Below are 141,010 nucleotides of genomic sequence, written 5' to 3'. Positions count from 1 at the left end.
TGCATGGGAAGTAGCCCCTCAAAAGTAAGACACTCTAATTGGAGTTTAACAACCATGGTCTCTGTCTGGCCTCAGGGAAGAGAGACGTACTTGGGAACTTGGACATTGAGGCAGGCAGGGCTAAGCCTCTTTTCTCCCCCTCTGTACGTCTGTCAGCTCGGCCTGGCGTTCCCAGGCTCGAGGAAGCCTCTATCTGGGATCAGCGCTGGAGGGAACAGATGCAGGCGGGCAGGAAACAGGAGCCTGCTCCACATCTTGGCTACTATCGCAGCGGGAGGACATTCCTCATCGCAGAGGATGTAAAGGAGGAGAAGGAGGGAGAAAAGAGAGAGGGAGGTGGGAATATCTCTAAGTGGCTTCCTGTGTGATAGCCCCCAAGCCACAAGGGGGGAGTGATGGAAAGAGGCGAGGCTGGTGGATTGAAACCACTTGGGGCTTGTGGCCATCTGCAGTGCTCGCAGCGTCCATGCAAGCCTCTGGATTCATTTAGCGGTTTGAGTGGGGAGTTAAGAGTGGGAGAAGGGGGTGACGGGTGTTGGAGCAGAGTGAAAGGTCAACCTGGGAGGGGACTTTTAAGTGTCCTGACGGTAATTTGATCACAGGAAGAGTTTGTATGAGTGCGTTGGAGGTCATGACCTTGTCCTTCAGCATTCACAAGTATCAAAGCATCACAGCTCTAGATGAGTGACAAGACTTAAAAAGGGATTGAGATTGCCGTGTAAGGATCAACTCACTGAGGGCCGCCGGGGGAAAAAGTGCCCTAACTCAACCCCGTTTCTCCCATTTTCTGTGCATGTTGAATGTAATACATAGTCATTTGTTTGTCTTTACGTGAAGTACATATATTTAACAAAGCCTTTCAACTATATTTGAACTCAGGAGTTTGCCTTTTATATGCTTCCTTTTGGGCAAATAAAATTATAGTATTTTGGGGTACTTTTGTTCATTTGTTATATTAAAAGAGACTTGTAGAGTTGAGAAGAAACAACAGCCCAAAGACGACGGCTTGACTTTATTTCCAAGTTATGTTTTGATGTCTGTTAAGTCCATAATAATAAAGCAAGACATTTGTAAAAGCTTGATAATAATACACACTTGAATAGAAAGGTATGACAAGGTCAGACTGCTCTCAAGTGTAAATGTGATGAGAAGAGACATTAAAAGAAAACACAAGTCTTTTGAAAGCCGGTGTCAAAAACATTACTTTATTATCTAGGATGAAATGTCCTATCAAGTACAAAAGAGAATCTCTCGGAGTTGCCACAATCAGTTAAAAACATAGAGTACTTTTATCTGCAGTTACATTTTCTCAACATTACTAAAAAAAAACTGAGAACTTTTCATTGATATGAATAAATAATACAAGAAATGCAATGTCCATATAGAAGTTATGTTGAACTGGTTGGTTTTTTTACAAAAAGAAGAAAAACTCTTTACAAGAGTTAACTGTGTCACTTTACCCCGTTCAAAACCTTTATGCTCACAATATGCAGCAATTTTGGGGAATCTCACCGAAAATGTAGAATTCACTTCAATTACAGAGAAAAAATTGACAGGTAAAATATACAGGCGGGCTTAGTTGCTGGTTCAAAGAGTGAAAAATAAAAGTTTCTACTGCTCTAAAAATCTGTCTTCTCTACATATTTGAACAGCCATAATATACAATAGAGATTACAAACTGTGGATGAAACACATCTTCATAAGATTACAAAGAGACGGACATTTGTGTAAAAAGACATAAACAGAAAAGAAGACAGAAGCAACATTATCTCTCAACTCAAACCGATTGAAACAGAAATGTACTTAATTTTGTACGGTTTTCAACAACTTAAATACAAGTGTGTCTTGTGACTGCTCCCCTCCTACAAAACTGATAATCACAGATTACAAAAATGTTCCCAAATATGATAAAAATGCAGCTATAAAATGTTCATACAAACCCCACGGTACAAAGACTCCCCAGTCCCCACTCAAAGTTTACTCCCAGACATGCTGCCGCAGACCGCAACATAACTGAGTTGATGCTGAGTGGAAAAGTCCATTATCCAATTACTTAACCATGCTTTGAGGGCGAGTTGAGAGACATATGTGAGCCAACCTGTCAACTTCAATGAAATATGTTGGAAGAAGTGGCCGATAGATAAGGGGAGAGAGACTAACAGACTCAGCCATTGACAAACATAGCATTTGGATGAGATGGTGTGTGTATGGCGGCAGGGACAGCACACATGGGTTAGTTAAGTCTTGTACATGTTTGACCTTCCCTGAAGGCCCAGCATACTCCTCATCATTTCATTGACTTCCTTCATGAGGGTCAAGTTTAATGAAGCACAGAGCTAGTTAACATTCTTCACTTACATTAAAGAAGAACACAAAATGGTAAAAGGTCAGAAGAGGGGCAGGATGTGGTGGGACGAGATGGCCTGTTCTTTTACCCTCTGAATATTAACATGGCAGCCCTCAGACGAAGCGAATACACCTTCATTAACTCCATGAAGTGCTGTCTATTGCCACCTATATGTGGTGATGCTTATCCAAAAGTAAATGTCACCTTAACAACTTTTTCATATATCTAACTCCAGTTGCAAACGGGGTTCCATGCAGAGCTTCACAACGGAGGGTAGTCAATATAACTGGTTGTAGGCAGGAAACGAGGAAGGAAACAGTGCACCTGAGATTTGCTGCACAACGACCATTGGAAAACTGACTGCATTAGAGGGCCATCGTAGTCAAATGAAAAATGTATTACGGAACTCGGGGAGGAGATTAAAGTCTCAAATTAATGAAACAACACTCACTTATTTTACCAAGTTACTACATTGCTTCACTGTGGAAGGTTGGACCTTATTACACCTCAGAGCCCTCAGTAAAGCGGAAATGCCAAATACGCATATTGGTGAGGAGGTGCAGCAGTAATTGAACGTCTGTCCATTTTTCCAAACACCAAAACACCATCATAGAAAACCCTTGTAAAAACTGATTTGGTTATTGTTTCTCCAGTGGGGTACCAAGTGTAACAACCAATAAAATGGGCTGAGAGGCATTAATCATGAGAAGAATGAACTCCGAGGTACTGTACATGGGTGTGAAGCATTAACTGGGATATCATTTTGACCTTATGGACATTTCCACTTGAGGCAGGGACTATGCTTTAATGGGATTTCACACAATGAAACACAATGCTTGCGTCATTGAAATTGTGACGGGAAAAATAAAAGTTGTATCTCTAGGAGGAAAGACCCACACTGACACTTTGCTATATAGGATACATACAATTAGTGATCAGCTACAGAAGTAGAGTCTGCTGCTGCTGATATGCCCCTGAACATCCGACCAGCCCACACATTTTCTGTGTTCCCCATCTGGAGTTTGGGATGCACTGGTAGGAATGGCTGGTTGGGATGAAGCGGACGGCCAGACACCGTCCCCCTCTTCTGAAGGTAGGTCTTCTCTGCCATTATGTCCCAATGGATGAAAAGGGGCTTCTCTCTCCTCTTAGCACTGCAGTGGAGGTGTCGAAGGTTTGGGCGCCATGACATCAGTGCGAGCTGATTTTCAGCGGGGAGCGTGCTCTCCTTCAGAGAGGGCTCAGGTTCAGATGCAGCCCGACTTGGACCAACGGGCTTAATCATTCAGAGGAAACCACAAGGCTTGTCTTTTTTGACACTTGGATTGTAGTAGAGAGCTAAGAGGCAGCTGATTGTAGTTTGTTGTTATGAGACCTACAGAGACAGGCAAAGAGAGGAGGAAGAACACTGTTGGAAAACTTCTTGGTGTTTCCTTTTTTTTTTATTAAAAGCTTTACAATATGACAAAAATATGCACTAGGGGAAATACAAAAAAACTAAAACAAACAAAACATGAATTGGATGCCAGTGGGTCAGACACTTTGACATGGACCAAGCAGCCATGTTGGTGAAATGTTATCGAAGTGTTGTGATGTCGGCCCAACAGAGTATGAACAAGGACTGTTTGTTTTAACCGGAGACTGTAAAGCTCGCCATATTTTGGGAAACAACAGGGAAGCTAAACCTAATTTTCCCTCAATCTATCTTTACAGATCCTACCATTATTTCCTTTAGAACATAAGAATAGTCCTTCACAAAAAGATATAATATGCACATAAAATAACATTATAAACGGGTACAGCCAATAAATGAAACTAATAATGGTTGCATGTTTTTTTTAATTCTTGGCTAAGAAATGAGGTAAAAGTGTTCTGCTGCAGCGTATTATGACCAATACTATAAACAGTCCTGTCAAATTAAAAGATAAGTTATCTGTGTGTGGAACTGATTTCACAATCAAAATCAATAGCTTTGTGTTTTTTCAAAACTGAATCTCAAGAAAGAGACAAACTTCATATTTTGTCTTATATCCTACTCAAACATAGACAAAATACCGCTCATCTGTTGCAAGAAGTGTAAGAAAATACATTTTCCCTTGAATACTTTATGTTACCAACATGGCTGCCATTATTAGACAGTAGACACTTTTTTTTCTCCTTTTCTTCTAAAAATTAAAAAAAGGATCACATCGAAGTGTGGTTCGATAAATCCGTTTCTTACAAAGATTTGAACGCTGTTTTAAACAAATAAAAACAGCAATGTCCAGGATAACAAATTATTGTTTTGTTTGTTTTAAGAGTGACCCCAGCACCCAGGAGTTTGACATCACAATCTGCAAGAGAAAAGAGAGAGGGAGAGAGAGAGAGAGGGAATGGATGGTGTAAATACAGGCGGGTGAAGCACAGCACATCACCAGTTTAGGCACACAGATGGATGCAAACCACGATCGACCTTTTCTGAGTGTTAACCATTTTACAGAACAGCAAGACATATTAATGACACGTTTTGTTTATAAATGTAAATACATCTGAAGCTAAAAACTTGTAGTGTGCATCCACCTACAGCAATCACATCACACGGCGAGGGCAGTGGAGAAACTTCACATTGTACGATGAAAGCTGAAGCAGATATGTTTTTATGGGTGGAAAATCAGCTGACTGCAGGCTGAATGAAAACAACGCTAACATGAAACTGTGAAGGATCAAGGGTGTGAGTGAAAGCTCATACAGTACGATAATAAAGTAGGGAGGGACAGGCATGCATCACGTGCAGAGCTCTAAGCAAGTCAGGCAGGCATTTTGAATAATACAGAAGTGTAGTATATATCTCCTTATTGAAATGTTACTGTTTTTCTGGATATTTAAACGTGGCACCATTTAATGACAATTTCTTGCTATAAGAGAAGTATGTAAGCATTCAGTCATGAATGAACCAAAACGGGGGAAAAAAACATGATTTTGATGTTAGGAGGAAGCACAACATGGTGTCCGAGGAAATCAAAGGAGTCAATAAACTAGCAGCTGACACTTTTTATCGCTCTCATTCGAGAAAGTGTGTATATCCACCCAACCTCCATGGAGGTCAGAGGTCGGAGTTAGCGGTGCATCAAGCACAGCTGGAGCTGTTAATGAGTCTCCACTTTATTCTCTGACCCCGGGGGCTTACACTGCCTCCCCTTTTTCATTAAAGTCAAATTCCGGCATTTTTGTGTTTCTTTATCAGTGCTGATGATCATCATAATTATCCCCATCTTACCTGCTGGCTTTGAACCCTTTGAGTTTCTGGACAAAGAAGGTCTCCAGAACCTCCGCACACTGGTAGAAGGGCGAGTCGCTGGGGTTGTAGTAGCGGCAGTTGTCGAAGATTTTGGTCATGTCCGCTACAAACTCCGTCAGCTTCACGTATTTGCGCTTCTGTATCTTCTCCTCCATGGTTGAAAGGTCTAAGAAAATGGAATTTAAAAATGTTTTTGGTTGAAGATTGTACGTGTGGAATGTGATAGAAATCAATAAAAAAAACCCTACTCATTTTAATTGTAAACTCTTGCCAGAAACACCACAAAACGCGGAAGCAACAGATTAATATCTGGCTTTTGTAATTGACTTTTTTCCACAAATCAGCATGCCTGCTTCAAAGTAATTGCAGCTTATGTGGCATGTGTTTGACAAACGTTCAAAAATGTTTCGTAGGAGCAGTTTATAATTTTATATGTGACAGCAAAAATCCCAAACATCTTCACCATTTCAACCTCTATCTTTTCAGCCGTCCAGATCAGTTACCGAGACCCGACTGAATCATCATTACTGAGGAGCTTGTCATAATCGGAGTGTCAAATAAAAGCATCCAAGTCGGGGTCTTGCATAAAATAGGAGACCTTAGTGTCACTAACCAGGTTAAATCAAACTGTAAACAAACAAATAAGATAGAGAGGATGCAAACAGCCCGGGCCTCATATAATCCGCTGTTCCTGCCCGTGGTTTGCTCTGCACGGCGTCCTTGGGGCTGCTTTTTTAAACAAACATATCACACTCTTAACCTCCTTAACCCCCACCCAGCTGGCCAGAGGCTTACAACCCTCATGGTCAATATCAAAGACCCCCTTCTTCTCTGTCATCGGATTTGATCTCAAACTCTCCAAAAACTACCAACGGTTGCAGCTACACCAGCCAACTGCTGCTTGTTTTTTTTTTAAACCAACAAGGTCTTTTTCTTGCGGTGGAAGGGAGAGGGGGGACTAAAGTTTCCAGGCCCGGGCCAACAGGAGCTAAGTGTGGGGCTGCTCCCTTTCCACGGGGAGCCCGGCAGATCTGGAATAGCTCATTAACGGTTTGTTTGTGTGGAAGTTCAAAAAGGCCCTGCTGACGCAAGTCCACATTTACATGGCCAGTTTGATCTGAGTTGGAGGGCTTCCTCCCTGCCGGACTCCTGGCGGCTGTATTTCAGCGTTTGAGATACAGGGACTGGATGTTGGATCCAGTGACCTACAGCAATTATGAAATGAAAAATACTGAGGCAATTTAATCTTCCAAATAGGGATTTCCCCGAGTCATTATCTCAATATGTTCCTACATTACAGAGCCACAAAGTGCAACATTACAAAATGTCAACCTTCCAACTGTTGGAACAAATCTACAAAAGAAGCTTAACTTTGTAGAGCTCAGCATTCAGAACATATTAGGCAACTTCTTCCCTTTGATACTTCTATTAAACTGTGTCTGAAATAGATGCCAACGGTTAAAGCAGCACTGCTTCCTAACCCTACCTTCGGGAGTTATTTTATTTTTGTAGTGCCACTTAACAGTTTGATGGCTTACAACTGTGTTTTTAAGAGTTTCCCCATAAACACCAAAACGACAAACAACCTAGTTTTTAGCAAAAGCAAGAACTTCCAACTTAATTTGAATGAACTCTTATCAGCCTCAAAATAACAATGACATGCCTTGGGAATATATAGGTTAAAATCTGCAACAGTTGTATGGCACTTCAGTAGTTTTGCATTTCATTTTTAGTTTTCCCTCAGTGGGTCAGTGATAATACAGGAGAATGCAGTGTGAGGAATGTGGTCATTATGTAAACAAATACATGCGTTCAACGCCATAAAGACTACAGTAAAGGCTCCAGAGTATCTGGTCTTCACAGGAAACGTCAAGTAATTCAGCAGCCTGGAAACATTCATTACAACCGTGTTGTCTCTATTCCCTTTGGTGTTTGTGTGCTTTTACACATTCCCTCCACTCACCCATTGGTTCCTTGATAACCCTGTAGTAGTCCGGGGCGTCGTTTGTGTCCACTGGCTCCAGGAACGGCCATGCCATTTTGTGTGCCTGCGGAGAAGGGAAGGGTCGTGAGACAGAGATAAACAGAAAGACAAGACACTTGAGAAAGCTGAAACCAATGAAGAAATAACAAACAGCACCATGAAAATGACACTGGAAGCAGGTGGGTCAACACAGATGTTCCCTCTTACTGTTTGACTATCTTTCTCCCTCTCTAACACATACACACATTGCCACAGAGAGTAGAAGAGGGATGAGAAGGAAGAGAAAAGAAATGAAAGCTAGAAAAAAATGCTGAGGCCAGGCAGCTGTCCAAGTAGTGCTCCGGAGAGCCGAACCCATCAGATAAGACGCACACAGAGGACTTTTGTTTGCTGCTCTTACACTGTAGTAGGGCGATGAGGAGCTGTGTTAGTATTCTCTCTATTTCTTGTAATAAAACTACCATGCTACATCTTTAGCTACCTGTACAGTGATATAGTAGAGAGTAAACCTCCTCTGAATTCAGTTTAACCTCGTTTCTGTTTGAAGAATAGAGGTACCGTATCTCTGAGGCTAATTTTTACCAGTGCTTAATACAGTAAATAAAAATACCAGAAACCTCATTTGTATTCTTAATCAAGAGTATTAAACCTGCCTGAGAAGGTAATGTATCCAGCTTGGGTGTAGTACCTACGTTTTTACCCCCGCTACATCCCTGAGTACAGTACATTGTAAGCATGTGTGTTTGTGCAGTTACAATATATCCGTTTACCTGTAATGAACGCAGAATTCTCCGCAGGCCCTCAAAGTCCTTGTCAGTGAGCGGCGTGAAGACCGTCATGGCGTCCTCTGTGGACTGACACTGCGGACACACGTACTGGTCGATGTGGTTGGCCTCGCTCTGCAGGATGCCCACGCAGCGACCGTGGTACCAGTTCTGACACCGGTCACACCCAATATAGAATCTGGGAAGAAAAGAAGTACTTTTACTTTTGATGTTTGCAATGTACTTCTAGTGTGATTTATAGAATAAACATTAGCACAGTGAAGATGATGGGCAGACACCTGAAATGTAATTTTCACAAGCAACAAAAATAATGGTTTTGATCAACCACTAATTTGCTCTTTTATGTAATTTACATTAAAAAAGCTTTCAGTTTCTGTCAAAAGAGAAGCTTTTCTTGTGCTCTGGAAAAATATACATTACATTGTTATGCCTCAACCCAATTTGGCATTTAAAGCAAACATTACAACCTGTCCCACCAGAAGCAGGGTGTGCTACCTCTGCACAAACACAAAGCCCTGCATGTCCTTACTGGGACTCGTCGTACGGCGTCTGACAGATGCAGTACAGTTCCTCCGTGCTGGTCTGCTGACCCCGTTTACACTCCACACAGATGTAGTCGTCCATCTTCTTGGCCTCCTTCTCCGTGATGCCCACACACTCTCCATGATACCAGTTAGTACACAGGTCGCAACCAATGTAGAACCTTTAGAGAGGAAAACAAGGGTACAGAGATTTTGTCAGAAATGTCTCTCAGTACTCAGATAATTGTCAATATAATATATGTCAATAAATAGACCAAAGAAAGGTGTTTAAAATTAGGTTGGTAAGTCATAATCCTCAATGTTATAGATAACATGTATTTTTCAATGGTAAAGTTACAACCACATCTAAAAGGTGTAAATTAGGCAAATCCGAAGCATAAAAAAGGGAACCAGTTGTCAACTGAAAAAATGTAAATGCTCACAGCAAAAATGCAGGATGCAAGAGTTTGCTGTATTTTGTTTTTATGGCAATGGGGGTTGTTTTCCTGCTTTGGTATTGTTAGGAAATCGGCTGCCTTAGTGTCGTTCAATCATCAACACTGAATGAAATTCCATCACTCGTCCCAATGTTGATTCTACAACCAGTGCTTGCTTACAGGCTGAATGAGTGCTCCACACTTGTTGCTGCAGTCTGCAGGCTTGCGTTTCCCCAGTCAGAAGAGTTCAATCAATCTACCCTTATAGTTTCTGGACCATTAGAGAGTGACACCACAGGGGCTGTGACTTTTTGTGGGACAGGAATCCCAACTGGCACTTTATTTTCTGCAGTTGAATATTTTAATTCCAACAAAAGTTGGGGGATAGGTTCAACTGCTCAAATGGGCCATGACATTTTTCTTTTTTGAGGAATTTAAAATGTTGTTTTACTGTGCCTACTACCCTATGGCTATCTGTGGGTAATATAGTATTTAAACTCCACAGAGCATTTCCATACTTAGACTCGTCGTAGGGCGTTTTGCAGACGCAGTAGAGCTTGATCTCCTTTTTGTTGTCCTTGGTGCTCGTTGTCGAGATCATCTTCTTCTTCTTGGACTTTGCTGACGTCACATTCTCTCTCTCATCCTCCCGTTTCCTTTTGTGTGTGGAGGATGGGCTCGTGGTGAGGTGGTGTTGAGAGGTGATGCCATGCGTGTGTGCCAGAGTGTGTTGCTGCTTGTTGCGTGCAGCGGCGGCGGCTTGGGCTGCCTGTTGAGCAGCAGCTTGAGCCCTCTCCTTCTCCCTCCGGATCCGCAACAAATCCCTCTTAAGCTCCTCCTGAAAAGTGTGTAGACAGATAGGGTTAAAAATGGGTTGAGAATATATTCATAGGCTCTAATGTATGGCTAAACAGGCTTTAAAAAAACAAGAAAACAACCGAATAAGACCAGTCTACAAAACCAGACACTAATAGAAATTAGAATAGAAATCATTGACAGGAGCAAATAATGCCCTGAGCAGCTTGGGGATCAAAGGGTGCTTTGAGGAATAAACTTGTTTCTATTGGCATTTGTCACACGTATACATGATTGTGAATGTAAACCTTTATGCATTATTAAAACCGATTTGCTAGTTTTTGAAAATGTATGCAATGGCTGATATTTGAATGGACACAAATTTCTTCCCGCCTTATTTGTCCCTCTATACCTGTGTCTCCAGCTGCAGCTCCTTGTCCAGAAGAGCCCGCTTTTTCAGGATCTCCATCTTGAGGCTCTCTTTGTGGCGGTAAAGGAGCGAGGAGAGCTTGCTAGCGTTGGCCAACCTCCTTTTGGCCTCCACCACCTCCTCCTTCTTCTTCCTCTTGGCCTCCTGCCTCTCATCCTTGTCTATCCGGTCCAGGATGAACTTCATCACCTGATTGCACACGATCATTCTGGACAGACATAAACAGGAGAACTGTCAGACTTTTCCTCCTGACCTTTAAAAAGTTAGACGTTAATAAAGTCATAATAGTGGAGTATGTATATTGAGAATAAACAGCCCATTAAACACAGTCACGCCTAAAAACACAGCTCAAAAAAAGACTTACTGAATCTAATTAAGACCCATGTGAAATAGGGACAGTGACCTAACTTGGTTATTTGTATGCAAAAAAAAATACACACGATACTCTTGGGAGGGAGAGGATTATCACAAATCTGAAGGGTCAAAGGTCAGGGAGGAAGAAAGTTATCACTCCAACACACGAGTGGAGCATTTACCCAAACAGTGCTTCAATGTTTCCCAGTACAACCTGCAAGAGTATTGGCTACTTCAGAAATGTACACATCTAACTTTCCGCATGCAAGCAATGGCAGAGCGTGTCAATGAACAATGAAAGCTCTCAATGCGAGACCTTGAGGCCTTCTGATGACTCAGTTGTGCAAACTATGCAACACAAAAGTTCAGGGTTTGATTAAAGGCACTTTCAATGATGCAGGCTATCCTTAAAATGTTCAGGAATAGTTTCTCCTTGAAGTCATCTGTGAATGGGAGCAGGCATCAGGGATCAGGGAAATCTCTATCGCCAAATTTCCACCTCAAGGCAAAGTAACATTTCATGTAAAAGAAAGCACTGTCAGAGCAGGTATAAACAGGGAAGGGCTTTTCCTGTCTTACAAAAGGTACTTTACAGCGAGCAAACTAATCACCCAATTAGACACTGCTGAGGACATTATTGAATTAAATTAGAATGAAATGCAAATTTCAGATTTACGGGAGGGAAAATCACTAATTGTCTCGCAACCTTGTTGATCATTATTCATGATAAAAGACCACGGGCACTGGACAAAAACAGCCGCTCAATGCTGGTGAAAAAATTAAGATAACTCCTCCATAGCATACAACCCGTAGTTTATTTGGTTTGCATCTAAGTGTTGCATTCCCGCCATCTCCTGGATTTTTACCCCATCTGCTCGGGCATTGCCATGCCACGGGTAAAAAGCTGCAAGAAGAAAATGATTGTGAATGTAGTGCACTTGGAAAAGGTTTGAATCCTTTGCGATGTATTGAATGCTAACCCAGTAATTTACTACAGTATGTGTGAAACAAGCTTAAGGTTTTGGGACTTCTCTTTATTTCCTTCCTTATCTGGCTCCATATCTTCCTTTCTCCGCTGTTATCAAGAGTATCACACTAAACTTTAGTTTTTTCCCCAGAAACTTCCACTGTAAGAGAGCCTTGTAAAATCCTGAAGCTAAGTACCTCCTAAAAGCGATGCGGTTGTTTGGTCATCCCTCTGAGAACTAAGCAGTCAGAGAAGCTGTGTTACTGGGCCACGTGTCTCACAGGTGTTAGAGGGGTATTTGGTCATCCAGTGTTTATTTGTTTGAGAATCTGTGTTTGAGAAGCATGGGAGGGAAGCTGAAAGTTGGAAGAGAGATGTACGAAGAGATGACGACTGGGAAGTCACACACACATGGAGGAAGAGATGGTTATAAATAAAAATGTGTACGATCCTATACCGTGTTATGATAAAACTTCCCCCAATTCCTAAAAGGAAGTGCAAATATTAAGCAACGAATAAGAAAAAAAAGGACATATTATATAAATATGTATATGCGTCAGCATATTACAGTAAATCAAGATATTTCATGGCTTCGTGTCCCCGGTTTGTTCACTTGTGTTCGCTAAAATTCACAACGTAGATCGAAAATTGTTGGTACACGTGTAGTGCAGGTTTGTGTGAGTAACGCACAAACTCATCCATGGATGCTGAGGTCAAAGATGGGCCAGTACACGCTGCAAATGTGGCATGAAAGTGGAGGGGACTAATGAAACAGAACACACAAACTCGCATGAACTGATTTCAGAGTTTAACGTTATGACTAACGGAGCCGTGTTTTGAAGGAAAAGAGAGAGAAAAGGATGACATGAAGAAATGGAAAAAGGTTGAAAAATACGCAGAGAGACAGACAACAGACAGAGCTGCTGCAGTGATGTCACAGTAGTCTGGGTTTGGCTTTCAGGTTAGTGTGAATGGGTACAGTGTTGACACACCGTCTGTGGACATCAACACATGGTTGTCAGGGTCAACTGCAGGTCAGAAATATATTATCTACAGCATTGAAAAACAGGAGAGGAGAAGAGAAGGCTGTAGAGAATCGATTGTAATTGTTTTAGATACTCCTAACTCTGCTTACAGAATATTGTGAGGAATGCATGCGATGTCTTTCAAGTCGGACCGTATTTTTCACATTTGTTGTTCTATTGATATTTGTATGTATTTACAATTATTTAGCTTTTATTGTTATTATCATGAATTATTGTATTTTAAATGTTGTATTTGGGGAAAACGTTTCAATGTGTGTGTAACATGTTGTGATTTCTCTGAATGCTTCAAAATAAACCTTCTTCAATATTCTCAGTGACATGTGGACACACACCTCTGATTCTCTTCTCTCTCTCCAGGCGTCATGGTCTTCTTCTGCTTCAGGTGCTCAATCACAGCGTTTTGTTTCATCACCACCTGGAAAAGAAGTCCGAACAAACCATATGTTAAACCATAGAAAATACATATTCATAGTATGAGAGAAAATTAAGCAAAACATTACATCTTGAATAATATACTGAAAACCATGAGGGGTGAAAAGATGTATAAAATCATCTGGATCTAGTTACTTTATTGAGGTTTAATTTATACGGCAAATATATAAAGAAATCTATTATTACTCAATGTGGCAAGACAGTATAGTTTGACAAATACACACACAGATACACAGACACACAGACACACACATACACACACAGTAGTAGTGGCAAGTCCAACAAACAGAGAGGGGCCTGAGCTGTGAAAACAAACCCAGCCTTAGTGGAGGGTTGGAGGATGGGGACTATTTATGTACTAATGGCCAGGAGAGAGCAAGACTTGGACTTCGATGGATGAGCTGGCTATGATGGGTTTCTGAGCACGCTCACACACACGCTCACACACCTGTTTCTGAATGATGTCACTCTGGCTGGCTGTGTTGAGGGCTTGCTCTCTCTTGGCCTCCGCAGCTTGTCTCTTCTTCTGCTGCTGCTGCTCTCTGAGCTGCTGGATCCTCTGCAGCTGCTCCTGGACAGAAGCTGCCTGGATGGTCACCACGTTCCCAATCTGTGCAGAGAGCATACTGTTAGAAGGTGTTCATGATTTTTAATACCCTGTCTAAATGTGTGAGGCAGAATAAGTTTTTTCTGAAGGTTTCCCTCTACTGTAGCTGTACCCACAACACACTAAGTAGGTTCCTATGAGGCTAAAATAATTTAGCGCCTGGTTTACTGTCTTGCTGCATTACCTGTCCTCCCTGAGCTGAGGTGGTCCCGGCCTGTTGTATCTGGATGGGAAGCTGCAGTTTGATGTGCTGTGGCAGAGAGCCTCCACCTTGCTGGGCCTGCAGCTGCGCTAACACCTATAGTCGCAACAAATAAGATACACAGGTTTAAAAAACTGAAAATAAAAGAAGCATTATGTTTATACTAGGGCTGTCAAAATTAACGCGTTAGCGCAAGATGATTAATTTCTGGAATTAACGGCGATACAAAATGTCAACGCATTCCGGCCCTGATTTACCCACAATTCAACCCCCGCCGCGTTGAATTACCATCGCCGCGTAAACGGCATGGCAGACACGAGCAAGATGGAGGACTCCGAGGAACCCATTGGCCCTCTGGATGGACAGTTCAAGTATAAAAAAAACAAATATGGAACAGTCAACACACATGTTGTGGTTTGCTCACACTGCAGGAAGGGTTTTCGTTTCACTGTCTATATTAGCAATATAATTAGCATACTAGCTAGTCAGTCACAAAGATCCTTCAGCGCAGCGCCCACCCACTGCACGTTGGAATCAACCAAATATGAGCTAGATCAGTTATATATATATATCGCACGAGCAGTTTTGTTTTAGCCATTCCATTTCTTTTAATAGCCATTCCATTGCTAAAACGTTGATTGTATTTCTATGTTAAATGTTCTATTAGAGAAAAACAATATGAAAGAATGCTCAATGTCTCCTGATGTAGGCAGTTGAGATTGAGAGTGCGTCAGAGGCAGGGTCAGCATGCAGGTGCAGGGGAGACAGCTCTGTTGCTGAGGTGAGTGCTGAAAGGTAGTAAAGGAAAATTTCATATTGCTTATTGGGAGTTTAATATTTTCAAAATCTTCTAATGCTATTGTGTCTCGTCAAATTTGTTAGTTATGTTTATTTATTATGTCTATCATTTCATGTCAAGTCAGGTTTTCATGTTATTCACGTCATGTCTAGTCTAGTCTAGTCACCTGTGTTTCATGTCATGTCTCGTTTACCATTTCCTGTTTTATCAAGCAGCAATAAAAGCAACCCTGGACCAACAACACCACAAACTGGTTATGCTGACGCCACCAGAATGGGACAAACTACAGAGACTGGGCACTCTTCTAGAGCCCTGCAGGCAAGGAATGCACATAATGTGAACATTGAAAAATGTAATTGAAACTTCCGGTGGTGACGCTGAAGCGAATGGCAGCCTAAACACCCCGCTCTTAACCGGTCGGATATTTATCATTGCAAGAGTGGGTGAGGCCGAACAGCGTATATCCGACATTGAAGACTGGGACACGGCAGCGAAGGAGGCTCTCACCCAGGCGCTGGAGAACCAGGAGGCCCTGCAGGCTAAGCTGACCAAGCTAGCACACTCGCGCCGGAACAATCTCCGTATATACGGAGTACCGGAGGAATCCAATCTATCGGAGTTTGTAACGAAGCTCATAAAATCAAAAGTCGGCCCGCCGGTCGTGGATATTGACCTCGGCATACAGCGCTGCCACCGGGCTTTTGCCCCAAAGCCGCCCCAAAGCCTCCCCAAGACACACCGCCGAGATCACTGGTGATTTGCTTCCTCGAGTTCAGAGTGAAAGATCAGGTACTGCGTAGAGAAAGAAAGATGTTCCGAAATACTGAAGAATTATCCATAGCCTTCGGTTATGGAGAAACTGACTTAAAAGAATGTCACCAGGTGCACAGTATCTCTTCTGATACTGACGAGAGGCCCTTGATGGAAGCGAGGATCTCCTCTCAATTTGAGGTTTCATTTGAACTTCAGACTTGGAAGTCCTTGTTTTTTGTTTCGCTGTTTTTTTGTTCACTGTTCTTGTTCGGGATATCATGGGTAATGTTACACAGGTGTACACAGGTTGAAAGAGTATATGCATCATCAGGAATATAAGATAGTCACACTAAACTAAATGGTGGCGAAGTCCATAGGGGGTTGGCCTGGGAACTGGAAGGTCACCAGTTCAAGTCCCCGAAGAGACCTAGTGCCACCGTGGTGTCCCTGAGCAAGACACTGGTTACCTACACTGCTCCCCGGGCGCCGTACATAATGGCAGCCCACTGCTCCTAACACTAGGATGGGTCAAATGCAGAGACCGCATTTCGTTGTCCTAGTACTTGTACTCTGTGCAATGACAATAAAGTTGAATCTTCATTCTTCTTCATCTTCATCTTCTAAATGTCAATGGGCTGCATAATCCGATCAAAAGGAGTAAAATTATAGCTAAAATGAAACGAGAAAAGCTGCAGGTAGTTTTTTGGCAAGAGACCCATCTGTCCTCTTTAGAACATGACATTTTTTAAAACTTGGATTTCAAAATACCTATTACTCATCTCATAAATCAGGTCGTAGGAGGGGAGTGGCTGATTCCTAATGCAGTAAATTTTGAATTTATTTCAGAAGTTAAAGACAAGGAAGGGAGGTTTGTTTTAGTAAAAGGTAAATTAGAGAATGAAGAAGTAACTTTACTTAATGTGTATGCCCCCCCAGGGAGCAAACTAGAAACTATTCGAATTGATAGTTTGGAAACACAAGGAATTCTAATTTGGGGTGGTGATCTTAATGTCCAACTCCATCCAAAATTAGATACATCTAATCAACGCCAAAAGAAAAGTCCAAATGCCATTTTGGTCCAGCGGACGCTTGCAGAGCTGGGTCTGATTGACGTGTGGAGAGAGTCTCATCCAGGAGAAAAACAATTCACCTATTATTCCCTCTGTATATACACAAATTGATTATTTATTTATGTATAAATCATGCTGGCACAGAGTCAGGGACTGTACAATAGGGATTAGGGATGTATCTGATCATTCAGGGGTGTACTTAACCCTGCACCTAACTAAGCAACGGAAAAATACACTTTGGAGACTTAATACGAGCATTTTAAATGACAAAACAGTTTAGAAACAGATTCAACAGGAATTCTAAACATATTTTAAAAATCATGATAACCGAGAGGTGTCTCCAAATACTTTATGGGATGCAGCAAAGGCAGTTGTTCGAGGCAAAATGATTGCCCTCAAAGCCTTTCGTAAAAAGGAAAAACAGAACACTTGTTGAACTACAAGAGGAAATGAAGTCATTAGAAACTAGACACATGGAACAAAGAGATCCTCAAATATTAACTAAAATAAACTAAATTAAACAGGATATAAATGGTATATATGATGAAGAGACGGGGCATAGGGCAATGAAACTACTTTCTTGGAGGATTCGAAAACGTGAAAAAAATATGATTTATAAGATTAGAAACCCCAAGACACAAAAGGTTTGCAGTGAATCAGAGGACATTCAACATGCCTTTGAACTATATTATAAGGAACTATATACCCAACCGGCCATGGCAGATACTAGATTTACCATCTATAGGAGAACAACAAAATAAGGAAATTATGGCTGAGATAAATAACAGCAGAAGAACTGAGCAAAGCCATTTCCAGATTGAAGGCTAATAAGGCCCCAGGTTCAGACGGTTATCCGTCCGAGTGGTATAAAACATTTAAACTACAGATAATACCGGTCCTGCTTAATTGTTTCAACCATACACTGAGAACAGGGGAAACCCCCCAATCATGGAAGGAAGCAGTTATCTCTATCATCCCGAAAGAAGGAAAAGATTAAAAGGAATGCAGCTCATACAGACCAATATCAGTCTTGAATGTAGACTATAAATTATTTGCTTCAATCCTATCTAAGAGACTGGAATCCATTGTCCCAGAGCTGGTGGATTTAGACCAAACAGGCTTTGTATTAAACAGACAGACACAGGATAATTTAAGGAGAACACTACAGGTGGTGAGTCATATTACCTCAGAAAACATCAGTGCAATGTTAATCAGCCTAGATGCCGAAAAGGCATTTGATTCGGTGGGTTGGGAATAGGGCTGAACGATTAATTGCATTTGCGATAATATCGCGATATGACAAAACGATACTTTCCAACCGCAAAGGCTGTGATTTGACTGGTCACGTGATCTGGTCACGTGACTTGCGAGCGAGCCGGGCGGAGCTGAGCAGGCAGGGAAAGAAGTCAACGCAGGAGGATGTTTTGTTTTCATCTAGGCTTAGAGTGTGTCGAAAATGTTGGTAAAAACCCAATTACGGTAATGTTTGGAATAATACTGAATATGTTGTGCATGTTAACGTAGCATTAGTCTTGCTGATCGTACCTGAACCTGCTGCTGCAGTCCGGACATGCTGATGAGCTGAGGCGTCTGCTGCAGCTGCAGCTGGGCGGTTCCTCCCTGCGTTTTCACCTGCAGCGAGGTGGGAGACTGGATCGGCATGTGAGCCTGCGTCTGAGGGGGTAACTGGCCCTGTGGGGTGGCCGACGAAGGGGTGCTGGTAGTGGCCAAGGGTGTTGCGCCTGCCTGGACAGGGGCAGCAGCCTGCTGGGCGGGCTGGGCTGGGGTTTTAGTCGAGGTGGAGTTGGGCTGACCGGGAACTGTGGTGGCTGGAGAGAACGAAAGAGGGTCAAAGACTAGGAGAAGCGTATCTTAATTACAAGTCACCCAGTAGAACAACATACCATTTCCATTTTATGGAATTTATGGAGTCACTTTAAAGCAAACTATCCGAAAAAGCATATCTGTCGAGTGTCTGCTGTGATCATACCTGTGCTTGATGTGGGTGTGGAAGCTGAGGCTATGGGAGTGAAGAGGAAGCGCTGCACCTGACCGTTGGGCAGCGCTGCCTGCATGAGCTGCTGACCAGGTCCTGGGATGACAGTGACCCCGTGAGGTATGACCTGCAGCTGACCAGTGGTCTGGCCCTGACCCTGAACCATCACTGTCAGAGCCTGTTGGGTACCACCGACACCAGCCTGCCGATCCACACCTGAACCCGTCTGCTGCTTCTACGGCAGGCAGAGAAGAGAGGGAGAGGTGAATCACAGTGTGCAAGCTAATCCAAAATGAAAACATGTGGATGCACTCTATGACCTTTAAAATGGTAAACCTTTATGTGCTATAGTGGCTTCTTCAAAAACACTTGAATTCTACACTTAACTATAGCAGGCTTGTACAGTTTCAAATTAAGATAGTCAGCATTTTACATTTCTGTGGAAACAATTTGCACAATTTATCCTTTAATAAAAGAGCTGAAAACATCTTTAAATTCATACATAATCAATTAATGAATCTGAATATTTACGCATTTCTTTAACATTTAGAGGACAACATGAAAACCCTGCACCAAGGACACCCAGTGTTTCGATGCCCCCCTCACTGACTGACCTGTGTGAGCTGGGTGAGCTGAGCCAGGGTGAGCTTTACCTGGCCCTGCCCCTGCGCCCGCGGGGTGCCAGCTGCTGTTTGCCCTGCTGTCGTGGGGCTTCCTGCCCCCTGACCAGTAACCGTGGCGACTGGGCTGGCCCCAGATATCGCCGTGGAGACTGCCTGGCCACGAATGATCTGCGTCACGACCTGCTGTCCACCCTGACCTGGAAAGAGAAAAGTGAATAAAGAGGGTAAATATAACTAGACTTTGAAACATGAAGAGGATATTTTTGAATGTTTTAATGTGAGGTTGTATAAAGTACTTAATCATAGTCAGTGTGTCTTTCTCCACACTGATCCTCTGCTGTTGGTAATACACCACTATGGATAATTAATCAAAGCCCCACGCCTGAGCTATCCATTACGGGTCATCAGACTGCTCAGTCTGTTGTTTTAGTTGAACATTTTTACCAAGAGGCTAGAAATCTTACACAGGACGACTTATTAAGTTGCATTCACATCACAAGCGGAACAACGGTTCCAGCTGACGTTGCTGTTTTTTTTCTATGGAGAGAACAGTGCTGACCGTCTTGGAGTTAGCACTACAGTTACATGGTCATAGATGAAATATATGAAAATGGTTGCTATTTGTTCTAGATAAAGGATTGTCATGAAGAGTACATTACCTTGCTGGACCACGAGGGGAGTTCGGAGTATCGTCTTTCCCATTGGTCCGGTCTGCTGGATCGGTGTTCGGATCACCGTCATTCCTGGACGGATCTGAGCACCAGCTGCCAGAACCTGTGAGGAAATTTAAAAAAAAGATTTGACTAATAAAGTTGTTTGAAAGACAGCATCTTCTTCCTAAAATGACAGAATCTTACAAAAAAGGGGTCAACACCAAGAGGTTAAGAGGAGCTGATTAAGAAAGAACGGCATTATACATGTATATAAAAGTTAAAAAAGAGGCAACAAAATCAGTCATGTGAAAACTGTTGCATTCATAGAATAAAATACAACATGAACAAATCAAAGAAAAAGGCACAGTTGTTCAGTTCTGATCACATAAGCAATGAGCAAACTTATAGAAGTTAAACCACTATATGGATAGTTCACAGCACATGTACCTGCTGCTGGGAGCCTGGGGTATTGGGCCTGATGTTGAGCGTGGTGGTGCGCGGCTGGAATGTGGTGAAGGTCTGAGCACCGCCTGCTGTGCTGGACGGGATGATACCCAACACTTTCTGCTGAACAACACCTGCAGAGAGAAGAGAAGCATAAAGATACAAGAGTTTACAAATAAGCACGTAGATATGAGGCCAAGAAAAGGTCAGCATGTCAATATTTAGAGTCAAGATAGAAATATTGATTAAAGAACAAGTAAATACTTTATTTGATGACACATAAATGGCATGAAAGTGGTTTTAAGAATGAAAGAGAAATGCTGCAAGGAAGGGACAGCTTATGCAAGTTGTAGTTTATAGAAATGGACAGGGTTCATTTGTATCCTCACAGTACTCCGTGCAATCTTGTATCTTTAGAGCTCAATGATATTTAGTATGTGAATGCCTGTCTTACATCAAACACATCCACCAACACACATTTTAATGCTCAAACATTCCTAATACAATTACTGATGTGAAGCTGTGGCTACATGTTAGCGTGCCACAAGTGAGCAGCTGTAAGAAGTCCTGCATTGATACAACTAAATATATTATTTGTGGGCTTCACTTCCTACTTGATGGCCTGCGTTTGATCACAGCAATGGTAAATATTAGTTGAGCAGGTAAACAAAATCTTCAAAGGCTCACTGAAAGCTTAGTTGGGTTTCCCCCAACATACCTAAACCCCCTCATAAATTATGCATGAATCTGGATCCTGCTTTTCACCTTTAATCTGACAAAGGGAGCGTTTCATATTTGTTCGCCAGGCTGTGTGCCTTAATGAGCTCACGTGAAGCTGATGGCCGAAATGGAAAACCAAGAGTGTCGCTCTTTTCCTCTGCTGGCTTTTTTTCTGCGGTTCCTCAACCGCAACCGAGCAGGTAAACCTATACATCAAGGGTTTCCCTCTTCAAACAGGGATGTTAAACCCGGTCATAAGACCAGGGGAGTAGAAGCTCTGGTCACACACATCAAACACACTTCTCTATGGACTGGCTGTTTGGAGAGGTCTCGGAGTTAGGACTCCAGTGAGTTGAGAGGTGCACTTTTATTCAACAAGAAAAAAAGAAGAAAAATTGAATCCCGTTATAGAGGGCTACCTGTCTGGTAAGCAGACCTCAGGGTAAACTTGTTTTCCTGCCTAACTTCCTTAAGCCGGTCCAAAACAAACAGGGCGCCCAACAGTCATGCTGGATAAATACACATGTCCATTAAATGGTTACACTCCATCTGAACTTAGTTTCTCCTTCATGGTGACTTCAAAGGTAAGAAAAATCACTTTCTTTGTATCCTTGGTGAATATCTTTTCTTTATCTGGTGAATGCAATGTTTTTATAAAGCAATTACGTATTAAATGATATATATATACACTTCACATGGATATGCTATTTTTATTGGCATTATTATTGCATCACAGTTGAAAATAAAGATCTCTTCCGATTTTTCATTTCAACATTTTGCTTTTACCTTGCTTAACAGAAGGATGTTACAACAGTAGAAAGCTGTTAAAATGTAATCTATAATACAAAATCTAGATACCCCTCTGAATGTTCTTGAATTTCCAGAATAACATTTGCTAGTTGATCTTTGTTTTTTACTGAAGAATATTTGAAGCTTGAGCTTCAAAAAGTACACTGCAATTAATACATTTGGTCATATAATTATTTTAAAATTCTGAATCTGACCTTTATAACCCAAACGAGAGCTGTCAACAGCTTTAATGGAACATGTCAACATAACAGACCACCTGGACTGAGTGTTAAGCCATATCAATCACCAATAATTTGACAGGACCGCAGACATGCCAGCTGGTGCTCAGTACAAACCATCTCCTCATCCGCAGTGTCAATATTAACATATTATACAGTTCTGAAGCACCTAACTAAAGATAGGACAATCCTGAATCTGCAGTCTGGATTTCAAACCTCAGACTACACAAGTCCACCTTCCTAAAAAACATCCAACCAAAATAACAGCTTTCTATTAGATCACCATGCCGACAGGACACAGCCAGACATGAACTGCGACACCAAACTGGGCAGGTGACTCATGAGGTTGGCACATTAAGGACACCACAATTGGGTTTCAGCCTTTTATTCTGTGTCCACTGACACAAATATCGGTCTCTTTACCTGCTATGTTCTTCACTATGTTTACCAGCTAGTGTCTAATTGTGTCTGTCTGCTGTCTGGAGCTGGGCATGTAGTTTATGGTGGGTTTATCAGAGCACAAGGTCTCAGTACAAACCTTGTAGAAAAACACCCCGTACAATACCACAACCTTCTAGTTAGCTGTCACACTCTAAAACAAATCATCAAAGCCACATTACTACATGACAAACTTCAGTAGCTAAACAAAATGAGGACAAAGCTTAATTTCAAGCATTTAAAGAAAAGCATGACTGCAATACCCATTACGGTAAAACTAACTGTGACACCAGTGAGACTGATTCAAAGAGACAAGCCTGTTTAAAAAAGCTGAACACTTATAGGTCTAATAGGTCTAAGATGTGGGTTTTTAAAGACATGTACTTGGCTCACTGACAAAGGCAATCAAGGACAGAGGAGTTTGTTATTTGTGTCTAATTTGTAGATATTTGGACATGCAGTAGCTGGCAACAACAACTTTAAAAATGAGTGAAGACAGACTCAGTCCTTCTGGAGCGCCGTGTGCGTGGTTGGCACGCTCAATGGCTTACAACGGCATCCAATTAATGAGCCAGATCTAATTTGGCTCCTTTGACACATTTGAAATGTCTCAGCTGTGGGTCTGAGGTGAGGCAATGAAAACACAAACAAACACGCATCCAGAAGTGGATGGAAAGAACAAATGTGTCCACTGAATAAATGCAACTTGTGCTTTCCTTCTGCCTCCAAGGTGTGACGTACTAAAACTGGCCGTACCTCCTTGTGAAGTTGGCACGTTGACAGTGACGATCTTGCTGTTGGAGGGGAGGGGCAGCTTGGTGGTCACTACCTTTCCACCCATTGAGGTTCCCGTAATCTGGAAGGTGTGTCCACCAGATGTGGCTACGGTGGTCTCCACTCCTAATAATGCAAACAAACAAACACAAATGTAACGCTGTCTTAATTACCTCAGGGGTTTCCAAACTGTTTTCACATAGGGCCACATACAGAAAAATATACAAAAGGCTGGGCCACTCACTAAAGGTGAGGTATATTGCCTCATACGTTAAGTTAACAACTTAGCAAAATCAATCAAATGTAGGTCAATTATGCTTGATACTTGAATATGCTTTAAGTAAAACAACAACCTACATCCCAGCTTTCCATTGGGTATCATTTATTTTGTTGGCAGCTCGTTCCTTAAAACTTGCTATGTAAATAAGTTATTGGGCTTTTTTCATATCAACTTAGATTTGTTAGAAAAAGCTTTTAACTTTAATTGACTTAATTTATTTCAAAAGTGGGTTTATAAACACATGAATACTACTGTGTAATATATGTTTCTTCATCTATATTTAAGAAGTACAATACAAGACAAGAGTAAGTTTCATTGGTGGACCATATTCCATTATACTTTTAAATTTGCTGAGGGCCGATTCAAAATGGCCCTTGGGCCGCATTTGGCCCCCGGGCCGTAGTTAGGACACCCCTGAATTACATATTTACAATTTCAAATCCAATAACATTATTCATATTTTTACTATGATTTGTGGTCTATGCCCTTTTATTAATTATCTGCTGCTCCCCAATACTATTGTATAGCAAAATAGCTATTAGTGCACTCGTCTGTACATTACCTGTGTTTTGACCCTGCTTGACCCAGGTGGCGAACGACTGCTGGAAGTTTTTGTTCTGCTGGAATGTGACGGGGGTGCCGATCTTGGTGGACAGTACCACCTTGGTGGTGGGGGTGCCCTGGCCCGACAGTGAGCCGATGATGACTTTAGGCGTGGCCAGAGGTGTTGCAGCAGTCCCTGTTGGGGTCCCTGTGATGGAGCCTGGTTTCTGCTCCAGACGTTTCTGTGATGGTACATCAGTCAGCACATTAACATAGGAACCCATGATAAAAGCATTCAAAAGAAACTGCCAATACATTAAATAATTTTTAGCTTGAATAACTTATTGTATCCTTATAGATTGGGATAGACAGGGATGTTCAAGGGTTAGCTTCCTGGCGAAATGATGCCATAGATGAACTGTCTGTTTTCATTCGTGGCTCGATAAGAGTAAGTGTTTGTGTATAGTCTACTGCCAGATTGAATTTTTTTTCCTCATTGACAGAGGATGTAGCATCAGTTGAGACACATTTAAAAAATAAAGGCTTACTTATATATTATTAGTAGGATATTATTTGTGAAAGTGCTTATAAAGCGTAAACACTACATAACTGAACCAGGCTCACCTTGGCCTGCTCGGCTGCCTGAGCTTTCTCCTTCTCCACCCTGTAAAAGAAAAAAAAAAGAAGCTTACCGCAAAGTAAAACATTTGTGAAAATAAAAAGGCAGGTTATGCTCCAATCATTTCAATCTAAAACATTTTGAAAGGCAGATGTAATTATTTTTTGTAATGGGTTAATATCTTGAATTCAAAACATTTGAAACATCTGAAACAGGCAAATGTACAAAGTTGTTGACAGTTTGGATATGTTTAACTAAGGTTTTGTTTACTATTTATGTATTTTTGTCATAGTTTCCAGTTAAATCCCTGAATCTTAACAAATAAATATTGTCACAGAAAAATGTGTTGGTATAACATGCTTGACCCTCTGACCTTTCTGAGAAGGCTCTGATCTCCCAGAGGTCCAGTTCCTCCTCAGCCACCCAGGTCTCGATCACCACGGGACCGGTCTGCTTGGCCGGCTCAGCCTTTTTGGGGCGCAAGGCACTGGAGCGCAGCCCCTTCCTCTGAGGGGTGTGGGTTTCTGTGTGTGTGGATAACAGTTCAGTGTTATTGTGTAATGTTTAAACCACTCTTTATTAAGTGTAAAAAAAGCGAACTGTTCGTTAACCTTTCGGAGTCTCAGGCGCTCCCAGGGGGCAGATGATTTTGCGGATGCAGTACTCGGAGCGAATGCCGTAGGGTCCCACATCTCGACGCTTGATGATCTCTGTTGTGGTGATTTCAGTGTCTGATGTCTCTGTAGCAATGAGTGGGGATAGGGCTGGGTTTGTATGGTGATGAGGAGAGCCCGAGAAGATGGAGGAAAAGCACTCCAACATAACAGAGACACCCATATGACCCTGAGGGCTGTGTCATTTAAATACTTTGTGTATGTTTCTCTGGGCCAACACCACATGGGGATTGGGACGATAGCCCAAGTATATACAGGTAGATACTTTGACTGTTACTGAATGCCAGATTTGACCGTTTTTGGGCAACAGGTTGATTTTTTGGAAATTGATAGTTTTTTCTTCAAACACCAGCTTGACATATCATCGACAATATAGATAAGAATATGGATATAAAAAAAAGAAGAACATTCATAAAAGAATCATGCAGGAAAACACAAAATGTGTATTTAAGCAGCTCTTCCCCATCCTCCGGGGGTGAAGGGTCTCATATTTGGAGGTCGGATGGAGTAAAGGGGGCTCTACCTGTACGTGTGGTGCCGATGGCTGCAGATGGTTTGACGGCCATGTCGTCCCATCTCAACGAGGCCCAGAGGAGCCTCAGCATCAGGCTAACACCAGCCAAAGACTTCACGGTCTGCAGACGGTACCTATTACACAGTTTAGGTATTAGTTATGAATAGAGTTGCAAGTAAACATCCAACCAAGTACTGCTTTAAAACATAGCATGACAAAAAGCTACACTGAAAGAAAGTCCAGGAAAATGGAAATGTCTGTTGTGTTAAAATAATGTTTACGGGGATGAGCTAAAGATGTTCTTCACTGCTCGTGTCATGCAGTTTATTATTGCGGTACAACTGCTGGTCAGTGACTCGCTCAGTGTTACCGAAAATACATTGAAGCATGATGATGAAATCGGAAAGGCAGAGTAAAAACAGACTGAGGCTTTCGGTGATGAACTTGAAAATGTTTGTGAAAGAACTGACTGGCTGTTATTTTTAATACAACATATTAAACGCAAATTCTCTTGATAGCATTTGTGGGAGTGAGAGACTACTCTGAGTGTTTAATTGATTCACTTCTTCCATTTATCAATATGCTGATCTGACATCGAACTTGGCACTCATTAAAAATGATGGTGAACATCCACTATAACATCCTCACAGGACTGTGTGTGTCTGCGGTTCAGTAAATATCACTTCCTTAAGATTAAACGACAATGAAAGATAATGGTTAGTTTTAGCCCTAATTATGTGAAAAATAAGCAAAGAAGGAACCCCTCGGGGAAAGAAGGACATGTTTCATGCTTAGGGAAAGTGTTTGAGAGAAAGGTAAATTAAAGCATGTGAGGAAAATAAACAGAGGGCCAGCTTACCTCCAGGTGATGCCAAACGTGGGCCTGGGTGAGGGATACGGCCAGATATCCAGCGCTGGCTTGGCATTGTAGCTAAAGATGGACACCTCGCGAAACCCGCCTCGCCTCGCCAGCACCTTCAGGTTGTCATGTGGCAGTACAAAAATACTCTTGCGGTTGCTCTTGGTGACAAACTTGCGGTAAGAAGGAAGGGCAGTGTCCGAGCGTGTCTTCTTGGTGCGGGAGAACTTGAGGAGACGGACCCGGCCCTTTGTGGACAACGAGTCCTCCAGACTCACAGCGACAGACGATACTGAGGTCTTACCTCGGCTGTCAGTTGTGGACTTACTGACCGACAGCGCTGTCTTCTGTTCCTGTGTCACTGTCTCACTCTGGCTGTCCTCTGACTGACTGTCCAGCCCGGGGGAACAGATTTTGGTCACAGTTGTTTTGGTCATGGTAGTGAGGGTGGACACTGCGCTGTTTTCCGTTGTAGACACCACAGGCTTTTTTACAACCGCCGATGCAGTCGATGGCAACTTCGCTATCTTCATCTCCGTGGAAACTACAGTTGTGGTGGTTGTGGAGGTTGTCGTTACCTGGGTGATGATGGTTTTGAGGGGTTCTGTCGTCCCGCTGTTACTGTTCTCCTCTGCGAAGTCGTCGCTCAGACTCGACTCCTCCGCTGAGGGTATAGGAGACGGCGCCATCCTGATGATTTTGATCGCAGGACTGGTTTTGTCCTCCACAGTCTGAAATGGGGATGTGCTCTGAGTACTACCTCCAAGTGCTTCGATGTTGTTCTCCAGCCTCGCGATCTTCAGCAGAGGTTTGTAATCCTGGTCTGAGGTCATTGTCTTGCTCTCTCCCTTAGAAGCTAGGCTTTGCCCAACCTCTGTACAATCATTCACAGGGGCCAAATCTCCGTTCACTAAAGGCTTTGGCTGCGTGCCGTCCTTCAACGACACAACCAGCCCATGTTCTTCAACTTTACCAATGGTGTTCTCCTTCGGCAGCGGACTGCTGATAAGTGGACCATTATTTGAGCTCATTACAGAGTTAATTAACACACTTTCACTCCCCAAGCCATCATTACCATTTACCTGAGGGAGAGGAGAAACTGGCTTGGGAATGCTTTCGGTTTTACCTTGTCCAATGCGTTCTATATTTCCTAGGTTCTCCTGTGACCCCATGCCATTTTCCTCGGTGCTTGAATGTGATGAGCCCAAGGTTTCTGGGTTTGGATGAATACCTTTAGAAGGAGATGTGTTTTGACTGCCTATCTGGCCAAGAACACTTGTAGATGTCCGAAGGGATTCGATTTTTAAGTTGGGAACCTCAGACCCTGTTTTTTCAATATGCGCAGCCTTGGTAGCATCTGATGGTACGCTGGCTGTTTGTCGCTCTAAAGAGCTTTGAATTCCCCCTGCTGGTGTTTCTTGTAAATGAGGCAGTTTGCCGCCCTCTTGCCATGAACCGTCTGTATTTATTTCTTTTGGCCCCATAGTCCTTTCTACTAAGTCTGCCTCCAATACCTTGGGTTTTGAAGGGGTTTGGTTTTGTGTACCTGTACTGCAACTGTCTTTGGGTGTGGAGTCAGGAACAGGAGAAGGAGTAGGAAGAGGGACAGTCCGATTTGTAGTTTTAGAGGGTTCATTCTGACCCTCCTTTCCATCCCCTCGTCCTTCAACTGTTTCCGGCCCTGGAAGTGGTGTTGTGGATTTCTCCTCCTCTTTTAAAGCTCTGCCCAACTGTGTCTGAGCGAGAGCATGGGGCTTGAGTGGAGACCGTGGTCGGACCGGAGTGCTCGGAGGGGGAGTCGATGTGAATGCGACAGGTGTAGGAGTCTGAGGGTTGGAGGCAGACATTTGCTGCCTTTGCCTCTCTTCAATAACGTGCTGCTTTACTCGTCGCTCCAGCAGGCTGTCGAGTTTGGAGGTCTTGACCTTCTTGTAGGGAATCCGTGTGACGAAGCCCTTGCTGACATCCACTACATCGTGGTTAAAGGGCCATGTGGAGCTATCTGCAGGCTCCTCCTTCACAGTGGTCTTTTCCTCCTGAATACTGGAACCTGAAGAGAAAATGTATTCAGACTTTAATTTGCATTGATATACAACTGGGACATTTTATCACATTCTCTGTCAATCCAGTTGAAAACATACACAATATTAAAATGAGAGTAATTCAAGTTTAAAACCAAGCATAACTTCTATTCCACATGCACTTAGATACAATGCTATTAGACACAAAACTGCACTCTGTCATACTTTTCTCTTCTTCTGATCGTGAGTCTGTAGGGTCGACCTCCATCTTTGTTGGCGTTTCATCTGTTGATAATTCCTCAGACTTTTCTTTTTCATCTGCCCCTTGATTCTTTTCCTCTTCCATCCTCTCATTAGACTCCAGCTCATTAGACAGTGGATGATCTGTGGCAGGCTTGGAGAGGCTGGAGGAGTCTTGATCTTTCGCCTCAGTGCTCGACACAGCATCTCCCTGAGCCTCTGGTGCGGCGACACTGGGACGTCGACTCAAGTCCAGCAGGGTACATTTCTTGCCAAGTTTAGCATCTTTTGAAAACAAAAGTTACAGTTAGTTAATTTGTTTTAATTATAATAAAGAAACACATCAAGAGCTATTGAACTACTCATTGAACTTTGCCATTAACTTGCAATGTATTCTATTTAACAGATAAATCACGCAGTTTCCATCTTACGCAACTTAAAGCAATATTTTTGACACTTCGGTTGATCTCCAGCTTTGCTAAACATTTGAAATAATAAGTAAAAGTAAAAGGATTTTAAATAAACAAATATAAACCCATAGTATGATAATTCAAATATTTGCGAAATTTTTGATTTGCTTAACTTAATGACACCCAATCAAAAGAGGGCTTAGTTCATTGATTGCAACCCACACAATATCATTGTTGAGATTGCTACACAAGAGTCTAAATCTCTGAGTCAATAAGACTTTACATTTGAGAAAAACACATTGTAGGCCCCTAAAGACTCCCATTGCAGACCTTCCAGTTCTTTGCGGTAGTTGGGGTTTGTGTTGCCGGGAAGCTTGGGGTCAAACCGCTGCACATAAGTCCTACTGATCCAGCTCCAGCCCCCATAGCCGGTTACACGATACTCCTCTCCTTTCTGCTTCCACACCTTCAAGTAATACAATAAGAAGAAAAATGAGTCATGGAGGGATTCAAAAACCTACGAAAGATGAACGTTTCAAATGATTCAGGAAAAAATGAAAAAAGGAGTTGTAAGAGGAGGGCAAAGATCCAAAGAGCGCTTAAAGTTAAAGGTTACTCTCATGCTGATCACTAATTGTTGAGGGAAATGACTCATTGCAGAGCTCTACTGGCTGCAAAGAGCACTTGATAGTCACTCACGCACAACATACAGTACACAGCATTGTTTCCCAAAGTAATGCCTCAATTTTTCTATTTTTTCTAAATCTACAACTGGACTAAACCGAAAAACATTTCCCTCATCCCATGGTTTGTATAGTTTTATGTTGCGTTGGCACAGACCACTAAACTAAATAGCTGGCTAACTTTTCCTCAGATAAGGTAGCACTAAACTCATTTTAAAATGAAGAGCATTTTTGGAGATAACCCTGCTAAGATTGAAAGGGTGAAATGAGGAAATATGATCCTGAATACAATACATTTGGATTCATAATAGCAGGGAGTGATGGGTGAAGGTAAGCAGAACACGTATTTAGGTTATCACAGCTGACAGAGGCAGCACATTAATTCATATTCTTCTTTTGCTCATTTATTTGAAGGATGTGCTGAAAAGTAAAAAAAGTCCATGCATGCAGTCAGCTGACAGCACAGACCTCTTTGTGACTATGCTTAGTATGGAGTACAAGAAGGCGCAGGTGTGCAGGAGTCCATTGGGTTTCTGAATTGCAATTCAATATTGAAAACCAAGGATTTGTGAGTATGTAAGACACCTACCTGGTGTTTAATGGGAAAGGTGTACTTGACCCAGGTGGCCTGTTGCATCGTCTCTTCATCCTCCAGCTTCTTCTCCCTCTTCTTCACTTTTTCCTTCTCCTCACGTTCAATGGATGTCATGCGATTTAACCTAAAAGTATAATTATAATTGCCATACGATGCAGCCTGTTACTCTTACATTGTAAATTCAGTTTATTCTACCTCTAGAAAGACTAGAAACATGACTGTTGAATGTTTTTTTCCAATTGTATGGATTTATAAGACATATCCAAATAAACGTAATCATTTTCCCATTTAAAAACAACATTTAGAAAACGTGTAATGCAAAAGAAATGTGTCTTGCCTTAGGTGTAAATAAACAACTGGGAAGCTTCTTGAGTAATATAAGCGCATAATTAAACCCCTTACTAAAGAAGAAAAGATGAAAGGTGCTCAAGGAAAAGGAAAGAACATGACACTCACAAATGTTCTCCAAGTTACTGAAAAGCTCACAGTTCAGTCTCACACATACGCACACTCTGATCCCAACCATATAAATATTGGACAATGGCTTCTTTAAAAGGGGCGTTGAGCAGTAGTAGAGGCAGAGGTGGGTGGCAGTGGTACTGGACTCGCAGTCTAAATATTATGCCTCACAGCCAGGGTGGGCCCTTTGATCTGATCTGCTTATGATCACCTCTGCCTGCTTAACTGAACACACACACCCAGTGTACGTGGTGATGCTTGTTTGAGTTTTTACCATTTCTTAAGTATTTGAATGTCTTGCATTTAGACTGAAAACATATGGAGTGACAGCAACCTTATAGGAGTCACTTTGTTCATTTGCGTTTATATCACATTGTAAAAGCACATAATGTGTAAGTAAAGTACGTTTACAATATTTAGAGTCCACAAACACACTGTAAATACACTATGAGTGTACCTGGTATGGCCCAGTGAGTCCTTCCAGACAGGCAGCATAGCCACAGGTTTGATGGCACACTCCAGGATGGCCAGGGCCAGCGCAAACTCTCTGGCCTTACTGCACATCTGAACAGCTTTGATCCAGTTGGTCCTACAAAACAAGAAAAACACTGAATATTTAGAAATGTCTCTCGTTACTCAGCACTTTTTTTAGCCTAACTAACTTTGAAGTTTTCTGACTAGTAGGAAGAAGTGGCCTAATTCTGTCCTTTTTCATAACTAACATAGTACAATGTAATTACTGAAAGGCACCAATGCTAATATGACTGACACCTAGGGAGGCATTCAGTGTTACCTACTGCCAGTGTTGACTGCCATTGGAATTTCAGCAAATAAGAGGACGTTCAGCATGGCATTGGAGAATGTTTAACTCAGGTGTTCATGCAACCAATTTGCACTGGCTAAACGTGATCTGCTGTCAGACAAGGAAGACATGCATACCCATTTGCCTTAGTAGCAAAAAGCCAAAGGCTGGACACGACTCTTGCATGGTGTGAGAGGGTACCGGTGTACCGCACTCATCCCTACAGACAACCTAGAGTATCAAAGTAGTAATATACTATTTCCATATGAGAGTGTCTGACTCTGTACCTGTGTGAGGCCCAGTTAGGGTGCATGAAGGGTGATGGAACGTTGTTCTCCAGCTGGATGATGTTGATTCTCAGTGTGGAGATGGTGAGAACCTTAGAGCCATGAATAGACCCGTTCCACTTAAACTCTCCTGCTGGTGTCATGCAGAACTTGTGGGAGAGATGCCGCCTCTTGTCATGGTCCTGATGAAAACACAAAAAAGTCAAGTTTTGGTCAAAGAGTTTCAGTACCTACCAGCAACTTTATATCAACTTTGTTCGCACACCAATTAATACAAATAAAATAACCAATCCAAGTGACTTGAATGTAGAAACCCCTTGCAAACATGCAGCAAAACCAAGTGGTGTGGAATCTACTGAGCCCCCCTGCAGCTCTTATCTAATGTATCTCTGTGCACTCAAATGTCATGCTGCTTACCTCTCTGTGCTGGTGCTTGTTGAGTGCCACAGTATTGGTACTGTATTGATTATGATAGACGCGGTATTTTCCCTCCTGGCCCAGCTTAAAGAATTGACTGAGTGTCCCCTTCATCACAACCTCCTTCCCTCGCGTGCTGACACGGGTGACGTCACCTTGTGCGTTTACTACTAATACCTGTAGAGGAAGGGGGGGGAAAATGAGTCATTCAGATTTTTCACAGACTGCTTTATGACAGTGAAGTTTATATTCCAATGTTCAATGTTGCAAAATAACATCCCTCCCCTGCTTATCTAAGTCCAGTTAAACTAAATCATCTTTCATTAGGCCAAAACTTAGTAAGCGACAATAATAAATAGCCTGAATATAGTTGGGTTAATCTCCAATTCTCTTCCAATAGGCCATTACCTCATTCTCATACATACATTGGCATGCTTTTGCACCTGTGTGTTAGACACTATGGTTATTCTCACCTCCTTGCCCTCCTTGAAGCCCTTGTTGGCTTCGTGAACGGCAGCAGCCACCTGTTGGCTCTTCATCTGGCTGAGTTTGCTCTCCGGGTTCCTCAGCCGGGTCACCATGCGAGTTGCTGCAGACCTCCTACCGCCGGGACATGGCTCACCATTAGCGTCCTTACCATCCGCTGGAAACCAAATGCAAGGTTCAGTTCAAGACAGAAAGGGCCTTTAACAGTGTTACACAGTTGTACAATCTATTTGAAAAGCTGTATGACGTGCAATGATCATTGAAGGCGACAATGAATTATTAATAGTCATTTTACAGATTTTTCTCATAAGGAGATTACATGTCCTGCTGGTCTGTTTAAAGGCCTCTTAACCAATATGTATAATATGTAGATGGCTAGTATGACACAAACATGTTCCTTTTCCTGGCATCATTTTGACCTCAGTTTTTCTAAAAATCTATTTGATCAAGAAGCCAATTTAGATCAAATTCCTCTTGGCTGGAGAGTCCCTAGTACAGCCAAGTACAGTGTTTAACAGTACAATAGAAATTAGACAATGTCAAAGAGTTATAGTTATTTTGACAAACCTATGTCATCAAGGCTGGCCAGGGATGACTGGGAGGACTTGTCAGCCAGGTCTGGAGGTTCAGGACATGTTGTAACAGCACCCATGCTGCCGTTACTGTTCTCCTCGCCGCTCTGGGAGGGCTGGCTCAGGCTGGGGATGCCATCTCCGCTGACAGGGACAGAATCTGATGCTGGATTTTCTGTTAAAAGACAAAGAGGATTGACAGTTACCAGTTTTTCTAGATTGATTTCTTGCTGTTAGTCAGAAATCTTTCAGGGTTTGTATAAATGTCTCAGCAAGGTACAGGTGTAAACCTGGAAAAATATTATTGAATTAGAAAAATTCTGCACAAGTGGTAGCTCAGTCTTAATTTTTACAGAATCATTCATGTGAAAGTTCGTAAATAATAAAGACTGTGGCTCCCTCTACTGATAAGTCATACGTAATGCAAGAACTGACAGAGGGATGTGCCAATTTAAAGCAATGGGCAACCGATATAGAAGACTTATGCAGAAATGGCAACATCAATGCATGGTGAAAACTGTAATACCGGAGGATGTAGACGTATAGATTATAACTTCAAAAGGCACTACCAGAACAGCAATCTGGATATAAGAGGTTCTAATCTAAAAAAGGTAGAGTGAGACTCAGGCATAGTCACGCTGAGTTCTGAGACAATGCCTCTGATTTAAAATCAATGGATGCAATCAGCTTCTCAGCTCTTTGGATGAAAGAGAGCATACGGAGTTCAAGTGCAAAACTGCTGTTTTTTTGTGTTGTGCAGAGGATGATTGAAGTGTAGGGCCATATGTCAAATTACTGCCACTACTGACTCCTTTAAGAACTACATATGAACAGCAGCAATGTTGTACAATTTGTGGATTTCTTTGATCTTGTAGTGAATTAATTTCAAGGAGACAATGTGAATTAATATCAAGGAGACAATGGAAAGAAGAGGAGTGGAATGTAACATCATCCATCTTCTTATACAATCTTTTCTATGTGAATGCTCTCGAGGCCAATTAGCTTACCAAAGACGTTGAGTGTTTTGCTGCCTGTGCAATACATTTATTTTATTCTGTATAAAGTGCCTCTTTAATGCCCTCAATTTGTATTCAGCAAAACATAGATATCAATTTAAATAAGTCAATTCTGAGTGTTATACTTGTCGCAGCAATATAATTAATCTTGGCGTGAAACACCTACAGAATTTATTCTTAAATCAATAAGTAATTACACCACTGTTGTGATGTACTTTGTTTCTCCACAGCTCTACACAACGTGCCGGTTCATCGATTCTCGATGGATTTTTACGAAAATTCTGTGAAATTCAAAAAGCATAAATACCTCCACCATCCTTTTTCTCTTCCCTGGCCTCTTCTTTTGTCCCCTCTTCTGTCAACTCTTTGACCTGGCCCTCCTGTTGCTCCTCGTCCCTCAACTTGGCTTCTTCACCTTCATTCTCCACATCCACCTCCATCTTCTCCTTTTCCAGCCGCTCTTTCTGGGCCTCCTCTGCAGCTCGTCTCTTCACCTCTCCAGCTCCTCCTCCTTCTTAGCCCGCAACCGCTCCAAAATCTCCTCTGGATAAAAGAAGAAGAAACGTCAAGTAGAGGTCAAACATTTTAAGACACAAGAAACAAAAGGCTGAGACATTTGATAGCCTGTGATTTGCAGTTTTACACAGATGAACAACAACAGCACAAGTTGGTAGTTGCACAGTGTGTCTAAAAATCCATATTTTCAGAATACACATACTTTAAAACAGTAGGCAAAAGCACGATTGAAAAAAAGCTAGTGATGCTGAAATATGTTGTTTTTGAACAGTAAATAAATCTCAAATCACATTAAAAGCCAAAATATTGTTAAGCAGATTTTAGTTAGGGATGGAAAGAACAACGACAGCATCAGTGTAAAATTTAGAGCAATATTTTAAATCTAGTTAACAAAGATGCCTTGTGAACCAAACCAAAATTAAAACTAGCAGACAATGAGGGCATGTGTTTGGGGGCCACATTATGCCATGCTTGAACTTTATTTAAAGTTTAGTTTAACCCCAAAACTACAACAAGGCACCAAGTTTGTCTTCGTGGAGACCTCCTTGTTTCGACTTCACAATCAGTAGGAGCAACAGACCGTTTATAGGAATTATTTACACGATTTGCCTTTAAAATGTTTGGTAGATGTACATGTTTGTAGATTTTGAGCATTTGACATCATAACAATAAAGTTAGATTGTAGGGTGGGAGACCACAACGGCATTACGCTGTGTGGGCACTAATGTGTTTATGTTTGAAACAGCATTAATAGTGACACACAGAGATAAGCATGTTGGGTTAATGATATACATCGGAAGACTGTAAAGTCCTTTATCAGTATGACTCATCTGTAGCATCACCATTACAGATTGCATATAAAACGGTGAGCAAAAGAACGCCTACACTTGCACTGTAAAATACAGCATGAACAAAACCACATGATACATCAAAAAATACTGCTCTTGAACTTAAAATGCACAGCCAAAGAGGAAACACAAAAAAATGCCAATGAACTCCAATCTGTAATTTTCATCTCTAACGCTGACAATATGGGTACAACAGCTTTAAGTGAAGACTCAGCAGAGTTTAATACACATCTTGTATGTATCATCATTATCTGTCATGGTTAGGTTGGCCTCATCCTAACAGGAAATCTCACACTTGGTAACAATTGCTTGTTTATGATATTCTCTCCTTGTTTCCTCATTGCTGGTATAAAAAAGGAAAGACAGACAGGGCTAACGCATAAAGATATATCTCGTAACCAGGATTAGCACTTGCAGGGAGAAGAATGATAACAATAGACAGAATATATCTTGTCTACACTTCATGAAATCACTCATATCGCTACAAATCTTAAAGCTACTAAAAACTGAGCCTGCAGGGCAAACTGATTTTAAAATACTGTCTGCTTACAACCCTTATTATTACACATACGCTCAGATTTTTCATGTTTCAGTCTTATAGATCAATTGTCAAAACAGCTGCCACTAAGCTGGTCTCATGCACAAGGGGAAGCACTTCTGGGACATTACGTTTTCCAAGCACTTTTCTGTTTGGCACTCCTAACCAATTAATCACTTGTGTTTCTTCAAAAAGACATCTTGCAATCCAGGTCATTCTTACCCTTATGAAATAAGCTAAGCTATTACTATGCAAGAGCAAGAATCAAACACACATGTGCAAACTGGAAATCTGGAGAATATGTTGCTGCTTCCAATTTAAAAACGTTAGACAAAAGCTGCATTCATTGGTGGCATTCAGTGTTTGTATGACTGTATAATCTACTTCCTGTTGGTGTAAAAGTTAAAGTTGGCTGTAAGTGAGAATCTTTTATTTATCTGTGCACAAAAGATGCCCGACAGAAGTCTGTTACCAGGTAAACTGTTGCCTCATAAGTTACCACCACAGAGCAGCACTGCAGCTGAATTTTTCTGAAGGTCTACTGCACCACAGACTGAATGCTGTAAACATGTTGTGCTCATGGACAGAAAAGAAGGGATAAGGGGCTGAAGGGAAGCTCAAGGGCTGGACACTGGCCAGAATGGGACCAGAGTAAGGTTACATAATAGCTGGGTTGATTCCTATGGTCCAACCATCTATGACTGGGTGACATTCATTAGTATAAGAGGGGAAACAGGCAGAGGTTTGAAAAGACAGAGACATAAAGGAAGAAATGCTGGGCTTAAGGAGATCCCTCTTACACAGATTCCATAATTAAATTACTACACAGAAAACCTTAGAGTCACTGAACTTTCTTTTTTTTTTACAGAAAGAGGAACTCTTTACCATTGGCGGCAGTGAGGAAACACTTGTTGCTGCCACGGGCCTTGTTGGTAAGGTCCTCTGTGATGTCCATATGAGCGTGCACCTCGTCCCTTATCTCCTCGAGTGAAGCATTCAGGTCGGCCTCCCAGTACTCCTTATCCAAATTATCTATGAGCTCGGCTAGCTGGACCTGGGAAGAACACAGTTAGGGAAAGGTTCAGTGACTATAATACAGATATATAAAAACATGTATATATGTATAACAAATGTGTACTGTGACAGATAATTACAGTAAGTAAGCCATTAAGAAGAGTAGCAAGAGTTTTTAAAAACTTAATATTTCTATTTTAATGTCTAAAGAAGATCATGAACCCCTAGTAAGAGAAACATGGAGTTGCATTTACCTTGGTGCTGTAGTACCAGATGGCCTTGTCCTCCTGCTCGCCATCCTCCTCCCTGTAAGGACACATAAGAGAGGAAACGTGAGGAGAAAATAATTAGGAGACACAACAGTGAGGGGTAGCTGCCACCCAAAATGAATTATAGCTTTACAGACTGTGGTCTGGACAAGGAGCATAATTCTACTTTAAAATAAGTCCCTACGTGTTTACAATCGGGTAGGCAAGCTCATTTAAAGATGCAATAATCAAGATCAGAGGAGGGGCAGTAGACTTTGCCGGAGTCCACCAAAGTTGGGCTTTTAGGGACACAGCTCTGCCTCTTGGCTGGCTTCTCCATATATTGTAAGCTTTCGTCGGCTTTATGTGTCTAAGTATTTAAAGGTTTCTGACCATATTGTGATTTTCGATTTCCCCCAAACACTCAGCTAGACTGCAGTCAAACCGATTCATTTAAAAGTATTCGCACTGTCCATGACACGATATGTTATACATCAGAGACACCTGTACATTTGTAATGGCAACGATAGTTCTAATTAAAGCGTTCCAGGTAATGGACAATCATTTTGTTTGTCAGATCCATCCATTATAAACGCTGCTGCTTGATAAATGATCACTAACAAAGTGGAGCTTACACAGTGCACATGTTCAATCCTATTTTGATCTCTCTGTGGTGATCCAGTGCTGTCTTTATAGAAAATGAAGCATAACCAAAATAAATGTGATCACGTGTGTAGAACTGAGCAAAACATGCAAAGTTTCAATGACAAACACAGTCCAAGTCCAGCAAAGAAATCAGACTGATTTCTTCAGTTGTTTTTCCTCATCTCACTTTGCCAGACTAGTCAGTAGGTAAAATGACAAGGAGGCACATTTTATGTAATGATCAAAAGGATGCAACTATTAGATATATAGTACAGTATATAATATCTTGCAAGTGTATAACAGTTGTTTAAGAGATACAATATATGTGCATAAGTCTTGGTAACAATTTCAACAATTTAAAAAGGAACAGTGTTTCCCAAAACAGCCTTTAAGAGTCAGTGCACGTTTGGTTGTTTGTTTGGATTATCCCAGAAATGTTGGCTCTCCAAGGTGCTGTAAAAAAGTTAGAGTTGATTTTAAAGTACCTTGGGGGATTTAACTATCTCAGCAAAGTTTTGAATATTATAAGTAGGCTACCAAAGCACAAAGCTGCATGTCCCTTATTTATACTATTCAAAATAATTGAAGCACTGAGTATTTATAAAATCTGTGAAAAAAATCTGCTCTCTCTCCCTTTTTATGAAAGTATGTGTGGCTGTAGGGTGAAGAGGGTAAACAGTACAAATTAATAGTTAGACTAAGCATCTACCCCACACAATAAGTAATATTGAAGAGGGCATTGTTAGAGTTTCAGAGCAGCAGCTATAGAGTGTAATATTTGAGAGCTTTCGGCTCAGCGTGGCCTGAGTCGAGGCACTGAGAGGAACCGGAGGATGTGTAACAGTTGTGTCTATTCAGCACTTCACTACAGGCACATGTGCATGCATGCTCAGACACACATGCACACACACGCACCTTGGTTCTCTGCACATCATTCCTTGCACGTTTATCCAGTCACACAAACATTCCTCTGTGCACACTACTTATATGCACAAACACACACAGCCTCTGAAGGGAAGTGGAGATCAGTAACGCAGCACCTGCTGGGGGCCAATTAAGAGAGCGAAGAAAGTACAAGAAGAAGAGAACGTGTCCAATTCAGCAATTACAAAGCTGGGGCCTCCTACCCTTTTAAATCTTACATTGTTCTGGTGATCCATACTCTTTTAAGGTTTATGTAGCGGGCCTTCTGCTGCTGCTGACCCAGCACACACACACACACACCATCTGTGACTGCTCCATACCAAGATAATGTGCTAACGTATAGGAACCAATACTGCTGATGGTCAGGTTATGGTAAATCCTATGGACGCATGCAGTTATTTTAGGTTTATGAAACAGTCGCCATGCAGATCTTTATGAGGGGTGTAAGCTTGTGGTATGCGTAAAAACTGCACCTGAGCGCACAATCATTTTCATCACTGTGAGTAAAAGTAATATTATCATGTGCTTATTAGTGCGGGTCATTCATGACCCCTCAGCAGACCTGGGTTGAGCTCAGCTTGGACACAGGCTGCCTTTGAACAGCAGGCAATGGTATTTAGAGTTATGAACAGTTCTGAGTGTAAGCAATAATCTGTATGAACTACAGGTGCAAAGTGACAACATTCATCTTTGTGATGTTCAGGGATTAGCCTGTGACAACATTCTCTCATGAACAGAGGGAGGGCAAACAGTGGTTGAACACATGCACAGTAAACCATGGGTCTTCTACATTACCAATCTTTAGATAAGTAAGTAAACTGACACAAATACTGTGGTACATCAGCTGCACTGACAGCTGCTGCAGTTAATTACAGAACTGGATTGTGCAAAAGAGAAATTGCAGGATTACTGACTTTATCTCGGTTCTTTACATAGTGTTGTTTCCAATTGTACATGCAGATGGTTTGTGATTTTCACAAACACTTTCACACAACACAAGAGTATACGACAACTTTGGAGACTCTGCCTGTGAGCAGATTAAACTGCTTTAGCATGCTTACTCTTGCAGTTAAATACTGTTTATAATCCACAAATTAAAAAATCATGTGAGTTTGGAATTTTAGATGTGCACGTTTGTTTTCCGTGTACTGTAAATAACCTTTTATTTCTGGAGAGGCGCTTAAAAAGGAAAAAGTACTCCAAGAGACCATAATGGTTGAATTAATAACCAATACACAAGTTTCACACAGACAGCTCTGACGAGTTTTAAGTAATTTTAGCATTTTTTATAAATATGCATGACTGTAACAAGATAAAGTCCCTCCCCCTGACATGTACTTTTGAAGTAAATTGTGTATATTAAAATGTTGGCAAATAACTTAAACATGGTAGACTTACACAACAATGCGGCGATTGAGGAACCAGTATTTGCGGTTGTGTCGATCATAGCCGACTGGGAGTTGTCGGATAAACGGTTTGCTCTTCTGCACTTCTGGCAGGCAGTCCGCCACACCGGGTACCTTGTGTGCCACACACACCTCACATTGCCACTCATCCTCAGGAACTTCCAGCAAAGGCGGCTTCACACACTCCAGATGGTAAACGGCTGAACATGTCTCACAGCACAGCAGGTCACCAAGGCGGTGGCATACTCTGCAGTGGTCGTCGTAGGCAACCACACCTTCCGACATTAGCTCTTCTCGGGCAATGTTGGTCGCCAAAAACTGGTCCACCAAAAACTGGAGAACTTTGATTTTGCTCTCTAATGGTTCATACGGGTAATCCTCAGTCTCCTGGAAAGGCAAAATGTGCCGGTACTCCGGGTCGCTTTCACAGTACGCCCGCACCACCTCTGGCCAGGTCATACCATCCACAAAATACAAAGTTGAGTTGACGGAGTCCTTCACGTCAGTGGGACCAAAGGTGGTGTTGGAAGTGTCCTCCTCTCTGAGAATAGCTTTGAGCAGGGAGATGTGCATCTCTGCCAGCAGTGTGCACTGCTCCTGGCTGGCCACCGCTGCACAGAAATCCTCAAATCGGAAAGGGGAGAGGCGCAGCACTGAGCCAAAGTTGCGGAGGACTTCATAGACGGCAGACACATTGAGGAGCTGTGAGGTAGGAACCTGGAGGTCCTCAGAGGACTTAGGAAGCTCCAGGGGAGGAATGTCCTTTGCCTCAAAGATGGGAGACTGCGGTCGCAATGCCCGACTCCTTCTCCGGCCTACAAGAAGTAAAAGGAAAACAGTTAGCAGTGAGAAAAATAAAATTAAGAGATATGTTGCTTTGCATCAACACAAATTAATCAAACATGGTGAATCTGTTAACTATAAGCCAATGCAACTTAATGCCTTAACTTATTAGCATCCATGATGCCCTGTTATACTGCACTCAGACTGATTTGTACAGGAGGATACCAATCACCAGCCCCAGGCTTTACAGCGGGACACAAAAGTAAAATTTAAAAAGAGGTAGACAAGCACATTCTTGTCCTAAGACGATACGCTAAATACTCTCCCTTGGTCTTTTAAGGTGCAAATGGCGCAGCTTGTGTGTCATCATACCTGCTCATTCCCTCTGGTGCAAGAGTGGTATGTATACATGCAGGTTTGCATAATAGCAAAATAGCATAGAAATGAGTGCCTGCATGTGCATGGCAGTAAAGGCGCTACATTTCCTAAAGACCAGTGGGCTTACAAAAAACCCCTTACACTCGGCTGCACAATGCTACCATGTTGACGTACTTAAAAAAAAAGCAGTTTCAATGGCCAGTGGAAGTTGAGAGGCATGTGATTAATCCCTGAACTACTTAAATGTCATCCAAGCCTGCAGTGCAGTGAAGTGTTAAGGGTTGAACAAATCAAGATATACAATCTGCACTCGAATGTTTTCTTCCAAAAACTATTTAAAGACAAATGTATCCCCACAATAAATGACGAAGTCTGACACTTCAGAGCGAGTAAAATGGTAAGCTTTACTGTAGAATAGATATTTAAATATTCAAAAGTCCCAAGTCTGCATGACCCTAATAATCATATAGGTCAATTTTTTTCCATGTGATTGCACACTGCTTTCCAAGCAATACTTTACATAACATACTTGCTGTCAATTGATTTTAGCATATATCACTTTATTAGCAGTATTGTGTATAATTGGTGCCATGGCGGCTCTAATTTGTTCACCTGATAACAGCGGTTACCATGGTAACGGTGTACCACTAATAATGTAACAGTGAGTGTTTGCAACAAGTGAAAAAAAGGCGCCTCTCTTCAAAACAAAGCCCTGTCAAACTCATCAGGCAGCATAATGCAAACAGACGTTACCAAAAACAGAATTATAAAAGAGGTACGAGTGTGTAGAGATAGTGCATGAATAAAATGAAATGAATAACTTCCTTTATAAAACGAGCACCACTTGCATTTAGTTCTAATCTTCAGAAAAAAAAGGCAGCTATGAACTGTCAATCCGAGGCCAGAAGGAAATAAGGTAAAAGAAAAATACGTGTGATGATGAAAACGAAATAGTAGAAACTGTATTTACTGTACTGTGCCTACACAGGTAGAAATGGTAAATGAGAAAGACCAAATAAAGTCCATACATCACGTTCCCCAATGTGTTCTAAAACACAAAAAATACAGCGCGCATGAAAAAGTCCCGTAAAAAAATAACACGAATAAATTATTCATAATGAAATGACAACAAAAATGTGCTGATCCTACAAAAAGTCAAAACACGAGAGCCGGTTGAAGCGTGGAGCAGAACTGCAAACCAGTGGCAAGCAGAGCACACGGTAAACAAAGGCCTGTTTCTGAGTGCAAGCTCCATTTTGAACAATGCGGCTTGCTTTCTGTACTGAGCGATAATATAATATAATGCACACTCTAAGTTATGCAAATCTGCTGTGCTAAAGTACGTGCACTTGCAAAGCCACGTACCTGGGGTGCTACCGAGCGTGCTGTGGCTCTTAAAACTACTCTCCGTACAGTAGCTGGCATCATCATCATCTGGTAGTTCCTCCAGATAGTCAGAGTCGTTTCCCAAGGCCTCCTCTTCTTCAAGATCCGACGAAGGGTTGTCGTTAAGGAGTTCATCGTCTTCTGACCTGTAGCTTATATTATCATCTTCTTCGTCGCTGTTGTCGTCGTAGACCACCTTGGTTTGAGGCCGCCTCACTCCGCCTCTACTGCCGCGGCCGCCTCTCGACCCCCTGCCTCTCCCTCTGCCTCCTCTGCCCCGGGATGCCGCGGACACCGCCGCTGTGGAGCCTCCAACTTTCCTGCGGCCCCGGGACGAATGAAAGTTCTCTCGGCCGGAGATGTCTGTATCTACCTCCGCAGAGCCAGTCCCACAAACGCCGCCAATTCCTCCCCGTCCCCGGCCGCGTCCTCTGCCTCTTCCCCGTCCACGCATCCCTCTACTCCTGCTACCCCGAGAGCCGCGGACTGGCCCGGGTGAACCCTCCCGCATCACGGCTGCTTGTTTGGGCGGCCTTCCTCGTCTCCCCCTCATTGTGGGAGAGAGTCTGTTCTGTTCCGCTTCAATCTCGCTGCTCGAGTGAGCCACTCACACCGGAGAAAAGCGGGGGAGAAAGAAACCAGCAGATCTGGTGACGGTTCCCGATAGGTCTTCCCCAAGCCCCGGTCTCAATTTAAGAGCAGAAAGCTCAAACTGAATGGCCGGTGTCCCGCTCAGGGTAGCCTGCAGACGCCATTTTTCTCCTCAGCTCTCCCTCTGTTGAAAACACAGCAGGCCTCAGAGCTGCGTTAAGCTAACCGTGGATACCAGTGGTTGTACCGGAGGTTGAGTGCACGGTGCTTCAAAGTAAAAGCAAATAGAAAATGAAAAAATACATATTATGGTGACATAATCATACCAAGCAAGATTACATTAAGTATTTTTGGTCCAATGCAGTTGGTTATATATACAAATTACCAATTCCAACTGCATTTATGTTAACTACATCACTGTCACAAACCGGAAACTGCGTGTGTTTTCTTCTAACTTTACACTAACAGGCCTAAGTGAATGTAAGATCACGTGACTCACTATTCTACAATCGATGTAAATGCCGTGCTAGTTCATAAAATCAGTTATCCATGCAAACGGTTTATGCCAATAGAACTTAATTAGCATTGAATGGTTCTGGTGGTTGGTTTAGAAACATGTGGGTGCAGTGCATACAGTGAAAGACAAGCTTTAATTTTCCGCCATGTCGCCATCGACGTCACAGCAAAACAAGGCGAGAAGATATAAGGATCCGTCATTGAGCTCCGTTACATGTACCCAAATAACTCGTTAAAAGTTAACAGCACACATAGTTTTTGGTCAAAAGTAATGCAAATGTGTGAAACAGCGTCGCATATCTTCTTTAAAACCATGCATGTTACATAACAACAACAAAAAACAATTTTCATTTAGTTCAACCAGATCGTTTAACTGTAATTTAGGAACGATGCTGAGCTCCAGTTGATCACACCTGCACGATGATTATGTAAAAATGTAACGTTTTTCGCAATAACGCCTGAGTAAACAAAGATGTCAAAAGAGGTAAAATCGTGCTTTTAACTTGATGAAGTCAACAAGTTTACTGAAAATTCTTCTTTGATTTCGTTGGCAATTTGACTTAAACTGTACACGTTCCTAGACCCTTTTTTGCAAAACATTTGCAGCCTAATAGCATGATAATTACATTGACTAATATAAGGGTGATTCTGGCAAACTATATTAATGTTTATTGTTCATATTTTTCCAGGTCTATAAGAGGACTGACATGCTTTATGTGTTATTCAGTTTTGTGGTGGAATGGTTAGGGCGGTGGATCGATATCCAATGGGGTTTCACAGCCCAGGTTCAAATCACGATTACATGTTTGAGCTTTGTTCTCTATGATCAATAGCTAAATGTTGCAAAAGTTGTTATTAGGCCATTAGAGACAAAAGGTTAATATATCCAATATTACGTGGATCAACACAATAAGGTAATTGCCTATATTGATACATAGTAGAATTAATACAACATTTTGAATAGGCATAATAACACCGGAAAGATCAGATCTGTGTAGGACTGATTATACGTCTAAAAACATTAGGTACCTGCATTTGTTTTTGCCAAAAATGTTCATTCACGAGATATGTTTTAATATATAATTATGCAGAGTACTTCGTTGAAGCTGGAATCGATTGAGCTTTTAAATCTCGCCTCTAATTCTCGTCACAGCTACGTTGACATATCGCGATAAACAGACTAAGAGCATCATCACCTCTCAGGTGAAGTTAATTGAGTAGGCTGCTCCACCACCTGATGAGAGCGACAGACTTTCCCAAGAAGCAGCACTTTGCAGAGTGAGTGTTATATATTCTCAAGTCTTTGAAAATGTTAACATTTCGAAAATTAACGGATGTTTCTTCTTTTATTAAAGTGTACAAAACATGCCAAAGAACAACAACCAGGTGAGTTCCATCTAGGTAGATTCATTCCTTACCTGAATGCTAGTAACATAGCAACAAAACCTGATAAATAATCTAGATCATTCTAATGTTTAGAGCAATTGAGTTTCCGAATGTCTTCTGTTTAAATTTGGTGATAAGTGTCTCAGATGACCCAAATGATTGATCATTTATTTCACGACTTTGGGCAGATTAGTTTTTTTAGAAATTACCCAAATGACGAAAGACTAATTTGTCATTTATATAATTCTTTCTGTAAACCCCCAAGACTTGTATGTGGCTTTTTTGTTGATGCCTTTTTTTGTTGTTGCAGAAGGTACTGAGTGCAGCTGCCAGGTTGGCTAAGCTGCCCATGGTTCACTCAGCTTTTACCAAGCTGTCCGTCTTTTACATTGACACTAAAGGCAAGCACCCCAACCTGAAGTCTGTGTGTGAGATGCTGGAGAGCAGTGTGACAGCTGTGGTTTCACCTGTCCTTGTTAAACTGGAGCCTCAGAGTGAGTACCTTCAGTGCTTAGTCAGTAATTTTACAAAATATGGGGCCTTAGCAGGATAAATAAGGAGGACCGAATGTTTTATAATCTTTGATATATAACTTATTGTCTGAATGAAATCATTAGTAAACTTGATAGTGTTAAAGTTCAACTGGCCTATAATTACTTACACATAATTTAGTCCTTGCAAGTTCATACAGTTAAATATGTTTCAGACATGAATCCATATAAATAAACAAACAATTTATATTTACTTAAAATCAAATGCTCATAGGTCATATCTTTTAAGGTTGAGATTTGGAAAAAATATGATGTTTCAGTTATAGGGTCAACTCTCCTGTATGAAGTCTATTAAAGAAGATTTTCAGTAATGGCTTCATTGTCTGGAATATTTCCACAGTTTCCGTTGCTAATGATGTTGCCTGTAGAAGTCTTGACTGGCTGGAGACAGCTTTCCCAGTGCTGCATACACCCACAGAGCAGGTTACCTCTTCCTTTTAGTCTGAGAAAATCTTAATGAGCACCACACATTTTAATACAAAACAGACACCAGAAGTCACAACAGTTTCTCTTGTTTTTTTTCTGTCTCGCACAGGTTGTCGCCACTGCCATGAACAAGATGCATGAGATCCAGGATGTGGTGAGCATTGCAGCTAATGGGACTCTGGACTGTGTGGAGCACACAGTGGCCTGGCTGAAGGGCGGGATACAGCAGGCTGATGGCCAGGCGGACCAGTCCCCTGCGAAAAAAGTCATCAGAGTGGCCAGTGTGGGACTGGAATCCGCTCTGATCATGTCCGAGGCTCTGGTGGACCGAGTGCTTCCTCCCACTGATAAAGATAAAGGTGCGTTATGTAGAGCTACTGATGGAAAAACTTCCTGCCACCAAGACATCCTGTGAGCTACTGGCCTCCTCAACAAGGGACCCCACCTACTTAGACTCTTAACGTAGTCTCAACATTAATGCACATCTTGTGACATGGTTCCTTCCTTGCACTCTGTACTGTGAACATTGGCACATTTTGGCACAATCCCATGACTTCTAAAATTGCCCTGCTCTTTCACATTCTTTTCAATATTTCTATGTGCTTTTATAAACCTACTTGGCATAAACATGATTCTGAAACTGCCTGACCAAAACTTATGTTGAACTTATGTTCTTGCTGACTTTGCAGAGGAGGAAGCAGCTCTCTTGGTGGAGGTTTTTGAGGCGACCACACTTAGGAAAAGTTTCCCCCTGCGACTGGTGTCACTCTCTGCCAAGATGTTAAGGAGGACCTATATAATGGTGGGGGCAGAGATGCAATATTTTCAGGTGTGCTGTGAGCAAAGTTTATAGGGATAGTTCAACATGTTGGGAAATGTGCTTTTTCGCTTTCTTACCTACCTTCTTTCATAACTCTCCAATACCTGCCCATTTAATATAAGACTTGATATTATAATATAGCGGGCTCTGCAATACATCTGCCTATTTTGAGCGAGGTAATTACAAAATGCAGCAAAAATATTACAATAAGGTACATTTTGAAAAGAACAAATAAAGAACTTACTCTTTAGTGAACCTTTAGTGAATACCTAACTCCTAATAGATGTTTATAGCTATAGGATTAATGACGAGTAAGTTTATTGTTTTTTTTTAACTAACTTCTACAACATATGTATAAAAATATTGTTGACAATTAGTTACTAGTGAATAAACTATAAAAATCATCTTAAATATTTACATCAAAAAGATATGTAATAGCCATTGTGAGTTTCATCATTATCACTTTTACTGAGACCTTTTGCACCCAAAACAAACTTGACATGGTACTTTTTTCTCATCTTCAACAGGTCATGGAGAATTTGTCTTCAGGGCTGGTTCAGGACCTTCAGACGAAATGTCTGACGCTGGCATGGAGCATTCAGACGCTGGCATGGAGCATTCAGGCGCTGCCTCAGCATCTGCAGCATCAGCTTTTGTCTGTGTTCGTCTTTATATCCCAGATGTACAACTTAAACTGCCCACCAGCCAAACAGTCTTACCAGGATAGAAGTTATTTCAATGCCACAGAGACCTCAACGCACATGGGAACTGTTCGAGTTTCCCCACCAGTGAAAGCTACACGGCGAATGAGGTCCCTCAATTTGCCTGACTTAAACAATCGGTGTAATGCTGAAGGATGTCTACGTTGATTTAGACTGTCGGATTTGTCTAATTAAAATAAACTGAAGATTGAATTCATCAAGCTATTTGTTAATTTTGTCAACTGTTCAAGCAAGGCAACAGTCATGTCTGCATATTGTCAAGTGAAACCTGAGTACAGAGCTTATAGCAGTGATAGTTCATGATGTTACAATAAAGCATGAAACATTTGTTTGAACTACAGGAATACATTTGAGAGCTTGTTACAACTTTCTGGCATTAAGCTTTAAGCGTTTCCCCCTTCATAGAACGTTATGAATTAAAGCCTCAGTTCTGTTTGGATAGTCCATAATGCAAGTTACTTTGTACAACAGCATCAGTTAATCAAAATGAAATATCCAAATTACTAAAATAAATGCACTTCATTAACAGATCAGCAAAAAGTGTTTTGTCTCTTGGGAACTTTTGGAAAGCCAACAGACACATCTTAACCACCATAGTGACTGATGTCTTTAATTGCCTGGCAACCCTGCAGTCACATTACCCTCTATTGTATCAAGGCATTGAAAAGAAAACCTAGAAGGCAACAAATTCAGCAAAACATGACTTTATTTGAGTTTGTGATTTCACTTTTGGCTGGACTCTGACTTGGATGTGGATGCTCTCAGAGAAGAAAGGCGGCGCCTCTTGGCGATCTGTTCCTGGCGCTTCTCCTTGGCCTCCTGTTTACAGGAACAAATGTCAATAAAATAGTTCAACACATTTAAAGAAAACTAATTTAATAACACATTTATTAATATACAATAAATCTGAAACCACTGAATCAGAAAAAACAAACGCTTACCTTCATCCTCTTGGCCAGCAGCTTGGCGTACTCAGAGGCCTCCTCCTTGTTCTTCAGGGTGCGCTGTCTCTTGAGGGAGATGCGGCGGCGCTTGTGCTGCAGCACGCGGGGTGTCACCAGCCTCTGGATCCTGGGAGCCTTAGTTCTGGGCTTCTTGCCTATCAAAGCGAAGGGATGCCGTTAATGTAAAATGATAACATTATCGTGTCATAATGTTTGTGCAATGGCCATCTCCACTCCTACAACGGAAGTGGTTTGATACATAAAAATACAAACTGCAAAGGATAGCTGTTCAGGCTTTACAATACCAACTGTATAGCATTCAGGATGAAGCTTCCTGGAGACTGTCACACTTTAATAAATCTTGCCACCTTTCTGGGGAACTAACTACCCAATTCAGTTTACATGAAGATCTTAAAACCAACAATAAAGAGCCACACCTTAAGATAAATATGTTCACCTTATGGTTGGGTTTGTGAAACTAAGCATCACCAGATGGACATGTAGGGCGCCTGAGCTCATCTACATTGATTATAAGGCTTTTAAAAATAAAGCGTGCGAGAATCTATCCAATTGTGTCAAATACTTTGTCAACTTTTACTCGGCTTTCCCAATAAGCTAGCACTGCCTGGTATTTAAACAAACTGCTCAAGTACATTTCAATATTTCAGCCTACAAATCAAGATCACAAATTTTACTTTTCAGCAGGTAGCTATGCATTTCAAGTTAATAATGAAGCCACACAAGCTTCATTTTTATCTCATCGTGAAGTCAATTTCAGGTGGCACAGACTTCACGAGGCTCATGATCAACACAAGTCCAATCCATAACTCTGGAAATCATACATTTTTTTCAACACTTGCAGGCTTGTGTGAAAACGGGCAGAAGCAGCTAAAGTATTACCTTCTTTAGTCAGGGGTCTCCTCACAACATACTGCCTCACATCATCCTCCTTGGCCAGGTTGAAGAGCTTGCGGATCTTGCTGGCCCTCTTGGGACCCAGACGGCGAGGGACAGTGCTGTCGGTCAGGCCGGGAATGTCCTTCTCACCTGAGGATAACCAGATCACGAGGGGATGAGTCAAACTTATTAAAGCTAAGCGATTCCTAAATTGCAGTTCCTACATTTTTAAGAGTATGCATGTTTCACAACAAAACAACAAGTCAATATACAACAAAAAAGTAAAAGGGTTATAAGCAACACTTAAAATCTAGTCATAGCTTCTTGGGTGTGACGCTCAGTCCATGAATAGATTACCTCCCCAAAGTCAAATAATTACACAGCAGCTTTAGTGATATTCTGATATTAGTGTACACGTGACATAGTGAGAGAGCAATGCAGTTCAACCATCCACTGATTCAGGACCTGGTTGCATCTGGTAAAGCAGCTTCACAGTTACTCTGGCAGCACGTGTCCCCCCTTAATGACTATAGGTCAGTCAGAAAGGGTTTACTAGTGTGCCATAAACATAATGATAGTGCATTTCAGAATCCAATAAACCCCCCATCAAAACATTACCTTTCTTCACGATGACCAAGTTGAGAACGCTGAGATTGGCATCAACGATGCAACCACGGACAGACTTGCGTTTACGCTCGCCAGTCCTGCGGGGACGGTAGCAGGAGTGGCCCTTGCTGAGCAGCAGGCGCACACGTCCGTGGGTCAGCACGCCCTGCTTCATGGGGAAGCCCTGCTTGTCGTTGCCTCCGCTGATGCGCACCACATACCCCTGTTAAGGTACAGGAAACAGGTGGTTATGTCTCTGATGTTTTTCATTAACGTTACACGATGCAATGTCTTATAAATAAGGGTTGTTTACAGAACATAGGAATATCAGTTAGAATCTGCTTAATGTAATTTGATTGTTTAACAGAATTATCTGCCAAGTTTCTTTGATTTTAAGAATGATGACTGTAGTCGGATATTCAACTGTCTTTTAACAATCCAGTGTTCAAAATAAGTAATATGGCTTAAATGGGAGAACAGCTTGTCTATTAAGAGTAGGCTTAGTTGTTTAATTCCCAAACCATATTTTTACCTGTCCAAGTTACCCATAGCAAGAAAATGAACACTCCAAATAACATGGCTAGCACCTGTGTATGGATAATTGAAGTCCAATATCCTTCAGGATTGTGACCTTAATAAAACTTGCCCACATTAAGACTCATTTAAAAAGTAGAACTTTCCCTTGAAAATGCAAAGTTGAGTAATGTGGTTACAATCGAGCATGGTTAGGAGTTAAGAGACGTTACACATGTACATAACACAAATTGAGAGAGCAATGCAGTTCAACCATCCACTGATTCAGGACCTGGTTGCATCTGGTAAAGCAGCTTCACAGTTACTCTGGCAACACATGTCCCCCCTTAATGACTATAGGTCAGTCAGAAAGGGTTTACTAGTGTGCTACAACATGAATAATGACTTGTATAAACTCTGAGTCTGCAACTAGATGTGCTGACAAAGAAACATGCATACAAAGAGGTCAAACATTACTTTACCTTCCACTCATCTCCCAGGGGGTCAGCAGGCACCTCAGTGGCCATACGCTTCTCATAGAAAGTCCTCAGTTTACGCTCATCATCAACTTCGATGAGCTTCTGGCAGCCAGTAGCGGGGAACGAGATGTTCAGCTTTAAAATAGTTGAAATGTTGAAGTTAGTACATGTTACGTGGCTCCACATGGGTCATGACAGATACGTACTCATACAGGCAGGTGAAACGTTAGCAACGCAAGGAATGTTAAAGGCAAAACAAGATGACTAAATGAGAGACTTGGCTAAGGTTAAGAATCCCCTTTCAGACAAAAAAAAATCTGGTTATATTTGGAGCACCTTTGCTAATAGTTCAGAGTAGAGGCCTACTAGCGTCCCTGTCGGCTAGCTAACGTTAGCACCCTGGGCGCTAATAGCATTAAAATACCCGGTTGAACCGCTAACGTTACGAAAGGACAAATCGGAATACACAGCAAGCTTGCACAACGTAATCTACAAACAATTGCGAACACTTTATTGCTCTAAAATGGGACTTAAAGTCTGTGCACATTTTGCTCAGAGTGACGCCATGTTTCTAAAGCTCACTTGCCGACAGAATAGTCAGCGCTGACTCGCATCCCAATCAAAACTCATCCTTAGTACCAGAGCCAACTCTTCTAAATCGAAAAAGTCCGATTTAAAGTATATCAGTATGGCATCAACCACATATCAATATTTAAAGAAAATAGCCTCTCTACGGAGATTTAGAGAAAGGGAAACATTGTACCTTCATTTTGCTAAACCAGCCCTTAGACGGTCCGCCACGGGAAAGAGACCGGAAATTCTCTCCGTGGTCTCACATAGCCCTCATAAGTTCTCGCGATAACTGATTCGACGTAATTTTAATCAACAGGCTACAGCTGAAAGCTATTAGACAATTATAACATAACATTTGACTTGTTTGACTTTATTACTCAAAAATAATTAAAAGAAATACAAGTTATGTTAAAGGTTATTTCTGTAGTAATGGGTAAGTTGTAGAACACAACACATTTATAATGACCAAGGTGGAAAGATGTGATAATTAATAGTGTAAGCTTTCCCTCATAAGTTATTATAAATTGATGGGGTTTTTTTTCTCTTTTATTTTCCTTATTTGTATATTGTTATGTAGTTACTTTATGTATCTAAGTGTTTATTTGTTATGTATGACTTATTTCTTAAAATACAAATATTTCTGTAAATTTGAACCACTTTTAAAGTTTGTTTTTTATGATGTCTGTCTATGATGACCTCAACAACCATAGACAATAGACAATATGAAGGTATTTAACGCTAAAGGTACACATGAAATATGAATGCATCATACTTATAATTCAATATTATAATATATTCAGCATCACTACTTTTACACTTGATAGGCCTACTTTAATCATATTTTAATTGCTTATACTTATTATTATTTTGTTTTGATATACACTCTGATACAGTAGGTGGCGCTATTTACCTTAAAAGTTGGTTTGCGATCCGCTAATTGCCCCAACGAAGAAGGCCGCTGCTGTGATCACATGGCGACCGAAGCCGGAAGCACTCAGCAGTGACTCTTCTCCTCTCGCAGCGCTTGACTACTCTTCGGCTACAGAGCAGCTGTCAGTGCACACAGCGCGGAGCGTCACGACAAGCAGGAGCTTTGTGAAAGGACAGAGGCTTTAAAATGCAGCTCAGTTTATGTTGTTTATCACGTTGTAGTGTCAGCTCTCAAAACGTTCAAATCTAGCGTATAAGCAACGAGTCGATAGTAAGCTTTAGTGTATTTTTGTAATCTCTGACGGACGAGTGTTGTCTTTACCCTCCATTGGACAGAACTAGTCCAGACATGAGTACCGTTAATCTGATTTTTTGGGACCAGTTGCAGGCTGGCAGCTCGGACGTGGATTGGTGTGAAGGCAATTACTTAATTTACCCCAGCATCGCTGAGTTCTACAACACGGTCGGTTTGAACCTTACCTAACGTTGTTTTCTTTCTTTTTGTTTGCATCATACAGTTGTATGTACACATCTAACTAGACCGCAGTTTTTCTGCCTTTGTTTTCTTTGTATTGCTCTGCCCACTTATAGCTTGTAATATTTTTCTCAGTTTAGCTATAGCTAGCTGTTTTGACATTCAACAGATTGGACTGATTTGGACTGCTTGTCAGCTTCAGCATCATGATGCTTATTGTAAACAGCATCCGGTTACTAATGTTTTTTACATTTTTATTTCCACTTGCTGTCAAGTTGGTTATAGGCCAGTGACGCCCATGCACTGATCAACTTCTGAAAAGCATGTTGTCATTGAGCCACACGATCAGTTCAACTCTAATGTTTTGCTCATAGCTTTTTCCTTTTGTTTATCATTTCAGATCAGCAACATTTTGTTTTTTGTTTTGCCGCCCATATTAATGTGCTTGTTCCGCCAGTATGCAACACATTTCAACAGTGGGATTTACCTCATATGGATTCTACTAGTTGTGGTTGGTAAGTTGGCTGGCTGACACTTTGTGAAGAATGTCTGTGTGATGACCTAACCTATAACCGTTGCTGATTCTGTTCAGCTTTATGGGAAACCTCTATCATCTTAATTTCACTGCAACTTCCTCCAGCTGACAAACCATATGACTAATACATATTTCCCTTTTGTTAATTATCAGGGTAGTATTTCATGCATTTTCATTTAATGTAACAAAAATCTAGTTTACATTCATGCTTTATTTCTGATGCAAGTACTGATGAATTGTTCTAATATAATGATAGTGTGGTCTTTAATAATCCTTTTAATAGAAATAACAATACATTTGAAAATGTTATTTCGAACTAGATTGGGAAATTGTGACCAGCATTTACACAATTTTTGGGGGGGATTTTAGACCAAATTATTAATAAAAAAAATACATCAGGAGATAAACCAATATTGAATACAGTCTGAATATTTCTGAAAGGTTAATAAACTAAATATATTGCGGTTTGGGACTGTTAGTTACACAAAACAAATTACTTAAAGCCTGGACTTTGATAAAGTAGTCTTTGACAATATGCAAAAAAAATATTGAGAACATTATGTGCAGATTTGTCTATAATGAAATATATCTTTAACTGTAGCCCTCCCAAATAACCAACCTTGGAGAACATATAAAAAGTACACATTTATACATTTTATAACAGGTATGAGTTTTATGTAGGGGCCCTCTTTCTTAAACAACAGGAACACTGTTAGGTCACTATAGGTTTCCTCTTTGACTGTACTCAGTTAAGGCTTTAGGTTGTCCTGAATAATTTTACCCCGTTAGAAAAACACTTTATCATGACTGGGCTTATTCATGGGTAGGATGAATAAAGCTATTACGCTAGATTTAATTCGATTTGACCCATTATATTGGCTGTAAATGGTACCACTGTATCCAAATAACAGTGCAGTCCTGAAAAGATTACAGTGTTTTGTTTCTTTAGCTGTTAGAAAAACTCTCTGGAAGCACTGTCAGCAAAGATAGCCTGACTGACCCCCGCCCATGTTTCTGAGAGGTCACCTTACTTGGTGATAGCTGAACAGGATTTGCACAACTGAACCTAAACTAACGGTCATCTGATTCTCTCTGGACTCCATAGCTTTAATATATATGTATATTTTATAATAAAAGCAGACTGCTTTTTCAGTTAATATCTCGTTCCAACTCACAAATGCTTGTATATGTGGCCTAGTAGCTCTGACTGCAACCATTGTTAGGAATCTGGAAGCTGTTAAACCTGACACAGCTGTCAGGCGGGTTTCATGAGTTCATCTCTTCACCGCTATGTCTGCAGTTGGGATGACCTTTTACTCAAGCAGAAAAACAACCCTTTAGGTTCAAGTGTGAAAACAACATTCAGCTGCTTTCATATAGTTTTGGATTCAGATGTGTTTGGAACATTTATGAAGACAGAATTGCCCTGCTACCTATTGCTCTGCTGATTATTTATCTGGATAAATTGTGTAATGAAATTCTTAGAGCAACCGGAAACACAAAGAGGACAATTGAGAGCTTTGAATTGATGTCAGACGCTGAAGATTTTTTAGAAGTTAACGACATTTGCTGAGACACAGTAGTGACACAGCCTCTGCCCAAACCAACTAGTGAACCAATCAAACCGGGCATCAGAAAGACAAAACTAGTTGCATTTCTTGCAGAGAAGCAGGCTCCAGAGGGCCTCGTTCAGTTAAGGTAGGTAGGTAAGATTTACTCTCTGACACAAAGCATCTTTAGTCCTTTAATTACCTCAAGGAGAGCCACTTGCTTTATGCATATTCAGAAGGAGGTCATCTCCTAACCCAGCGGATGAAGAGAGCTGAGAAAACAGCAGCCAGCTAATCTTTATACAAAAGGACGCCTGAGCCCTAAGGCCAAATGACTGCTGTCTGTCCAGACAGAAAAACTAAAGCGAGGACACAAGTGGAAAATTATAAGATTATAAGGATGAGACTAGTTAAGTAATCCTCTATAAAATTGTATAATCAGAAAAATGACAGAAGTAATGAAAACAGTTTCCCTAATTCAGTCAAACGGGATGTCTTTGAATGTTTTGTGCAGTCCAAAACCCCACATTAACTAGTTATCCTGGAAGACGAAGAGCAAAAGCAAATATTTACATTCCAAAAGGTTGAACCGATTAATGTTTGGAAGAACAGAACACTCAAACCGTTGCACATCAACTTTGTAACATTCACCAATTCATTTTCCTGTAGATCAACTAATCTGATAATTACATTTAATTGAGAATATTAAGGCGATCCCTGTTTACGTTTATTTTGACTTTAAAAATACACTGGCAGCTTGTCATGATAAGCAACGTCTGACTCAGAATTGTCTTTGGATAGGAATTTTGTTGAACTGTAGGAATCTCCTGTTTTGATAACAGATTTTTGAGATAATAGAAGGTCTGCAGGGCCGTCATAACAGGGAGGCACTGACTGATCCTCCACAGACTTTCAAAACTCCCTGGTTTCCAAGCAGAGGTGTTGTGATAAAGCTGACAATAACTGTGATATTTAAAACATTCAATATCAATATACACATTAGATAACATTGTGTCGTCAGAACCTTAAATATCAATTATGTTTCTTTCCTTTCTTGCTTTAATTGCCAAAAAAGAGACAAAACCCACAATAACGACAAAGTGAAAGAGGTTTTTGACTGGAAGCGTTATTAATATTCTATCCATATTTATACAGATAATGTTAATGCTATCACCTATTTTTTTGGCCATGATAAACTTTGAAAAATTCATATAAATAATATAAAAATCCTGTTTATTAACAGACTTTTGTATGAAAGGATGTTATTTAGAGGCAAAATGTGCGACTTTATTCAAGGTTTACTTCACAAAGGTTACTTTTCTCATTCGATATATGAAAATGGGAATGTGTCAGCTGTAAAACGGACAATATTCAAATTTCCTAACAAACTGCCTAGTCCAAACTGATATTTCTATTGGACCTTCCTTTGAATCAAACAGACAGAAAACACTGATCAAATCAATAGTTTGTTTTGAAGAAACACACACCTATTATTTCAGCTTCCAATCACACTGACAAAATTGACATGACATCTATTTTCTATTCTGACAAAAAATGGTTCGTTTGTGTCACTTTCTTTCAGGTATTGGCTCAACATATTTCCATGCCACACTCAGCTTCCTCGGCCAGATGCTGGACGAGTTGGCCATCTTATGGGTACTAATGTGTGCCATCGCCATGTGGTTTCCTAAAAGATACCTACCAAAGATGTTCAGGAGGGACCGGTATGTAGACTTTTGTAATTTTGCACACACGGACACACACAGCTGGAGATGTCTGATGCAGTAGTTGTTTTGCTGCATACACGTTTTAGGAAGCAAATTTGTTTCCACTTAGATTTTTGTCCAGATTTTCAATCTCACAACAAGGAAAATGTCACTTTTTCTTTTATATTTCAGGTAGAGGTACAGGGTTAGTGGAGCTCCCTTTTGGCCACTACTGTATTTTGTCTGCTAAGACTCCCTGTTTAATAATAGACCTGTCCCAGATAGCTGACTCCAGTAAAAACGGCATCACATGTCTATACTTCTCTTTCCATTGTCACAGAGGCATCATGGTTGCTCTTTTACCTCAGGCTGTCACTTAATAGTGCCCCCCGTGTAGCTGATCGCATCTTGTTTATTGTCTGATTGCTTTTGTAATTTCTGGAAAGAGCTTCCACACATTCTTTCTGAGTTTCACAATGCTGTACAGAGGGTTCATCTTTGCTGCAGTTGTTGTATTTCTGACTTGTTTTGCTTTTCAATTTAGGTCAAGGTTCAAAGTGGTCATCGGCATCTTGTCAGGGATCACCACTGGGCTGGCCTTTGTTAAACCTGTCGTCAACTCATTGTCTCTAATGACTCTGGGCATCCCTTGCACTGTGCTGCTCATTACTGAGCTAAAAAGGTCAGTGGAAGTTATTTCTCTCAATGCAAAGTTAAGTTTGCAGGTGAACATGCAGCCTTGATCAAGGATTATCATAACTCCAATTTTCTTAAGGGCATATAAATGGGAAATATGTGCCAGAGCTGTTGTGAAGTTACAAAAAAAGGAGTGTGTCCAACTAAGAACGGCCTCTTTCATTAAAGTCAACTGTGTTAAATCAAGAATGTCACAGGATTTATTTTTTCTTTTATTACTCTTGCATTTTGCAGCAGGGAAAATAATCAAACTCTATTTCAGTTTAGTATTTTCTGTAATGAATGACAGAGTGTGATCGTATTACTTTCTTCTGTAGTGATTCTTAGTGCTACAGTGATAGATCAGGATTGGGATTTGTTTGACCGTCGTGTCTGTATGTTGAGCAGCACAGATTACTTAATGAATGTGGGTTTCACCACTATCCAAAAAGCACGTGGGCTAAGCAGCGTTTTTTCCTGGCAATTAGTAAGTGTAAATATTTCTTTGTATGAATTCTACGTACGACTTCAACCTGTTTTAATTCCATGATGCATAAATCTACACTTGGGCTATAACTAGGTTAAGAGTTACAGCATTTCCCAATGCCCATGTCAGTGGCTCAAAGTTGTCTAGTCAGATAAATCAGCTGCAGTTATATTAAGTAGATAACTTGACGAGATGGTAACAGTGACAACGAGATGTCATTTCTGCAGTCTACAGCGCTTTAACATGTCACCTTTGTCCATTTGCACTTTGGATGACATGTTGTCTGGTCCAAGATAATTAAAGGACATTTAGTGTGTGTGTGTGTGTGTGTGTGTGTGTGTGTGTGTGTGTGTGTGTGTGTGTGTGTGTGTGTGTGTGTGTGTGTGTGTGTGTGTGTGTGTGTGTGTGTGTGTGTGTGTGTGTGTGTGTGTGTGTGTGTGTGTGTGTGTGTGTGTGTGTGTGTGTGTGTGTGTGTGTGTGTGTGTGTGTGTGTGTGTGTGTGTGTGTGTGTGTGTGTGTGTGTGTGTGTGTGTGTGTGTGTGTGTGTGTGTGTGTGTGTGTGTGTGTGTGTGTGTGTGTGTGTGTGTGTGTGTGTGTCCAGCCATGTTGAGCTGCTCTGTTGTTTCCGTTTTCCACATCCCTTACTCACCACCGTCAATCTTGTAACTTTAAGTCATCCATTGTTCAACCTGTTAGGTATTCCTGAAATTCCTGCAGCTGCCAGTGATCTGTCCAAGCTGCTTGTTTGTTCTGCTAAAGTGGGAGAGAATTCCTGTGGCTCCGGCTAATGGACTTTTGGTCTCAGAATATTTGTTGTTGTTTGCTTTTGTACAGTGCGACAGTTGACCCCTATTCCAGTCACTTCCAGTTGCACATGAACAATATGTCCGGTGTATGGGGCATCCAACAAAACAGTACATGAGTGTTGAAGCGATAATACCAGACAAGGTTATTTATAAAGGACAGGATATGAAACAAACAATAGTTAACATGTCATACAAATAGTTGTTCATGTGAGCGCTTAGTTTAATCTTTGCATTGTAAAAGCAGGGTTGGATACTATACAGACTGTACTATACCAGTTATTTATTTTCAATATTTCATGTCATGGGGCTTAAGTCAAGGACAGATAAAGTCCTTGACTTAAGCCCCACGTGTTATGTAACTCTGCTGTCTTGCGTTGCTTTTTACCCTGGTTAAAAATAGCCACAGAGTTAAAAAAATAAATAAAATACTGTATAAAAAATGATATTACAGTGTAAAAAGTGCACATCGATATCCACGCATTAATACCTATCATTGCTACAAATTCCTATATTTATGTATCACATCAGAAAATATAAATACTGTATCTTCTATTAAAAAAACTCTCAATTGGATACAGTTAGGTTTTAAACAATAGATTTATCTCAGACTTCATTGTGCCTAAAGGATGATTACTGTTTATAAGAACTGGTGTCTCATTTTCCTAGTTGTGGCCATCGTTTCCTTTCTGTGAAAACATTGTAACCCATCAAGCATATTGCTGAGAACTTCACTACAAAGATCAGGCAATTGTTTTGAATGTATTTGGGAATTTAAGTTATTTTGTAAAGGAAACATAGTTTGACTTTGTTACATGTTACTAGTCTCTCTGTCTAACCCTCTCTCCTCCCTTATTTGATAAACAAATACAAAATAATCTAAACCTGCTCTTTTGAACATGCGTCATAGTTTACAGATAGCTTTCCTGGTTCAGCTTAATCTACCACACAGATGTGGGCAAACCCATTTTTAATAACACTTACATATTACTAACAATGTGGCTATGCTAACTTTCAATTTTACCTCCGGATAAAGTGGTTAGGTAATCTGTCCTGTCAATAGAGCCATTTTAATGTGCAAACTAAGCCTTTAAACCGATGCATGTTTTGCTGATCCCATGGAGCCTCTTCCTTTCTTTTCCCTCGGGTGAGAGAAGGCTCTCAGCAGTGCTCCACCCCAGATAGACAGACTGGCCTTTCCTTCACTTATCTCTGCCTCCAACACTCAAACTCTCTCCATCACACTCACAGACGCTCATGTCTCTAAGGAGAAGCCCTTTTTTTTCAAACCATGTTTTTTTATCTTGCATGCTTCTGTTTGAGCTGATATCCAGCTGTGCAGAGATGGGTTTGTCAGTGTATGTTTTTCAACAGGAAGCAGTGTTTTCCTATTTTAGGTAGTTGTACTTTTGCCATGTAGAGGCAGTTTCTGAGTCTATAGCTGGCTTTGTACTTTCTCTGGTTAAAAGTCTGGATTTTCTTCCCACTTGAACATAATCAATCAAAAACACTTAACAGAACAATAGAATATTGATATTTTCTAATTTGAATACACCCTTTCCCCATCTGGGAAGTTGTATCATTGGCCATCTATTTTGGTACTTCCTGAATAAGCGGCTATGACACTATTTTCTTGAGCTCCTTCTCTGGGCCAATTATGTAACATAGTTTTTCCTGGTTGGTTCATTAGTTGACTTACTTCACATAAAGCGAGACTATGTATAAATTATACTCTGAGGGTTTTCTGCTTCAGCTTCACTCTGTCTGTAAGGACCAGCAGCTCATGATGGTTGATTTTGGTTACACAGAAGATATATATCTAACATTAACTGAGACATTTAACTGACTTTGTTAGTGTTCTCTTCTTGCACTTATGTTGCACTGCATTTGAGCATTAAACTGCATTAATCAATATTTTATTTCATAGTAATAATCGCTAAGTTGACATTTTGGGTCATTTTATAATGAGGAACTGAAAGAGAGTTACCGACCCTGACTCTGCAGTAAGTAACATACTACTACCTAATGAACGTAGCTGAGCGCACACACGCACGTATTCCCCTCATTAATCAGTGTGAACCTGACCTTAAGGAGGGTGGGTGTGAGATTCTTCCATGTGAGCAGAAATACATGCTAAGAAACTGGTTGCTAATTAATTATAAACAACAACAATAACCTTATTGGGTAATAAAAAAAGGAAAGTTCCATAAGCTAGTTTAAGGAGGAAAAAATGGTCTTTAATTCTCTCTCCATTGTCACAGAGACCTAATGATTCCTACTTCACTTTAGACAATTCTGTTGTTGTGCTTTCAACATTCCTTTTACATTGGGACAACAACGACTCAAATGTAAGACTTTTTAAAACTACTTCATCAGCTGCACTTCTTAAGGTAAGGTGACAAACTGGGTCACAGTGACTAACAGTTGGAACAGGAAAACAAAGTCTAGTCAGTCTTTCTTGTTCCTGTCTCAGTGTGCAGTAAGGTTGAATCTGATGTGTCTAAGGAGGACATGCCTAGGAATAGGTTTTTATCAGCGGCAGTCTGGATTAGCACGTCTCCCTAGGTCATTGAAATGACCAACTACATATTTGTACAGAGGCCAGAGTACTTTGTACTTGGATCCCAGTTCTGTCAGCTACCAAAGAGAAAGAAACTCCCTTATCTAAAAATAAACGTGCTGACATCTTGGTATGGACGTCTCAGTGGTAAATATGAAACACTCTAGTTAGGGTGGACAACACAGCCAGTAAAAGCATGTTGTGTTTGTGTGAATTTGTGTTTGTTTTTACAGCTGTACATGTGTCTCAGTGCTCTGTTTTGTCACTGAAGGTGTGAGAACCCACGGGTGTTCAAGCTGGGCCTGGTCTCAGGGATCTGGTGGGCGCTGGCTCTGCTCTGCTGGATCAGTGACAGGATATTCTGTGAGATGTGGTCATCTGTCAACTTTCCCTACCTACACTGTGCCTGGTAAGCTCAACAACAACAACAACACTATAAAGTCAGTGTAGTTTGCAATATTGTTAAGGTTATCATTTATGGACAATTGATGTAGAGCATGTGTTCGCATAAGAGAAATGGAGTCCAGTTTCTGTAGATTTCAGTTAACTTATACACAAAACAATTTACAGAATGAAAGATATAGACATACAGGACTACAAAGCTGAACAAAGATAGGTCAAAAAACTAAACACTGTTTACTATATACCATATTGTGTACATACAAGAAGTAAAAAAATAACTGTATGCACCAGCTTGTTTCAAGAGTCTTCTAAAAATGTGGATTTTGAAACATGGAATGAGAAATGTGATTTCAGCCTTGTTAAGACTCATGGCTCTTACAGGCACATCCTCATCTGCCTGGCGTCCTACTTGGGGTGCGTTTGCTTCGCCTACTTTGACGTTGCGACTGAGGCCCCAGAGCGAGGACCCGTCATCATGTTCTGGCCAAATGAGAAATGGGCTTTCATCGGCGTGCCCTACATTTACTTTCTCTGTGTCCATAAGAAGTCTGCTATCAAGGTGACTTAATGTGACCCAAGTTTGCTGCTATGCTGGTCGTGCTTCAACACACACTCACTAGGAAGGAACTGTGAGGATTCATCTTTCTTTTTCAGTCCCTGTCTGGTTTCATTACACAGCGGCGTTTATGCAACTCAAAAGAACAAAAGGTGTCACACATTAGTGGCTAACTTGGTGATGAAAGGATGACTTTTTAACACGGTAACAAAGCCAAGAAAGATTTAAAATGTTCCAAACATGTTCTCAGGCTTCACATATACGATCATGTAAGTATTGGTATTATGCATTTCAATCTTCTTTATAGGAAGATTTTGTACATTTTATAGTAACTAAGAAAACCTCATTATAAAGCGTTGGATTGCCTTTATAAACACACGTATTGCATCTCATAGGTGCAGTCTGGCCATTATGAAAGCATATTTAGAAACAATACAGCACTGGATTCATTAACTGTGATTAATGCATTAGTACTTCCTATTGTACTGCTTTGCCAATCTAACTATGCTCAATTAATCAACAAGCTGGTTCATAAGATGTAGAAGTGTTTTAAGTATTTAACACAAGGCCTTATGTGTTTAACACGTAGTGGACTCAGGCTGTCATACCTGCCCTCTCTGTGGACCAGCATTTTGTCGCGTAGACTTCTTTATGTACTTGGTGTGTTTTGTTTTACTTCCAGCATGCCATTGTGATTGATCAAATAGTATGAGATTTGTGTTTAATATACTCCTGTATATATTATGTTAATTAACAATGTAGTATGCAGATTTTTTCCTATGAAAAACATAATCCAAACATTACTGAATGAAAAGGTACCCTTTGCTCTTTGCCAAATCCCAAAGTTAAAAAAGAAAATGCGAATGTAAAATCAAATTGTATGAACTGAATTAGGTTTGAGAAAATATTTACATATTTTGCACAAAATCAAGAATGGTTCTCAAAGCCAATGGCTAATTGCACACTTACAATTTTGTAACTTTGCTTATGTACAGATTCTAATGCTGAGATTTTCAAGATTTTTATTTTTCAAACAGGCCTCAGCTTTTCAGGGTTATTTATTCCAGGCTCAGTATTTTAGACTTTGTGCTAAATATTATTGCAACAATGAAAACTGCGCAAAAAGCCTTAACCGGACAGGATAATGAACTAGAAAAAAGCGAATGAAGGTACACGGTGTCCTTGTGAGATGTATCTGACAGTGTTAAGGGAAAAAGGGGGAACTACAGTGTCATATTAAATATAAAAATGGTAAAGTTGTGGCATGTATTAGGTTTGAATAATGCTTACTAAGAACTTGTTAGTGTCAATTGACATAAACAATTAGAAAATATGTGAGTAAACTATAAAAGGGAAGTATGCTGGGTGTTGCAAAGCTAAACACGAGCCCTAATTGTCAGGGATCACCAAATCCTTTTCACCACAAACCATTGTTTTAAATGTTCTTGAAAACTGCCTCAAGCTATGTTAACTAATATTGTTTTAGTCTCGCCCTCTTGCAGAGGCTTCTGGGAGCTCAAACTGCTAAAATAACTTGTGCATACCTGCAGGATCAAAAGAAGGATCATGATTTAGAAAGAGAAGCTAGTATTTTTGTGAGATTCTGAAGTATTTTGTTAAAACAATTTATATTTTTCTATGTAAAGTGCAGCCAAATTTGAAGGGTGAATGTTTTTTTGTGCATGATTACTATATTACCTTTGTATTGCCAAACTGTTCTTTTTTTAATTATTATTTTATCTTTAGTGGAAACTTATGGGACAATGTTAACAATGTCAACAAAGATGATGTGCACCAGAATGCTTTTAGTGTGCTGCAAATTATATTGAATCATACATCTTATCCACGATGTTGGATCATTTGTATGAATCACTCTCTGATAAAGTTTGTGTGAACAGGACCGGGTGCTAAACGCTGCCCTCTGCATCGTGATACAGTATTTGTCTTGGCATGAGGTATGGTCATGATCTCATAACAGTGAGTTAAGTCTATTTTATGGACTTACATTTGTATATAAATCTCATTTTCTCCGCCTGCATTGACAATACAGACAAACTGCACATAAATATTTATTTTCATAATTTATCCTGTTTTGTAAACACATGTGTGTTATAGATTAGTAGAACATTAGTACTTTGTCTTATTTTATGCAATAAACCAAGCCAATACTTAAAATGATTGCTGGTGTTTTTTTTTTTTACAATACTTTTATCGTTTTAATTGCATATTGGAATACTCCTAGCATTAATAATATTTTTCACCATTAAATAATATTAATTATTCCTGTATGTAAACTGAGGTGTCCTTGCATTGAGAATCCCAATGACTCAGATGACCCACCAGGGGGCAAAGCTTTTCCACTTTATTTTGTTTTCCTCAGCTGTCTCAGAAATGTTAACCTTCATCTGCTTTCAGTTTTTATGATGTGAAAATGACTTGTCAATGCTTGAAGTGATTGAATTAATAAACGAGCCATTACAGTTCTTCAAAGCATACAGTTAATAAATGAGACCCTATACATTAACATAGTCACATTTGCTTTAACATACTTCTTGTCGTAGACGTAACGGTTAAACAAACAATTATATATATTACTGTCAGCTCACTTAAGTTCAGTTAAACCAATGAGTTAAACTCAATGTGCTAGATATTTGCGGATGTTTAAATCTAATAAAAGCACTTCTGCTTTAATTCTATTTGGGGTTTAATATTATTGTGAAGCATATTTTTAGAGAAGACATTAAGGGACGAAATTCTGAAAAAATGTAATGTCATTAAAACATTTAAATAAAGGTCATTTTGAAACAAAAACGGCTTGATAAAATGCAATCACCTATAATAAAGTGTGTTAGTTTTTAAGTATTATATAACTGTTTGTTTACATAATGCACAAAGGATCCAAGCCTTTTTCTTTTATATGTCAAATGATTTAGCTGGCGCTAAATAAAAAATACTTTGTGTTTTAATATAGTGGTTGTATTACGTGGTCATACGAGGGCAGTGACGCCCTCTACAGGAGGAAGTCCCGCCTCCTGTGAGCACTAAAGACTCTCATTGGTTCCCAAACAAGTCAACCAAAAACAACCATGTCTAGATTATGGGTCAGATAGAAGACCATCGGTTTTAACCTGAGTGATTGCAGGGGATTTATTTCACCGTTATACCTTTGGAGATCCATATCGGAAATAACCGGATATCTTCACTGATATCCCACCGGCAGATTTAACGCAGCTCTGCGGGTTCTCCTGCGCCTTTGTCCTCGGAAATACAGCAGGATGTTTATTATTAGACGCAAAAACAATTGACGGCGCGTTTGTCGAGCCTTAAAAACAAAAAGGTGTTTCCACAGCCAGGCTGTCAAACATAAGAGGACCATAGATGTAATTCCATTTTCACTGCGGGCAGCGTTTAAGACAAACAAACCAAACATCCAAAATGATGTCAGGAAAGCATTTCAAGGCTCATGAAGTGAGCTGCTGCATTAAGTATTTCATCTTCGGATTCAACATCATATTCTGGGTAAGTCCCTTGTTTGCTGTGTTCATTACTTTAGGCCAGATATCCTTCGTTTAATACACACTGACATCACATGTTTTTGTTCTCCGTCAACAGCAGCTTTGTTTTCTAATTCAGCGAAAGCATTTTTCTGTCTTTCCATTTTTTTATGGGAGGCATGGATGATTCCATCCCCTGCATTATGGGCTCACTGCTCCTGTGCACTTGCTTGCACTGTCACCTCTCAGCCTTTGTTTTTGTGGAGAGAGCATCAGTGTGAGGGAACTCTGGTTAAGGGCTTTCATCACTTGTTTACATCTGAGCGCTTTTTAATGTGGTGTCAGTAATGTTTAGGCAAAGCAAACAGTATCTCCCTCCCTGATTCTCCTGTACTGAAATCACAGGAGAACCAAACACCTTCAGGGCTTTGAATCCCACCAGTTATGACTTCTGGACGTCCCATTTAAGGCTTCCAGTTGCCAATTTAGACAAAACCTGGTTTCGGCTAGTCCAGAAATGTAAATAAAATCCAATGTTGCGAAACAGCAGTCATGCTCATTGATTTGCAATACTGCCAACATCTATTTTGTGCTACAATGACAACTGACTCATTTGTCCAAGGAGAAGAAAGAAGAAAAACAGTTTCAGAGTTCACATACTCATATTGTCTCAAAAAAATATCCTCATATCATCTGTCCCTTTTTGAAGTGAGGTAAGTGGAGACAACGTGTGTGTGTGGCCCTTCAGAGGAAGTCCACCTGTCCGGCCCCACAGAGGGTGTCAGTGTGCAGGCAGTGACCTCTCTGCTCCCTTCACCATACATAGATCATCAGAGGAATTTGGCTGTGTCAAAAGCATATGTTCATCCTTCCTCTGCAACAACTTCAGCAAAAATGGAGTGTTAAATTCACAGCTTTTCATGGGGCTAGTGTTTTCTTTGTATGAATTATTTTAAATCTTATTAGAAAAAAGCCTCATACCAAATAACACTCACTTTGTCTTGATATAGACCAGTCTTATAATCTTACACAAAAATACTTACTGTAAACCTTATCGTAAATCTTTTAAGCAGATCTGTTTGTCTCTTACATCCTACACTTTCGGATCAACAAAAGTGAAATACATTTAACAATTTACCCAGGAGATACAATTCTACTGTGAAATGTTTACACCAGAGGCTTTTCCTATCAATTCTATTTGGTCTTAACCTCCAATTATTTTATTAATTGACACACCATTCAGTTTATATACTTTGTCACCAGTATGTAGAACAAGTATAAAAACGTAAAATACATTTCCATTATTAGATTACTTAAATGACTAATAAATTAATAGTCAATCAACTATAGTTTTTATTGGATTTTATAAATACCATTAATGTTAATGTTGCCAATGCCTTGATTCCTGACTTTTTAACTCCTGAAATGTGGTTTTGGAGTCTTAAATTGAAGGTGGAAACTTGTACAGTCATAATGCGTTCAAGCTGCGGGGAGATGCTTTCTAATGTGGGAGTCTCCTGCAGACTGTCAAGAGAAATATCAAGTTATTGGATCACTGCCAGGAAAATCTCTCTGCGGTTTCTCCTCTGTGCTTGTCTGATGACTACATTTGCAGTCAGCGAAAATAATTCCCCTCTGTTGTCTCTCTCTGTTAGTTCCTTGGAGTGGCGTTTCTCGGCATCGGGTTGTGGGCATGGAGCGAAAAGGTGATTGAACAGTTTATCTCCCTGTGTAACAATACGTTTAATTAGTTAATTGTGTAAATCCTTTCACTTATGTACACACACACACACTAAGCAGATCATTTACATTCATCTCCTGTGCTTTCACCCGTCTGGCTGTGCGAAATAATAGCAGTGGCTTTACTGAATCAGAAAGGAATGTCATGATTTCCGGTGGGACGCCACTCTGTACAATAAGCAGAAGAAAAGATCTGATGCATTTACAGATTCACTCATTGTGTTTCTCAGCACTGAGGGTAGAACAGTGACATAGACTCCAGTGAGATTATGTGTCTTGATTTCACAGATAACCTTTAAAGATTAAATCATTAACTTTTTGGTCAACAATGAACCAAAATAACATCCTATAGAAGAAAGTTTGATCGTCTTCAGAAGCCTTGTTTTGTCTGTCAGACACCCCAAAAAAGATGAAATTAACAATGGTTGTTACGTTCCCTAATAGTCTATGGTAAAAGGGAAGTAAAACAATATAAAATAACCGGGAGAAAATAATAAAGAAGAAACTGATTTTCCAAAATGAGAAGGGATCGTTTTATTAATCAAAAATATACAGACCTCACTAGCCAAGTTACAAAGCAAACTAAAGACAAAATAAAACAACTTTCTCACAAAAGGAAGCGAGAGAGACACACACCAACACACAATGACACGTCACAATGATACAAAACTGAGAAAAAGTAAAAATTGAATCGTTGCCAGATGCAACTAGAAAATACTTAACCTAAACTGTTCGAGTTATAATCCAAAATCTTGGGAAATAGGGAAATAATCTTGCAAATAAGAAGATTGAGGAATGTCATATCTGTATGTTAAATATAAAGCTGGAAACAGCAGTCACTTAGTGTATAAAGTCCAACTGCCAGCACAATTATAACCCACCAATTAACATGTTGTATCTTATTTGTTTGATCTGTACACAAATGACTCATTTTTTCCATCGCAATAACATTATACTCAACACTTTATGAATGCTTTCCATCTGCAACGCACCAGAGGATTGTTCTTTGTCAATGTTACATCGTAGTTCACAGACTGCTTTTGCAAGGGGCCAGTCAAAAAAATTGGATTTGAGTGAATGATCCAAAACTTCTGCCAACCTAAAACCGAAAAGTACAGATTCTAGGTCAGTAGAACTTGGCTGTACCATGCAGAGCAACAAAACATAGGAGTAAAATCAACAACCTGATCTTAATTCTAAGCTAAAATACCCAGCTGCTTGGTCTAGATTGCAAAATAATTCTCTGTTTCTGAAGTCATCAAACTGTTGAAGTTGTGATTTTGGGAAGTAGTGTTTTTCAAGCTCATGGAGATAGTGGATTTCAATCAGATGTTAAATGTTTAATCTTGTTATGACTAAGACTCTAACCTTTCACTCTGATTTCCAGGGTGTTCTCTCCAACATCTCCTCCATCACAGACCTGGGGGGCTTTGACCCAGTATGGCTCTTCTTGGTTGTGGGTGGAGTGATGTTCATCCTCGGATTTGCTGGTTGCATCGGAGCGCTGCGAGAAAACTCTTTCCTGCTTAAATTTGTACGTTCCCTTATCATGATGAAGAAATAAGGGTTTTTTCCCACCCTTGATCTAAATATAATAATTGCTAAATGTATTTCAGTTCTCCGTGTTCCTGGGTATCATTTTCTTCCTGGAGCTGACTGCAGGAGTCCTGGCCTTTGTCTTCAAGGATTGGATCAAGGACCAGCTCAACTTTTTCATTAACAACAACATTCGGGCTTACAGAGATGACATTGATCTGCAGAACTTGATAGACTTCACCCAGGAATATGTGAGCTCTGATTCATTATCTTGAGTTCTGATTTCACTTCAGTGTTGTTTTTAACATTTCTGTGGGACACTGTTGGAATTTATGTGTGTGTTTTTTTGCTTGTTTAACCTTGTAGTGGGAGTGTTGTGGAGCTTTTGGAGCTGACGACTGGAATTTGAACATCTACTTTAACTGCACTGATTCAAACCCCAGTCGTGAGAAATGTGGAGTGCCCTTTTCCTGCTGCACCAAAGATCCTGCGGTATGTCGCCACAAAAACTCACTACACTTCAGTCTTTCTCATCCACAGCCAAATTATTACAATTTACTGCAATACACAACATGCCTATGGGTGTAATTTGGTGTTTTTGTGTGGAGTACAAAGTGAGTAGGTCACTTTTTAACATGCTGAATCCTTTAGATAGAGGGACAATTATAAGGATCCTCCCTGTAGCTCATAGCCTTGTTATCTGCGTCCTCCAGAAGGCTGGCTGGCGCTGTCAACTATCATGGCTGGCGGCCAACAGGACGTCGAAGCCTCAGTGTTGAGTCCTCTCAGACTCTGCCGGCACAGCGAAGTCAGAAAGCAGTTGGGAGGAGTTGTTTTGACCAAGACTTTTTTTGGCAGAAAAATGCTTGAACTGCAGTAGTGTCTGTGCTTTATCAAAACAGGCGTACTTCACTATAATTAATGTTGCTCAAGAGTCTTTTTTTAAATGCTGACCAAAGGCCATGCTGTTCCACAAAGGTCATCCTGTTCATTGCAACACAAAGATTAGCATGGATATTCCTTTAAACTTTAATCAGAGATGTTTTAAAGTCTTCTGAGGCACAATTCTTCATAAAATAATTGCAGGTCAACTAGGCCCAGATTGCTGACCTTGAAAATGATACAGCATTTAAAGAATAAGTCTTTTACCTTTAGGGCAAACAGTGCATTAGGATTAAGGAAAAGTTAAGCGTTCTGGCACAGAGAAGTACTTATGTCAGGCTTTGGCTAAACAGATTTTTTTTGTGCTTTCTGTGGGATTTGATGACAAATGGAAAAATAAACATAACGTCAGATTTTCCTCTCACAGTTGTGTAAGTAATGTTTTTCATGCATATTCTTAGTAATTAATTATTCATTCTGCGTGGCAATTCAATGCTGGCCTGTCTGTTTGAATGTTTTCAGGATTTTACCAGGTCAACCATGAATGAAGTATCACAGCATTCAAGTTTATAGACCCAATTTTGTGACCTAAGTCTGATTTAAATCCAAGTCTTGAGTCTTTCATGTACGACTGTGCAGGTTTTGCAGGTGTATTTCACATAGCCTCGGAAGTGACAACATTTCTAAATGAAAACAAGCAGCATTACTGTTTTTCCCAGTATAGGATTTGAAGTTTTATTGTTTCGAAAAAAGCATAACCATTAACTATCTTCTCTTCACAGGAGGATGTAATCAACACTCAGTGTGGCTACGATATACGAGCCAAAGCCGTGAGTAGCTTAACATAAACAGTGATTTATAACATATTGAGAGCCTCACCCAATAGTAAGAAGAATAGTCATTTCTCTGGCTTTTTTAGCCTCTATTTGGCTGCATGAGGTCATCAGGTACTCCACCCTCGGTACAATGTTCCTCTTTCAGTAGGTTTCACTACTCGACAGTCTTCAAAACGCAGCAGCTGGCTCCCCATCAGCACTTTGGGCCGTGTGGTATTACTCATGCTGCAGCAATGCACTTGGATTTGACCCCCCTCCCCCATCATTGGCCATGTTCTTTCTCCATAGTAGCATAAAATAGGGAAAAGCCTGTCTTTATTTTTTTGATTATACATTTGAGTAGAATCCAGAGTAGAGAAGTGTTTTACAAGAGTGAGATTAGAAAAACTGTGGGCCTAGTGTGTTAACAACCAGGAAACATTAGTGCAGAGGGATTTTATTGTGAAGGAGACCACAAGATGTTCTACCATTAAAAATAACTATGCTGTCAAGTGCTGCACAGTAAAGTAAATCCCCACCTCATTTCCGCCCAGAGTATTAAGTATTAGGACTTTGAAAAGAATAAACTATGTTAAATGTGCTTCTTTTATCTACTGGTGATTTTCAGCTGCAATACTGTTGTTATGTTTTGTCAGGACTCTGAGCAGCGGACCTTCATCTATATAAAAGGATGCGTTCCTCAGTTTGAGAAGTGGCTTCAAGACAACCTGACGGTGGTGGCAGGCATCTTCATTGGAATTGCATTACTACAGGTGAGGAACAACGCAGACGGTTTAGATAATTATTTCATCTCTCTCGACTTTTAACTAACCTAATGAAAACTGTTGTTCTTTGTTTCAGATTTTTGGTATCTGTCTAGCACAGAATCTCGTGAGCGACATTGAAGCTGTGAGAGAAAGTTGGTAGGTGGCAACATTTTGTTCATTTAGGAAAAACATCACTCTCAGGAGTTATTGAGATTGATATGAAATGAGAAATAAAATTAGCTGAAACATCTCCACAACTATAATCTTGTGAAGACATTTATTATCAACATTCATGTCCCCCTTAGGGTGAATTTGAATTACTGGGATGAACCCTTCCTTTAGCAATTTCGTCAAGTCAAAGGATCATTTGTCCTCACATCCTAACATATGTTGGTTGGATTAGCACATTTGACCTTTATGGCTCCTAAGGATTAATCCTACTAACTTTGGTGATCCTCTGAAGTTTCCAATAGCGCCACCATGAGGTTGGCATTTGTGCTTTTGAGTGCATTGTCAAAGATGATGGTTTAACATCTGACTAGTGACATTCCAACCATCTTCAACTGTACTGCTTATTAGCAAATGTTAAGATGGTGAACATAGCATTACATTAAGAAGGATCGGAGGATGAAACCCTCTTTATTTGTCACATACATGCACACAGCAGAGCACACACAGTGAAGTTGGTCCTCTGCATTTAACCCATCCTAGTACTAGGAGCAGTGGGCAGCTATTTTGCAGCGCCCGGGGAGCAATGGGGAGGGGGGATTGGAGGTGCCTTGCTCAAGGGCACCACAGCAGGGCCCAGGAGGTGAACTGGGATCTCTCCAAGTAGCAGTCCACTTTCCATATTTCATTTCTGTTTGGGGACTTGAACCGGCAACCCTACGATTCCCAGTTCAAGCCCCTACTGACTGAGCCCCTGAGCTGGTTAACACTATGCATTTACATTCTAAGTTTGTTAGCTTTCAGACATTAGCACCAAAGTCACCATGCCTAACTACAGCCTTAAGGGTCAAATTACCAGCAAGACTCCATGCATCTAGGCAGTTTGTGCCAGATGCTGTTCTCTACCTTTGCACGGCCTCACTGAGATGAGTGCAAGTCTTGTTATGTAATATATGCATTAATGTCTTCATTTAATGCATCTGTTCATAAATCTTCCTCTTGTTCTGTGCAGTTTGTTTACCTAAGACCTCCACATAAACTCCAATGGGCAAGAAGGATGTACCAGGTAAGCACTATTAGCTTTCACCATTAATGATGCGGCATATAAATATTTATATTTCTATTGATGGATAACTTTGATTTTTTTCTTTTACAGGACTCGGTTTGGACACCAGCACCGAAGGGAACTAAATTAATCAGCTGTGTCCCAAACAAAGAGTCCCATTCACATGTAAATAGTAAATGTAGAGTTATTTTTAGAGTTATTTGTGGCCCCATTTTTGAATGAAGCACAACTTCTAAAATGTATTGTAGCTTTCATACAGTAAAGATTAAACAAATGCAATGCAAAGGCTTTACACTCTTATAAGCAGCTTTGATGGTGAAGTGGTTCAAAGGAGAAATCCCACTTCAGATTATTTTATTTTTCTGAAAATGAGGAGCGGAGGGGTTCATTACTTGTACACAGGACAAATAGATTTGATGTTTTACCAGAGGTGGTGCTTCCCTCAGAAAAAGGCCTTGGTTTTATATGTCTCACAGCTGCAGTTTTTAACACTGCATGTAAAAGTTGTGTACAAAGATAAAAGTGATTCTGGAAATGCACTGCATGCCTATTGTCTACTGATAGGACAATGGCTCTTCTACATGTATTACATTAATGTTAAGTATTTAAAAAAAATATTTGTAAAATAGTAACTAGTTTGAAGTGAATCGGCTGGTTAGCACTTTGTTGAATGTTTTATTGAAATATACTTAAAGAGACAGATAATTAACTTTGAATTAATTTCTATCTGTGAAATTATGCTCATATTCTACAGATACATACAGTTTGTAAGCAGAGTATTGTTTGGGCTGAGGTAGATTTAGTAACATGTAGTATCATAAAGAGATATGAATAGTATTGTATGCTTTGCAAAGTTGCAGTTAGTTTTGACATGGAAAGGTATTAATAGAAGAAGGAACCCTTAATCGTCCCACAGAGGGGAAATTTTACATTTGACCCATCCTAGTGTTAGGAGCAGTGGGCTGCCATATGTACGGTGCCCAGGGAGCAGTGTAGGGAACGGTGCCTTGCTCAGGGACACCACGGTAGCACTTGGTCTTTCGGGACTTGAACTGGTGACCTCCCAGTTCCCAGGCCAAGCCCCTATGGACTTTGCCACCACCACCACAATACATACAGAAAGAAAGCAGAAGATGTGACATCCAATTCAAAACTCAGCCTTAAGCACTTTAATCTTCATATTTTAATCTTCAAGAGAGATTTCTGTCATGACGGACTGTTAGTCAAGCAGTAGCCACTGGAGGGGGCACTTTTCCTTAAAAAACTACATCTGTTATTTTCATGGTGCTCCATAATGTTGGATATTTTTTCCAAAAGCTGTTTGACTGGAAATGTTTTTCAGCACATTACAAGTGTGATGTCGTTCCTTGCACATTACCTTAATGTCAGCGTCCATTCAGCCATTTCCTCTTTTTTTCTTTTACTTTGTTGCTGTTGTGTTTCCTTTAAGGAATCTGCCTATTTGATGAGATACCCTCTGTCGTTATGTTAAATGTTTTCATCTGTAAGATTTCACTGGAAATTAGGATAAAAGCTTTTTCCGAGGCTCATCATTAATGGGATGCTGGTGCTGCTTGGTGGGACTCAACTGAACATAGAAATGATTTATAGCCTATATACATACTGTACATTACTTGAAAGTAGAGCAGCACACATGCTACTTCACCAGCATTATTTTAAATGCACACTTTGGAACTGAAATACAACTTGTATGTTTCTTATTCTTAACAATAAGGAAGCGTATCATTTTGTTAATAGAACTGTAGCAAAAAAGTAAAAGCAGCCATTTTATGTAAAGGCCTGCAGTATGTACAGTATACACAGAGCTTTTACTTTGTAGTCAGATCTCCTGCAGCCTTGATGAACTCACCAAAAATATATTTCAAAAAATGTATTTCTGCATTGTGATATCTTATAAATGTAATACAGCTGGAGTCAAATATCCCCTTTTCCACTAAAAGCTTCATATGATTGTTGTTGACTGATCACACTTTTCTTACCACTCAGTGCCATATTTGTGATTTCTACATACTCCTGATTATACATTTTGTTTTTCCTGTACTCCTGATACTTGTAAATAACTGGATTGTGACAAGTTGTAAATATATATCTGAATAAATGTGGGTCTTTGCAAACTCTTGTCTGTACCTGTTGTATAAATAAAGTTGGCCACAGTAGGTAATGCTTAAAGAATAAATTCAGATTCATCTCAGAGCAAGTGACACGCATTTGATAGAATACCTTATTCACAAGAACATATGTCAGTTATTGGTAAACATCTGATCTTAACTCAACACCACTTTCTATCTTTTGTTTGAGATGAATATCATCAGCATCAGTGTTAAGCTGCTTCAAGTCAAATAAAAAATAAATGAATTGCACCATTGCACCGGCCACAAAATTGTTGTTCTACTGTATTTGTTGTAATTGTACATTTGGCTCAAATTCACTGAAGATTTCAGATCATTATTTTAATTAGTTCTTCTGTAACTGTTTGTGTGTGTTTCATTAAAAAAATAATCGAATTGCTTTAAGAAGAAGCGATCCAACTTAAAGCGATGGACGCTGACATGACAAAGGATAGGTACATTTGACTCTGAACTTAGTGAGTGTTAAAATAAGCATGACACATCAATAAGAAATGATATGGCACCACCACTGTATACTTTTTTCCACATAGGACATTTAAGCTTGTCATGGCCGATTCAGAATAAGCACAGGTGTTAATAATAACAATAACAATGGATCTGTTGTCTCCCAGTAAATCAGAGTGACACTGAGCCTGTATGCACAACACCAGGACTCTGAAACTGGAGCAGCTAAATGGAATTGAGCCATCGCTGATACTTACATCTGTGCTTCTCTTACTGTGACGTGCCAAAACGCCTGTTGTTCATCTTTCACCCAGTTTGACAGGCACAGAAACCAGAAGGATGCACAAGGCATGAGCTGAGGAACAAATGGAAAGGATGACTTATGTTTGGATAATTAATCCAACTGTGTTTTTTTTATTGAATCTTTTTAGTCAGGATAGAAGAAGTGATCAAAAGAACAATGATAACAGCACTTAATTAACCAGTGGAGGGACAAAGGTCAAAACCATATGAGGTTGTAGTATCAAATTCTTATTTAACATTATAGACTTGGAAACCAGCTTTGGAATACTATCACAAACAATACATATTATTCCTACTATGAAATAGAGATGGTCAAACTCAATCTGCTAGTTCAAATGTTAGCAAAAACACCACCAGACATGCATTCAAGAAGATTCTCACTATGAAATCCCTGCAGAATGTATAGATTAAAAAGACTTTGAAGTGCATCAGACTTTCACAAAATGTGTTCAAAAAGCTAACATGGTAAATGCATGAAAAAGAGGTTTGACAGAGTGAGGCTTTGTCGGTCTGATTTTCGAATCAAACTGTAATTTGTTGATTAGACTGAGGTGGAGTCATTGATCCACATTGCTGTTTTCCTCTTAAAATAAAGCTAATTTACAGAGAGCAAAACAACCTTTAGTAGGTTACAGACTCACACACACATTTCTATTACAAAACAACCCTGATAATTTGCAATTTAGATAGTCTGTGTTATCAGGGATTGATTGACCTTTGGCCAGAGGCCCCTTAGTTACTTTTGTAGACTCACCAGAGAAAAACAGCAGACTTTTGCTTCAACACTTTTACAAATGTTTCCAGTTTAATGCCATGATAATTCATTATTATGTTTTAAAAAATATATAAAATAATGTTCAACCAAATGTCGACAAATGTCACTCCTAATCACCAACATATTTGATGGGACAGCAGTTGCGTGTATCAGACAAAGTTGTTGAATATATTTCCTGTATCTTCAGTAAACATCCAGCTGTGGGATTATGTGAAGGTATATATCACGATGGAGGTTCCCTTTACAGTTTAGAAGTATGACCAGAACCATTATCTTTTTACAGCAACAAAAAGTGCTTGTTTTAAGTAAATATAAGAAAGTAAAGATAACATATCCATCATTTTATAAAAAACAAGAGTAATCATCCGGCATTGTGCCAAAGTTCTTGACATACTTCCTTACATTTTAGCTGCAGAAGATGATCTCTGAGGGATACTGAGTCCACAGTGCCTTCTGACTGACATTTTGACATTGACATCAAGAAATATACTGACAGAGCAGCTTCCTAACAGCTTCAGGACAGCATCATAAAGGACAGTTCAGATGATGTGTAGTGCAGCAGGGGGGATTACTTAACTTAACCTGTGAACCTGAAGACACTGCTGTATGTATCAGTGCTCTGGATTCAGAATCAGCTTTTAGACAGTACCCATCAACATCGGCAGACAAACACTGACACCCACTGGCTGTTCAGTCAAACTCACTGTAGGCAGTGTTGATTCAATCTGATTCTTGTTTAGTGATGGGAAAAAAGTACCAACCTTTACCTGAGTACTGTAGTGCATTCTACATAACTTTAATGTTATGCTACTTTATACTTCTATATTTCCAGTCAATGATTGCACTTCTTACTCCACTAAAGTTATCTGAGAGCTACTGTACATTTTACATTCAGAACCTATGAGAAGTTTACAAACACATTTAGCAACACAAGTATATGAAGTATATCATATACCGTTACTTTAGTAGGAAGATGAATGGATGCAGGAAGCTATATAAAGTATTTAAATTTTAGTTTACTTAAAATAAACAGCAAGTTTGCATTTCCATCATTAAATTGACTAACTATCCAAAAATATTTGTATTGAAATGTTTTTTATCCCTCACTGTTCAATGTATCTACAAATGTATATTTACAGTTGTTGAGACCCCGGAGTACACAAAAAAGGCAGATTTCAGGTTTTGATTACTTACTTTGTGTCCAGAGGGGCATTTTCTCCTTTTAGAGAATACATGCCAGTATTACCACATTGCTTTTGTTTACATGCATTTATTCATGTGTATGATATTAATTAAAGGTTGAATGGAAGGAGACCTAGGGCAGATTTAAGTTTATGTGAAAGTGGGCTGGCTAACTGTCAAAGCAGTGGTATAATAGAGTGGGATTTAAGTTAATCAAAAATACAAACATGAGAATACGTGTGAAGTATTGCTGCTGATCAAAGTGATGAGTGATGCCGTTAAGACTCATCCAACATGTTTAACACACAAGGACTAACTAACTGGGGTTACTTTGCATATTGTGCCAAACGAAAAAAGACAGAGCACTTTAGGAAATCCTACACATCTTTGTGTCCTTCAAAATGTTTGATCATAAAAACTGCAGAATAGTATAAAAGACAAACAAACAATGATATCAAATCTACTTCCCCACACACAGGCCTACTGTATGAATATTTTAGCGAAGATTATTTCTAACATTAGAAGCCGAATATCCTTATTTCCCTCAACACTTTTCACAGATTTAATTTGATGTATCTAGTTTCAAAATATCCCATATTTAGCATTTTCACACACACAGAATGAACTCAAACAGACATTTGCAAAGCTTTCAGGTCCACTGAGATGCTGCTATCTGAGCCAGAGGGCTGATTTCACTGACGGACTGCCCATTTCCTGCAATTCAAGACACGACACCGACAATGTACCGACTGTTTGAGAAATTGGGTGAAAGGTGTAACATGAGGACGTCTCTCTGCCACCCCTTGGTAAATATAAATGCTCTTTTGTGCTAATATAGGTATTTCTACGCGAACTAAATGTCGTATCATTGAAATATCATTGAAATGTGCAACCAGAAAACTAATCAGTGCATGAAGCCTCAATGAAACGTAACATCCAGACTGCAAGTCTCACGCATCGCCTGATCAACTGAATTAATCGGATAATCTCATCCGTATTGATTAATCGATCACATGTCCTCTGATGCGCAGGCGCAGAGGCTGTCCCGCTGTATTTAAAGGGGACTCCTGGATGGATCTATCAATGGCAGAAGTTCCTGTCAAATCTGTGCTCCTCAGGTTAATGATTTACTGGTTATCTCGTACTTAGTACTTAGCGTGGAGTTTGGAGTCTGCCCTCCCCTCCGATAAAAACACAATAGGAGAAGCTCGGACCTGCATTACCTTTCTTTTTTTGGCCCTTTTCTTCCACTTCAGCCGCTGAATCTCGGGGTTTTGCTTCTTCTGGCTACAGAGAGAGGACATACAATGTTTACTCTAGTTGTGTTCTTGCTTTGTGCAGCCTCTGTCACAGCTTCTGCCAAAGGTGAGTTGATGGGTTGTTTTCTGTCAGTAGAGAAAGTTTGTGGTAGGGTGATGTTTGTGGCCAATGGGATATTATTTTATAAATGTTTACCTGATTTATGTGGGACATGAAGAACCTGATATAAATGTGTCAACAGGATGTATTTGTTGCTCACTTGGGGCTTAAAGATGATCCGAAGAGTCAGGCTTCATTTTATTGTGCCACAGAGACTTTACTATCCTCAAATGAATGAAATCACTCTGGGCAATCTTACATGGACTCAAAGAATCAGTCCATTCATTGTAAATGTTGTAGCTTCACATTGTGCTGCTTTGTTACATCACTGATTGATAAGAGGTGAAAGAGTCAAGAACGATTAAATACACACAACTACGAAACAAAACATACATTATTTATGTGAGTGTTTTCCCTCTCGTGTTCCCTAAACATCCCAGTCAGTTGTTTTGAAATAGATCTAGGTTTTTTATTTGTTGAATTTCTGCTACATGTTCCTCAGTGACTGGTGATGAAATCATGTACTGACACGTCAGTCTGTCCTTCCTCGTGGCCTAATGTCATATCTAATGCTTAGCTTGTCATAAATCGATCACAGGAGGGATTTATTTCTCCTCCCACGTTGAACACACCTTGCCAATTAGCCTCACCTCAACCCTATCAACAAATGTTATATCTGTAAAACTAAAAATTAAGTTTTAAAGTTAGTGACAAAAATACTTTCATGTCGACCCAAGCTGTATTGAGAATCAGAAAACAGAGAACTTAATACGTTTGTGTTTAGAAATGCAAAAGATACCTGAAGTTAGCTGAACTCACAAAGTGAACACACAGGTCAAAAGTACATTAAAAGTAATGGCAAGTTAGTTAAAAGTGTGAATTGCCTATTAAGTGCACTTTTTTGCTGATATGATAAGAAATGTCCTCTGAGATTTGAAATTTTGCTTCCAAACAGCCAATTAAAACCTACAAAACACACCTTACCCTTTCTATGATATTCAGGTTTACGGATTGCTTTCTTCCATGGTTTATTTTTATGACAACACAGCCATTGTTCATAATCAAATCTAAGATTTGAACGCACTAACTAAAACACATTTTTTAAATAGTGTTATTACATGAGGATACAGTGACAAACATAAAGATGACTGAGTATTTTGATATTCACAAGGTACAGATATGTGTGGTTAGGTATGAAGAATGTTTTAAAAGCTAAAGTAAGCTTTGATGTACTAGTGTGATGTTCTTTTAAGTCTGCAGTATCTCAAAACAACAACATGACAATAGTCTTACTCTAGATCATTCTCACTGTCCACACTCGTGTTTTCTACCAGTTGTGTTTCCTGTGTTTCTTCAGGTGGTGCTGCTGGACCCCGGCTGAACAACGACCAGCTGTACAAATTCAGCTACAGCACTGAGGTGCTGGTGGACAAGGCGAGGGGGTCAAAAGAGGGCAGTGCTGGCTACAGGATCTCAAGCGATGTAGAAGTAAACCTTGTGTGGAGAGATCCCAGCAACAAAGACGACCAACTGATTCAACTGGCGGTATGTTGGTCCAATCACAAGATAAGACAGGGCATGGTCTCATTTTGAGGGTTAAAGCAAATATTCTTTATACCTTTAGTAGTAAGGACAGAATACGTCCTTCTTGTGAGAGGAGTTAATGGAGTGTAGCAGTTTTCATTATTGTTCTCACACCAATTAATCTCCCATTCATAGATCTCAAATGTGAGGATCGAACCTGCATCTCAACGATCAAAGAAGAAGAACGTCCTGCATGGATCCACTGCAGAAAGCATTTTGGGGAAGACCAAACTGGAAGCTCTGACTAAACCTTTCTTATTGCATCTGAAGAATGGAAAGGTAAGAGCATTCGTGTGCACGTAGAAAATAGTCCATATCAGTCGCTACACCACTTGTGTTATCTGTACAACCGTATAGTATTTAAATATCTTTTCACTCCGGCAAGGTAACAGAAGGTCTTGGTGGTTTATCTGTCTCAGCAAGATTACAGAAACACTACATGCCCGAAATCAATTAAAATTACCAAATACTAATCATGGGGAGAATTTGCCAAAACATCTAATGAGTCACAGGTGAATAACATCAGCATTTCCTGAAAATGATATAAATGGAGGTTTTTAACAGATATATAATCTTTTAGGAGTGAGAAATGCTTACATAAGTAATGTAAGAAGGTCAGTTGGGTACTTCTAGCACTCCACTGTTGTTGTCTTCAGAAAATCATTGAGCATGCTTTCATTTACCTCAAGTGATGATGCTGGCAGGGGAAATACCGTGCAGATGTGTGTACAAAGGTCAGCAGGTTCAGAGTGTCAATGAATGAGTGAATGAAGAAGCCCGTCTTGAAGAGCTGCTCTGGGTTGGTGGATAAGCTTCATGCTGTCTTCTTATTGGCTGTGAGTTCTTGGAGTTCAAACCAAACTCATTCCCTGTTATCAAGTCACTGTATTTAATAAGGGGTTATTGCCACAGAATGAATTACAGCCAGATGATTGGCAGATATTACATTTAAAGGATAAGGGGGTGAATACTATGGCATTCATTTATAGTTAAATATACGTAAAATAAAAAACATAAAGTCCCAAGACCCAAAACACAAACTCTTTTGATAACATGCTGATTTACAAGTTAAGATAACTTTTCCTAATTTGACTGTATGACCAGTTAACATCTTAGAAAGAGCAGCAGAGAATCTTAAGCCCTCAAAAATGAAGGCTATTTAGCACATATTAATGGATTTAAACACAAATAATTCTGTTATTATCAAATAGTAAATTTAAAGTGCAGCCTTTTATGTTGTTTATACTGATTGGAGGCTGCGACAGCAAAGACATCCAGTAAGACAGAGTAGCAGTGGTCAATCTATTTATGGTAGTCCTAGCTGATATCGTGGTTGAGGGCCACAAATAAATGACATACTGTATAGGAGACACTGCAGGATGATGTAATCGGCTGCTTCTCCACTCATAAGCAGGACACTGAGAACATTATTGAGCCAAACTGAAGCCTCAAGGCTAAACTGAACTGTGTGGTGTAATTTGATATTTCCCAAGATTAACTTAGCACATTTGACTGAGCTTGTTCCATCATTTCAAGATCATATCAGCGACACGAGTAAACATTAGACTGGCTCGTCTTTCATGCTGGTCAGTGGTGTGTATTGAGAACATAATTAGAGGTTGAGGTCTTTTTAAACATTTAAAGTGCTAATACCAAAGTACTCTGGTTTTGTTTTTGATCTGCACTTCAAAGAATATCTTATTTCTGCGTGTAATGTAAATAGGCTCTGATGTCATGACCATGCATTTGTGTACACGCATATACAATGGAAAACTGACACCCTGAAGGCCTTTGTGAGCTGCAGCACGTACAGCACAGAGGGTCATGGCCCCTTCATCTGCTGGAAGACATGCCTCAGTATTTCTCAGTTCAGAAGTATAACATTTCATATAACATGTTGCTTTCTTTGTAGGCAAAAGCCTTTTATTCCTTCTGGGCTGAACCTGCAACCATCAAGAACCTGAAAAGAGGGCTGGCCAGCTTACTACAAATGCAGCGCAACACTGGGAAGGTTATCGAGGTAAATGGCGTTATAATGCACCCATCGCATTTATTCACATGTCTTTTATATTTCATTACATGTAGCTAATTGCAATCTAAATGTGTGGGAACAGAATGACGTGTCTGGAAGGTGCACAGTGGAGTACAAGGCAGTTAAAGGTCAAGTGACGAGAACCAAGGTCCTGGACACGTGTAAGACTGCAGAGAAGGGATTCACCACTCACAGTCAGGTATGTCAGCATCTAGAACAGCTCACTGTACTATAATATGAATGTTACTGAATTACTAATAAATAACCCTTCAATATTTCCCCCTCCAGGTGTTGGGTGTGGGCAGGAAGTCCAGTTCTGTTACAACATTCACTCTTGAAGATGGCTTCATCCGCTCGGCCGTGGCTGAAGAAACACACTCACTGGCCGTTAACTCCCGCAGATCTGCTGCAGTTAAAGTTGTTTCCAGGTAGATTCCCTGACCAAGAATAAAAATGTGTTTGCAGTTCTAATTCGGGCATGTTTTAAGTTTGACATTTCTTACTTCACAGGCAAGCCTTCACTCTTGTAGGGACGGAGGCTGGACCGCTGGAAGCTGCTGGGAAAGATGTGACTGAGGTTGTCAAGTCAATCGATGACAAGCTGGCAGCTGTTGGTATTATTGCAGATAAGGTCAAATCCAAATGCAAGGGCTGTCCAACAGTGAGTACTGGTTTACTTTTGCATATATCTTTTTTTCTTATACACTTATTGTATACATACCATGTGCTAAATAGGGCAATGTCAATCTACCAGTTTGAATAAAATACAATATATATATTATTGGTTTTGCCACCAGGCTGCAGAGATACAAACTTCAAAGTAATTTATTCCATGAGGAATGTTTGGAAAATCACATTCAGTATTTCTTATACTGGTGATACTGTTTTTTGTTACTACCGCATTAACAGATAAGGTCAGAGTTGGAAAAGTAATTATTGCACAAATACCTAAAAGTTACACTTAATTAGTAAACAATTTCCCATTTTTAAATTGTAATTTAGCTGAAGATGATCTCTCTTTTAATCCCCTCTGCCCTGTTTTTTTCCCTTTTAGCTTTTTGAGCATTGGCAGAGTGAACAGAAGCAGCTGGAGCCAGCGAGCCTGTCCAAAGCCACGGCTCCACGCAGCTTCCTGGCCCTCCTCCAGAGCATTAGGAAGGCGTCCAAGGACGAGATCCTCAAAGTGCTGCAGAGTGCCAGCAAGACATCTCTGTAAGCAGGCTGCTCCTTCTCACTTACTCCATCACTCTGCTGTTTCTTTTACCTGGTCTAATTTTAATTACTCACCATGATTATGTTTCACTTCTTCCTGTTCAGACCTCAGGTGGTGGACGCTGTGACCTCCGCCCAGACTACTGCGTCTCTGGATGCCATGATTCAGTTCCTTAACTTCACCGATGCCAAAGGTCTGGTCCTGCAGGAGAGGTTTCTCTACGCATGTGGCTTCGCTTCTCATCCCAATGAGAGAATGCTCCAGGTTCTGCTGGTGAGTTGTTAATAACAGAATCGGAAACTTAACATGCTTGTAGATAAAAAGCACAAGAAATGCTGTCATTTGTATTTGTCAGCGACGAGGAAAGGGTTGGCTTCATTTGCACTACATTTCTGTTTGATACTCTGCCTGAATAAATGAAATGAAATGTTTGTTTCCCACTAAATTAAATCAAGTAAGTGGCACTCAAGTGGTCAAAAAAAGCAAAATGTGCCACATTTTGGATTTGAATGTGCTTTTTTACCTGTGATTTCTAAATTGAAAGCAACACATCAATTACAAGTTGTCACCTCATAAAAATGGCTTGTAATTAATATATTGCTTTCTTTCCTCTAAATAAAATATAATAAATGTTTACTTTTTAAACGTTTGTTTTCCTAACGACAACTCTTCAAAACCAAGTCATACTGTATTCAATTTAAATTATATACAAACTGCAATTTTTCTCTGAATTTGATGAGATTTTTTATTGTTTTCAGGACATTTCAAAAGGAAAGATCGGCAGCTCGGACATCAGAGAGTCAGTTGTGATCATTATGGGAGCCCTGGTCCATAAACTCTGTCAGAAAGGAGGCTGCAACTTTCCGGTGAGCTTCTCAAAAATATATTAGGAAATAAAGTTAAACATGTCAAATTATTTGTTAAATGTAGATTTCCTTTGAGAACTATCAGAGCTGACTGATGATCCCTTGCTGTGTTTTCACCCTTCAGGCGGTGGTGGAGGCAAAGAAGATGATTTTAGCCGGTCCTGACAGTACAAAGGTAGAGTCCGAGGTCCAGATGTATCTTCTGGCTCTGAAGAACTCTTTACTTCCTGAGGGCATTCCCATCTTCACCAAATATGCAGAGTCAGAGGTCGGAGCTTACTGCACCATCGCACTCACCGCCCTGCAGAGATACGATGTCACTCTCATGACTTATGAGGTGAGCAACAATGCACATTACACTCCATTTCAACTGATGAGTGTTACTGTTATGTTGCGCTGATTAGCATGTCACAGACACTGATGGCACACATTTATCTCTTGTGTAGGTGAAGCAGACAGTAAACAGGGTTTACCACCAGAATCGTCGCGTCTATGAGAAAAATGTACGAGCCGCCGCTGCTGACGTCATCCTGAGTAGCAACCCCTCTTACATGGAGGTCAAGAATCTGCTTCTGTCCATCGGAAACCTTCCTCATGAAATGAACAAGTACATGCTGTCCAAGATCCAGGACATCCTTCGCTTCGAGCTGCCAGCCAGGTGTGTTATATATATAGTGCATCCAATGGACCACAACAAAACAAATGTTTTGTTAAACACAAAAGCGTAACAGAACCTAATTAAGCAAGGTTTTACGAATACATATTGCAGTAATGTGTTGTATAACATATATTTGTTTTTGCAGCAAAGTAGTACGACATGCTATGAAGGATACAGTTTCTCATAACTACGACCGGTTTGCAAAGGTTGGGTCATCGTCTGCATATTCAGGATTCATGGCAAGTAAGTAATCAACCCTCATCTGAAAGCCTAAACACATTACTCAATATATTGTTAAACGTCAATTTAATATAGGGTGTTGGTTAAGCACATCCAAGCTCTACTTGCCTCCATTAAAAATCATAAATCTGAGTCTTTGCTTTTTAATACTAAGATAAATTGATTGAGCACTTTAAAATCCCTCCAGAATCTGCTGATGTGACCTCCACGTACAGTTTGGACATCCTGTACTCAGGCTCTGGGATCCTGAGGAGAAGCAACATGAATATTTACGGTGCTAGTAATGGAGCGGTTCTTCATGGACTACAGGTAAGGAAACCACATAATGAAACAGACATTGAAACACACAAGACAATTTTAGCAGGACTGTTGCAGGAACAAGAGTTTAGATCTTTGCAAATGAATGTTTTTATGCTGTGTTGACTTCTGTTTTATGCTTTTAATGTGTTCAGTGAAGCATCTTGAATAGCCTTTTTTCTGATGGAGTATGTATGGGTATATGTGAAATATCATCATTATCAAATAGTTAATTTAGACTAATGTGGATATTTGTTGTGTCTTCTAGGTGGCAATTGAGGCCCAGGGTCTGGAGTCAATGATTGCTGCCACAGCTGATGAGGGAGAGGAAGATCTGGAGTCATTTGCTGGGATGTCGGCTTTGCTCTTCGACGTCCAATTGCGGCCCGTCACCTTCTTCAAGGGCTACAGTGACCTCATGTCCAAAATGTTCTCCATGACCGGGGAGCCCATAAATGTAGTGAAGGGCCTCATCCTTTTGACTGATCATTCTGAGGTAAACTGCTTCAACTGTGTCCTACATCAATGCTCCATTTCCACAACACCTCAATATAGAAGTCAAACTCCATCTTAGTGCTTAAAGTTTACATTCAGTGTGACGTTATCAAAGAAAACAGAACTTATGAACTGGTATTTGATGCCAGGTGAAGAGCTGCACAATACTCCTACAAACTTTTATTTTACTTCAAACAGTGTCAGCTGGCCAATTTTAGTTCAGCTTGATCATCTTGACAAAAACGACAGAATTGGTGATATGTTGAAACACCTGGAATAGACTTAAGTTTAACGTATAATTTTAACTAGCAAGACAGTCTTCATAGGTTGTTTTAGAAGGCATTGACCCACAACTGTTTTTGTCATGTTTACATCAGTACATGTTTACTTTGTCAGATGCATACAGTACAGTATGTGTACATAAGTGCGGATAGTGAATGACTCAAATCAATATCTTCACTTGTCGAGCATAGTACTGTGACTTTGAACAGGGTCTAAATGCCTACAGATGATAAGAGTTGCCTTTATTTTGCCTCACGATGAGGCTTTTTTGAAAGTGCTTATACAGTCTTCCAAACATGATCTACGATAAAAGGAATCGTAATTATCAGCCAGTCAGATATAACCAATTCAACTGTTTTTGTATTCCTTTCTGCTCATGTTTGGCTCTTCAGGTGATCCAGCTGCAGTCGGGTCTGAAGGCGAGTGCAGAGTTCCAAGGAGGGTTAGCTATTGACATCTCTGGAGGCATGGAGGTCAGCCTGTGGTACAGGGAGTCCAAGACCAGCGTCAACAACAGGTACAGTCCACACAGCGAGCCAATTCAATGTTGTTGTAGAAGTTGCAGTTGCTAGAGATTTTTTCCCCCTAGCTAAAAAGGGGCATCAGCATAGCTTTACATAATGCTGTGTACTGTGTTTATGGTTCATAACCTCACGTACAGCCTTGGAATGATAAATGATCACACTGAGTACGTTTGACTGTATGTTCATTATGATGTAATACACTGGCAGGGCAAAGGCCGTTGACAGACACTTCTTAGAAGACACCCTTTGTGACTGAAAGGAGAGTCGTTTTTAGAGGTCGAGCAATGTCACTCACTGCAAATAGATTTCTGTTGATGTTGGATTCAAGTGAACTTATGATGGTCTATAAGCGTCGTCTGATGCATTTGTTCCATGTTGGACATGCTCCAGTATTGTGATCATGTCTGTCTCATTTCCAGGTTTATGTGGGTATGTCGTCAGTTCTGTCTGGTTCTCTATTTTAAACATTACAGTCATCGCACAACGGTAGCTGCTGAAAATGGACATCATCATGCGGGTGTCGTTTAGCTTGCGGCATCTGGTGATGAAATAGGGTTTAGAGAACAATGCCTCTGATTTTTGACATTCAAATACAGTTATGCTTTTCCTGTGTAAGACCTGGCCGCATATGCACCTCAGTACTGTAGAAGTACTAACTACATTTTGTGCAAAACTGTATTGAAAACCAAAATAGTATCAAACTAGGCACTGGGTTTTGATAGTGTGTATTTTGTTAATCAGATCCGACGTTATCTGATATTTATTGCATTTTGAGATTGTTTTGCCAAACTGAAAATGCTTATTTTACTTAATAGTGCCAAGTTAAATATGAGATAAAACTCCATACTGACGCTTGTTTTGTACCGGCACATAAAATAATTAACAATCGCCTTTATTGCCTTTATTATTATGTTTGCATTAGTGATAAGGATTATACGTACATTTCTATGAGGAATCATTTACAGAGATTGAAAAGAAAGCACATTTAATGGGAATCTATCTGGGGGTGCAAAAAAACCACACAACGCCTATGCAATTCAAACGTCGGGTTTCAAAAAATATGGTTTAAGAAAGAAAAAGAAGCATTTTATATTTCAGTTCTTTTATTTCTTTTCCTGCTTTTTAACCATTGTAAAGGGTCATTTCTTGGATTTGAACCCCAGAACGATTTGACCCGTGTGTGTGCGTAGGGGAATGGCAGAGGCAGGTGAATGGATCAGCATAGTTGTACCTCTTTCACTCTGATAATAGACTGTCAGGCTATCTTTAGCAGCAGAACAAACCATACTGGCATCTTTGCCAAGGCATGTCTTCACGGGCAAGGCTATGGAGGTTTGACTGGTTTAACTGGCTGGCACACACTTTTAAACAAAAGGGGAAGTTGTTACATGGTAGTTAAACTCCTCTTGTTAGTATCTGAACTTTATTGTGCTTTTAAGCCACTGATACATACTGTATGAAACAAATACACATTCACACACAATGATCCTGTAACACAGTCGTTGGGACAAGGCTCAAGAATATAACTATTTAGGACACATTTTCACTTCTCTTTATGGTTTCAGGGGAGCATTAGTGGTCACTGGGAACGTAACAGTGGACATGGACTTCATGAGAGCGGGTGTTGAGGTCAGCTTCGAAACCGAGGCATCGCTGGACTTTATTACCACAGTCCAGTTTTCAGAATATCCCTTCCTGGTGTGCATGCAGATGGACAAAACCACCTTCCCCTTCAGGTATTGTCAATATTTAAATGGCTCTGTGATCAATGTGAATCATCTTTTAGAAAAACCTAACCATCTGTTCTTGTTGTTCTGCTTTCAGTGAATCTCTCAGCAAGTATGAGAGTATCTCATCAGGGAAGAGCGTTGTATCGCATAAGAAAAAGAAGCAGCTCGTACCCGGCTCTGAATTCCCTCTACACCAGGAAAACTCAAACATGTGCAAGAAGGTTTTTGACTCCAGCTGGTAAAAGACATACCATGAACAATCCAACAGTGTCACTCAAAGAGTGTTTTTTCACATACAGGGACAGGTATCACACCTCAGCCTATTGCAGTGAAAGTACACAAGAGAAAAAAGTGGTGAATGTTTTTTTTAACAACACATGCAAAGTTTACATTCCTGTGAATATTTAAGTCATTTTAATTTGACATTTTGTTTAAAATCAGGAATTCTTGCATTGTCTTTTTTCATAACTAGGATGTATGTTTTATTTGAAGGGTAATACGCAACAAGAAAAGTAACCCTGTCATAACCCCAATATAGTTACAGTAAAGATGTACATGTAAATATCACACTGGAGACAGTGGATTAACTCTCCCCATGAATAGAAACGCTCCTTTCTGTCAACATTCCTTGTTTTTTAATTAAAAAAAGTGTTTACTGAGGAAGATAAACTTATTCTTTTATCACTGTATCACTGTTCACACACTTGAAATAAGTTATTTAGCAGATTATTATCAATTCATCAAATTTGTAGAAACAGGTTAGTGATTTTTGAAATGCACCTACGGAGACAATGTGTGTGTGCATCGTCTTTACTTGCAACATTTGAGTTGAAAATCAAATCTCTAAAAGATAATCCATCAAACTTGAATATGTTTTTTTTACGTGGCTATAATTGCTCTGTGTATCTGAAAACATCTGGGTAGTTTTAAGACTTTTGAGCTACGCTAAACTTGTATTTCTATATTTAGGGATCAAGGTTTGTTAGATTTATCATTGGCTGACAATAAACGTACAGTGGAAACACTTTACCTTTTGGCTTGGTTTGTGAATTTAGATGCAACAAAAAAATGTATGAAAACACAGCCAACATTAAGTCTGTGACAAAATGAGATCAACTCAGTTTGAAAGACACTATCAAGTTGGTCTCTGCTGCTTTGGTATTGAACCATGTTGATCCCCCATATAAAATTGCAAGAGTACTCATCAGTTTACAGTGCTCATGGCAACTTCACATGGATGATTCAAAATATTTAGCCCAGAGCCACAGAGACCGGCGGGCTTCTCCTATTCTGGGATACTATCCTATCCTGCCGTTGATTCACTGTGGGCTAATTAGTTTGTGGACATTTAAATAAATAAGCATTAATTCAGTTATTTGCAACATGTAAACCTCAACATTAGGTGGAAAAAAAGGAGTTGCCCAAAGGTCTCCAATAATGGCATTTTTTTTACTAAAACGACCAGTTTAGGAATTAAAGTGGCCCCTAGTGGTGAGGTTGCAGATATCTGGATTTAAGTATAAACATATCTGTACAACATTATGCGCTCCATCGAAGAGGACATGCTCCCTATGAAAATATGGTGGAACGAAAACAAAACTTTTAAAAACATTTATTTTTTTAGATCCTACATGCACTGGTCCTTTATTGTAGGCAGCGCAGAGTAGCTAAATCACAACAGAGCCAGATCTTTCCATACTTTGAGCTAATCTGCAAATGTTCTATGAGATGCTAAAATAAGATAATGAGCATATTAAAAATGATAGCTGCTAAACAGCAGCATTTTAGGGCTGTCATTGAGTCAGCTGACATGAAATTTAACTAAAAGTACTGCTGTGCCTAAGTAGCCCGCAGCCTCAAAGAGAAACTAGCATAGCATTTAGGAAACATAATCCCAGTGTAGGAGTTCTCGCCTCCTGGTGGCATCGGGCAATCTGGTAATTTCAAACTTCCAAGTTTGAAACTTAAAAAATTACAGGAGATTTATCTGTTTGTATGTTTTACCACAGTAGCATGTATTTTTGTCCGCTGGACTCTGTTAAGTAAAGCAATAGCCCTCATTTGTATTGACATTTGTGTCCAAAGAGTCAGAATGTAACTAAGTACATTAAATGTAACACACACTTGTGGATCCAGGTGAGGCAATAAATCTTAACTTTTCTTGTGTCAAAGCTGTGACATCAGAGCCCCTCCTGGCATCCAAATACAACAACTGGGCCTCAATGTAGATTCTTTAGGAACCACCGAGAGCAGCTGGGGGCAAACCAGTGTCTGCCAGTCTCGCTGCATCCAAGGCAACCGAGTAAACACAGCAGCAAACTGTCAGGTTAAACTTAAGCCTCGGCCCGGGTGATGTTTCAGTGTCACCAGAAAGCTAACCTTCTGCGCTGGTAGATGCCAAAAGTGTTTTTCTCTTTGCTTGAAGCTGTTTGATTTCCCTTTTGACCCTCGTCCTTTTTTATATTATTCTGTGTTTTTAGTGGTGAACCTTAATCATTAAAGTTTGAAACCGCAGTGAGCCTCAACAATCAGATCAGGGAGGTAAAGGAAATACAATTTAAATATGATCATTACAGAATGTCCCTGAATAAAATGTGTACTGATATAAACAAACAATCTATCAAAAAGTCAAAGTATACAAACAATTGGTGTTTGTTATTCAATTAAGGCTATCCTAATTGTGGCTTTAACTGATTTTTGAAGCATTAATAAAGGTTTTTTAAATGAAAAGTTAATCTATTAGTTAGAAGTAAACCCTTAATATGATTGAATGATTAGACAGTACATTATATTATTTGTTACCCTATGCTGACTATTCCATGCTTTAGCAAAAAGAAGAAGAGTGATTTGAAAACATACTTAGTTTTAACTTCATTAACAAAGTTTTTATGTAGGTTTTTTTTTTGTATTGGTCTGGATACAGACATCAGCAACCTTTTCCAAACATAAATAGACCTTTAAGTGATTCGAATTCATGGACATAAACATGTTCAGTGACTCGATTTAGAATTTATTGCAAACATATGAAGGCTTGTCAGTCTACATTACACTCATTCATCATATTCATTACTTTCCAGCTTGTAAGTGCAAACGCAGCACTCTCTTCTCCTTTCAAGGCTTCTCTCCGCTGTCATCCTGACCTCTGTCTTTTCCTGGGGCAGTCACAGTTGACATCAGTCATCTCATTGAAATATACGCCCTTTTTCTTTGAACATTCATAAACACACTTATCTCAGACCATCGCACCTCCTGTTAACGCTCTTTCTTTTTCAAAAGTCAAGCTTCATCAAGTCAGTTCATAATATGCTACTTTAACGTCAGAAACTTTTTAAAGGGACATCTGGAAGAATGTTTTTAAACAAATTATATTATGTATGTTACAGTGCATCTTTGGGCAAAATTCATCATAAACAATAAACAATGTTTATTTTTACAATTAACAAATCCATATAGTTCTCCTGCTATCACCAGAGTTTACAGCCATTCATTGCTGTGAGTGAATGTCAAAAGAGTGACAATCCAAGTGCATTAAGTACATTATTATTCACAGACAAAGGTCTTAAAAGGAACTAATAGAATACATGTGGGTTAAAGATTTTATGTTCATGACAAAATAAGAATAACTGGCTTAATTTAACTTACAAATTATAATATAATTGTTTTTATGTTAGTCTTCACAGGGTTTAAAAATGATATGTGCTTTCAATAAATCACCTAAGAATTTCTTCCACATTTGGATAACTTGCTCATCAAACACATACATTTAAAGGAGGTAGTATATCATATCTCTCATTTTGATTTCTTCATAATTCCTGTTATTTCTTTTAATTGGAAACTTGGCATTTCTGGCTGGACTTTTCTTAAAGAAATTTCAACAAAACAGATTCATAATATCAAATTCAATTACTGCACTGCTCTCAACTGCCTCAGGGGCACATTCATTTAAAAGTAAAATAACATATATTTAACATATATTAAGAAGAAAAATGAATTAAATGTAGAGTTTAAGTTGCTTTTCACCTCAAAATATGTTTTAACATCAACTTGCTCTAAAAAGCAAACCATGTCCAATCTACTGCACAGTCAACAGATCTTTCAAATCACGGCATGAATTTATATAATAAATCAACTCATAGGGCAATTTATATAAAGTCTGTTGTCACAGACGCATAAACACATGTATTTTACAGAATCAAGGTACATAGACTGACCAGCAGCTCCAAATACCTTTAATGTGTGTTTGGATTCGAAACATGCTAAAAAAATAGCAATCTACAGTTTGCATTGATCGATGCTGGTATAACTGAGTCTAGCACAATGTCCCACTGCTTATTCAAAAGGAAACAAAAAGGATACAAAAATAACCTCAGACTCACTATACAGAAAGCATGAGTAGTATGTTTGTCATCAGTTGGTATACCATCTCAATTCATACACATTTAAACTATAGAGGTCAAGGGTGTTAAAACAGAGAAACGGACATTGCTGTGTTTAAAGTGTAAATACACACCCAACACATGTGCAGTCTGTACACTGTCGTCTACAGTGAAGTAACATGACTCCTTGTTGTACACTCACAGAATACTGAAATGCCATACATAACTTACAGCCATGAACACGGACACATTCAGATGCACACGCACAAACTCCCGTCTCGTAACACAGAAAAGTGTAAAATAAACCAACACCAATAGAGGAAGTTATCCCCTATATGTTTCAGCTGACTTTAGACCCAACATTACTAAGGAAATAGTGACCTAAGTAAACTGTTACAGTCTCAGCTCAGCTTTATTCGAGCAACACACTTAAGGTGTTTTTTCCCCCCCTAAACATATTAATTAAAATATCAACATTCACTTCTTCTTACAGCATACAAATTGTGCAAGTATAAACAGTATTTCGTGAGTTGTGAAGTAGAACGGCAGACTTTTCTAAAATACATGGAAATGTTCAAGTGAATATGGAAAATTAGTGTTGGAGAGTAGTAATGTGATACATAGCTATGTCAAATATATTTACCATTTAAGAGGGGCATCATTAAAATATATTATTTTCATATACAATTATTTGAATTCCTTCTCTGAGTGAGCTTTGGGGGATAATTACTTCTTAATCTGCATTTAAAATTCACTGCAGGCCAATGGTCCCTTTCCTTAGAAAACGGTGATCAATATTGTAGGTTGTATTTAGCATAAGTAAATAAATTGTCGAAATAAAGCAAGACTATGTAACCTTTGATAAGTAGCGGCCCGTGTGGCCACAAGAAGCAATTCCAGAATAATGGCACATTATTCTGGAATTGCTAAAGCTTAGACTGTGGGAGTCCATGGCATCCCCCAAGCCAGTGCAGAAATATCATTTCTCCACCTGGTCCTTGGTCTGCCCAGCGGCCTCCTCTCAACGTGACATGCCTTGAACACCTCCCTAGGGAGGCGGCCATATAGCATCCATGCTAGGTGCCCAAACCTCCTCAACTGGCTAATTTCTTTGCAAAGAGCAGCGGCTCTACTCAAACTCCCTCCTGAATTACTGAACATCTCACCTTATCAAGCCACTCTCTTGGAAATGCGATCTTGTTCTTTCGGTATTGACCCACACTTAATGACCATAGGTAAGAGTAGAAACAAAGAGTGGGGTTAAGACTTTTAAAGAGTAATAGTCTGAGGAAACAGTCTACCCATTTCCTGCAGAGATTCATTCCCTCAGATTAAGAGGTGCTAATCCTCCTCCCAGAAGCTTCACACTTGACTGCTAACTATTCCCTTGAGAGCTGAATGTTGCAAACTTAAAATGCCATCAGATCCATGAGTATCACAAACAGGGTGGATGGTCAAAACGCAGCCCTGACAAAGGCCAACCCCATTGGCAAAACACATTCTGATAAAGCCGGCAGAACCACCAGATCCACAAAAAGCAGTGATCCAATCCTGAGGCCATATCTTTTGAATTCTTCTCAATGGATGAATGCTAACGTCAGTCACCACTGACCAGTGACCTCCGTTAGCAAAGTGGAAATTCTTTCCCCAAGCCTTTTAACTGTGCTTCTTCAATGGATGGATCTTCATTCAGTTCAGGAGAACCTCTATGAGGCTAATAAAAAGTTGTTCTCTGTCGCCAACTCTTAAACGTAGAAGCTCACTGAAGCTCCAGTGTTTTTAGTCCCCTCAAACCTGCCTTCACCTTTCAGGGAGCCTTTAAGCCATACAAGCCCAAAACCGGCTTGTGTTCAGTAAGATTGAATTTATTGTTCATGATGACTACTTTTCATATTTAAGTGAAGGATATGATCCACTTTTAAAGTTACATAGTTTTGCTTTAAATTCATAATAACGAAGTAAAGGCTTGGCCAATGACATCACTGATCTTTCAAAGAGGCCTGCCTTGTTTCCTTTTGAATAGACATGTTGCAGGGCCCAAACAGCATTTCAAAAGTTCTAGACAGCAGCTGAATGGAAAGTATTGCAAAGCAGATACATATAGCAACATGGCAGAGCATAAGCCAGAGTACGTGGCATATTGCATTTACCCCTAAAAAGTGCTGCAATGCATACAGTGTCCAGAAATGTCTAGTTCAAAGATAAACAACACTGCATAGTGGGGATAGAAATGTTTGTGGCTGGAAGTTGTCCTGGGGAGTAGATCGCAGGCGGCTGGGGTAAAAACTGCCCTCACGCTGAATGAAGGATATTTCTTCGGTGTGGATGTCTAGAAGTGACATAAAAGAAGACATACATGATTGTTAAAGTCAGAAGATTGCCAATAAAAAGGTGGGGGAAACAATGGTTAGTTTTGGTCCAGTTAATGATAGAAAAATCCTTGTTTTAAAAAGTAGTAATCTTCCAGATTGTACTTCCTGGTTCTGAACCAGGGGACCAGATTTAGCCGAATCACTGCTGGAGGTACGCTACTCCATTTGTTTACGTACGAGTGCTGGAGGTCAGAAGTGCTCTCCACCTACTTCTCCCCCTTTAGGAAAAAGCAGAGGGGGAGGGGGCTATTAAAAGTTGACCCCCATCTCAGCCCCGCAGACTCGCTTCCAAGCTGGAGCTGCAGCAGCATCTGATCTCTGCGAGCAGCTGTCCTCTCCCTGCATCAGCACAACAAATACTTTACATTGCCTGACCTTTTCCTCCTGCATCACTATCCCAGCCATGCCCCTGCGTCCCGCCGACGTAAACGCCCCCAACATCACCACCATTTACACTAGCATGCACGCACGCACGCATCCATCGGCGCAAGCACACACACACACACACACACACACACACACACACACACACACACACACACACACACACACACACCCTGTGTTCCTTTCACACCACCACTGAACCCCACACTAGGCCCCTGCCTAACACGCACCCAGCTGACATGTATCCCTCATGCTCAGGCAGTTGTATTATTGCGCTGACACATTAGCTGAGAATGGACTGTGACTAATTGTAAATGTGTGGATATATATGAGTGTATATGAGAAACGGAAAATGAATTTGAACTTTTTTTGGGTTTGACGAATACCACTTTGAACGAGAAAAAAAAGAGAAAGAAATACTTTGTGTCTGTCTTTTTGTTCTTCATTCTACATTTTTTGCTTTGTGTATTTTTGACCTGCCTGCTTGTCCATTTAAAAAAACAATTATTAATGCATTCATCTCTAGATAGATGATGGATATTTTAAGTTGTCTCCTTTCACACCTTCCAATTTCCAAACATGTGTACTAAATACAAAATGCCACTTTATTCTCCATTTCTGTCCAACTTGTAATGGCCCTTTTTAAATCAGTTGATTTATACAGTCTAGAGCCAGAATCAATGAATCAATGAATCAAAAAACAGCTTTGAACATTATCAATGCTTTAAACGGCATGGCCGACCTCTTAAAGAACACCTTTTTTTTCTATCTTTCTATGTTATGGCATTATTTATTATTAATAACCAATACTGGTTATACAGTCTTTCATATCAAACTTGATCATGATCATTAGGTAAACCTATGCTTTTTCTGCTGCCTTTTGAGTTTAATCAGGATCTGAAACATTTAGTTGAAATACTAATTGTGGTAAGTGTGTAAATTGTGCATCAATTAATTTAAAATATAATTTTAGCATTTACAGTATCTTAGCTCTGCTTGTGACAGATAAAGAAATTGAAAAGCACAATTGTTCTTTCCAAACTTCACTTAACTTTTGTTGTGAACTATATATTAAAATATGCATTTTATGGTATAAGAGCAGTAAATATTATAAACAAGAGATTAAACCCCATTTTAATTAAAGACGTTGGGTAAATCGGCAAATGTGTTAGCATGCAGTGGGTAAGCATTGCACGTTGGCAAGCTAGCATTGAGTCCAAATCACAGCAGAGGCTGACAAAGTGCAGCTAAATGTCAAGCTGGAGCTGATGGATGTTGACACTGAAAAAGTACAGCTGAGCATGACATGCCTGACTCATGTAACAAAGTGACCACGGTTACTGCGGTTTTTAGATTTCTAACACTAGTGCTATTAATTAAGTGCAAACATTTGCCTGATTTGGAGTACAAACAAGTTTGGAACTGAACTGAAACATTGCTTTCAAGAGCAAGTTCATGGTTATTCAAGATAATCAACAAACCTCGCAAAACTTTAAATGAAATCCCTGAATCAGAAAAATTCTCAAAGAAATGTATCATCATTCTTGCCCATAAACAATTAACTTGAATTCAACTGATTTTTTAAGATACATATTTAGTTTATTTTTTGTTACCACAACAGTGCACTGTTCTTGAGTATTCTATAGAAAAGCAAGGTTGTTCCAACTCATCAAGCCAGGGGAAGGTTTTTATGAGATGTCACGAAAACGGAACAAACACGTTATTGAACTGCAATGCTATCCAAGTAATTAACTGATTTCTAACGCTGATTAAGAATAACTAAGTGTCACTGACGAGAATACTTTCTTGTGACACTTTTCAACCCTGAGAATAAACCATGTAAACAAAGTCGTCTCACACTATCAAAATAGCCCGACGATGTGTAATGCAGGGAAAAGGGAACTCAACTGACTCGCACCGGGCCAAGGCTGAAAATCCCAGCATACCCAGCGGAGTCAGGTTACCTGTCATGAAGCTACTGCATGTCTATTAACACTGACATGCCACTGCTGAAGCAGACAAGCTGTATGGCCGATTAAGTAACATTTACAACACAAAAGTTATAAAAACTCATGTAATATATCAGGATCTTTACGAAGGTCCACACAACTGTGTGAGTGTTACATTGCTGCAAAATGAAAACACATGGTTCATCATCAAAGTATCAAACTCTATCAATCTCCCTGCCAATTAAGGGCATGGATTATTTATCAGGTGTAGAAACTGGACTAAATACAATTATATGCTTATTTCTGAGGTCCTTTTCGAGCTCATAAGCAAAGTTCTGTGAATATTTTTGATACGTTAAAAGCAGAACCTTGTTTGATCTTTGTGATTGTATTTTTTTTGTATTATTTCCAACCAACTAAGTTAGAGACATTTTCAAATGGGACTATTTAAAAAAATATATTATACAGCAGTGTTGAGTGCAGTCAATTTAATCTTTAGGTTTTAATGGATTCAGTTGATAGTAAGCTAGTAGTGCAACCCAACAGAACATTAATTCCCTTACAGAAACAAAAAAGAAGAAAAATACAAGGACATGTTAGTGTGTGCTCACTTGCTTACATGTATGATGAGATGTTTGGTCACCGATGCTCCACTACAAAGCTCATCGTTGTTCCATCAAAGGAGGGTGGTGCGATGATTCTTGGACCTTGTTGCGTTGTGATGCTGATAACTGGCTTCCTGTCTGAGCTAGCTGTGCCACCTCTAGTGGTCACATGTCCCAAACTTACAGGAAGCTGCAGTGGCACCTGAGATGCTACACCTGTTGCACTGTAATACGCACTCTCTGCGCCTGATGGATTCATTTCTGGCATATGCCTTTTTGCGATTTTTACATTTTCTCCACCTGCATACTCAGAGTGACATGGTGACTGTGGCAACACCGCCTGGGCTGTTAGAGTGGGCGAGGGGATGAAGCCTGGGTAGACCATGTAGGTGGGGGCGAATGCTCCTGGGTTCAGGGCTAGGGGGGACAACGAGAGAGGCACGGGGCTGACAGGTGCCACAGGAGAATGGGACATGGGTATATCCACATACTGGCCTGTCTCAGGGTCGAATAGTCTCTTTGTGGTGGCCTGTATAGGAGTATCCACCAGATAATAATGTCCAGTTGTGGGATCCAAAAGCATCTTGCGCTGGGTTTGGGTGAGCGCCTCTCCTGTAGAAGATGTAGGGGACACAGTCGGGACAGATGGAGAGAAACACAACACCTGCTGCTGTGCTTGAGGGCCTGTTGTGGCTGCGTGATGGTAGATGCTTGAAGTCGGGTACTCCATAATTAACGGAGATCTTTTCTGTTCAGGTGTCTTCCTGTCCTTTGTTTTGATTTGGCTAACATTTGAACCTGTCTCCCTTGAAACAGGCTCACGATTCAGCAGTTTGATCTCATTCTTATACCCCAGCCCCGGGATGGTTAAATAGTTCTCAGAGTCTGAGCAGGCTGGTGCGACATTGGGATTAGTGGGAATGATTTTGACCTTTCCCTGTACCACCTGGCCATGTTTCGGAGGCTCTATTTTCACAGAGAAGGGAGCCACTGGTGTGTTGGAGCTTTTCATAGTTGATGTTTGCAGCGCAGAACTCTGTGGAATAGGTTTTCTAACTGAACTTATGCTGACCTGTGGCTTATTGCCCAAATGAAGGACACGTTTGTTGCTAAATGTTTTATTTAGCTGTGGTTGTGTTTTAAACGATTCATCGTCATATGGAACATTTATGATGTTCAGAGCTCCTTTATCTTCCTGAGCCTGAGGAGTCCTGTCATTGATAGTGTCCAGCTCCTCTACTCCATGCTCCTCCCTGGCAATAAGCGACATTACATGGCTATCTCTGATTGTTTGTGGAGCTTGAGTTTTACGTTTCCACTCATTTCTGTCAAAAACATAAAGCTGCTCCATTGTTTTGACTGCAGCTTTAAGCTTCTCTAGTGCGGCCTGCTTTGGTATTTTAGGCTCATTTCTCCTTTCAGCTGTCTCACATGCTAACTTCTCCTGCCTCTGTTTTGTCAGTTTGGTTTCATTTTTTTGCTGATTTTCTATCTGGTCAGGGTGTAGCTGCTTTGATACAACAGGTGGAGCCCTACTGGCTGTGCAATGTGATGGTGTATTCTCCTCTGCTGCTGGTTGTTTGACATTTGTTTTTACTGATTGACATTTAATCACAATAGGAGCTGGTAACACATGCTTAACCGGCTCCTTTGTGGCCTCAGGTTTATCAGCTGCTGTGGAACATTTATTCTCAATATTATCTAATGAAACAAATCGATATGAACTTTTAACCAATTTACGGACATCTCTGACCTGATATATGGGGGTTTGAAACTTACATTTGGTGTCTCTTATGTCTCTCACGGTAAAGTTGGGGATTTTATCCGAAGCAGACAAAACGTGGCCTTTGGCCTCATCTGCTGCCCTAAATGTGTTCACAGTGTTGAAACTTATTTTTGGGGTTAACAGGTTGGCAATGTTCAGTGTACAGCCTTTATTTTCTTTCACACTCCTCAGGCATATTTTTATCTCAGGGGTTTTCCCTCCCTTTATATTGTCTTCTTTGCCGTTTCCACTATTGTCTGTTATAAACTCCTCACATTTCTGTTGGCCAGCCAATGGGTCTATGACAGGTGCACGGCTTGACGAATTCTCTGTACAATCCTTCTCTTTTGAAAGGAGCTGGCAGTTTGGAACAAAAAGGAGTTTTGTTAGCATGCTGCTGGTGTCTTGTCCTTTTTTGGGGTCAGTCATAGGTGTGGGTTCAGCCACATTTACAAGTTCTGTCTCATCTCTTAGTAGATTAAATGCACTACTTTCACTGTGGCCGAGCAATGCTTTTACAGGCCCCTGATGTCTCTTTTGTGAATCATCTGGGGGTTTGTAGCATTTCTCTACAGGCTCACAGGAGCAAGGTCTGCTGCCATCCAGGCTCTGATCATCAGCAGAAGTAACAGTGAAGTCTGAGCCTGAATCTGATGCATGCCTTTGAAAACATCTCGCTTGACTTCTGTCTTTCATTCTGTCCTGATCTTTGATTTGAAAACTCGGCGAGAGAGCTGGGTGATTGCCACGAAGTTCACCCCTCTCCATTTTGCACTCCTGTTCAAACTGCATCTTTTTAGAAAGCACATTGGTCAATAGACTTGATGCAAAAACTGCTCTTTTGTGTGTATCATTCATGCTTTCTGTGTGATGATATTTTATCTCACACCCTGAACTGGCAAGCACAGTCCCAGTAACCTCATTGGATTGCGGTTTTTTTTGAGCATTTGGGCCGTCTGGTGTCTTCAGGTGCTTCCATATTGCAGCGGAAATTCAGCATGACTCCACGCTGCTTTCGTTGAACAGGATTGTTTAGCTTGATATTTTTACTAGAAGAGGACGATTGTTCAGAAGCTGTTCTCTTCTTCAGCGCATACACATTGGTTTGTTGAGCTTTCATGCCGGTAAAAGACTTACCGTGCCTCTTACTGTCCACAGTGTTATTCATTTCCAAAGTTGAGCTGGAAGTTTTGTGCGCAATTACGCTCCTCTCTCGTCCCCGTGATACATTTCCATAATTCCAGTCCACATAAGCTGACCACTTATTTAGCCCATATTCCGACATAGAAGACTCACTCGAGGTGCTAAGATTAATGGCGTCAAAGTACGGACATGCCAAGCTCCGGAAAGACTTGGCGGTTAAATTACGCACCTCTTTGTCAGCGTCGTCCAGCTCGCTGATGGAACTGGACGCTCCGCTGGAGTACTCATTAATATCTTTCCGTCTCAGTTTGGAAGCAAGGTGCTGACGGCCCGGAGCAGGGATGAAGGGCCCCACTCTACCGCCACAGTTCACCAAAGAAAGGTTGCTCCCGTCTCTGAAGTGTTTCGTGTTGTCAAAGACAGGTTCGTGAACCGCCCTGGAGGAAGTTTTGATTGATAAATGAATTTTCCCCGTTCTGGCGTCTCCACTGTGGTTTTTGAACACGCTTTCATCTGAGCTGGCACATTTATCCGAGTCACAAAGTTCACTATCATCCTGTTCGGTGCTGACAACTGCTTCACCAAGATTAGACTGCACTTTGGGATGGCCCCTGTCCTCCAGTATCAAAATCCCCTCCTGTGATTCATCGCTTTCAAAAGACGCATAATCCACAAAAGAATAGACAAGATTGTCGTCTTCCAAATCCCAACATGTCCCTCGGCCTAGGTCGTAATCTACGTCGTGGTCGAGCTCGGTCAACTGGATTTCGTGAGTCGTTATATAGTGGGACTCGTCCTCCACGGCGTCGGAGCAGCACTGGTCCGAGAGCCCCGCGCTGGTGCCATCATCAGACTCCGTCTTGCTGTTCAGATACATGTCGGTGTATTGGAGCTCGTCGCTCTCACTGCACACATGTTCACCGCACTCACTCGGTTCGAGCTCGGCTTGGCGTCGATCCTCATTCTCCTGATCGGTGTTGGGAAGTGTGGTTTCCAAAGGCAGCTCACCAAAAACAGGCTCCGGGACGAGGCTGTCGTCTAACTTCTCTCCAACAAAGTCCTCTGAAATAATTTCACCCTCATCGTCGTGCCCCCCTTGCTTTGAATTGTAACACTTGATAACTGACAGCTGGTTTCCCTCGCCAGTGAAAGTCACTTTCACTGTTTTCGCCCCGTCCGGTCTCATGTCCAGGTCCACATAGTTGGACTCCTCACTGTTTTTCTCCGTGGCGTGGGCCTTGCTGTCCGTGATGTTCTTATGCTTGTCTTCTGGGAGCAGCTTCCTGTGAAGTAAGGTGTCATCTCGGTAAGTGAGAGTTTCCTCTGCTGCTTCCATTTAGTCCGGTCTTACGGTCAGGTGGTCCTCGTTTACGATGTTACCCCGACACAGGACGGAAAACTCTGCAGGCTGCACGGGTGAGGGGGGCGGAGAGCGAGGAGGGTGAGTGGTTGAGAGAGGGAGAGAGAGAGTCCCAATGAAAATCCCACGATGATTTCTCTCAGTTGTGAAGCTGTTCCAAACATTATAATCAAATATTTGGTATGTTTTTTTACAATAAGAACCGGGCTTTATGCAACTATCCTCCAAAAAGTGCTAAGATTCAGCACCTTTACCAGAAGAACAGTTCCTCTCTGAGTTCCTCAGAATGGCTTAAACACATTTGAGAGACATGGTTGCTTTTTCTTTAAAAAATCCCCCCCCTTTTTCTTTAGGAAATCCCCAAATGAGTTAATTCACTGTAGTGCAACACTTTATTTAACATTATAAACCATTACATCTGGTTTATAACTTTTATAAACCGTTTAAACTCGTTTTGGTTCCATCAGTTTGACATAATTCAAGGAAAATCGTTTTAGTGCCATTGATGCACTTACTGATGAAGGTATTAGCTTAACTTTTTTATTGAGTTAGTTCAGTTAGTCTACTATTAGTATTTAGTGTTAGGGTAGTTGTGTTTCATAATCCATAACAAAAAAAACTTAAAATGATTGAATATACTAATAATACAGTCAGTTAAATGGGCACAGGTATTTCATGGTGTGCATTATGAAGCTTCAACAACACCTTCTTTAAACGGTAATACCACATGAAATCATCTTGAATTCCAAATAAAATGGTAAATACACACTGGTGTGTGTCTACTGGTAGACTGGGGTATAAACTGTGGTATATGCAGTCACAGAGTATGTATTTCAACCCAAAATGAAATACACACGCCAGGTTTGAAGATGGTCGTGGTCCATGTAAGGGCACACACACTGCATTACAAGGAGTGTGTGTGTGCAAAAATTGCTCACACAATGTCCTAAGCTACTTAATGTTGGCACTTATAATGTGTGTAGATCTGAGAATGCCATAGTGCTCTGCCCTCTCACTGAAACAGCTGCCTTTTCTTGATTGAGAAAAATATTCCCCACCAGCTGGTGCCAGTCAACTCAAAGAATTTACTACAAGTTCATGCAGTCATCTGTAGATTTTGTCTAATCTGTTGGAACTTTATTCCTGCTACCACCATTGGGCCATGTGGGTCTCGCTTGCCAACAGTAAATAGACAGGGTGTTTGATAATAATTTAGTTTGCAATCAGGGACAATGCTGATTAATGCTCTCACGCACAGTAATGATCCAGTTATTAGAGCAATGTCTAAGTGTTGAAGACACAAGTGTTGTTTCTGGACGGGGCCCCAGATTGGTGGTATGCAGCAGGGAGGGGTTGGGCTAACAGTTGCTGCGTGTGGAGGGCACACTGACAGCACTATCAAGGACAGAGGCCACCAGTATAAAGCCTTTGTCACCCTTAAATCCCACTTTTACACTCTGTGTTAGCCTCTTAGAAGCAATCTGTTTTTTATGCAGAGGTGAAAACAAACTCAATACATTAACTATGGGTACTGTACTAACTTTACGTACACTTTTTAGGTTTTAATAACTGGATTCATTTGAAGGCTGTAGTCACTTTATTTATTTACATATTTAAAAGCTTATGTATAAGATAAAGCCCATAGTTAAGATTTAAGTAGTCATTTTAATATTCTGGCTTGTGTCCCCTTACAAACAAGCAGTGTCTTATACATCTGTAAAATAAGATTTTTTTCTCTCTTCTAATCATCCCATGACCACTCATATTTACCTTGCAGACCCTTTCCAGCCCACCCTTAGGTTTGGGAACTAAAATACTTAACAGTTCATGAAGTGTTTAAAACTAGCTGCAGCTACAACAAATACAATGCTACTTTTATGTCATTGATTCAATAGCAATATAATGATATAATGTATATTATGCTTTTCTGTAAAACAGCATATTTTATTTTGATACTTTAAGAAGCCTATTTTGCTCATGATCATAATTTACCAAAGTAAGAGATGAATCCAGGACTTTTACTTTAGCTTTACTTGACTGAAGTTCAATATATTTAAAGGGAAACATTAGTGATGCCATAAAAAGTAAACTAGATCTTTAAAACCAATCATTAAAACATTTGAATCAATGATTGCTGTCAGGCTGCGAGTATTTCAACCAATATAACAAACATTACCTAGATGAGGATTGGATAACTCTGTATGAGTGCCTATGCTGTATTGTAAACATAAACAGCAGTACAACTAAAGTTCATGGCTCAAGCTTAGGTTTCAAATTGAAAAGATATACCCATAATCGCTTTTAAATGACTTACCAGTGCTGGCCTATAAATAATTGTTTTACTTGGTTTTCATTTACTTTTCTCATTTGAAAGTTAGATTTTTTATAGCGGTGATACAAATGAAAATACAACATGATTTCAACAATAATCAACAATAATTATTGTAAAACCACCTGGTTTATATTGTGTTGGACCTTCTTTCGTAATAAATCTGAAGTGGAAAATCAGTGCATGTATTTCCTTGAAGTGAGAGCCGTTTAAGATTTTATTATTTTCTTTCTGTGCAAAAACATGAACACACACCCGGGTTAAACTGACCTCCACAAAGCTGATAAATTTAGGCAGCTATTTAAAAAGGGACAGCGCTCACGCAAGCACGTTGAGATCAGTTTCTTACAGTGGCTACATTAAAACAGCAGGTGTTAAATCATGAGCACCATTAATCAATGACACGAAGAGTCCGTGTGAAGACCTTTTCAACCCTCGCCCCAACCCTCAAACACATCAAAGGTTGATACAGAATACAACACAATATGTACCTGCTCTAAAAATAAACAAGGATAAGTTTAACAGTAACACAGCAAATCTTCCAGCGTTAACAAGTGTTGATTTTACAGTGACAGATTTTCAGGGTTGACAAGCGTTGGTCGGGACAGTTATGCAGTCTCAGAGCAGACGCGTCTACATTGCGGCTTGAAAGCATTTAAAAAACTCTGAGGTGTGTACTTTTGCAGCCTGGAGTTTGACCCTGGAAAAAGTTGTAGATTTTTGCAGTTTTAAATGATCCAGACTCCAAACAAAGTTAGAGCTGACCAGATGGCACACTTCTTTAATCTTAGATCTACCTTTTAAATGATCACGAAATGGAAATTGTATATGGTTAAGTAATAGGAATAAAATACAAATAAAAGTATAAACATAAAGTATAAATTGTAAAAAGTATTTCATTTGTTGCAACTGAGATGTTATTATGTACAGTATATCATAATTTGTATCGCTCTTATTATTATTATGCATTGCAAGCATAATTACACTGACTATAGCGATGTGTTCTGTTTGTTTAATGTATCGGTTTTGGTTGATGTGTGCCATGAAATGGTACAAGTACAAGTACCTCTTACCGGTACAAATATTATAAATAGTATACTTCAGTTAATTAGTTACAATATATCAGTCAGTCCAAATTCATACAGTGCAGCCAAATATTGTTCAAACCCACAAAATGTCATTTTTAATTCTAAAATCGCACAGACATTCATGATATGAGGACATGAAACAAGCTAAAATATGTCTACTACTAATGCATATCCAATACTGTCAGACTGTATGGATTATTGTAATGTTTCCCAAATTCTGAAGGTAGACCTGTGTGTCAAGGGGTTCATAATTTCCCTTTTTTAATTTTTAAAAAACTTTTATACAATAATGAGAGAAAACTGAGTTTAAAAAGATGATCAATTGCTCTGAATTTATAAAACATAGTGAACACTGGCTTGTTGAATATATCCCTTATTTCAGTATGAAATGTTTATGTTTCCCGTCAGATTGTGCTACCTAGCAGCGCCGGTGACTTTCTGAAACGACTTCTGACTGGGAACTGGAGACGTTGGAGAGTCTGAACACCTGCTGTGAGGCAGTAATCAGCAGCCAGTCCTCTCCAGGTTACCTCCTCTGAGGGGTCACATGGTTCAAAGGGTTAAAAGGTCATCTTTGGATTTGAAAGTGTCATATGTGAGCTAGTTTACTGGATGTACAGGGTGTAAGGGATTAGAGGGTTACCCTAAACCTCTGATAATGACATTTCACTTAAGAAGGATAAATGATCAGTGAGAATATTTAGGACTCCTTTACTGACCCTCTGGTGAAGAATTCAGTAAGGTTGATAATGTACAGTATATATATTATCATTTTCAAGAAGCAGCCCATTCAAATCAAATCGCAGCACAGCAAATGATAAAGGGAAACTGGCCAAATTGTTTAATGTGGAGTAATGTATAGCTTTTCTATAGCCAACAATACATCATGTCCGATCTATTACGTACATTTGCCTCAAGGGTTTTTACAATCTGTACAGCATGCACCACCATCTAAATGTGGAAAGCTCAGATAACTCAGACTACTGGTGCCAATTTTTAACAAGCCACTCTTTAACGTTATTAATGTTAATAAATAATGTCCTAATCAAATTTGAATGGCAGATTTGTTAGAAATAAACATATCTGGGAATTTTAATCAATGCATCATCCACATTTATATTGCTAAATAGACTCCATTAACATCACCTAGTAAGGCCTTGTTAAAAAGTGGTATCGTACTGTACCATCGGATGGCACTAAAGTAAGATAATCATACACCTCTTTATCTGTGCTGCAGCTGAAAGTACTGTATTTGAAAATATACAGAGGAAATATTTCAATACCAGATTGCATTCATACCATGTTCCACTTCCATTGAGACTGAGTATTGGTGTTGTACCTACACACTTAATGGTAATGGGACAATTTGAATTGTTATTGGATAGCAGAATACACACACCAATTCCCTAACATAATGTTGTATATTTTAATCTTGTATGTGTGCTTGGCGGTCATTATCTAACTTTTTATGACTTATATTCCTTCATATACTGTAGTTGTATGTTCATAAATGTTATATTTTGTCATGTTTAATTTGTTTTATAACTTAATCCACAACCAGAAGATGCAGTAGACATCACAGTCTTCTCTACTAAATTAAGACGTGGTGATCTTTTTTTTTCAAATCTGTGTGAAGATACAGTTCATGTGGTTGATCACATAGAGATTTTTTTTAAAGTTCATTAAGTTGTACAGACACCCAGAACATGAGTAAAATGTCGTCATATGGTGATGATTGTCTAGAAAGAAATAGCAGAGAGCTGTTCGCCGTAGCGTCCCCTGGTTTCAGCTTGCACGTGTCTTGAGTGTTTCAGAGATACTCTAGCCTAAAAACAGCAATGCTATGCAAAGCCGTCATGAATTATGCCAGCAATGGCAGACATGTACGGTTGCCCCCTTCTGGCAATGGGTATTTAGTTTCACTCATGCTCATAAACTACTGGTCCTCCAGCAAAGGTCAGCACCTTGTTAGGACCTGCTGCGACAACTAACAACCCTATTGTTTTGAGAATATTACTTTCTATGAAAGATGCTGCTATCTGGCCGTTAAAGCAAACATAATATAGTTCATTTTAACGCTTGTGGGTCATAATTGTGGATTGCAAATAAAAATAAATAAAGTGAAATGAAGTGTGCCCTACTGTGATTGTATACTTTGTTTTACACCATTCAATATCAAACCTTTTTTGTATTGTTTTATAGTTTCGATTCATTTTTGCCATCAGTGAGGACACTAAACATATTATAATCACACATTTACAGCTGTAACTTTGTAAATAAAAACACAAAATAACCTGAAAAGGCAAAGTGGCGGAAAAAGAGAAAATAGTCTGTTCTTTTCTGTTTTTGTTCATCAATGTATGTGTGTATAAGGAAAGATAAAGGGAGCAGCAAAGACTCCAGCAGAAAGTAACAAAAGAAACATCACCACACAATTACTAGATATTTAACTCCAAATCCAATATTTTATAGTTTGTAGGACTTATATACCTTTGAGGAAACAATAACAGAGGAGCAAAAATCAGTAGACTGCTCCATGGATAAATTATTCTAGAATGCTAAACCTTATATTATTAGAATACATCCATCATATTAAATCATATAAATAGATATAGCAGCTTACTTTTTCTACGAGTTAAAAAATCTGTAAACTTGGTAGTTTGTTCCCCCTATAGTTATCAGCAGCCACCCTCTAGTGGTATAATCATGTAACAGCACTACACCAGACAGTTATACTGTATATCCCAATAATAAAACTGAGCTGGACACATATAACTGAAGCTTAGAGTAGAACAATTGACAATCTGGACTTTTTGGGCACATGCATTAGTGAGAACAGTTATCATGTAACTGGTGGTCTGCAGGCTGCATTAGTTGTTCATGCATTTCCTCTTTATGGGGCTTTTTGTACCGAAGAAGTGATCTGGTTACCTACATGGTAAAGTCTGCATGTAACTGTATCTATGTGTTAATGCTGTCCATGGTGCTGAAATATCCACTTGACAGCATTGTTGTGATTAGGTTTATATATCCCACCTTGACTATCTGTTTTAAAAAAATATGTTTTAGGACGTTAAGTCATTGAGTATCCACTGTACACATTATTTTGTGTCTCAACACATTACCACTGTGATGATTACTGATGACTCGACCCCCCTCTGTCCGAGAGAGAGGCAGTCTTCCGGGACGCTCTGCAGCCGTGTCAGCCTGTGTCAGGGTTTCCACCACTGCTGCATTTTGTTGTTGGCCAGGCGGGTAAAAGCTGCTGCTAGCACCGAGCACGGCCTTATTTGTTATTATTAATGTTCAAGAGGCAACATGACATCGTCTCAGCAGTGGCTACTGGTCTGTTTCTCGCTCCTGTGCATTTATGCAGCAGTTGAATCCAAACGGATTTTCAAATGTCCTTCAGGATGCACCTGCACCAAGGAGACCATCATCTGCGTCGGGACTTTACAGATCCCACGGACTGTACCGAGTGAGATCAACTCCCTGTGAGTATCAGTGTTGTGGATTATCTCTTTTGTCAAGCATAAAACAGTCAATGTTGCGTTCAAGGAGACAATTAACTTGCCACGCGGTGCTCCCCTGCAGAGTTGGCTCTCGGTGTGTCTGGTAAAGACTTTGATTTATATGTGTTTACTCCCAACAGGAGCCTGGTTAATGGGTCCATTTCTGAAATCACAGAGGGAATGTTTTCACTTATGCCCTCTCTTCAGCTGCTGTAAGTGTAATTTTGTAACGTTATTGATTTATTGATAATTCATGGACATATCAGGGATATATTGTAGCGACAGTGCAACACACACATACACAGACATAAAAGTGGATGTTAGTATTGCTAACTTGTTTTATCTTTGTGTGTATCATGGTTATGTGGAGTCAGAAATCACGCAAAAGTGTTGGGAGTGTTATTCATTAGCTTACACAATGTTTTGAGTCTGTTTTTCCTTTGCAGACTTTTGAATGCAAATTCTTTGACAACAATAAAAGACGATGCTTTCTCTGGCCTTCCACATCTTGAATATTTGTGAGTTTTATTTGACAATGTACTGCTCTCCTCTTATCATTTTAAATGACATCATGTCTTTTTTTTCAGATTCATTGGTTGCACAAGCGTGTTAATTAATATTATGCATATCAGTGTGACTATATACTATGTTATATTCCAAAACCTCCTTATTTACCCATCCGTGATATTCTGACAAGTTGATCAATATCTGACATGATATATTATGACATTGATGAACCTCAAGTGAAACCAATTTCTTGACTCACTGAACAGATTTATTGAAGGGAACAAGATTGAAACCATCACCAAATATGCCTTTCGTGGTCTGCGAGATTTGACTCATCTGTAAGTCTTCTGTCATTTTCTGTACCAGACAAGCATTATATGCAGCACCAGCATCTCACTTTGACAGAGAATGCCTGAATAAATTACATATTTGTTCATTTTCTGGTCTCCTTCTGATTCTGATTTAGATCGCTTGCCAATAACAAGATGAGGTTTCTGCCAAGAGATCTGTTTTTTGACTTGGATTCATTGCTGGAACTGTGAGTAAGCAGTTGTGTGTGTGTGTGTGTGTGTGTGTGTGTGTGTGTGTGTGTGTGTGTGTGTGTGTGTGTGTGTGTGTGTGTGTGTGTGTGTGTGTGTGTGTGTGTGTGTGTGTGTGTGTGTGTGTGTGTGTGTGTGTGTGTGTGTGTGTGTGTGTGTGTGTGTGTGTGTGTGTGTGTGTGTGTGTGTGTGTGTGTGTGTGTGTGTGTGTGTGTGTGTGTGTGTGTGTGTGTGTGTGTGTGTGTGTGCGCGTGCGTGCTGCATTGCTAAGTGAAGCTGACTCAGGCTGGTTTGGCAGCCTTAAACCCCACAGGAATGAAAATATGGATAGCGTTATTGAGTCTGTCTTTGTTTTACTTTATACTGCATTACATTTTCAAGATTTTCCTTTCAGCTATTTTGTTACCTTTTAAATTCATTTAAAAACATAGTTTTAACAGTGAAAAGAACAAAATATTTGTGACATAATACGTGGCTTAAATTAATCAGTGTCAGGGTATACATTCAATGATACTTCATCATCAATCTGGACCAACATCTGTATATTCTTGTTCTTGAAAGTGTTATGTCCAGAAGCATGGAGCATTATTATGTTGAGCATCAAAAAGATGGTTTGAATATTGCTTTGTTTTGTCACATTCAGAAACATCTTTAAGGACTTTACTCTCTTAATCCTTTGTGGCCACTGAATACTTCTTCTCGTGAATTTTATTAAGTGTGTCCAAGCTGATTTTGTAATTTCATATAACAGGGATCTGCGAGGCAACTCTTTCCAGTGTATTTGTGAGAACAAGTGGCTGATGATGTGGCTGAAAAACACCAACGCCACAGTGTCAGATGTCTTCTGCGCCGGCCCCAGTGACATGAAGGGCAAGCGGCTCAATGACCTTCCTATTCCACCGGGCGAGTGTATCTCCACAGGTAAAATTACACAAATGCCATCAAAGGTAATTATGAATAGTCACTGGCACAGCTAAAGATACAATGTTAAAAAAGGGAGGAAAAAAAACTACATTGCACTCAAAAACAAACAAGCAGATTTCATGCCTGTTTACATATGTGCCTTTGAACCGACACACTATGCGTGCACACACTATGCGTGCACACGCACACACACACACACACACACACACACACACACACACACACACACACACACACACACACACACACACACACACACACACACACATCACCGCTACATCAGCAGCTCTGTCAAAATGCACTTAGGAACTCCAGTGCTTTGAGCTAATGCTAAAATGCTGACGGATAACGTTTGCCGTGGTAATCATGTTTAGCACTGCTGCGGATGATGGGGATGTAATGTTTTGTAGGTATTTGTTAGTATTTTGAGTAAGTATAGACCACTATGTATTTGAATAGATTACATTTCATTAAATTGACATAAATACTTTTCAAATCGTTGTATGTTCACAAAGCATTATATAATTTAGCATACTAATAAAAGCGTTACTCTAAGTGTATAAGTGTATATTCATTCCCTTTCCCTTTTTGTTTTTCTATGTATCTCACAGACTTTGTGCGTCATCAGTCCATTCCCATTCAGTCCATGTCAGCAGACATCTTCTCCTTTAAAGAAGACATCTATGTGGCGATGGCTGCCCCCATCTCAAACAGCTGTGTGGTCATGGAGTGGGATCACGTGGAAATGAATTTCAGAAAATTTGACAACATAACAGGTTTGATAACACACACAAGTCTTTTAAAAAAATAAATAATGAGTCCAGTTATATTCATTTATTGTCTTATAGTCAGGAAACCTCATGAAAAAAACTAAACCAACAATGAATTGTTTTTTGCAGATGCCATTTTCTGTGTTTTAATACAACAAATCTTTTTCATCCCTGAAGGAAAATCTGTTGTTGGATGCAAGTCTGTTCTGATCGACAACCATGTCTTGATTATCGTTACCCAGCTCTTTGGCGGCTCGCATATTTACAAGTTTGACGATCGGCAAAACAGGTTCACAAAGTTTCAAACCATTGAGGTCTTCAACATCTCAAAGCCAAATGATATTGAGGTCTTCCAAATGGACGGGGACTGGTACTTTGTGATCGTGGATAGCTCCAAGGCAGGTATGTCTACTCTATACAAGTGGACCAACCAACCAGACCGCAATGAAACTGGTTTCTTCTCCTATCAGTTTCTCCATGAGTGGTTTCGTGATACAGATGCTGAGTTTGTTGAGTTGGACGGGAAGTCCTATCTCATCTTAACCAGTCGCTCTCAGCCACCTGTCATCTACCTTTGGAACAAGAGCACCCTAAAGTTCATATATCATGTTGAAATCACAAATGTCGACGACGTGGTGGCAGTGAAATCTTTCCGGATAGACAATGACTTGTATTTGGCCATGACTTGCTACATTGGTGACTCAAAAGTCCTGAAGTGGACCAACAAGCAGTTCACCGAGGTGCAAGCTCTGCCTTCTCGAGGTGCGATGATCCTCCAGCCTTTCATAATCTCTGACAAGCATTACCTTGCTCTCGGCAGCGATTACTCTTTCACACAAATCTACCTCTGGGATGCGGAGGCCAAAACCTTCCACAAGTTCAAGGACATTTATGTGCAATCTCCCCGCTCATTTATAGTAGTGACCACCGAGCGGAGGAATTTCATCTTCTCCTCCAGCCTTAAGGGCAAATCTATGGTTTTTGAGAATATAATGGTTGACTTGAGCTTATAGAGCCTTGCAAAATAAGTGACTTATTACTTTATCTGAATCATTTTCCATAAATGCTAAAAAGGAGTCTAAAATGCTGCATATTGATGCAACATAGTGTATCTTTCTTGGCTGGAGACAAACATCTTTGCTAGGTTCCTGTAACTCGTATGACTTTCCAGCAATTCTGGAAGTATGTCAGGCTCCCAGTAGTGAACATTAAAATAAAGGCAGTTTTTAAAAATGGCCTTTCAGCCTTTGGAATGAAACCAGCATGAAGATATTGTTATGGCATTCTGCATATTACGCTAAAGGTGTCTATTATGACCATAGCTTTAGTCTGGCCATCCCACACAGGTAGTAGGAAACCTATAAATGTAGGGATATAAAAAAAGTCTATTATATATGATTCTTTAATGGTGCACCTGTTAGTAGGTGCTCATTTAAAAGTGAGAAGCCTGAAATAGTTATGGCCTATGGTGCTGCACCTCCCAAGGTGTTGGTATGCTGGAAAAGCTGTTAATAGCTCTTATGTAAGGTCACATTTGAAAAGTCTGCTGTCATAGAGAGGGGAAAGATGTGATAATGGTTTAAACATAGGGATGATGTCACACACTTTGGCTAGGTATGCATGGCGTACCACATGGTTGTACACATGATGATATTGTTGTGCTGTGAAGCTCAAAAAAAAGGTTGGAAAGCAGTGATTGTTTGAGAAATCAGACTCCACCACTGTAAGCAAAACAAGTCAAAAGTTAAAATGCACAAAACTGTGTATGTGAAGTGATTACTGGACAACTTGAAAAACTCTTACTACTACCTGTCATGATTGGTGATTCAAATGTGCATGAAACAACGGTTTTCTTGGTAACATTATCCCCATTAACGCAGCTGAATGTATTAGCTTTATATAATAAGCCTAACGCCTAACTGCACCACATTCATAACATGCTACATTATTAACAGAGTGCCTGATTAGTGTCAGAAATAAATGTAATGTTTCCTTATTCCTATGCAAACTGTATAATACTGACTGTTGGTCTTAATAACAATCTTGAGATTAATTGTGTGCAATTATATGACTTGAAATTACATTTACATGGTCTTAAGACACACATGTTTGCTTTTTTATTTACTGATCTTTGATATTTTACATGTATTTTCAGATTTAATTACAGTCAGTTTGGTTTGGAATATAAATCTTTACACACAAATTACAATGGCATGATGTCCAAATAAGGTCATGGTTAAAACATTGCAAAGTCACCAAATGCTAACAAGATCTAGCATAAGCAATATTTTGTTAGTATTTAACATTTCTTTAAAACCCATAGTTTTTTCTATCTATCTTAAAATACATTGCAAATATTTATATATTTAGTTTTGACTATAGACCCTAGAGCTAGCGCTACACTGAAAGCCTTCAGTCTTGTAAGAATGTGTTTGTGTAAACGCATTAAAGTGCATTTAACCACATCTATTGTATTCATCTGTGTTTCTCTCTGTCCTCCATTCTTGTAAATGCACAGACTGTGCATTGTGTCCATAAAGCAGGAACAAAGTGCCTCAGTGAGCACGTTTGAAATTGATAGGGCTGTCAGCATCTGGCATCTGAGACAGCATTTCCTTTGAACTGCAGCAGAGGAGAAATAACACACTCATATGGTTATTGAAAAGAACAAGAAGACACAGTGATCATCATCATCATCATCATCATCATCATCATCATCATCATCATCATCAGGTGTTATGTCTTTCAGTGTTGAGGGTTTGATGTGATTGATGCAGCTTTAAAAGCCTCTTGAAATAAACAGTCTTGTCAAATCTCTCCCCACCTGCTCCCCAGACTTTATTGTTCTGCTGCCGGGTTACCCTATGTTTACTGTTGTTTATCTCCTATCAACAGCAGCAGTTATTTTCTGAAAAATCTGGATGTATGTACATTCATTAGAAAGTATGTTATGCACAAACAGAGATATTCCTCATGTTACCAGTCAAAAAAGAATGTAATGAAATATCCAATTGCTACAGCATGCTGTTCCCTCTTGTACACATGATCAAGTCAAGAAAATCTCCTTTAGTCTCAATGTGAAATGCAAACAGTGACAACCGAACACTAATGTCAAACAATAAGGGGTCAAAGGTTATATGAATGCTGACACAGTATTTACACTTACTTTAGGTTTTTCAGGTCGAGCACACCTCCTGGAAGAGGAAAAGCCCCTCAAATGTCAAAATGTTCAGATATTCAACCATCGTCCTATCAAACAAAGAATAATCAACTTTAAGAAACAGTTTAACATATATTTTATTGGCATTTTTTACATGCCATCTGACGATAAAATAAATATTATTATAGTTACATCACAGTTAATTTAAAGATTATGTAAAATATATAATACATTGGATACCCCAATATTTAAGCCACCTTTGGGTGTTTAAAGGTCCCCCAGAGCCTCAAAACATTGTTGTTTGAAATTAATATTTTTAAATAATGAATTAAAGCAGAAACAGAAAACAATCATATAAAGTCATTATGAACACATTCATTGAAAAATAAATCAAAATGAAACTGATAGAAACAAGCAGAAAGGGCTGCCCCCTACAGCTGGAACATAAAGGAAATTCAATTTGTATCTTTAAGGACCTGAAGACTTCTATTACGATGCACTTTGGAGATACTGGAAATGGAAAAGCTAATTTGTTGTTTACCAATGTAGGTCCGTAGGACTCCATACAAGCTACTAGTCCTCCATCAGTGCTTAGTTCTTATTTTTACGAGGGTTTTCAAATGCGTCGTGACGCATCTCTCACGTCGATGACGTCCGGAAATGATGCAGCTCCTGTTCCTCGATCAATTAATCCATGGTCTTGATGCGTCTTTAAATCTGATCACAACCTAGTGATGCTGTTTTGAAACTCACCTTGCGTCATTACTATATTATTTTTCCTGCAGTGCGAACAGAGATGGATCCGTCCAGGAGGAGCGAGAGCGACTGGCAGGGTCTGGTGAACGAGGTGAGGGAGAAATACGCAGAGAGAAGCTTGACAGATACACTCACAATAACCTCCACCAGTGTTTGTGCAGCAAACTATTGCATTAGCGCTGTATTTCTGTCGTTTCACATGCGGTGTTTCGCCTCCTGTTTGTATCCACAGACAGGTGAAGATGTCGTTTAGATAAACGGAGTAAAGAGGATTAAATCTCAGCCTGTCTAAGGAAGTAGATGTGTTTTCCTCTTATACCTGCAGAGCCTGATGCCATAGAAAGATGATATGTAACTACACCAGCCTGCAGGTGTATTTACTTTTCACTACGGAAAATCTGTCGCAAACAATACATTTCGATGACAGCTCGGGACAAGTTTAACCTTATGTTGTATACAGATCCAGTCAATTGCAGAGTAAAATGTTACTGTCTGTTATGACTATCAACATTACTGTCCTGTTTTTGGGATATTTCGTTACATATTCCAAAACTTTGTTGTATAAGTTATAAGACATTTTTAAAGCAGACTGGCCAATTTTAGGTCTCAAACAATAGATCCATAAATTAAAAACTAATAGAAAACAGGCCTGAAATATTTATGAAGATCTGTTCCTTCTCCTTTATATGATACAATATCTCTGGGTTTTGGGAAATTCAGTTGGACATTTTCAGTATTTTCTTATTAATTGGCTATTAATCAAACACATAACAGCAGATGTATCGATAATGAAAATAATCATCATTTACAGCCCTAAAAAGGGGAATTTCTGACAGATGTCAGATGCTTCATTATCTTTTATTATAAACACAATATTACGTTTCTGGATTTTTTTGGGGTTGAAACTGCCTTCCTAGCCAGTATGATTCAGTATTCATGTAACAAGGTTTTATATTTAGCTTTCTCTTAAATTTGTTTTTGTATGCAGTTCCTCGTTTGTAAGCGGAAGCTGGAGAGTAAGAAAGAAGCGCTCCTGATTCTGTCGAAGGAGCTGGACACCTGCCAGCAGGAGAGGGATCAGTACCAGCTGATGGCTAACCAGCTGCGTGAGCGACACCAAGGACTCAAGAAGAAATACAGAGAGCTCATAGTAAGCAAGACTAGTACAGTTGTAACGATGCATCACAAGCCAAAAAAAAACGGCAGAATGAATGCCAGAATAAATCACACATATGCCAGGCTGGAAAACTATCTATAGTATGCACTTGTGTGAGAATACTGGGGAAAGCAATTGTTGTTTACAAATGTGGTCAAGGACATACAAGCACTAGCATCTCACATGATCTTGTGCTTATTCACGAGGGATTTCAACCGTGTGGTCAAATATCACAAGTACATGAGCAAATATCCAGACCCAGTGGGACCTAGTGCAATTGACCATGCTGAAGCGGATCCAAAGTAAACTAGTGGCTTATCGAACACTACCTGCGTCAGGGATTATATCCTGCAGTTGCTAAGACGTGGTCCCCTCCTTAAGCAGTACAGCAGGCCGACTGAAGTGCTAGGGCATTGGATGACCGAAGGATTGGGAGAATAGTCATATGGGGTTAGATGAACCAAATAAACTTGTTTGTACAAACTCATACGTCGTATCGTCGTTTGGAAGCGTGTTATCGCCTACTGTTGCATCCAAGACAGACAGTACCTTCTGTGAACAGGGGTAGGAAACTCATGCTTGCTGGGCTGTTTTTCTCTATATGACCTGCGAGCTGATCGTGTAAAGAAAGAATGAATGGGACTACACCAGCTCGGTGATACTTTGAGTACGGAAAACTCCTTCGCAAGGCATTGGACACTGGCAAGATTAAGCCTTGTGTGGGCTTTCAGTCATGTGAAAATGTATTCAACTACACATACGTCCAGGGCACAATTCAAAGACTTGTTAGTAAGAAGCATTTAAGGTCCGGAGTGTACCATTAGCTCAAACATCAGATCTCATAAAACCCATAGAAAACTGGGAAGTAGTTGAAAGTCATGTTGCCTCAGCTAGAGCAATAACATCATCTCAGGTTTGAGGAATTGACATGAGTGTTTATAATGGGCCAATAATCACCAACACAGTGTAGTGAAACTGAAGAACTACAGAAAACGTTTGACGCTCTGTCTTCAAAAAGGGGAATTTGACAAAGTGTCAGATGATCTTTTTTTATTGACCAAATACTTATTTTCCCGAATCCAAAATGGATGTTCTACAATTTGCATGAAATGACAACTCCCTTGTTCACTAACAGGACGGAGATCCCACTCTGCCTCCTGAGAAAAGGAATCAAGTAAGTGATTTTAACATATACTCCAAATGGCTACAATTACGAAATAAAATTCTTGTTCTGCACAGTTTTAATTGTCAATCCTGGACATATTCATGTAACAGACCAATTATACATCGGTGTGGAGCTCATGTGATTGCATCTTCATGTCGTCTTCAGGTGAATTTAGCCCAGCTACTGAGAGACTCCAGAGAAAAAAGCAATCAACTCTCTGAGGAAGTGAAGGAGCTGAAACAACGACTGGTGGAAGCTCAAGGTGACAATAAGGTACACACTGCGCACCGTACTGAACGTTGCAATAAAATTAAACAAGAATTCCTCTGTTTTTGTATCTTGCCTATACTGTATCTCCAAGATGTGTAGTTAAGAATCAATGTATCTGATTTGAGTCAGCATAAAACTTCATTTAAATGCAGAATAAAAGGTTTATCAGATTAAATAAAGCAGAAAACGTGCAAAGAACTGTAACTATGTCTCTCTCTCCGAACAGCTTCTACGAATGACCATCACCAAACAGAGGCTTGGAGATGAGGAGGTCGGCACTCGACACTTCCCTGCTCATGAACGAGAGGATCTGGTCAAACAGTTAGAAAGAGCCGGAGAGCAGGTGAGACTGCTGCTTCCTGTCTTTTCTTTTAATGCAATCATTTTGATCATTCAGACGACTTTACGTTTAAAGCTTTTTGGCGAACACATCATGAAACTTAAGCCTGTCAGAGTCAGCCGTGGAGAAAGTATTCACTTCAGTAAAAGTACTTATATCACACTGTAATCATTTTATGAAAATCCTCCATTCAAAATATGTAGCTCCTTTAGTAAAAGTGTGTAGGTATAAAGAGGAAAACAGAAATAAATGAAACAAATTGTTTTTACATATAAATGTAGTGCAACTTCAAATAGTTATTTTTACTAACACTATGCAAATGGAGAGGCAAACTTATTATATTTATTACAAATGTATTATTGTAGTATTCTACCTGTATCATTATTAGATGAAATCAAAGTTTGTGTGTTACACGGTGTGTTTTGTGTGTCTGCAGAACGAGGTTCTGGAGCACAGCGTGAAGTCGCTCACAGACGAGCTCCAGGATGTACGAGCAGAGCGGGATGTGTTTCAGCAGAAGGCTCATCGGCTCAATGCGGAGATAAATCACATCCTGGGCAACGATGAGATACGCATTTTAGACGTAGATGCCCTCTGCATGGAGAACAGGTTTGTTTGTCTTTTTAAAAAATTTAAAAAGTGTCGGCAGCAGTTATTTAAAAGTTTAGGGATCAATCTATTACATCAGATTATATATTTATGTATAATCAGCTGTTAATTAAAAAAGATGATGACAAAATGATGTTTGGATTATTCTAAATCATAAGTGTGAATTTACTGATTGGCTTCTAATCATAAAATATTTCAGGTATTTGCATGAACGGTTCTGTCAACTTCAAGAAGAAATCCACATGCTCAAATCAAACCTGGTGAAGTATAAGGTAGCTATATATTTTATTGTCATTTTTTATACCTTCAATATTTTAATTCTCTTACAGCTGTTGTTTTATATTTTTAACTATTTCTTAATTAAATAAAACCTTTCTGCAAATGTAAAATGTAATTATAAAAAAAAAGCCCTTCTCTAAGAACACAAACCTCTCATGCCCAATGCTTTTCCCTGATTTCAGAGTGCGCTGGACTGCAGGAAAACCGCTAAAATGTGTGGGAAACCTAACAGTAGTGCACTGACTGGTGTACTCTCTGCTAAACAAGGTCAGAAGGATCATGTATTTTTTAAGAAAATGCACATGTAGGCATTTACTCAAGCTTTGAAGATATATATACAGTTTTATAAACCCTTCATTTGTAGAGAGCCTAACATGGTGCCTGTAGTTTAACTGAGACTAATGATGTGTGTGCAGTGAAGGAATTGTTACTGTCTGAAGAAAACGGCTGCAGTTTGCCGGTGACTCCTCAGTCCATCTCAGACCTCAAGTCCCTCGCCACAGCCCTGCTAGAAACCATCCACGAGAAGAACATGGTGATTCAGCACCAACGCCAAATCAACAAGTACTCAATCTTCTACCTAACAAACACTTATGTACACTCTAATTAGTATCCATAAGGCCAGAAAAAAACCTATTGTTTTTGTTTCTTTTCATTGTAGGATTCTGGGAAACCGAGTAGCAGAGCTGGAGAAGAAACTAAAATCATTAGAAATGTCTGGATTATGGAGCCTGCCAGGTGAACACAATTATCTTAATATACTGAAACTAATGCTTCATTGAAATGTGTTTTCTACTTGTTTTTTACAATAATTTATATTCCTTATCCTTTCTTCTGTGCTTTGCTTCTTGCTTCCTGAAGGCCTGACTTATAATGTGTCTCTGGGAATTTATGGAAGTACGTTTTTCTCACTTTCTCTTTCTATTTCTTAACCTTTAAACTTCATCTTATTCAATAACCTCTCATACCTTCCCAAATGAAATGTACTCTCTTCTATTCAATACAACATTGACAAGCATTGGTGGAACTCATACTCAATGTTTTAATAGAAATAACAAATGAAATTGTAGGAAAATAGTTTATTCCAAGTAGAAATTTTGAATTCAAGCGTATTAAAGGTGCATTATTAGCACTTACTAGTAACATAACTTATCAAATAAATCTTTGGACATAAGCAAGTAGTAAATGGGCTTAGTCACTTTCACCACTGCATACAGCTTACTGAATTTCTAATGCTTTTATTAAGCATACTTTGAATTACATTATGTCATAATAGGAGGAAAAGACACCATCATTCTGAAAACTCAGCAGGCGGAGACAACAGAGTCTCCTGGAAAGGAAGGTGAGGGATCAATGTGCTTCTTCCAACTTCTCTCAGTGTACGCCATCTATGGTTCTGTATTAGGGAGATCACATTTCTTAAATCTTCTATTCATACAGGTGATGAAGTGCCAGAAGAAATAGCTGTCGATCAGCAATGCTCCACAGAGGTCTCCGTCCAAGAGAGTGAACCACCTGCTGTGTCAGGTAATGGAGAGGAGCCTCTCGTGGATACATCATCGGCATCCAGCGAGGAGACGTGCCAGCCAGCCGAGGAGGACCCGGCCGGCCCTCATACACCAGACAGTGAGGAGGTTCCCGATAGCAGCCAATCCCTGGACACAACGGATTTAACCATTCAGCAGTCAAAAGACGAGGAGTGTGTGACTGTTTCCTCTCTCACACAACATCCGTCAGACCCCTGCCATGCACAGCAAACTTTAGAGAACCCTGACCCCACAGGAGAAAGAGAGGTAGAGTCTGAAACAGTGGAAACTGTTGAAACTGAGTGTATTTTACCACAGGAAAACATCAATAGCACAATGTCAACTGCTGACGAAGACCAGCAGGACGTCCAGTCAAACCAGGAGACAGAGCTTACAGAGGGGACAGATGTTTGTGAAACTCAGGAAATGTGAAGTCATCCATGAGCCGCTCGCTTGTTGCAAAGTATCAGGAGAAATCCTCAGAAACATGAGGAGAATTGATACATTTGAACATTAGTTATGCTACTTTATTCATTCATGAATAATGAAAAACACCTGAGTAGTTAAGATTGATGGATGGTAAGAAAAAAACAACTAATAGGATACCATACATGAGGGAATTTCTAATGAATGTAAAAGAAATGATAATGCCCCCTAACAAACATAACACAATGTCAACTGTCAGTGACCAGCTATGTTATTTGTGCTTTAATTTGATCTGTTACGAGTCTTATGCATTAATGGTCCAAAGAATGTCGAAACATTAACATAACACCCACGATTGTTGAACAATAACGCTGCTATAACAGCCTCCGAACATCTTTGGAGCTAACTTTGGTAGCGATGAGCTTCTTTCCTAAAAACAGAAAACCAAAACCCTTGCCACAAAGTATGAAGCTTTAAAATGGGAATGTATCAGAGTGGGAGAAACTACGATTCAAGTAAAAGAAAAAGTAGCAAAAAAAGGGCTGTAGAATTGATGTTTCAGAGAGCTCTCACCAGGTGTGGTGATTTAGATTTCTCTGTATTGACACAAAATGTCAGTCTTTGGGGTTTACTTAAGACTGAATATGAACAGTGAAGGAAAATGTAGATTTAATAACATGTCTAATGTTAACTCTGGACTAAGCCACCGATTTAGGTTTCAGGTAGAAATTAACTAAAAATAAAGGGACCCGTGCAATTGCAGTTGACATGAACTGAAAGAGGTGGTTTTGCTAAGGAAAGATTTATCCTTTATCTTTCTACCTCCATCCACACTGAAGCCTCGACATATAGGAAACTATCTCTTATAGATCTCTACATCAACAAATAACAGCCAGATGTTTAGCTTAAGCAGCAGCTTTATTTATTTTATTTAAAAACAATGCAAACATTTCAAAACCACCATTTATTATTCTCCTAAATTTGACAATTTGGGATATTTAGCTTTTTGAATAAACATTTCACAAAAGTTCTTTTTTTGTAATCATAAAAACACAAATGTATCACAGCTATACTAAATGCTGCATGACACTACTATTTATTAAGGGCGGGTATTATTTGCTCTTATTTCTTAACAGGCAAATATTTGATGATATATTTGCTCTGAAGATCTCAGTTGAACCAACGATTTAGTTAAGATGACATTAAGTGAACTAGTCTGTTTCACAAAGAACCCACAACATGTTGTAGTATTACCAGCACTGACTTCTTGGTCATGTTTTGTAACAAAAAGTATTAACTCATCAGATAGAAACACCACAAAACCATATGTGTATATGTGTTGAATGTGCACAAAATGGATTTATTTCTGAAAAATAAATGATTTTCAACTGAATAAAAACCCATTTTAAGTATAGAATTATATAAAAAGCAGCACTGCACAGATGTATTGGAGGTTTTTGTAAGCAAGATATAATATTTAAAATGACCATTCACATGACCATGTTCACCTTAGTTTGGGTAGTGTAACTACTTTAGTCATAAACAAAAAATGTAACCAATGATTGTGCTTGAGGAAAAGTCTAAAGATCACTAAAGTCAAAAGGCTTCATCCTCTAGGAACGATGAATATCTGTAACAATTTATTTAATTTTTGGAAAAGATTAATTCTCAAGACATGTTTCCACCATTTTTAAAATAAAAACAACATAATGATTCCAATCAATGATTTAATCACAGCAAATCTCTTAACTGCCCTGTAAGCCACCATCCACAAGCTTACGTTTTTCCTGCCGTACATTATACGCCTTATACTTCATATTCCAGAGGCTGGGGGGAGAAATCCCAATAATGCAGCAGCCAAGCCTGCGGCCTGCGTTTCCACTCAGCAGGCTCCCAGCGTCACCACCACGCCCCAAGTCATCTTCCTTCTCATGGATCACCACAGCTCTTCCTATCACAGACAGCCCTGTGAACAGTGTGCCCTCAGAATCTATCATCGTATTGATTTTTCCTCGCTGGGCCACAAAGTTACCAAAGTCCCCAGGGTGGTTTGGGTGATGCACGCCATGTGGATTGTAGTGGCCGCCAGTGGAATCACAACCCTGGCTCAGGTCTCCATACTGATGGATGTGCACCGCTCTGGGCACTGGGGCATTCTCTGTGGGGAAGCCACTGAACTGAAGGAGGACCTTAAGTTTCCCCTGAGGATATTCCTGTTTAAACAGTACCTGACCATACACTTTTGGCAGGCCTACAGGAAGTGAGGTGCTGGGTCTCATTTTGCAGGCTGCATACAGAGTACTATTGTACTGCCTGACCTCTGGTGGAGTGTCAGTGGAGACACTTAGCTGACAGCCTACCAGCAGAATCAACAGTGCTGCTCCTTGTATGTTCATTGACCTGAAAGATGTTAATAGCGATAAGACAGTGGATAAACTCATCATGTTTTGCATGAAAAAATTGCTGGTTTACTTAATTGCTGTATTTAGATTCCTTAATTTAAGTTAAAGAAGTAGCATTTATCTCATTACTCTGTTCTTAGTAAAAGTCATGCATTATTTAATGCCTAAGTCAGAAAAATAAGGGAAAACTCACATTATGGGGATATTCATCAACATGTTAGAGGTATTTTAATAGTGTAACATGTTTGAGCTCTTTTGAGCTACTTTTCATACAGTTGGGTGGTTTCATATATTAAAACTGTCACATTATCGTTAAATCAGAAAAATAAGCTAAATGAAGCTTACACGATGTTCCTATCACTGCATAAACAACATGTCGCAGTCTTTCACTCTGCAGATGGAGTTAATTAAGAACAACACGCAGACTTCAGACAACCTAAAGTCGACTTACCCGTGTAGAGGCATGTTAAACAACAAATCCCATCAAAAACTAGAACTTGTAGAAAGGTCTTTCCTGTTTATAAACTCTACCCTGTCGAGCCCAAACGCAAAACGTTTCATAAAAAAGTATTGTATAAGCTTGTCAGTAGGCGTTGTTTACTGTTTGGTGAGGGTGGAGCACCGGTCTTTTTATGATTTGAGACACATGCTACTTCTTTATCGTTTCCTCCAGACGTGCAGCTGAATGCAACCACCTAATTTTACAAATTAGGCTTCTTCGAACAGTTCTCTTCCTTCGTGTTTAAAGTGGATACATTACGGGTAAGAGCAGCGCGGTGAAGTTAGTTTTAGGTTGGATATTCGATGGCCATTCACTCCCATTCACTCCCATTCACTCCGGTCTGTTATTGTTTTAAATCAGGATATTCGCATAAAACAAGGCATCACATGACATGGAAATGGACGCAATTAAAATGATCTTCTATAAAGGTATTTTAAAAATCAATTCAAGACATAGCACCAATCAAAAATGTGTGCCACACAAAACACATTTAATATATATTTTAGAATAATAATGAATACATTCAGCACTAAGTTAGTGAAAATAACATATTTTTTTGTGTAAGTATTTTATAATTTCATGATCCCAAAGTAAAACGATTTGGTTTGGAATTCATCCAACCTCAACTCAACTTAATATTTAAAAACAATAAATAAACCATGCAAATGTCTTAATATCAGACAGCAATAGTAGATATTTAGAATATAATGGAATACATTTTTGGTTAATTGAATAGTTAGTTTTTTGAAGCAGACAGCATAGTATATCCATGTAAACATGTCAACTTACAACACTTTCGGTATAGCAGCCATATTGTAAATATATGGGTTTATAGTATTGTGCAACAGTGATACATAAACCTCTTCAAATCTAATATGTAATCATCACAAACCATTTGACGAATATTGCTGAAGCCAGTGTATACTCCGGACCAGCAGGGGACAGTAATGGAAACTGTACTGCCGCTGTCAAAAAAAAAAAAAGTGAAAAGAAAAAAAAACAAGCAAAGGAATCTGGAGTTAGCTCCGTATTACCCGGTGGAATTGTATCTGCGCTAATTAATCAAATACAAGCTTAATTATTCCCTAAAGATGTCCAAAAGACATCGCCTGGATTTGGGGGATGACTACTCTTCCACCAAGAAGAGGTCTGAAGGGTGAGTGAAGCTCCAGAGGAAACATGTCTGCTTTATACGGTTAGCTACTAGCTAACTGTTAGCTGATGCGAGATCATTTGGCTAATCGTCACAATTGATGGATAAGCAAAACCGGGATAATACAACCATAACCTTTATATTTTCTAGCTTTGGTCTGAGTCTCCGCCTACCATTACCTGAATGTCCTCTTGTATAGAGTTAAAATGATATTGTGTTTTGCTACACTGTGTTAATAACGTCATGTCAGTGTTAGCTGCGGAGGACGGCTATAGCTATCAACCGTTCACCATTCAGGCACGTGTGTATTTGGCTAACGTTCTAACAACGTTAGTTAGCTAACGTTGGCTGATTTAAGTCTAACGTTAGGTGGATTTCCTGAGCTACACATGTCTGTGTTTGAATTTTTGGAATGATAGCATGTTATTACAAATTATCACGTAAAGCGCTCCCAACAAACGTTATTCTTGCCTAGCTTGATTGCTTAGCTAACCGAAACTTGGGGGCTTCTATGACCACAACAAGACACAACTTCTTTATTATGACTTCATTCATTTGGTTTGTTATGTCACTTAACACCAATTTTAATTAAATATAATAATGTTAGTCTGAAGAATTGTAAAAGAGGTATTCATTCTGTTGTGGTGTTTTTATATTTTGTAGTGATCTGCTACGTTAACAGATAAAAACAATACTTAAACCTTTGCAATTTTGGCATCAGAATAGGCAGGCAATGACAAAGTAGCTTTACAATGATATCTTTTACATTGGAAATAGTTATGATTCCCTGCTCTGATGTTGACAGGAGAGACAGAGATCGTGACAGAGACCGTGAGGACCGCTCCAGGGACAGGGACCGAGATAGGGACCGGGACAGAGACCGTGACAGAGACTCAAAGCCTTCTACTGGCCCTACTAATATCACAGTGCCCATGCCCTGCTTGGCACCCATCAAGCAGATGGCTATGCAGCAACAGATCAACCCATTCACCAACCTGCCGCACACCCCACGCTTCTACGAGATCCTAAAGAAGAGGTTACAACTTCCAGTGTGGGAGTACAAGGAAAACTTCAGCGATATCATCACACGTCATCAGAGCTTTGTCCTTGTTGGAGAAACTGGCTCTGGAAAAACCACACAGGTCAGAAATGCAATATAGCGGACAGACTTCTTAATGTTAAATATTAAAAGCTTTGCAATGCTTGTTGAAAGCTTTTGAAGTACCAGCAAATCCAGTAGGATGGCCCTTTGCTGCGTAAAAGTGAATTCCCCTCTAAATTATTTGTATCTCAATTAAATGCAACTTTTGCTTCAATCTCCAGATCCCACAGTGGTGCGTAGACATGGTCAAGGGCCAGCCTGGACCTAAGCGGGCTGTAGCCTGTACTCAGCCTAGGAGAGTGGCGGCTATGAGTGTGGCTCAAAGAGTGGCAGATGAAATGGACGTCATGCTTGGACAGGAAGTCGGTTACTCCATCCGATTTGAGGACTGTAGCTCTGCTAAGACTATCCTCAAGTAAGTGATTAAAGTGTAATAATGTCCAATATCTTCTTCTTATAGGCACAAGGCAACAAGTGTAATTTTTTTGAGTTCCAAACCATCTCAATCCAACAAGCATGTTTTTTATTTCTTTAGGTACATGACAGATGGTATGTTACTGAGAGAGGCCATGAATGACCCGCTGCTGGAGCGTTACGGTGTGATCATTCTGGACGAAGCCCACGAGCGAACCCTGGCAACAGATATCCTGATGGGAGTACTAAAGGAGGTTGTGCGTCAACGAGCAGATCTGAAGGTACCTATTCATTTTTGAGTGACTGCAATGAAGAAATAATTTTCCCACCATTATCACTATAGAATTACATTTTCAGTTTGACCGTACACAGATTCTTTAATAACACTATCCACAGATAAAGAATGTGTGGTAGTTGCACTGAATAGCAGTTATTGGTGACCAATCTCTTCTATAACTAAGAACTTTACATTTTGTATCCTATCGGTGCTAAGAGAAAACCAACTCAAGTCTAAAAAACAAAAACTAACTCTTTTCTTCAAACACAGGTGATCGTCATGAGTGCCACGCTTGATGCCGGGAAGTTCCAGGTGTACTTCGACAACTGTCCTCTCCTCACTATTCCTGGACGTACACATCCTGTAGAGATTTTCTACACTCCAGAACCGGAACGAGACTACCTCGAGGCAGCAATCCGCACTGTCATCCAAATTCACATGTGTGAGGAAGAAGAGGGAGACTGTTTGCTCTTTCTCACAGGTCAAGAGGTAAGACATGTGGCGCTTGTATTACTGGTACTGTGAAATGGGCATCATAGCTGCATTGTTCTGTTTCCTCAACGCACCAAGTACAAAAAAAAAAATGTATTTCAGGAAATTGATGAGGCCTGCAAACGGATAAAGCGTGAGGTAGATGACCTTGGACCTGAAGTTGGAGACATCAAAATCATTCCACTGTATTCCACATTGCCACCGCAGCAGCAGCAACGGATCTTTGAGGCACCTCCTCCAAGAAAGCCCAATGGTGCAATAGGAAGAAAGGTACATTTAACTAATATAACCGTTTAATTTGACTCTATAAGGATTATCACACCAGATAAAATGACGCATTCGCCTCCGTGGCTGTCTTTAAATTATATAAAATCTGCTGGTGTCATATTTCCTATTATATCATATTTTGATAATAGATATCTGACGCTCCCTTTTTTGTTTAATCTTCAGGTTGTGGTTTCGACAAACATTGCTGAGACCTCTCTGACAATAGACGGTGTGGTGTTTGTCATTGATCCTGGATTTGCAAAGCAAAAGGTAGACCAAGTGTATTTCAACTCGCTGGATTTCTATTGCATGATACTGTATTTTAATATGGTGCAACATCAATGTCTTGAGTCAACCATTTCCTTTAAACATGCTTTCAAATGTGTTCTAGGTTTACAATCCTCGTATCAGAGTTGAGTCTTTGCTTGTCACGGCCATCAGTAAAGCTTCCGCCCAGCAGAGGGCAGGACGAGCTGGCCGAACACGTCCAGGGAAATGTTTCCGCCTCTACACAGAGAAGGCCTACAAAACTGAGATGCAGGCAAGTAACAACAGCTTCACTCGTATTTTCACTTGAGATTTAGAAGTGTACAAAAACAAAATCTGAGTTATTTAAGCATGTTCTTAGAATGAATACACATTGTTAACACGTTCAAGATTTTTTTATTGTTAAAATTGTCAACACCCCCATTCCAGGATAACACATACCCTGAGATTCTTCGATCCAACTTGGGATCTGTTGTGCTGCAGCTGAAAAAGCTGGGCATCGATGACCTTGTGCACTTTGACTTCATGGACCCACCAGGTGAGTTCGTCTGCATCAGTCAGATGAAATGATTAAATAACAATAAAAAAAATCTCTACTACGGCATCACCCTGACCTTTCTGTCGCCTCTTCCCTTTCTGCAGCCCCAGAGACACTGATGAGGGCCCTCGAGCTGCTGAATTATCTGGCAGCTCTCAATGATGACGGCGACCTGACGGAGCTGGGCTCCATGATGGCCGAGTTTCCTTTGGACCCTCAGCTGGCTAAGATGGTCATTGCCAGCTGCGAGTTTAACTGCTCTAATGAGATCCTTTCCATTACTGCCATGCTGTCAGGTAATGCCCAGGACTGGGCTGAAGTCTTCCTTGCCTTCTGTAGGCCGAGTCTCTTGCGGTTAAACATACTGCTACATACGGTAGTTTCCGGGGGAAAAGTGTCCTGCCTAGAATCAAGCTTGTTCACATAAGTTTGAAACGCATGTGAATGAGGGCGGTTAGTTTAAACATTTTCAATTCCCATGTCTTGATCAGGTAGCTGAAGCACTTCAGTCTTCACCTTTTTAATGTGACACATACAGATGGTTGTATCTATATGTAAGAAAGTGGCAAACAATTTTAAGTAAGGTGCAGAACAAAGTTTATACAAAGATTTTCACGAGTGATAAATAAATATTCTAACTCATTTATTGTATTTGAAATCATCATAATATTGAATAATAGTTTCTGCATCAATGCCATTTTTAAAAATAACCATGCAGCTGGCATTTGGTTTCACAAAGTGAAGTCACTACAGGTTAACCCTAAAATTTGAAGCAAAATGTTGTTGACTTCTCAAATGAGTGTTTCAGAGGTGGATAGGGCAGGCACCACATAATATTTGATTCGTATTCTTCGCATTTATCAGAGTTTTCCTTTTTCATTGAAATAATGCATTGTGAATTTTAACTTCTGTCGTTATGTATAGATATCATATTTAGCCTGGAAGTATTTTATTACCTGCTCTCTTGAAAGCCTAAGCGTTATGTCTAGAAGAAGCAACATTTCTGAATCGTGAAAAGTTAAAGCATTGCTGGTGTACCTAACACTTTGTAGTTGTGTGAAAACTCTTGTTTTACAGATGTGGTTTAATGACCCCCCTCTCTACGAGCTAATAGCCATTACAGTTGGAATGACCATGAGAACAGACTGCAGCCCCCTTTGATAGAGCTTGTGGTCCTGTCCTGTCCCAACGCAGTGTCGAGTGCCCTAGCATCATAGGCTTTGCTCCATTTTTCTGTGAATATGTGACTCATCCCTATGGGCGGCTTTGTTGGGGCCCATACCAACCTTGTTTAGTCCCACAGTGTTTTGTCCGGCCCACGGAGGCTAAGAAGGCAGCAGACGAGTCCAAGATGAGGTTTGCTCACATCGATGGAGATCACTTGACGCTGCTCAACGTCTACCACGCCTTCAAACAAAGTGAGCACCACTCCCTTCTGAGGCATGTTTTAAGACATGTTTATTAAAGAACTGTTAATTTACCTTGTTAAGTATGATAACATTGGCTCTATGAATATGCACAAACGTTTTATTTGAAAAGTTGATCTTCAAAGTGATCTTGGGATGTCTCTATTGATTCTCCTATTTACTGTGGAGACTTTACATTTCAACATCGAACTGGTTTAAGGTACCAGTAACCTGTTGTGATGTCACAAAATCAAACTGCACATTCATCATTCAATGAAAAGTTAAACATTGACTGGCAGTAACAATAAGCAGTTCAAGTAAACTTTGGAGAGTTCTGCAACATGTGTCTTTCTTTCATGTTGCACCATTGAAACACTCTGTCACGAGTAAAATGATCATTGGACTCCTAATCCACTTTTGTGTCATCTTTTTGCTTACTTTGTCCACTTTTTAAATATTGATAAGATGATTTATCATTTTCTTGTTCCAGTGACTGTAAATATGGATGATAATTCTCAGTGGCGTTTATCATTTTAAGCGACTCGTTTTACATTACACAAAGTTAGATAAATATAATTCTTCTCTTAAATTCCTGAGACTAAACCAGATGTCGGATTCCTTCTAATGCTTTTTTCAGACCACGAGGCCAACCAGTGGTGCTATGACAACTTTGTCAACTACCGCTCACTGATGTCTGCTGACAACGTTCGCCAGCAGCTGTCCAGGATCATGGACCGCTTCAACCTGCCCCGCCGGAGCACAGAGTTCACCAGCAGAGATTACTACACCAACATCCGCAGGGCCCTCTGCACCGGCTTCTTCATGCAGGTGAACACAGATTAGGATATGTTTTAAGTAGCTCTTTGATAGGATGCTGATCTAATGACATATTTCACAACGGGATATAACTGAAGTGTGTACCATAGATTTTGTACCATATTATTTAATATGTTTTTTATCCTCCAGGTGGCTCATTTGGAGCGCACAGGTCATTACCTCACTGTCAAAGACAACCAAGTGGTACAACTTCATCCATCCACAGTCCTGGACCACAAACCAGAGTGGGTGCTCTACAATGAATTTGTCCTGACCACCAAAAACTACATCCGCACTTGCACAGACATCAAACCAGAGTGGTATGTGTGCAATCATTTCTCTAGTACTACATGTTCATAAAGATTCATATAGTTGAGTATGGTTTGATCTCCTGACATATTTCTTTCCTTTTTCTGTTGCAGGCTGGTGAAGATTGCCCCTCAGTACTATGAAATGAGTAACTTCCCCCAATGTGAAGCTAAAAGACAGCTGGAGCGAATCATTGCCAAACTAGATAGCAAGGAGTATTCCCAGTACTGAGCAACAGCCAAGAGGTGTCCTGGAAAACAACTGCATACTTTTAGTTTTAGATCTTCTTGTATCATTGTATCTTAATGTTTTTTGGCATTTTGATTTTTATATTTTGTTTTCTTTTGTTATTTTATTCCTATCAATGTTGGTTTGGTTTTTTTCCCCATCAATGTTAATTCTGTAACTAACTGTAATGTCAGATAAAATATCAGCAGCAAATATTAGACATGGCTATTAAGATTTTCAAAAGGAATATCAGAAACATGTCATTTAGATGTGGTTGACTTTTCTTAAGGAGATTGCTGAGTCATAAAAAAACATTTGTGCTTGCTTTGTTTCTTTAATAAAGAAGCTTTGACTTAATCTCTGCGTACATATTCATTAGCTAAGCCTACCAATTGTAGTGTGGTGTCTAGTGTATTGTCTTGTGATAAGATACTGATTTGGTGAAGAAGTAGGTACAAATATTAATTTGCTTGATTATAAATATATAAACAAATTTAGGCATGCTAAAGACAAATCAACACATTTCAGTGAGGTAAGTTTATCTCAGTGGTTACTTTATTAAAGCTGTGTGTATTACCTTACATGGAAGTCATCTTGTGATATACAGATAAAAAGGTGACAGAGTTTTACGATATGGTTATTCGGGCATTTATTATGGATACATTTTAATCACTGTACATGCATCAAATATTTAAATCACCTTATTACATTGATACCCATCCTGAGGTTTGGAGCCCCAAATGGATCAGTTTTGGTTCTTTAACAAGATATTATATTGACTTAATTTATTTTCCTATAACTGTCAATAGATCTTATTTTAGTTTTACTCCTAACACAGAGCATAATCTCCCGTCGGTTTTCCTTCCATCTCTCAATGTTTCCTCACAACCAACCAAACTTTATCTGAAGATAATTCTACTTCAAATTTGACCACTGCTTTCAATGTCCTCTATCGTCTCTGGCAGGCACCTGTTTCGTGTCTCGGGCAGCATTCTTGCCACTATCCCCCCAAGTACAGCCGCAGAGAAAAGTACGACCTGAGGCAACTCCTTCCACACCTCATCCAGTAAGAGAATCAAAGGAGCCACAGCTACACCAATCCGAGCCATGAAGGAGTTGTAACCCATACCGTTCTGCCTGAAAAGAACGATAAGAGACCAACGTTGAGGCTCTAAATGCTGATTTTATTGGTTAAGGTAGAATAAGTGGATTTATTCAATGTTCAATGTGTACAAATCTTAATAAGGAAACATGTTCTTTTCAGATTGATAAGAAAACAAAGGCCATATTTACCTTACAACAGTGGGATAGAGCTCAGAACTGTAGAGTACAATCGTCCCAAAGGATGCAGCAGAAAACCCTTTTCCCACGACCGACACCACTGTCCTGACGACAGACATATCTGAAAGCAGAACATCAGCATCAGGGGTGGTATATTATTGTTGTAGTTGTTTATATTTTCAGGAATAATGAGTGTAATTTCTTGTTTAAACACCAACAGTCTGTGGTCTTCAATGAGTGCCGTACCTTTAGGTATTACAATGTTCATTCCAAGACATGCGGCAGTCATCAGCAGAGCTCCCACTTCAGTGCGTCGTCTGCCGATCTTATCCAGTAAGTAGTAAACAGAAATTTTGGCTGGGAGCTCAATACTAGCATAGGCAAACTGAGTGAGGTAGATGTTGAGACCGAAGCCTGTGAGGTTGAAGCTGATACCATAAAATGCAGTTGCCACGCAAAACCTAAAGGAAGGAAAAGTGAGACTCATTCAATCAAACTGATAGCTTGTGTTTCATAATGTATAACTGACCTTTCTGACACAAAGACATAACATTTAAGGCCTAAAATCATTCAGGAGATTGGCATTGGGAATACAGACCAAACTATACCAGTACGTAGAGCCAGTTTCCTTATCTTTGGTGTTCGTATCAGATCGAGGTAGGAATAGGTCCGATCTCTTTTCTCAGTCACAACAATAGTTGCTAGTGTCTGAAAGAATGCAAAGCAGCATTATTACTTCCACAATGTGAACAAATGACATTGAAAGTTAAAATTACAGGGCCAAGACTGCATCTGAGATCTTGTTAGTTTTCTTGATGTCACATGGAAAGTGATAACCTCTGTGTTCAGTGTCTGAATTGACTCCTCTCTTCGGTTCATCTTGGCACATTTTTTCAGATACATCTGAGCTTGCTTCAGCTTTCCGTTGGCAATGAGCCACCTTGCAGACTCTGGCATCCACCTAATGTTGAAGACAAAGACACATTTTTTTTATCCTTTTGTTTTACATCTTAATGAGTTGTATTGCATGTTTACATAAAAAAACAAAACTAAATTGAATAATAAAATGTATCTAATCAAGTATCTTATCTAGCCCCAGTTGGGTACAGGTGCAGCCAAAAATGTACTGTGTACCGACAAAAGAGACGCAAAAGACCAAATATACTAAATATCCAATAAAATGTGATTAAATAACATCACTTTTTCATCCCCCAATGTTGATCTTTAAACAATGCAAATGTTAAACAACCCAAATCACTACCCCTCCCGGGCTTTCTGTAGGGATTTTCTATTAGAGTAAAGCTGAGCTTCTGAGTCTTACCTCCAGGTGATGATGGCCAAGATTAGAGGTGAGGTGACACTCACAATTAGCCACCGCCAATCGTTCACAAAGTAAGCAATAGCTGCAAATACTGTGTTCCCAAATGTCCAGGATAAGCTATCAATCACCCCAACCAGTTTCCTGTGCTTGATGTCCACCCACTCCACACCTGCAAACATGAAATCAGGTTTCAACTTCAGCATTTGGTGGCCTAAACTTCTGACGTGAACTCAACATGACGTGAAAACATGTTATTACTGAGGACTGCTGAGACAATGACGATGCCGGTGATGCAAAACCCGGTGAAGAACCTCAGCACTGCAAACATCAAGTAGGACGTAGAAAAAGCACTTGCAATAGCAAAGAGCATTCCAGACACATAGGACACCAACAGCATGATCCTTCGGCCGAACCTACGGAAAGCAAAATATTCTCCAATATTTAATTGAAGAAGGATTTAGAGATTTAACTCCTGGTAATTAGTTTAAAGCTACATACTAAACAGCCAAGCCCGATACCTGTCACTCAGACTTCCAAAGGTCACAGCTCCAAACATCACTCCAACAAAGAAGATTGTAGCAGTTGCTTTGTTTTTCCCTCTTTTATCACAAACCAGGTCCCACTGGAATAAACATATAGAAAGAAAGATGTTCACTCTGGTGTTTGAGGACATGAGCTTCTCAAAAGGTCCATGGTGACTAACAAGAAATGAAGTTCACCTGAGAGGTCAGCGTTGACTTGAAGGTGGCGTTATCGTACACCCATCCATTCTGGCAAGGCACTGTTGGTACTTCAGTCCTGCTGGAGGAGTTCAGCAGCAGATAATACTGAGGCTCTGCAAACATCTGACAGGAGTTAAGAGTCCCATCGTCCTGGACTGGAATAGTTACAATAAGCCTCTCTGCCTGAGATAAATTACCAAAAAATCCTCCATCATCCAGAAAGCTGATGTCGCAGTGGTGAGGGGGAACAGCCGCTATGAAGTTGTTTAGCATGAAGTGGCACGGCAATGTGAAGCGACCGATGAAGCTGATCACAATTATCATTATCTGAAATCTTCCAAATCCATCAATGTCTGCTAGAATGTTCTCAAACTTCATTGTGGCCTCTACCTGTATGCAAAATCCTTTGAAACCGAGAGGAAACTAAATCCTCATACGCTCATGGCTTCACATTGAAAAAGACCAAGATAAGACTACCTTTGGCCTTTGTCTAACCCAGGGACTGCCTGATTTCAGTTGAAAATTGTAAATATTTTACCTCACTTACCACTAAATAACTTTGTCCGTGTAAGTCCAAAGCAAAGAAAGTATTTGTGTTAATAGTTAAAGCAGCGTCCAGCAGTGGCTCAGTCAGTAGGGACTTGGACTGGGAATCGTAGGGTCGCCGGTTCAAGTCCCCGAACAGACTTGAAATATGGAAAGTGGACTGCTACTTGGAGAGGTCCCAGTTCGCCTCCTATGCCCTGCTGTGGTGCCCTTGAGCAAGGCACCGGACACCTCCAATCCCCCCTCCCCATTGCTCCCCGGGCGCTGCACAATAGCTGCCCACTGCTCCTAGTACTAGGATGGGTTAAATGCAGAGGACTAATTTCACTGTGTGCTCTGCTGTGTGCATGTATGTGACTAATAAAGAGGGTTTCAAAGCAGTCAGCAATTCATTACATTTCCTCTAAGACATATAATTTCCTCCTTGCATTACAACACAAAAGCAGACATGAATCAAGGGTCGTTTTTTATTTGCATGTTATAAAAATGCATACAGAATTTATCTTATGTAAGACTTACATAACTAAACTAACATATGACATAGGATGTCACAGTTTCTCTATTTGAACATGTTACCATCAATAATCTTCCAATTTCTAATATTCATTTCCATGAATAAACAGCAGAAGTCTCTTCAGATGTCCAGACTGATTGCCCTGTGAAATACAAAGTAGTATACTTTTCATAAATTCATCTTGTGACAGTTCAAGACTTAAAATTCTGCTACAAAAAACTGTACCTTGACTGTTCCACATCTTCAATGATTTCTGGTAAATGGACATTGTGTGTTTTGGAAAGTAAACAAGCTGACAGCCCTAGAGCAAAGGCCACCAAGGAGAAGACAATACTGTATATAATAAGAGGGGACACAGAAACACCGGTGAGGGCCATGAAGGAAATGTAACCTAATCCGCTTGCCTGTGTAAAAAAAAAAAGATGAAAAATAAAGTTATTGGTTTATGTGAGGCTAAGAAACTCCCTCAGATTAGGGACATTTTGTGCACACTCTTGAAGTCAGTCAAGGGGGTGTGTGTGTGTGTGTGGGGGCGGGGGTTGGTCAAGTGTTTTTCAGTGAATTTTCAGCTTTGGCAAAGTTAGGCATGGTCACCTATGTATTTAGATCTTCACAGACAGATGTGCCCAAGGGGGGAATTATGTTCATCTCTTTTTTTCAGATCATGTAGTTCTGCTGGCCTCTTCAGACTGCATGTTCTAGTGTGATGGATATTTGTTGCATTGTAAAACACAAGATGGATTGCTTTCTTTGAGTTGGGAGCGAGTGAGGGGGAGTTCAAGTATTCTGAGGCTTGAACACATGAGAAAGATGGAGTGGTTAATCAATCAGTAGTTTGGATGATTTAGGGTGAAGCTCTCGATGTACCAGTCCATTTTTTAAGAGTCATCTATATTTGGGAATCTGGGTAGGGGCTAAAAGGATCAGATTTTGGATGAAAGTATTTGTAATAGGTTTTCTTCACAAGATGACTGGATGTTCCCTTACAAAGGAGGAGAAGCTCTATCTTGAAAATGTACTATGCCTCATGAACACCTCTCTGTGGAGGTATTTTGGGCATGTCCTACTGCTAGAAAAACGCTGCAACAGACTTGGACCCTGCATGAGGGTTTTCATATCCCAGCGGGCACCTTAGAATTCAGAGGAAGAACATTTTTGCATTTGGCTGTGGAATAGGACATCTTGGCTATGAAAAATATAGAAAGAAATAATATAAAAATGAACTGATAACTTACCTTGTGGAATAAAAATGTTGCATATCATACAAAGTCCAGTCAGGACAAGTGTGCCAGCCTGATTCATCCGTCTATTTTATTCAACGTGAAACAGATAAAGACCTTTGCTAGAATTTCAATCACGGCATAGATGAACTTTGTGACAAAACATTTAAGCTGATTCCATAAAACGTACAGGACACTCCAAACCTATGAGCCAAAATTAAGTAAATGTAAACAATGTAAATTTTGAACTGAACAGAAAGCCATCATTGCTGTTATTAAGCAGAAGTCTTTTACAAAAATACAACAGGACACATAAAGATACACTTAGTCAATGTATCCACACTATCAGTGTGCAAGGTACTCTATATTAATATGCAGGTAACCATAGAAACAATACTTGTGCTTGCGATAAATCTTATCAGTCAAATCTCACAAGCAATAAAATAGAGGACGAAGGCAGAAATAAAAATGTGCTGAGCTAGTTATTTCCTATATCAGGACAACTCAGTTTAATATGCTGATAGCGTGGCTATATACAGTATTAGAGTTGAATGTTTCCAATATTTAAATCTATCAAAGAAATATACCACAAGATCCCAGTAAGTAGAGTCAATCTCCTCATTTGGGGCGTCTTTATGAGGTCCAAATACAAATATTTTCTTCGTTATTTGATACCATAGTCTCGGCCAGAACCTGAAGTGTAAAAAGAAACCATTTGTCAGCTACATAGAATACCAATGACTGAAAAAGTAAACCATACACATGATGTACCTCAGGCTTCAGGTCAGCCATGAACTGCTCTCTGCAGTTGATTTTTGCGCATTTGCTCAGGTAAAAATGAGCACTTTTCAGCTTTCTATTACTTAACAGCCATCTGGCAGACTCAAGGACCCACCTAGTAGGATTTAATTAAAGACACAATATATGAGCATTCATTTTGACAGGAAATTGGTTGTTCCATGTGGTACTTTATCCATACCACCATGTGATGATAGCCAGAATCAGCAGGGAGGTTGCTGTGGCAGTGAGGTACCGCCAATCGTTCACAAAATAGGCTACAATAGGAAGCAGAGCAGTTCAAAAACCAGTCCAGACTAATTAAAATGCTAACTGCAGTTCGGTGCTTAATGTCCATCCATTCAATACCTGCAATAGAAAATGACCAATCAAATCAAACCGAAGATAATATTATCATGCAGGATAACAGTAATGTGAGATATGTTTGATTACACTTTTCGCAGGTCATATTTTATGATTCATTTTAATCTGATAGAAACTTTAATGTTGGGATTGACATTCAGACCTGCCTTTTAATAAAAAATGATGCAAATGTATCTATATTTGCCTGCTCATTACAGTTTAAAAGAAAATACAGCTGAATTAACATTGTTTGTTGTTTTGATAATGTTGTTAAAGTTCTGCTATGTTATATTTTGTGCTAAATATATATTAGTTATATTTTGTCTGTTACAAATTACAAAAAGCTTTACAGTATATATCAATTCATTAATTTGATGTGAATCGACAAAAAAAATGTACTGTAAGATAAAACTTTCAAAGAACAATTGCGATTATGTTGACTCCAGAAATTCCAAATCCAGTGAGAAACCTCATGACAGCAAACAAGATGAAATTGTATGAAAAAGCACTTGCAAATCCAAAGACGATGTATGGAGATCAGAAGCGTTCTTTTCCTGCCAAACCTGTGAGACATATGTATTATAAATTAACACCCTGGTCTGTTAGAGAACAAAAAGTCTTCCGTAACATTGGAATAGAAGTAGTGTCAACAGTGACACTGGGAAAAAGCAAGCGTTCATCCTCCAGTAGTCTAGTATTAACTTCACTTCTCTGTGAAGTTAAACTATCTGACCAAGAACAAGTAATAGATTTTATAACTTGTGTTATAACTTCTCTTAATGTTTTTGTAATTAAATCAGGATGATAATAAACAACAGAATGGAAATAAAATG

At 39.9% G+C, this 141,010-nt stretch overlaps 12 protein-coding genes, 1 long non-coding RNA gene and 1 pseudogene across 16 annotated transcripts; 7 read left to right on the top strand and 7 right to left on the bottom strand.

Annotated features, from left to right (window-relative positions):
- Window positions 1-1,184: 1,184 nt before the first annotated feature.
- On the bottom strand, window positions 1,185-44,425 carry LOC134865078 (nucleosome-remodeling factor subunit BPTF-like). The gene is given in 36 exon segments (XM_063884480.1): window positions 1,185-3,722; window positions 5,604-5,790; window positions 7,588-7,672; window positions 8,379-8,571; window positions 8,923-9,096; window positions 9,870-10,189; window positions 10,559-10,784; window positions 13,276-13,358; window positions 13,824-13,985; window positions 14,167-14,280; window positions 18,352-18,635; window positions 18,797-19,037; window positions 19,417-19,622; window positions 20,085-20,199; window positions 20,526-20,656; window positions 23,465-23,608; window positions 24,325-24,547; window positions 24,930-24,969; window positions 25,298-25,448; window positions 25,536-25,664; window positions 26,122-26,246; window positions 26,972-29,021; window positions 29,218-29,517; window positions 29,973-30,108; window positions 30,915-31,044; window positions 31,837-31,968; window positions 32,469-32,650; window positions 32,886-33,062; window positions 33,359-33,528; window positions 33,939-34,118; window positions 35,267-35,458; window positions 35,461-35,502; window positions 37,747-37,915; window positions 38,130-38,181; window positions 41,091-41,913; window positions 43,625-44,425. Coding segments are annotated over 36 exon segments (8,679 nt in total). The 5' UTR covers window positions 44,199-44,425; the 3' UTR covers window positions 1,185-3,685.
- LOC134865080 (perilipin-2-like) lies at window positions 43,689-48,853 on the top strand. Of its 2 annotated transcripts, none has more exons than XM_063884482.1 (7): window positions 43,689-46,030; window positions 46,108-46,138; window positions 46,449-46,632; window positions 47,030-47,112; window positions 47,225-47,474; window positions 47,805-47,944; window positions 48,463-48,853. In XM_063884482.1, the coding sequence occupies exons 1-7, from the start codon at window positions 45,990-45,992 to the stop codon at window positions 48,802-48,804; spliced, it is 1,071 nt and encodes a 356-aa protein (XP_063740552.1). In that variant the 5' UTR covers window positions 43,689-45,989; the 3' UTR covers window positions 48,805-48,853. The 2 variants fall into 2 exon arrangements, with proteins under 2 accessions (XP_063740552.1, XP_063740553.1); XM_063884483.1 differs by having other exon boundaries at window positions 43,690-46,030; window positions 47,805-47,917.
- Window positions 48,854-49,345: 492 nt separating this feature from the next.
- On the bottom strand, window positions 49,346-52,973 carry rps6 (ribosomal protein S6). Its single transcript, XM_063884484.1, has 6 exons — window positions 52,860-52,973; window positions 52,100-52,231; window positions 51,117-51,327; window positions 50,502-50,648; window positions 49,599-49,756; window positions 49,346-49,476 (listed from the first exon to the last, which is right to left on the bottom strand). Exons 1-6 carry the CDS (start codon window positions 52,863-52,865, stop codon window positions 49,381-49,383), a joined length of 750 nt encoding a protein of 249 aa, XP_063740554.1. The 5' UTR covers window positions 52,866-52,973; the 3' UTR covers window positions 49,346-49,380.
- Window positions 52,974-53,660: 687 nt separating this feature from the next.
- Window positions 53,661-65,831, top strand: acer2 (alkaline ceramidase 2). Its single transcript, XM_063883894.1, has 6 exons — window positions 53,661-54,062; window positions 54,475-54,589; window positions 57,742-57,883; window positions 58,410-58,547; window positions 62,662-62,799; window positions 63,174-65,831. Exons 1-6 carry the CDS (start codon window positions 53,949-53,951, stop codon window positions 63,358-63,360), a joined length of 834 nt encoding a protein of 277 aa, XP_063739964.1. The 5' UTR covers window positions 53,661-53,948; the 3' UTR covers window positions 63,361-65,831.
- Window positions 65,832-66,429: 598 nt separating this feature from the next.
- Window positions 66,430-75,951, top strand: LOC134864856 (tetraspanin-5). The gene is made up of 10 exons (XM_063884156.1): window positions 66,430-66,867; window positions 68,498-68,548; window positions 69,970-70,116; window positions 70,199-70,369; window positions 70,485-70,610; window positions 71,783-71,830; window positions 72,472-72,588; window positions 72,677-72,738; window positions 73,763-73,816; window positions 73,907-75,951. The coding sequence occupies exons 1-9, from the start codon at window positions 66,784-66,786 to the stop codon at window positions 73,773-73,775; spliced, it is 819 nt and encodes a 272-aa protein (XP_063740226.1). The 5' UTR covers window positions 66,430-66,783; the 3' UTR covers window positions 73,776-73,816; window positions 73,907-75,951.
- Window positions 75,952-79,384: 3,433 nt separating this feature from the next.
- mttp (microsomal triglyceride transfer protein) lies at window positions 79,385-90,979 on the top strand. Of its 2 annotated transcripts, XM_063884780.1 has the most exons (20): window positions 79,410-79,476; window positions 79,702-79,788; window positions 79,927-80,035; window positions 81,387-81,574; window positions 81,749-81,892; window positions 83,526-83,633; window positions 83,728-83,844; window positions 83,934-84,073; window positions 84,156-84,306; window positions 84,700-84,857; window positions 84,963-85,131; window positions 85,617-85,724; window positions 85,849-86,061; window positions 86,171-86,382; window positions 86,528-86,625; window positions 86,810-86,931; window positions 87,188-87,415; window positions 88,089-88,213; window positions 89,786-89,956; window positions 90,045-90,979. In XM_063884780.1, the coding sequence occupies exons 3-20, from the start codon at window positions 79,978-79,980 to the stop codon at window positions 90,190-90,192; spliced, it is 2,658 nt and encodes an 885-aa protein (XP_063740850.1). In that variant the 5' UTR covers window positions 79,410-79,476; window positions 79,702-79,788; window positions 79,927-79,977; the 3' UTR covers window positions 90,193-90,979. The 2 variants fall into 2 exon arrangements, with proteins under 2 accessions (XP_063740851.1, XP_063740850.1); XM_063884781.1 differs by lacking the exons at window positions 79,702-79,788; window positions 79,927-80,035 and having other exon boundaries at window positions 79,385-79,476.
- Window positions 90,980-92,947: 1,968 nt separating this feature from the next.
- LOC134864027 (uncharacterized protein C4orf54-like) lies at window positions 92,948-103,880 on the bottom strand. The gene is given in 3 exon segments (XM_063882755.1): window positions 92,948-96,655; window positions 99,651-102,331; window positions 102,333-103,880. Coding segments are annotated over 2 exon segments (4,209 nt in total). The 3' UTR covers window positions 92,948-96,655; window positions 99,651-99,670.
- A 6,660-nt stretch (window positions 103,881-110,540) lies between these two features.
- On the top strand, window positions 110,541-116,353 carry LOC134865213 (leucine-rich repeat LGI family member 2-like). Its single transcript, XM_063884682.1, has 8 exons — window positions 110,541-110,815; window positions 110,974-111,045; window positions 111,280-111,351; window positions 111,607-111,678; window positions 111,807-111,878; window positions 112,631-112,800; window positions 113,415-113,579; window positions 113,751-116,353. The coding sequence occupies exons 1-8, from the start codon at window positions 110,640-110,642 to the stop codon at window positions 114,584-114,586; spliced, it is 1,635 nt and encodes a 544-aa protein (XP_063740752.1). The 5' UTR covers window positions 110,541-110,639; the 3' UTR covers window positions 114,587-116,353.
- On the bottom strand, window positions 115,746-117,624 carry LOC134865216 (uncharacterized). Its single transcript, XR_010165912.1, has 3 exons — window positions 117,487-117,624; window positions 116,740-116,822; window positions 115,746-116,195 (listed from the first exon to the last, which is right to left on the bottom strand). It is a non-coding gene; the product is annotated as an uncharacterized LOC134865216 (long non-coding RNA).
- On the top strand, window positions 117,388-125,955 carry LOC134865212 (coiled-coil domain-containing protein 149-like). Of its 2 annotated transcripts, XM_063884680.1 has the most exons (13): window positions 117,388-117,580; window positions 118,478-118,639; window positions 119,781-119,819; window positions 119,976-120,083; window positions 120,307-120,423; window positions 120,857-121,029; window positions 121,229-121,301; window positions 121,491-121,575; window positions 121,725-121,872; window positions 121,970-122,046; window positions 122,170-122,205; window positions 122,585-122,650; window positions 122,749-125,955. In XM_063884680.1, exons 1-13 carry the CDS (start codon window positions 117,530-117,532, stop codon window positions 123,264-123,266), a joined length of 1,653 nt encoding a protein of 550 aa, XP_063740750.1. In that variant the 5' UTR covers window positions 117,388-117,529; the 3' UTR covers window positions 123,267-125,955. The 2 variants fall into 2 exon arrangements, with proteins under 2 accessions (XP_063740750.1, XP_063740751.1); XM_063884681.1 differs by lacking the exon at window positions 122,170-122,205 and having other exon boundaries at window positions 122,749-125,954.
- On the bottom strand, window positions 124,596-126,410 carry LOC134865215 (extracellular superoxide dismutase [Cu-Zn]-like). Its single transcript, XM_063884684.1, has 2 exons — window positions 126,114-126,410; window positions 124,596-125,660 (listed from the first exon to the last, which is right to left on the bottom strand). The coding sequence occupies exons 1-2, from the start codon at window positions 126,125-126,127 to the stop codon at window positions 125,006-125,008; spliced, it is 669 nt and encodes a 222-aa protein (XP_063740754.1). The 5' UTR covers window positions 126,128-126,410; the 3' UTR covers window positions 124,596-125,005.
- A 720-nt stretch (window positions 126,411-127,130) lies between these two features.
- Window positions 127,131-133,790, top strand: LOC134865211 (ATP-dependent RNA helicase DHX15). The gene is made up of 14 exons (XM_063884679.1): window positions 127,131-127,320; window positions 128,123-128,459; window positions 128,641-128,834; window positions 128,955-129,114; window positions 129,381-129,599; window positions 129,705-129,872; window positions 130,053-130,139; window positions 130,261-130,410; window positions 130,566-130,674; window positions 130,779-130,970; window positions 131,970-132,092; window positions 132,718-132,908; window positions 133,047-133,216; window positions 133,319-133,790. Exons 1-14 carry the CDS (start codon window positions 127,256-127,258, stop codon window positions 133,434-133,436), a joined length of 2,283 nt encoding a protein of 760 aa, XP_063740749.1. The 5' UTR covers window positions 127,131-127,255; the 3' UTR covers window positions 133,437-133,790.
- A 171-nt stretch (window positions 133,791-133,961) lies between these two features.
- LOC134865214 (solute carrier family 22 member 7-like) lies at window positions 133,962-137,200 on the bottom strand. The gene is made up of 9 exons (XM_063884683.1): window positions 136,755-137,200; window positions 136,554-136,657; window positions 136,294-136,448; window positions 136,036-136,204; window positions 135,552-135,675; window positions 135,313-135,422; window positions 134,961-135,175; window positions 134,727-134,835; window positions 133,962-134,570 (listed from the first exon to the last, which is right to left on the bottom strand). Exons 1-9 carry the CDS (start codon window positions 137,133-137,135, stop codon window positions 134,354-134,356), a joined length of 1,584 nt encoding a protein of 527 aa, XP_063740753.1. The 5' UTR covers window positions 137,136-137,200; the 3' UTR covers window positions 133,962-134,353.
- Window positions 137,201-138,886: 1,686 nt separating this feature from the next.
- LOC134864420 (solute carrier family 22 member 7-like) lies at window positions 138,887-140,751 on the bottom strand (annotated as a pseudogene).
- Window positions 140,752-141,010: the final 259 nt, after the last annotated feature.

Source organism: Eleginops maclovinus, chromosome 5 (assembly GCF_036324505.1).
Source record: "Eleginops maclovinus isolate JMC-PN-2008 ecotype Puerto Natales chromosome 5, JC_Emac_rtc_rv5, whole genome shotgun sequence".
Classification (NCBI taxonomy): Eukaryota; Metazoa; Chordata; class Actinopteri; order Perciformes; family Eleginopidae; genus Eleginops; species Eleginops maclovinus.
Note: the sequence above shows the minus strand (reverse complement) of the source record. Positions and strands in the feature narration are given on the sequence as shown.

What these genes read in the sequence shown, in the direction of transcription:
- LOC134865213 (XM_063884682.1), top strand. Translation starts at nt 110,640, where the DNA reads ATGACATCGTCTCAGCAGTGGCTACTGGTCTGTTTCTCGCTCCTGTGC. An exon ending in CCGAGTGAGATCAACTCCCT is followed by an intron (nt 110,816 to 110,973) that starts GTGAGTATCAGT and finishes TACTCCCAACAG; the next exon opens with GAGCCTGGTTAATGGGTCCA. An exon ending in CTTCCACATCTTGAATATTT is followed by an intron (nt 111,352 to 111,606) that starts GTGAGTTTTATT and finishes CTCACTGAACAG; the next exon opens with ATTTATTGAAGGGAACAAGA.
- LOC134865080 (XM_063884482.1), top strand. Translation starts at nt 45,990, where the DNA reads ATGAGAGCGACAGACTTTCCCAAGAAGCAGCACTTTGCAGA. An exon ending in TGTTAAACTGGAGCCTCAGA is followed by an intron (nt 46,633 to 47,029) that starts GTGAGTACCTTC and finishes ATATTTCCACAG; the next exon opens with TTTCCGTTGCTAATGATGTT. An exon ending in CAGAGATGCAATATTTTCAG is followed by an intron (nt 47,945 to 48,462) that starts GTGTGCTGTGAG and finishes CATCTTCAACAG; the next exon opens with GTCATGGAGAATTTGTCTTC.
- rps6 (XM_063884484.1), bottom strand. An exon ending in CCCTGGGAGATGAGTGGAAG is followed by an intron (nt 51,328 to 52,099) that starts GTAAAGTAATGT and finishes GTACCTTAACAG; the next exon opens with GGGTATGTGGTGCGCATCAG. An exon ending in GAGACCCCTGACTAAAGAAG is followed by an intron (nt 49,757 to 50,501) that starts GTAATACTTTAG and finishes TCGCTTTGATAG; the next exon opens with GCAAGAAGCCCAGAACTAAG.
- mttp (XM_063884780.1), top strand. Translation starts at nt 79,978, where the DNA reads ATGTTTACTCTAGTTGTGTTCTTGCTTTGTGCAGCCTCTGTCACAGCT. An exon ending in AAGGAGGCTGCAACTTTCCG is followed by an intron (nt 85,725 to 85,848) that starts GTGAGCTTCTCA and finishes TTCACCCTTCAG; the next exon opens with GCGGTGGTGGAGGCAAAGAA. An exon ending in TTTTGACTGATCATTCTGAG is followed by an intron (nt 87,416 to 88,088) that starts GTAAACTGCTTC and finishes TTGGCTCTTCAG; the next exon opens with GTGATCCAGCTGCAGTCGGG.
- LOC134865214 (XM_063884683.1), bottom strand. Translation starts at nt 137,135, where the DNA reads ATGAAGTTTGAGAACATTCTAGCAGACATTGATGGATTTGGAAGATTT. An exon ending in GAACATTGTAATACCTAAAG is followed by an intron (nt 134,836 to 134,960) that starts GTACGGCACTCA and finishes TTCTGCTTTCAG; the next exon opens with ATATGTCTGTCGTCAGGACA. An exon ending in CTCTATCCCACTGTTGTAAG is followed by an intron (nt 134,571 to 134,726) that starts GTAAATATGGCC and finishes CGTTCTTTTCAG; the next exon opens with GCAGAACGGTATGGGTTACA.
- LOC134865212 (XM_063884680.1), top strand. Translation starts at nt 117,530, where the DNA reads ATGGATCCGTCCAGGAGGAGCGAGAGCGACTGGCAGGGTCTGGTGAAC. An exon ending in CTCCTGAGAAAAGGAATCAA is followed by an intron (nt 119,820 to 119,975) that starts GTAAGTGATTTT and finishes TGTCGTCTTCAG; the next exon opens with GTGAATTTAGCCCAGCTACT. An exon ending in AGAGTCTCCTGGAAAGGAAG is followed by an intron (nt 122,651 to 122,748) that starts GTGAGGGATCAA and finishes CTATTCATACAG; the next exon opens with GTGATGAAGTGCCAGAAGAA.
- LOC134864856 (XM_063884156.1), top strand. Translation starts at nt 66,784, where the DNA reads ATGATGTCAGGAAAGCATTTCAAGGCTCATGAAGTGAGCTGCTGCATT. An exon ending in ACTCTTTCCTGCTTAAATTT is followed by an intron (nt 70,117 to 70,198) that starts GTACGTTCCCTT and finishes AATGTATTTCAG; the next exon opens with TTCTCCGTGTTCCTGGGTAT. An exon ending in ACGATATACGAGCCAAAGCC is followed by an intron (nt 71,831 to 72,471) that starts GTGAGTAGCTTA and finishes ATGTTTTGTCAG; the next exon opens with GACTCTGAGCAGCGGACCTT.
- acer2 (XM_063883894.1), top strand. Translation starts at nt 53,949, where the DNA reads ATGAGTACCGTTAATCTGATTTTTTGGGACCAGTTGCAGGCTGGCAGC. An exon ending in GATTCTACTAGTTGTGGTTG is followed by an intron (nt 54,590 to 57,741) that starts GTAAGTTGGCTG and finishes ACTTTCTTTCAG; the next exon opens with GTATTGGCTCAACATATTTC. An exon ending in AAGATGTTCAGGAGGGACCG is followed by an intron (nt 57,884 to 58,409) that starts GTATGTAGACTT and finishes TTTTCAATTTAG; the next exon opens with GTCAAGGTTCAAAGTGGTCA.
- LOC134865211 (XM_063884679.1), top strand. Translation starts at nt 127,256, where the DNA reads ATGTCCAAAAGACATCGCCTGGATTTGGGGGATGACTACTCTTCCACC. An exon ending in GCTCTGGAAAAACCACACAG is followed by an intron (nt 128,460 to 128,640) that starts GTCAGAAATGCA and finishes TTCAATCTCCAG; the next exon opens with ATCCCACAGTGGTGCGTAGA. An exon ending in TCTGCTAAGACTATCCTCAA is followed by an intron (nt 128,835 to 128,954) that starts GTAAGTGATTAA and finishes TTATTTCTTTAG; the next exon opens with GTACATGACAGATGGTATGT.